Consider the following 135,039-nt stretch of genomic DNA (forward strand, 5'->3'; position numbering starts at 1 on the left):
GGGTTGTGGGTTCAATTCCCAGTAAGGTAGCCAATCAATGATTCTCTCTTATGTTTCTTTCTCTCTCTCTCCCTCTCCCTTCCTCTCTCTGAAAAAAAAAAAAAAAAAAAGTTATAATCTATGCCCTCAGAAGGCACTCACTGTCCAGAATGGGAGGCAGAGGCAAAAAGATAGATACAATGGCAAAAGATTGAACAACCTCAGTGCCTGTCATCAGGGAACTTGTTAAATAAATGTGGTACGTCCATGCTGTGGGGAAGCAAGCAGTTGTTAAAGCAGTCCTAGGCAGAGGCCAGCCTGAGGAGAAAGTCTCCAAGTTGTATTACTGGGTGAAAGAAACAAAGTCTGTATTTCTCAAATGTATAATGAGGACTTTGGATTTGACCAGTGGTTTTTCAACCTTAAAAAAATTATGGAAAACTATACATATTGTAACCTTTTAATGGTACAGTTTGATGGAGTTTAGTATATTCACACGGTTCTGTAACCATAACCACTATCCATCTCCAAGACTTTTCTGCGTACTTTTAAAAATATATTTTATTGATTTTACACAGAGAGGAATTGAGAGGGACAGAGAGTTAGAAACGTCGATGAGAGAGAAACACCAACCAGCTGCCTCTTGCACACCCCCCACTGGGGATGTGCCCGCAACCAAGGTACATGCCCTTGACCAGAATCGAACCTGGGACCTTTCAGTCCGCAGGCCGACGCTCTATCCACTGAGCCAAACCGGTCCCGGCGTACTTTTTAAACATTAACTCCCCATTCCCCCACCTCATGGCTCCTGGGAACCACCAGTCTAATTTCTGTCTCTATGAATTGGACTACTTTAGGTTCCTCATATAAGTGGAATCCTGCAGTCTTTGTCCTCTTGTAATAGGTTTATTTCACTTAGCGTCGGAGCTTCTAAAGTTCATCATGTAGCATGTGTCATAATTCCATTCATTTTTTTGGGGCTGAATAATAGTCTATTGTATGTATATACCACATTTTGTTTGCCCATTCATCTGATGATGGGTACTTTGGGTTGCTTTCATCTCTCAGTTATTGTGAATAATGCTGCTATGAGCATGAGTGCACAAATATCTCTTCGGATCTCTACTTTCAATTCCTTTGGTTATATACCCAAAAGTAGAATTATTGGATGATATGATAATTTGATTTCAAACTATTTGAGGAACCACTGTACTGTTTTCCATGGTGGCAGTGAAAGGGCAGGGCGGGGCTAACTCCTCGGAATGAGAGGGCAGGGCAGAACTCCTGATCCTCCATTTTGTGTAACTGGACCCTAGCCCTCACCCAACCAATCAGGGTCAGCCAAAGAGGTAACATCACCACCCCTATAAAACCCCTTGATCTGTTGAAGCTCACGCTCTTCCACCATGCCATTGTCGGTGTAAGTGGGACAGAGCCCGTGCTAGCATGGAACAGGCATTCTGCTATTGCATCAGACTTGGCTCCCTGATGGTCTTTGGGGATCACAAAATCTGGGCATAACAGCAGCACATTTTACATTCCTACCAACAGTGCACAGGGGTTCCATTTTCTCCATGTCCTTGCCAACACTTGCTACTCTCTCTCTCTCTCTCTCTCTCTCTCTCTCTCTCTCTCTCTCTCTCTCTCTTTTTGTATTAGCCATCCTAATGGATGTGAAGTGGTATCTCATTGTGCTTTTGATTTGCATTTCCCTAATGATTAGTGATGTTGAGCATCTTTTCATTTACTTATTGGCTATCTGTATGTCTTCTTTGGAGAAATGTCTATTCAAGTCCTTTACCCATATTTTAATTGGGTTGTTTGCTTTATTGTTGAGTTGTCACCTTTTTAAAAGCTTGGGGACTCCTACTTTTAATGAAATTGTATATTAAGACCCAGTATACAAAATAGAAAAAGCAGTGCTGCTCTGGTTGAATTAGATTCATGTGGAAGGCCTAAAGGTCTGACCAAACCTTCTCAAGGATTTCTATCACCTCTGTCCCTCTATCCCTCCTGCATCTCCCTGCCCCTCCCCCAGCAGGAAGAGGCCTCTCCGACACCTCTGCCCCAAACCTCAGGGCTCATGGACCTGAGCAGACTTGAAAGTCACTAGACTAAACAACTGCTAGGTTACCTCCCAAATAATAGGATGTGTGAGTGGGAAAAGATACCAATTTGCATAAAGGAGAAGCTATTCAAAGTAAAGGAACTCATCAATACTTGTTTTCAGAACATTCACTGTGATGTTCACTTCCTTCCAGGAAGCCCCCCAGGTTTAACACATGAGTCATACTTACCCACATTTTTCTGAAACACCGTGCTGGTTTGTCTGAGTCATGTGTTATCAGATGTGGAAGTGAATCTGACTGCTCTGCGTGGCCTTTGCTGCACAGCCTTTGACTAAGTCTCTCTGAACTTTGTTGTTGTTTTTTTTTTTTTTTAATCCTTACCTGAGACTATTTTTCCATTTATTTTTAGAGAGCGTGGCAGAGAGGAAAGACAAAGAGAAATATCCATGTGAGAGAGACACATTAATTGGTTCCTTCCTGTTTTTGTTAAAATAATAATAATAATAATAATAATAATAATAATCAAGTAGAAATATCTCTGTGGTACATGGGTTGCAAAACTTTCCTTAATTTCTTCTGCCCTCTCTGTGTCACCCCACCCCCATCTTTTGCAATGGGGCTTTGTGGCTCCTCCCATCAAGAAATGGAGTCTGGCTGAAACCGGTTTGGCTCAGTGGATAGAGCATGGGCCTTCAGACTGAAGGGTCCCAGGTTTTATTCCGGTCAAGGGTATGTACATTGGTTGTGGGCACATCCCTGGTAGGGGGTGTGCAGGAGGCAGCTGGTTGATGATTCTCTCTCATCGATGGATGTTTCTGGCTATCTATCCCTCTCCCTTCCTCTCTGTGAAAAATCAATAAAACATATTTAAAAAAAAAAGAAAAAAGAAAGAAAGAAAAAAAGAAATGGAGTCTGTTTTTTTCATTCCCTGATTCTGGGCTGGCTTTGTGATTTGCTTTGATCAATACAATGAGGTGTATGTGGTATTGGGGGCAGTTCTGAATCTCATTTCTGCTCTCATGTCTTCAGCCACAGTGAAAACAAGCCTGGCCTTCTCTGTCTTTTAATAAGAGACAAGTGGTTCCATCACCTTGTGGCCCCAGCTTACAGCCAGCCAACAGCCACACATGTCACTCAAGTCTTCCTAGCTAATCCAGCCCCCAGCCACCCTACTCACCAACCATAGATAATATGAGTGAACCCGATGCAGCTCAACAGAACTGCCCAATTGGCCTATAGCCTCATGAGAAATGGTGAATGCATCTTCTTCTGGGTCACGTGTTGGGTGGTTTGTCACATGGTGATTCCTAACTGATATTATAACCAGCTACTTCTTATAGCAAAACTCGAACTGACCAAGAAGATGGTAGATAAGAGAAAGCAGTTCTGGGGTTCTATTGGATCCTCTACAGTTTAAATCTTACTCTCAGTAACTTATCCTTTAAGAGGTACTTGTACTTTCACTATCAAAAGGAAAACACTACAACTTGAATTTAAGGAGATTGGCACAAACCACAAAAGGGTGTAGAGAGAGTGTCTCATTCAAAATACTCAGATATGGCCCAAGTATTTGGGTCTACCAAGGAAACATGCCCTGGATTTGATAAGCCATTTGATAAACATTTAATAAACATTTCTGTATGGTTCCCTCCAGCTTCCCCAGCAGCATTTTATGAAAACGTCAACTGATGTCATTTCAGGGAACATATATATGTGTTGTTATTTGATTATAAAATGTTTAAAACAATAACAGAAAGCAAACAGAAGTGACATTATATCAAGTGCCCTTTCCAAATCAGAGAACAAAGGTCTGCTGAGGATTAAGAGTCCAGCATTCCCAGCTATGTGCTCCCCCTGCAAAAGGGAGCGAGAGTCCTGAAATACGGCCTCTCTGTGGAGCAAACAAGGGTCTAGCCTTCTCTCTGTCCACAGCTCAATACATCCCCTTGCAGTCATTACCACGGTTAATTACAGGCCAACACGCCCCAATGTCAGACAGTCACCACAGCTCAGCCTTCTGGCTCTCATCTTCACAAAGGCTGGGAGGTCTTCCTTTTGAGAGAGTTCAGCAGGAAGAAGGAAAATGAGGCTAATTTATGTAAATGTATGCGACATAAGTCAGATTATGTGCCAGATAGCACAAATGGCTGGGGTGATCTATTGCTTTCCTGCTCTGCACAGAAAGAGTTCCAGACACCAGCTCTTTAGTTTAGTGCAGTGTACCTGTGCCACCAACTAGGTTTTGCCAGTCTTTTGTTTCTTTATCTTTAAAAATAAATAGGCAGCCCTGACCGGTTTGGCTCAGTGGATAGAGCGTCGGCCTACGGACTGAAAGATCCCAGGTTCGATTCCAGTCAAGGGCATGTACCTTTGTTGCGGGCACATCCCCAGTAGGGGATGTGGAGGAGGCAGCTGATTGATGTTTCTCTCTCATCAATGTTTCTAGCTCTCTATCCCTCTCTTTTCCTCTCTGTAAAAAAATCAATGAAATATGTTTTTTTTAAAGAATTAATAAAAATATATTTTAAAAAATAAAAATAAACATGCAGAATGCAATATACAGGTCATATATCATAGAAATGTGCCCTTGAAACCTATACGATATTATTAACAATGTCACCCCAACCAATTTAATAAAAATAAAAATACATTAACAATAAAAATAAACAGGCACAATTTCATCTAACAGCCAACCTGAATAAGTAAACCCACAAAGTTGGAATCAGAAAGTTGTTAACGTAAGATAAAGTAGAATAAAAAGGAATTTTAAAAGGAAAGAGTTTGAGAAAGGAGACAAAGTTTGATCAACATTGATAAGTATCAGAAAGATGGGAGAAAGGGGGAACTAAAAAGAAGCAATTTGTGTGTGTGTGTGTGTGTGTGTGTGTGTGTGTGTGTGAATTTTATAAGGTCAATGCAACTGAAGCTCAATGGCATCTAAAGTCAAGAGTATGGCTTTAGGAATGCACAGGAATTGGATAAATAAAAACAGTGGGTATTTTTATAGAACATTAGGTAGGAGAGATAAGAAATGCAGGTGTAGCTTAAGGGGCTTGAGAGGTCAAGGAACAGATTTCTCTGGTGAGCAACATTATGAATTGCAGAAGCATGACTAACCCAGAGAAGCCAGGAGACAGAGATTGAAGATACCAGAGAGAAAGGGAGCAAAATATTGTCCCCAAACAGGTAGGAAGAGACAGGATTCAGAACCTGTTTAAAATATAGCAGGTTTAAAATGTATAGCTCAGGTGTTGTTTAATGGAATTGAGTTTAGCGCAATGGCTTCATTTCAAGCTCTGTAACTTTTAGTGTAAAGTGGATTCAATTCAAGATTTAAACTCACGCAATTGAATGGCGAACAATTCTACCCCAGGGTGGCTCTGAGCTTCCCAGAAGTTTGGCTGCTTTCCTGACACCTGGGCTCCCACTGCAGTGTGGGTGGATGCACCTGGCCATGGGTATCATCATGCTATGGCATCTGTTCATCTGTTGCTGATGTCTGTGGTCCCACCACAGTTTCTGGTCTCAAATTCTATCTAGTCCAAATTCTCCTCAACTGGACCCCACTGGGACTTCCACGCTCAGTTACATCCTGGCAAACAGGGGACTCTCATCTGCCACACATCATGCTTAGGGGCTGCTCTCAGGCTCACCCCCCTTGTCACCATATCTCCATCCACTACCCAGACATTGCACACATAAACACACAGAACTGCTCTCCAAGGCTTCTAGAATCCCCAGCTAACTCCTGGTTAGCCAACCAATAGTCCCTTCTGTATGGGATGCCTTAAAATTTGGGGGATTCTAATGCTCCCCAGGAGTCAGCTGACTGTAGGGAAACCTCTTTTCAGGTAACCTTTAGCTACTGAACTCCATTTTCCTCTCCATTCTTCCTGTTGGGCCAGCTATGAGGTCATTCATGGCCATTCCCATTGGGGTACATGCTGCTTTTTGGATTTGGAGGAAGAGGTACTCAGAGTTTTAATATTTTTATTATTTAAAAATATTGAAAATGACTATGAATGCTGTTCAAGAATTTAGAACAGAAACAACTATCTAAATAAAAAGCAGGTTGGAAATAAGAATTTAGTAAAACAAATAAAGAACAGTCAGTATATTCACTGCTAATTCCTAAGGACTTCCCTGAAATCCTTTTCATTAGCCCTGGAGGCCAGGCTCCTTTCTCTTCCAGAAAGCCATGTCTCTCTTGGCATCCCATCTATGTCAACAAAACTGTCAAGAACTGCAAAACTTCTGAGCTTTTATTCTCCTTGTAAGCCAACAAGTTAATCTCTGGTAGTAATGTCAGGGATGTTGACAGAAGACATGAGACTCTTAGGTCAGAGACAAATAATTTTATTACAGCAATAGCAGTAGTTGAGCATTAGCATTTTCTTACACTGATTCTCCAAGTTTCGAATCTCGGAGTGACATGAAGAGGGCCGGCTGTCTCCTTCACAAGTAGTGCATTGAGTTACAGAAGAACCCTGAATGTAGAGAATCCAACATTTTTTTTGATGGGCAGCAAACATGCCTGCCCTTTGTTCTATGAAGAGTCATTATCTCTATCCTCCCAGACTGTCTGCTATGAAACATCCTGGAAAAGATAGTCCAGAATAAATGTAGTCAGTACTTTTGCTCATAAGATGCCAAGAAATGCAAGAAGTCCATGAAAAAAGTGTCAACAGGATGGGTTCCTTCTATAGTCTTCAGTAATCTATAGAATTTTTACAATTGCATTGTTTCATCATTTTACTAAGAATTTTGGAGAGAAAAGGAGGTCAGTATGAGTATATGTATTTGAAATTTCATCTTTGTTTCAGAAATCTTGAAATTTGCTTGAACCTTTGTACTATTGAGTATGTTTTACTTTCATTAACATAAAAAATAAAAATTTATTTTTAAAATTTTTGTGCGGATGATAGGATTTAACATATCACACAGGCTGTGCCATCTATTTAATTCTGTGTACTTGTGATTGCATTCACCCAGATGTCCTGAGTGAACTTCACCCACTGTGTTCATTACCATAGGTGAAAGGAGAGGTTGAAAGAAGCTGCCTTTGAAATCAGAAATGTCATATGGAAATACATAATCCTGGCTCAGCCATGCCATGGGAACTGTGTCAGATGGCCACATTTGGACCAAAGTCCTGCAGGAGGAGGAAAGTCTCCCATAGACAGCAGAGGAAAGACACTGGTTTCTAGAGACAAAGGCCCCAGGAAAAGTCAAATTTCTAATTTGGTCGAGCTACCCTTTCACAGGAGAAACTCCTCCCTCCATTTCTAATATGGCAAAATCTTGTTTTGATTTAAAGAGAAAAGGTGGTTAGATTTCTGTCATTCCTTCCAAACCATTTCCAATGGCTTCCCCTCTGATGTCCATGGAATGCTAGGTTCTCTAAGTTCCCACGTTCAGCTCTCTTTTCTTTTTTCTCTATCTCATTTTAGTAGGCCTTATCTATTCCCAGGGAATCAATGACCTTATGTAGATTTCTAGTCTACCAATGTAGTTGCTCCCCTGAGAAAGAGCCCATTCATTGACATTACTCAAGTCACTCCTAGTTCAGACGATTTGGAGTTTGGGTTGGTTTTATGATCTGCTGAAGGTTGTGCCATATAACCCTCTCTAGATAAAAGAAATTAACCTTGTATGAATGAACTCGGGCACATCATGCCCTTCTTAAATATTTATTAAGTAAGTGAGAGAAATAGCTAGATAAAAATAAGGGCTCTACGCTGATAGTGGTTAATGATAATATATCTTTATTTTTATATGTTATCATTAAACATGAACTATTCTTTATACATATAAATGTGCTATTGCTCCATGATTAATGCAGTTCTTTCCTCCAATGCTGGTGATGATTATGTGGTGAGTGATACCATTACTCTTTCATCTGGTCTTCCTTTAAAGGGAGTTGCACATATTAATGGATTAATTAAAGGATGTTCTATCTCTATGCTTCATCCTTGTCAGGGACTATCTCCTCTACTTTCCTTACGCATCTGTTCCATGGAGGATGGAGGTAGTCTGGTTATGAAATAGAATAGTAAAAATAACTGTGTCGTATGACAAAAGCATGACTCAGGTGTATAATACTTGTATCCGGCAAAGAGATGATAAATCTTTGCATTTACAAGAATTATATAAACATTCAACCTTTATGTACATGCCTTGGGAAAAGGCTCCAAGAACTAGATAAGTAAATAAATACTCTTGACTCAGAGCCAAATTTCTGAGCTTATACAGTACTCAGTTATCAGTTGTAAGGAAAATCTTGAAATATCACTGAAATTGCCTAAATTTCCTAAATGTGTATATCTTATATCAAATAGGAGAGAGAGAGAGAGAGAGAGAGAGAGAGAGAGAGAGAGAGAGAGAGAGAGAGAGAAAGGAAAGACAATGTCATTAAATTGAAACATGCATGCAGTGTCTCTATCTTTTGCCTCAGAAGTCTGTTTCTCTTTGGGCTAAAATTACTTTCAAAAAGTATTAGTTGCCTACAGTCAGTTTCAAAGCTTCCCGGAATGTCATGGCTAAAAATGAATCAAATTCCTGGCTAATTTCCTTTAAGACAAGACAATACAAGACAATATTACACTGCTGGCTTCTGCCTGAAGCTCCCCCGATCCAAAAATAAACAAGTATATTTAACATGAAAGAAATCCTAAGCCTATTAAAAAAAAAAGTTTGGTTTTACTTGTTACATGAAACTCTGGTGTTCGAACAATCTGCTATATTTGTCCTCACTTTGTCATGGTTTTAGGCACTTCCAGGCATACCAAAGAGACAGTTTGCTTATCTCACCAAGGTTCCATGCTTTGAGGAGACACTGGATTAGGAACAAGGCGCCTCAACTAGACCCCTCCTGCTCGCTCTGAGAGTGGTCACAACCTCCAGACAAGCTGGCAACCGCAAATGAATTCCAAGTATTTGAGGAGCTAAGTTGGGTTGAAGGCCACCTCGTCCCGGTTTTGTCATTCAAACCTTGATATTGAGGTATACTTTTTTCTATAGTCTACATATTTTTCTATAGTCTGCATATTTCCTATATATGTCTATATTTTTATAATATTATGTATTAGTGGACTCCCTCCTCCCCGTTCAGTTAATTTACAGCTTATTTTGTAAAGCAAGCTGGTAAATGTACCAAAAGTCTTAAACTGTTCATAGCTTTCCTCCCACTTAATCCATACCTGGAAATCTTTCCTAAACAAGGCATCCTAAATATCCAAAGCATTACCACAGCACTAAAATATTGAAAATGATCTAAATGCTGAACTGGAGGGTGCTAATTAAATAAAGTATATTTTTAAATGGTTATAAAACACAAGATTTTTTTAAAGAATAAAAATAGACCATAGAAACCTGCTTCTGTAATGATAAAAAACCATGACTTCAGATTTTGCTGATAGTCCCTGATATATATTTAATCCAAATGATTTTCTAAAATTAAAGTACTAAAAGAGAAAAGGATAAAAAGTAAGTATTTTTGTAGATTCTGCCAAAACATTCGATTATAGTGGGCAGTTGTAGCTTCTTGAGACATAAGCTTATATTGGCTACTAAATATTTCTAACACTGATCATAGATTCAAGCTTATTTAGTAATGATGACAATAGTACTATCTACTATTTTTAAAAACCATCTACATGTCATGAACTATTCAAAATTCTCTGCACAGATTACCTCCATGAAGCATTATAGCAACCACACAAGGCAGGACTGACCAGTGGCAAATTGTGAAACTTCCATTTGTGTTATTTTCATTAGCCATTTGATATCTCCCTGAAACAAAATCAGACATCCTATAATGGATGAAGCAGTTTCTAAAAAAGTGACATAGTTTGAAGTTGGCTCAAATCTTTTATACATCATGGATTCTCCTTAAATGATCAGAATCCATTGATTCTAAGTTAATCACTTACACACGGCAAATATAACAAATCTTAGGCTTGGGACAAATTAATTGCTTTTTTTTAAAGATATTTTTTAAAACATTCTGCCCCAAAAGGTGCTGTAATAAAAATATTTTTACAATGAGTCATCTTAAGCGAATGTGGTCCTAAGGAAATGACTTGAACAGAAATAATGAGATGAAAGAGGAGGGGCAGGGCATTCCAGAAGGTCCTCACCACTCCTGTTTGCATCAATGTTACCTGGGGCGCATCCAGTTACTAACTCTGGGCTGTTTTCAGGAACTGCCAAGTACATGGAGCTCAGGGATCTCCTTTTTTCCTATTCACTTGATTATAATGGTTTCCAGGATTAATAAACAAACTCGAAGTTTGGCAAAGGAAGCAGTTGTCCCATAATGAATCATAATACCCACAACTTTGCCATCTAAATATAGGGTGGGGCAAAGACAGGTTTATAGTTGTGAGTACATGAAACTCAGAGTTTATTCTTGTGTTATTATTTATTAATTATTGTATTATTTTCCATATGAACAACGTAAACCTACTCTCGCTCCACCCTGTACATAATGGTATCCAAGTCAAGTATTTCTATGGGATGGATTTTAATAGTCTTTACAGGATGGAATTTTTAAGGAATAGAAACCCCTTTTCAATAACATATTACAAATTCTTGAGACCTCTTTCAGTTTTTCTTGCAGGTAAATGAAAAAAAGAGCACAGTTCCAGGGTGCTTAAGTTTATCCAATGAAGTGCAAGTTTTTTAACAAACAGGTGGGAAATTGAGACCCAGGATTGTAGGAATCAGGCTGCCACAGAATAAATACCTGACCAAAAATTTCTTGACTCTCTTCACAAAGTAGTAAATTATAAATATTTCTCTTCTCTGTTTCCTGCACGGTTAGAGAGCAGTCCAGTTCCTGAGTAGGGGCGACAGGATTAAGAAAATGAAAGAGACAGACACAAATACAGTAGGGAACCATGGGACTGGGTGGGACCACTGTCCTCTGATGGAGAGACAGGGACTCAGAGCCTATAGAGCAAATTTATTTTATATAGCAAAAAACAGAAAGTTTTACTAAAGGTCAAGACAAAGAAGATTACGTGCATTCTTAGGTGAGCCCCAGTCATATTCATTCCTGGTGCTTGACTGGATTTAGATAACAAAACCCACCCCCTGGAGCCTGGGTTGAAGGTCAGGCTGACAACTCTCCTGCCTCTGGCATGGTATGTTTCCAAGATGTGGCTCTGCCAACACCACTGGATTCAGCTGACAATAATTAAAGAAATGCTCATGTGCCTTCCCAGGTGCTCGCTACAGTAAATGACAGAGGAGAAATAGAATCTGTGACTCCCAGAGCAATATCCCTCTGGACTTGGGCCTGGAAAGAACTTCAAAACAGTCAATCATTCAGAATAAGAAGTTATATTTGATGGGCAAGTGGCAAAGAAAGATGCTGATCTTTCTTTTGTTTATTTGTTTGTTTATTTTTTAGAGGAATGTGTTATTGAGAAACAGATAGAAAATAATAAAATCCACATGACTCAATGAGAGCTTTTACTTTTTACCTGTACTTGCAGAAATTTCTTTTAAAAATGTTTGTACCCTGCCTCTAATCAATGAAAATCAAAGATATCCAATAAAACCTATTTGAGAAATCCTAATAAAACTTTTAAAAATATATTTTGTGAATACCAGCCTCATACAATTACTAGCCCTAAGTCATTAAGAAATAACAATCACAGGACTTAAGTTTTTCCTTGAAATAGGAGTTGGATCCTTGTTGGAATCCTAAGGGGTTTGTTGGTTGCTTACTTGCTTGGTTTATTAGGAAGTTCATTAGTTTAAAAAATGTGGTCGATTCTCCTCAGGACTTTTTACCAAGATGATAAAATGGGGGGAAGGAGGGGAAGTAAATTGAGATTAAAATAAGGCAGTTATTCTCATTTATTCTCATTGAAAAATTATTTTTGTCATCTGCACGTTCCTTACAACATATATTATTGAGTACCTATGGGCAAGACACAGCTGGCCTAAGAATATTAGATGAGTTATGTCATGGCTCAGTCAGGGAGAGAGTTCACCATCCAAATACTGATGAGATAGAGTGTCAGCCTACGAACCAAAGGGGCCTGAGTTTGATTCTGGTCAAGGGTGTGTACCGTGGTTACTAGCTCCTTCCCAGCCAGGCCCTAGTCAGGGGCATGCAGGAGGCAACGAATCATTGTCTTTCTCTCACATAAATATTTCTCTGTCTTTCCCTCTCTCTTCCACTCTCCCTAAAAAATCAATGGAAAAATAGTCTTGGGTGAGGATTAAAAAACAAACAAACAAATACTAATGAGAAACCAGAATGAAGATGCCATAATGGAAGGAAAGGACAGAGAGAGTCTTGAACCACATTGAGCAATGGGCTACTGGGGTTTCAAAATGAGGAAGCTATTCTTCCTAAACTCAAGCAGTTCATGAGATTTATGTGACCTAAGAATTTAGGTCAGCTTCCTGGCACCACAGGAAGGGAAAACTAGATCTAAGTCACTAGGTCTAAGCTCTGACTGCTGTAACTTCTATACCACCTACAGGTGATCAATTTGAGAAAGGAAATGACAGAACTAACTCATTAATAAATGTAAAGGGGCAGTTGTTAGTATATATCTTCTAGACTAATAAAAGAGTTATATGCTAATTAGACAGGGAAATCTTCCTTGGACCTCCTTCCAGACAAAGCTAGGGGCTTGGCCAGCCTGCAAACCACCCTCAAATGGCCCTCAGCTCCTCGCCCAGGCCAGCCATGTCCCCCACAGAGACCCACACCCTGAAGAGTGGCCAGCCTGAAAACAGCCCTCAGGCCCTCACCCAGGCTAGCCATGCCCCCCAGGGGAGATCACCACCCTGATCCAGGACCCTCTTCAGGCCTCTATCTATACTAAAAAAAGAGTAGTATGCTGATTAGACTGGGAGATATTCCAGACATCCTTCTGAACAAAGCAATGGTGGATGGGCTGAGGCAGAGGCAGTTAGGGGTGATCAGGCCAGGAGGGGAGGACTGTTGGTTGGCAGTGGGGGGCAGTTAGGGGTGATCAGGCTGGCAGGCAGAGTGATTAGGGGTGATCAGGCAGGCAGGCAGGTGAGCAGTTGGGAGTCAGTGATCCCAGATTGTGAGATCAGGCCTAAATTGTCAGTCGGACATCTTTCGAGGAGTCCCAGGTTGGAGAGGATACAGGCTGGGCTGAAAGACAACCCCCCTATGCATGAATTTCATGCACCAGGCCTTAGTATTATAATAAAATAGGTAGCATTTATTGAGAGCTTACCTTGTACAATATATAATCCTAAACTTTTTACATGGATTATTTCTTTTAAACCCCAGAGTGCTCCTATGTGGTTGGCACCATTATCATTTCCATTGCATACGTGAAGCCACAGATATATTAATTTATGTATCACGAGTGGCCTGATCTCCTTTAGAATCTGCTCTCTTGACTCTTCTGCTGCTTTACATATTATTAAGAATAGAAAATACTTAATGTGATTAAAATAATTCTATCACAAAGCAGCTTATACTATAACCAAAGGGCTTCCAAGTCTCTGCATGCTAACTACTTATCTTAGGTAATATTAAATGAAAGAATGTTCTAACATAATCAGAAAAGTCATAAAAACCTTTGGACATTCCAAATAATGGAGTTTGAATTATGGTCAAACCACTACTAATACGTTTAACTCTCCAGAGGAAGAAGTCAAGGATTGAGGTGTGATTTACTTCTTCCTCGGACAGCCAGAGTAATCTGACAAAACTAAGCCATCCAAACTACAAGCAAGATATTTGACAAGCTCTTCCTGGTTCCTCTAAAATGCAATTTTGGCAGCAACTTTTGACAGGATATCAATTTAGTACATAAATAGAAGCACTCTATTATCACAAAGAGGACAGCCCTGAGCTCAAATATTTCCTATTTATGTCTAAAATAACTAAAAGAGCTGTGACCAGTCTTTGAAAATGTATACACTGCAGCTCTTCATTTCTCTTTGCAGGTCCTAGGAGGGAGCAAACAGCAAAGGGGAGCTAACCCAGAGCAGGAATCAGGAAGCTGTCTTGAGAAGGTGACATTGAAGGTTCTCAAGTCAAAGCAGGACTGACCACGAACAAGAAAGGAAAGGGTGGGGAGCAGTGTTCCGGGAAGCAGGAACAGGCCACAAGAGGCTGAAGGTAAGACAGTACACAGGAGGCCAGAAGTTTAGCGTAACTGGATGTCAGTACTTGAGAACGAGCTCAGAGAAGGAAGGCCAGCTGTGGCGCAGTGGATTCCTGGGGTGAGAAGAAGCTATTGAACATTGTCAGTAAATGTTAAGTGCACTTCCTATTTCCCAGGCTTCATTTAAGGCTTCATGAAATAATGTGTGTAACGTAGATGTGCAGCCTTTAAAAACAAGTATGAAGGAAATACCAAGGTGTTTATAGATCTCCCCTATGATGGCAAATGCAAAACATTAGAAGGTCTCCAGAAAAAAACTCATGGATCTCCTTTCTACTGTGAAGGGGTTCCCAGACATTTCCTCATGGCCAATCCCAGGAGCCCAGGACACAGGTAAAATCTACTCGCTCTCAATGGCGGATGTCCACACATTTTTGGAAACAGCTTTGGTAGAAACATGCTTTTGCTCAAAATTTTCTGTAATAGGACAAAGCCAACACCTGTCTGTGAATTAATTTTTCTGAAACATTCCCAGTTTACCAAGGTAACAATCACCATGGACTCCAAAATATTCTCAGCACTGACTTCCGAGGCACACGGTGAACAAGGAGCAATCATCAGGATCCATGGAGCCCCTGAAACCAGGTAAAGCGGTAGCAGCTGCTAAACAACTGAGGGAAACATGGAAAACTCAACTGTCGGAGAAGCCAGAAGAATAAAGCTCAACTCTAGGACCCAAAGGGTCATGCTACACCATGCCTATGTAATCACTACTTCCCCAAAAAGTGCACACAACAGGCACAAATGAATCTTCATCTTGCACTATTCTTTCCTAGCCTAAGGACAATCATGGATCATTTGACTATCTCTCTGGAACTTCCAATCACTATGCCTTTTTAACCTTCCAACTAATTTTATTGAGCAGAAGCACCATATTGGGAACCAGAAAAGACTATGACCTAATCCCTTTGCATTGTTCACCTTGAGATGGAATAGGTAGGCAGGTGTATATATACAGTATATATGTATTTACAATAGAGAGTCGGGGTAACAGAGCATTGGAATATACAAGGCATTACTTCAAACTGTGGGATCTATGTTGTCCCCAGATCTGGGGTCAGAATAAAAAAATAAACAGGAATTCCCAGCTGCACGTTCCTACCAAACAAATCCCTTTTACCCAGGACAACAGTTCATCTTTAATAGGAAAAACAGGAAGCATCCTATTCAAAATCCTGGTGGAAGGATGCAGGCTGAATATTCATTAGGATGGGGGTGGAGGGAAGCAGGAATGAGAAAATAGCAGGAAGCCAGGGACACCCAGGGGATGTGAATTTCTCAGACCGTTGAGATGTGTTTCCTAGACAGCTCCCACTGAAGAGGGATGTGGAAATTTTCCTATTGTGCGGCTAAATATGACAACGATTACAGTTCAGATACTAAAATACTCTTTAGTTCCTGGCCATTGTTGGGTCACTCTATGTACATTTTAACACTAAGGCGTATGGAGTAAAATGTAATTTGCTTTCTGTCCTGTCACCTAGAGTCAGATGGAAGAATATAGAGACAGTAAGAAATGATAACGATAATGTAGCAAAGCCAGGGGAGTTAGCAAAGAAACATTCGCTTTCTTCGTGATCTTCTCTGTTGCTGTAATTAGGTCACTGTCTTCCTGCTGCTGATAAGTACCATTTTTGGCTTGGTTGAATGTTTGGTGGGCAGGTCGGCCTAGAGGCAGACTGCCAGAAAAAGGATCATATACACGCAGGAGTGCTATACACACAGGACAATAAAGTTGCACCAGGAGAACGAGTGTCTGTCTTTTTCTCTCTGTTTCTCTGCAAAAAGGAAGGAAGCAATGCATATTGGCTGAATAATTAACAGTTGGATGTCTTGCAGAATTGAGACATCATCTATGAATACATCCCCTCAAAGGGACAGCTAGGAAATTTTAAAGGTGACCTAAAAAAAAAAGACAGTTTCAGTGAAAAAGTAGTTTCTGGCAATAGTTAAGGCAAAGCTAAATGCATTTGGCTGTGCTGCATAACGGAAATCAATGTTCTCTATTAGCTAAATTTGAGGTCATTTGTGTTTGCTTTCCCAGCCCCTGAGAATTTATAGTCAGAAAACCCAATCCTTTCAGAGTGAGTCACAGCCCTCTCCCCTTCCTTCCCCTCCTCCCTCCTGTGCCCACTCCATCTCCAGCCTGCATCTTTCTAACTCTCTGCCAAACACACTAAACTTGGCAGGATCATCTCTTTGTGTTCAGGTTCCTTTTTATTTTTAAAATATTTTTTTTATTGATTTCTGAGGGGTGGGGGAAGAGAAATATAGAAATTAGCCTGCAGCCCCCCTACTGGAGATCAAGCCATAAACCTTAACCAGGCAACTGTCCTGACAAGGAATTGAACCCGTGACCTCCTGGTGCATAGGTCAATGCTCAACTACTGAACCACACCAGCCTGGAGGGTTCTTTCTTGCACATCTTCCTTTGGGAAGGGGACGGTGCAGTGACAGCATAGACTGACTCCTCCAGGGTGTCACGGGGACATCAGAACCTCGTATGGATATACAGAGAACACTCAGCTCCAGCAAGGGGGTGGGGAATATAATAGGCAAATAACACTGTATACTCTAGTGTCATACCTACTCCTGAAAAAAAAACACAGGCAACGCTTGGTCAGGGAAACAGAAGTCACAGAAAGCCTGCCTGCTGGAGGAAAGGGCATGGTGGGGTGCTCAGTAAGGTAGAGGAGGCTGCAAGAGAGGATTGTTGATTTGGCGGATACGGGTCTCAAGGTTTGCTGTTTGTACTCTTTTCAAGAAGCCCTGGCTCCTTTCCTCCCTTCCATTCTACCTGACCCCCGCCACATGCAGCCTTTTCCTAAGGGAGGTTGGAGGACACCTTTGGGAGGAACAACGGAGTGGTCATGAGTACTCTCCCCCCACGATGGACATGCATGCCACATTATTGAAAAAAAAAAAAAAGGTAGCTTTGATTTTCCAGATCCTTTCCAGGTCTGCTTCTCCAGGTCAGAAATCCACCTGTGAAAGGGTTGCCATCCAGCCCTTTCCTAAGTAAACGCAGCCACCAGTCCACACCGGGGTGGTCCCAGCTCTCTCGGAACTCTGAACTCTGAACTGTCCGTGCTTCCCTCCTAAGATCGATCGTGCTATTTGGTGACTTTGCACATCCTGGTTCCACTGGGACCCTCGGAACGTGGTGTGGCTGGTCCTCCGTTTAGGGATGAGCGTCAGCGGTGTTAATGTGTCTTGTCTGAGGTGGGAGAGGAGCTGGAGATCTGGCCATAGCTCTGGACTGCAGAGCCCAGCTCTGTCCTCCATCCCTGGCAGCTCGTTTTCAGTTTTATGTGTTGAATCCCTCATGACCGGGCGCTTAAAATGGGTTTTTGATCCAGATACTTGCATATACCCAGGGAGTTCCACCTTCAGTGTGAGAAATACTCTTTATCCCCTAAAATTCAAAGCATTCTTTGGCGTTGCATGGCATGAAAATAAATAGTTTAGGCGGACACACCCTTCTCTATTGGCAGGTAGTACCGAAATGGGTCCTTCAACGTTCTCAAGAGACTTGGCTCGGCGCTACTCTTGAACACCCTCTGCTCTGACTCATTTGTGGCTACTCTACCTCCAAACACAGGGCATCCCAAAAGCTAAAATCCAAAGTGATCAGGAGCATTGGATGTGAGGCAAACCTGTTGCTAGAGTTCACTTCTCTGCTTCATCCTTTTTTAAAAAAAAAAAAAATTCATAAGGAAGCAATTTCAAATAAATCATTTCATCTCCCGGGGACACGGTCTCCCCACCGATATATAAGATAGTCATCTCTGGTTGGCCTTTCTCTGTAAGACAGAGGCATGGAGAGGGCAAGGGGTTCTTCCTGAGCTCCTGAGTGCTCACCACACACACACACACACACACACACACACACACACACACACACACACACGCTTCTGCACTCCGTTGAAGCAGAGAAGACCTCGGTATACGAGCTGCCGCCTCTTGCAAAGCTGAGGTGTTGGAGGCCCTTTGTGGAACACTAAGCCTGTTCTCCACAGAGTCCCTGCCTGCTGGGAGCTGGGAGAATACGTAGTTCATTTAACAATTCTAGTCCTCGGAACACACTGCTGGGGAATAACTCTCTACCCACACATCCACTGTACAGATGCCTGTGCACAAAGGGTCCTTGAAGCTTTCCTTTTATAATAGGAAAAAAACGAACAACCCAAGTGCTGCTGTTAAGTTTTCTTTGTTAAAACAACAACAACTATATTTATCCATACAATGAAATTAATCGGCTGATTTTAAAACATATTTGAGGGGATTTTGCAATGCCTTTGGAAAATGCCCACAAAATAATTATCAAACTGAAAAAGGTGACTATCTGACCATACTGAAATGATGTAATTCCCCAAAGGTTAATGGTGTTTATCCTTGAGTTATAGTTTTATGAATGTTTTAACTTTTTTCTTTAGACTCTTCTGTCTTTTCAAAGGTTTCTATAATGAATGCTATATTTATAAACAAAAACAACAGAAAACCACACCAAATAATACTGGAAGCAGAAGGAATAACCCATATCTTGTTCATTCCCTTAGGCCTTCTCATCCCTACCCTCATCCCTTGTTCCTAGTCCTCCTGTGCCTCAGCCCCAGTTCCCTATTCCTCTGTGCCCCGTGCCCCTGTGCCCTGTCCTCCCACATGCATTATCCTCCCCTGCCGAGTCCTCCTGAGCCCTGTCCAATCCTGCCCAGCCCTCCCGTGTGCTTAGTCCCCCTGTCTGGTCTCCCTGTAGCAGCATTTCTTTTTTATACCCAGCTGAGAAGTAAAACTTTGTGGATCTGATTCTCGATTCAGGTCAAACCTGCTTTTCCTCAATAAGAGAAGATGTTCTGGCTAACTCCTCCCCTCTTTTCTCCTCCCACTGCCCTTCATACTCCTCACTCCAGCCGGGAGACTCCTGACAAATGTTATAAACAGCAACCTGGTCTTGCACCATGGCCTCCAAGGTCTGAATTATCTCACCCAGAGTCAAATTCCAGAGAGAGAGAGTGGGTGGGAGCAAGGGAGAAAGAGAGAGTGTGTGTGGGAGAGGAGAGGAAAGAGAGAGAGAGAGAGAGAGAGAGAGAGAGAGAGAGAGAGAGAGAGAGAGAGAGAGAGAGAACAGGGTGATCTTGGGTTCAGGCTTCCTGATGGATCCAGTCCAGGTCCCGCAGCGATGAATGAGGAACACAGGCCCGTTCCCCGGGTTGGGAACCCTGGCCCAGAGCCCTGAGCGGTATATCCCACTTATCCCCTTTGTGGGCTAACATGTGACATTGCTTGAGTTGAAGGAAGCGTTGTGAATCCACTGATTCATTAGATTGGCCTGGTGCATCCATCACACAGACAACTGGATCAGCTAATCATGAGGAAAGCATACACTCAAGCACACACAGCAGCCTGGGTGCTCATGTTTCTGCTGATCGGACGATGTTCAGGAGATCAGGAAAGGCTGGGATGCAGGTGTCCATCTTCCCGCCACTGGATCAGGTGCCGCAGGTTGTGCTGGAGCCAGAGCAGCCTCACATCGACGGACGCGTGTACACGCGAGACATTAAAATAAACCCTCTCAACGGCAGTTCTTCATAGTCTTCTTTCCTGTACACCCCCCAGCCCCACACCCACTCCTGCCCAGCCCCCCAGAGACAATGAGCCATTTAACAAAGAACGTGGCTTTTCCCATCTTTCACCTGTTCTAATATAGGCTGAAGTGCCACAGGGCCCACCTCTGATGAATAGTAATGTTAAATGTGTCTCCCTTCCAGCATCCATCTCTCCTCCAAACCTCAGAAGTCAGCCTCCCCTCCCCTGAAACTCCACGCCTCAGTTCCCCTTTCTCATGCCCCCACCACGGTTTCAGTCCTCCCTGGCCTACCGCTTTTCCCAGGCGGAGGCAAGGAGCGTGTCCCCACCTGAGACACAGAAAGAGTCTTTGTTCTACCTGCAAGCTCCTCAGCATTTTCATCATTTAATTACTGCCGTTCTCCCAGGCCAACTGCTTGGCAGCGGGCTCCCTCCAGCTAAAGAGGCTCTCACGTTTTCCCAGGGAGACTGCCCTGGAGAATCTGTGAATGGAGACTAATTTGGGATGTTGCCGCTGGTATAAAGAGATGACTCCAAAGTAGTTGATACTTAAATGACAAACTGGGACAGAGGTTATGCGTCTCCTTCAGGCACAGCTCATCTTTTGGAAACCGCCTCTACTCTCAGATCCAATATCTTGGCCACAGACCCGTGGACTGCCTGTTAACTGGCCAGATTCAATTCATCTTCTTTCTTTTCTTTTCTTTTCCTTTCTTTTCTTTTCTTTTCTTTTCTTTTCTTTTCTTTTCTTTTCTTTTCTTTTCTTTTCTTTTCTTTTCTTTTCTTTTCTTTTCTTCCTTTCTCTTTCTTTCTTTCTTTCTTTCTTTCTTTCTTTCTTTCTTTCTTTCTTTTTTTTTTCTCCCCACAAGGAGAGCTGGGTCGCATTCATTATGCCTTTGGTGGCCAAGAATTGTCCCCTTGGTTGTGTGCTCAGTGAAAGGACACCTTGACTTCAGTCTTCTGGAATGTGCATCAGCCAGGAGTGTCTGAGTGACCCTGAAAGGTGTCAGAACCTTTTAAGTTGTAAAAAGAGCAAAGCATTCCACACCTGAAGTGACAACATTCCAGGCAAAATCGGCCAGCTCCCCAGCTCCAGGCCTTGGGAAACGAGAGCCTGACTTGCTACATACGTTACCGTTACCATTACCGTGAAGTGGAAACCCAGATGCAGCTCGCACTGCCTGGGTGTTGCTAACTCTGTGTGATCCGGTCCTAACCCTCCCTTTGCCCTTTGATGCTCTCATAAGGAAGTGTCCACTTATGACTTTCTTCAGTGCTCCCAGCGAGGGTGGTTTTCGGTTGAACTCCTAAATTGGAAAAAAAGCCAGGGCTTCCTCATGGACCATTCTCAGTATTAGAGGACTGGAGAGAGTTAAAACTTGCATACCCAGCTTTTCTCTCTCAATCCCACTCTTATTATTATTTTTTAAATTATTATTATTAAAATAAAATTGACATATAACATTGTGTAAATTTAAGGTACAATTAAAACATTTATATATTGCAATGATTACCACCATAGTGTTAACACCTCTATGAGGTCACATATTTATCATTCCTTTCGGTGGTGGAAATAATAAAGATAGTCTCCTAGCAACTTGGAATTTTACAATGCAGAATTGCTGACTGCAATCACGGTGCTGTGTGTTAGCTCTACAGGACTTATTTATCTACTAGCTGCAAGTTTATACCCTTAAACAATGTCTTCCCAACTAACTTACCCCCCAAGCTCCTGCTAACCACCACTCTACTCTGTTTTTATGGGTTGAGCTTTTTTAGATTCCTCATATAAGTGATATCATGCAGTATTTGTCTTTCTCAGTCTGACTTTTCTCACATGGCATAATACCCTCAAAGTCCATCTATTGTTGTTGCAAATGGCAGGATTTTCTTCTTTCTCATAAATGAATAATATATATATATATATATATATATATATATATATATATATATATATATGAATACTTTTCATCAAATTTTGATGTAAATTTAAGGGTAATTTCCATAATCAGAATTCACTTTTAGAGCACCAATTGCACCCAAATTCTAGAATAGCTAATGGAATTACAGCAACAACTAAAGAAACTTACAGCAGAGTTGGGAGAAAGTGGTCAAATTTGAATTTTGGGTGAACTCTGAAGACAGAAATTAATGACAACGTGGACAAAAAGGAAAAGAAAAAAGGAGAGAAAGAGTACAAATCACCATAATGACAAACTGCCTTTATTTTTTTAAGAAGGTTAGATAGATAGCTCATCCATTACCTCACTATTTTATCTCTTTAAAAAACAAATACCAAAATTATCTGTCCCACGTATTTTCCCCATTATCAGCTCCAGAATGAGCATTATTTGTAAGTATCTGTGTTACATATGAAAGATGTTTTAGCTTTGCAGCCAGTATTCCTTTGTCATCCCTTCCAGGGGGTGAGAGAAGTGTAATGTCAGAGATGAAGAGAAACATAAAAAATGTCAAGAAAATAAAATTTAGGGGAGTTTGGGGTCATCCCCAGAAATGGCACTCCAGTGGGCCCTGATGAGATAGGTGAATGGGAAGTGTGGGGCTGCCCTCGAATATGGCCCCATTCAGAGACCCTAGTGTTTCTATTCTTTCACTACCCGTAGGATTTCCACCTGGAATTGCCCTCCTTGTCCTGTTATTGAAAACACAGTGTGACGGACTCCTCACACATATGAGGGACCATGATAAGGAAGCTGTCTGATCCTCTCATACTTCCCTGGGGGGGGGGGGGGGACCGAGGGGGGGCGGGGTTGGAGGCATAGTCTCTAGAGAGGGTAAAGCAGGAAAAAGCCTCTGGTGAGGTGACAGCAAGCCCATTGAGGGTGGGAGCCATCCTGAAAACGGGCTCACATCTCAAGATAGAGCTGCTCTGGGCTCTTCCCCAGTTGGCTCTCAGGATTAGACCTTGGCTTAGAAGTTTATTCTCTGTGGAATATGATCAGCCCAAGACTGAGAGGGAGAAGCTAAAGGCACTGACATTATGGATGCCCCTCACCCACCCAAGTAAACAGTGCAGCAAGATCACTCTAAGTCTAAACAAAGATCACCCATGGTCCTGCCATCCGCTTTTTAGCACCTCATATGTAAATATAAGCAGAAATCCAAGGGTCACCCAAAATTTGAGGAAATCACATAATATACAAACACTTAAACATACCAATGTTTTAAAGTACTAACATAGAGGAAACTAAGATTGTACAGAGGGTAAGAAAAAAAATCAAGTGAATGAATATTTGTGTTCTCAGTGAGATAATATATTGGATTCATGAAGCAAAAATAGGTGGTCTACAAAATGAATATTCAAAGAGATGCAGAAATTGTTCATACAATAGAACACCATATGGCAATGAGACAATAAATATTGCTGTGTGTTGTGCTGACTCTCACAAACATGATATTGAGTAAAAGAAGCCAGATACACAAAAATACATATTCTGTGATTTTGCCTATATAAAGTTCACAAAAATCCTATAATGTTAGAAGCTGGCATAGTGCCTTCTCTCTGTGGGGAAGGTGTGGAGAAAATCTTATAAGTTTCTAATAAAAAATAAATAAAACAGGTTTTAAACAAAAGGTCAAGAATCAGAATAATATCATATTTCTCATCAGCAACTGCAAGCTAGAAGGTAATGAAGCAATGACTTCAAATTTCTGAAGAAAAGTGATTTCTATATCCAGCCAAATTATTTATTAAATAAGATACTCTACACTGAAGATATTTTTAGATCCAAGGTCTTTAAAGGTTTATCTTCCTGTTACTTTTTCTCAGCAAGCAACTGGAAGCTCTCAGAAGCTACATAAACCAGAAAAAGGAAGATGAGATCCAGGAAACAGATGAACCAATGGAAGTCCCAAGATGATGGCCAAGGGAAAAACAAGGTGAGGTGACAGGTATGCGGGAAACCTAGAGAGCCAGCAACCCAGAGAGACACAGGTTAGAAGGCTCTAGAAAAGGTGTCTTCAAAAAGATGAAGTGATAGAATAGAGAGAGAGAATGCTGACATGATTAGGGCAAATTTTGCAGTGTGTGTGTGTGTGTGTGTGTGTATACATATATGATACATACATGTACGATATATACATATATGATATGTATACTGTTGCCTATAAATTTAAATTGCATATGTATAGTATTATAACTAATATATTTTGCATATTATAAAACAAAATATAAATAAGAAAAGGTGGAATTAAAAATAAATGAGAGTTCTATTATTTTCTTCCCTCACCCAGTGAATATATGACACACCTGCTTGCATCTCTAGTATAGGGGTTAGCTTCCTTGTATTGGTTGATCAGATTCACCTGGAGAGGATGCCTTCGAGAAACGGACCACAGAGGAGGTAAATGTGAGCAACTGAGAGAGAAGCGCACCCTTCTGTGGTGGGTCTTGCTGAGCACCGTCAGGTGGCTCTGGGTTTGGCCTGAGGTGGATTCATGAGGTCCTAGAGCAGTGTTTCCCAAACTTCTCTCATGATGAGAATCACCGGTGGAGTTGTTAAAACACAGATTCCTGAATCCCAACTAAGAAGTGCTAAACTAGAATTTTTGAGAACATATAGGTAAAATTGCATACCTAACTTAGTGCTCTGTATATAACATCTGTCTTAGAGCACTAGTTAAGTATACAATTTTACCTATATGTTCCCAAAAATTCTAGTTTAGCACTTCTTAGTTGGGATTCAGGAATCTGTGTTTTAACAACTCCACCAGGTGATTCTCATCATGAGAGAAGTTTGGGAAACACTGTCCTAGAGCCTCGAAGGCCTGAGCATGGGGATCAGAGAATCGAATACTCAGAAGATGCAAGTACCTTTAAGACCATCTCAGTTATATCTTTCACTTTACTGATGAAAATAATTTAACTTCAGAATCTGGCCTAAATCTAGTTCAAGATCCTTTTGACACATCTGCTCTTTATGGATGCCCAAATGAGTGTATGGAAAGTCAATACAAAGAGATCTCATGTGTGCCAGTTTCCTGTCCTGTTTCCCATGGTCTATGCATGTGGCCCACTCTCCTATTTGCTCCTGATCCGTGCTTCTTATGTGTGCTCTGAGCTGGAGCGAGACTGTTTCTTCAGAAAACATTCTCTGAAATATTTTTGAAGAGCTTCACAGAGTTCTTGTTATCTAATAGATAGACCAAAAGTCTGACTTCAAGCATGTTTTCCTTTTCTGCTTTATCAAAGGAAAATAAAGATGGAAAGCCTTTTGTAAGTGCTTATGTCTTATTAGGATGTTTTTAAAGTAAATAGCCTTAGTCATAAATGTTAACATTTGTCTTTCTAAAACAGAAGTATTTTCAAGTGACAAGATTTAATAAATTCCAACTTACAAATTGGGCTAATTGACCTTAATTGCTTGCAGCAGTAGGCACTAAACAGAGATCAGCATAATTGTGATTATACTCCTGTTAGCCTTTACAAATATAATTAGAGCCAACTATGAAGAAAAGATTCCGTTAAAATTCCTTGTGAAGACTTGAGAAGTAGACACCCCTCCACCAGGAGGCAGCATTGTGATTTGAGGATAGACTGGCTCTGTGGCCTTGAACCAATTAAGTGTCTCTCCCCACCCACTGAACAGTGTGATTAATTATTCCATTTACAAGGTAAAGCTGTACTGGCTGAGGAATGGTACTTCTGTCTAAGATTAAGTAACATTTTGCCTGCCACCTGAAACAAATAGAGTACACACAAACAACAACAGCAACATGTATGAACCAACAGTTTTGAAGACACTGACTCTCAGGCAGTGAGGGATAGGGATCTCTGAAAGACAGGAAACAAATTAAATGAGCTCTACTGGCAGAAGGGAAATTGAAATATTCTATTCTGAGGTTCTTATACTATATATAAAGTGGTTGATTATCACTGACAAAAAAAACAGTGGTAAATTAGAGCTGAATATTACACATTATACATTATACATTCTATACACTCTATTTTAGAAGCCATTAAAGTGACAAAACAAAGATTTGTGGCTAATAAACCAACAAAGGAAAATAACTAGAATTATTTTTAAAAATAAATCAATCAAAAAATAGGAAAAGTGAATAACAGATAGAAAACAAACAATAACATAATAAACTTAAACCTGACTGCATCAATAATCACATTGCATGCAAATTCTCTAACCACCTCTAATTAAAAAGTAGAGGTTGCCGAAACCGGTTTGGCTCAGTGGATAGAGCGTCGGCCTGAGGACTGAAAGGTCCCAGGTTTGATTCTGGTCAAGGGCATGTACCTTGGTTGCGGGCACATCCCCAGTAGGGGGTGTGCAAAAGGCAGCTGATTGATGATCTCTCTCATCAATGTTTCTAACTCTCTATCCCTCTCTCTTCCCCTCTGTAAAAAATCAAATATATATATATATATATATATATATATATATATATATATATATAGTAGAGGTTAGCAGATTGAATAAAAAATGAAGAGACAAAGAATACTACTTATAAGAAATGTTTTTTAAATATTAAAAAACACAGATCAAAAGAAAAAGAATAGAAAACAATACAATATGCTACACTAATCCAAAGAAAACTGGAGCGGCAGAATTATTAACAGAGGGGCATATAATGACAGAGCTTTAAACTACATGAAGCAAAAGTTGACAGAACTACAAAAAGAAACAAGTCCAAATTTAGAGTCAGCAATTTCAATAATTATCTCTCAATTATTAATAGCAAAACTAGAAAGAAAATCAGCAGGCATATAAAAGATTTAAAAGTCACTATTAACCAAATGACATAATGGACATTGTATTCTGTCCAGGTTTTATAGTTGATTTCAGTGGGGAATACGAAGAGATGTGTCTTTACTTCTGACAGAATTCTAAATTCGGTTTCAAGATTCCTGCTCCCTAAAGCGGATGCTCTCTGTAATCACCTCCCCTTGAGTGCGAGCAGGATTTGTGACTGTGATAGAATATCACTCCCATGATTGTTACTTTACATGGCAGAAGAGATCTTGCAGGTGAAATGAAGGCCCCTAATCAGTTGACATTGAATTAATCAAAAGGAAGATATTTCTAGATTCATTTTATCTAATTAGATGTGCTTTTTTTACCCTTCTTTTAAAAAAATATATTTTATTGACTTTTACAGAGAGGAAGGGAGAGAGATAGATAGAAACATCAATGAGAGAGAAACATTGATCAGCCAGCACCTCCTGCACACCCCCTACTGGGGATGTGCCCACAACCATGCCCTTGACCGAACCTGGGACCTTTCAGTCCGAAGGCTAACGTTCTATCCACTGAGCCAAACCAGTTTCGGCCAGAGAAATTTTCAAAGGCAGACAGGCTCTCTGGCTACCCTTGAAGATGCAGCCTGCACAGCTACAGGAATGAACCCTTCCCACAGTCACATGGGCTTGGAAGGAGACCCCAAGCCTCAGAGGAGACCCCAACCCCCGCTAATACTTGATTGCAATCTTGTGAAACCCTCAGCAGAGGTTTGATTGAGGCCCTGCCTGGAATTCTGACTTACTAAAACAATGACACCATGTATAGTGCTGCTTTAAGCCTCTGTGTTTGTCATAAGTTGTTAAACTGCAAAAACCTAGTTTATTTTCTCCTACTTGGCACAGTGATTTAAACAAAGGAAGTCTAAACCAATGTTATCCTGAGTGTTGATTATTTCTCAATATGCTTTCTAACAAATCTCTTTGTAGGTTTTCCTTCCTCCATAATTCCCAATGGAGTATTAGAGAAACATCTCAAAACTTCAAATCTGCTCAACATCAACTTTCCAGCAATGTTGACTGGAGCAACTCACCTCTGTGCAATTGCAATATAAGCTTCTTCATTACTTCCTTTGCCCTTCTTGGTTTCTCAGGCTGAGTTTTAGGGAAGAAAAGTTAATCTTATTATATCACTAGAGGCCAGGTGCATGAAATTTGTGCACAGGTACAGTCCCTAGGCCTGGCCTGAGATCAGGGCCATCTTCCCCAGCTGCATGCAGCCAGCCCTGCCCCCTGCCGCCACCCACCCCCAATTCCCCATTTGCATCTGGTGATCAGTTCTTACTGGCCAGGGAAAGGGACTGAGAGATGGTCAGTGCACCTCATAGTGACTGGTCCAGCAGTTGTTCTGGTCATTCCGCTGTTAGGGTCAATTTGCATATTACCCTTTTATTATATAGGATAGAGGCTTGGTGCACAGGTGGAGGCCGGTTGTCCTGTCCTGATAGGGGCCCCAGATCGAGGTGGGGGTCCCCACGGAGGAGAGGGGCCAAGCTGGGCAAGGGGCCTTGGTTGTTCTTGTCATTCTGCCATTTCGGTCACTGGGCTTTTATTATATCAAATTATATTAATTGTTGCCACATGAATTGTTATCACCCAACTGGGGCAAACAGCAAACAGGTATAATTAGTAAACCAGAGGAAGTGACCATTTACAGCTACCCACCAGATGAGCCGAGTTAAAGTCACCTTGAACGGACAGGATGCCACACCCCACCTGTGACATGACAGTTGTCCAAAGAAAGCATGATTTCCAGGTCAGCTATGAGAGGTATCATACCCATCCAAAGGACATATGGGGACACAGGACAAGGGGATACCGAAACAAGGCAGTATGTCTCTTAGGATGTTCCTTGGGAAAAAGAAATCTGTTAAATTGTTTGGGAAACACCAAGTACCAATGGGCCCCCCTCGGAGATGCGTAACACCGAGTAACAAGCCAGGTTTGTGCAGTAAAAAATCCTGTTGAACTTGGCTTCGGCCAGGATTGCCCAAATTTTTTAGCTCTGCGTTCTGTCCAGAGTTTATAGTTGAGTTCAGCAGGAGGGGAATGGAGATGTGTGTTCACTCCCCGTGGTAGGCAGAACCATTTCTTCGGCACACCTACTTACCCCTGGAAACACAAATGTTTATGCGTGGAAACTATTCTGTGAAATGTGGATCTAGAGATTGAAATTCATAGTATGTTTATTTATCCTGTCCCCTCTTTCCGATGATATTCCACTCCAGGTCAAGGGTCAATCGTATGTGACCTGGTGAAACACATTCCTAGCATAATTGTTCTCAAATAGGAATTGCCACCCAACCTCCCCACAGGCTGGTGTGAAGCGCGAATGCAGCCCAGTATCCTGAGATAAAACACATCCTCCATAACTCAGGAATTCCAGGCATTGATGATCGGTCAGAGTTATCACACCAAAGCATCAACCCACATTTTCTAAGCTCCTACCAGGTGCTAGGTTCAATTCATTCTCACTACACATGGGTTTGCCAGCTCAGAGAGGAGTGGCCATGCTAGGAAGTACCCAGGAGGGATGAAAATTTATGGAACCCCCGGGAGCTTCTGGGGAAGAGGGTGAGAGGCCTGGCTGGTGATGACAACCCCGGCACATGAGGTGAGAGCTGCCCACTCAGCAGGGCCTTGGGTGGCCCTGGATCGGATAGAGAACTCACCATCCCCCAAAAGCAAAGCCAACTTGCAACAGACATTAGGACAAATCAACTCCTGATAGAAATGTCTTCCAGGAGAATCCAAGATGGCTGCTCGGGTAGGCACCTAGCCGCAGCCGCACGCAACAATTTCAATAAAATACAACTAAAATATAAAATGGACATTACCCAGAACTACAGGAAAGTCGACTGACTGGAAATTCTACAACGAGAAGCAAGGAGAAAACCAGAAGGAAGCGCGGAGGAGCTGTAAAAGCCCAAGGTACGGAGACACGCGGCGCTTGGAGAGGACGGAGCCAGAGAGGAGGGGGAGGCGGAGTGCCTGGCTGGCGTTCCCTAGCGGGAAGGAGAGAAAAGCTCCGACTGTGCTGGGCCCCCAACTGCTCTGAACCCCCGTTCTAGGCCAGACCCCGGGGACCCAGGCTCATCCAGAGGGAGCTGGGCTGTAAGGCAGAACCCGGGGAGCGGCGAAAGGAGGTCCCAGAGGCACGCACACTGCGCACAGAGGAGGGACGGCCGGCTGTGCCACAGGACTGCCCTGGCGGGAAGGAGACAGGGGCTCCAGACTGCTCTGAACGCCACCTCCAACTCCACTTCCAACTGAACTGAACCCCAATACCGGGCTCATTGTGGAAGAGCATAGACTGTTTGGTAGCAGGCGAAAATCGAGGGCACCTTTCTCTCAGAGGTGCTTGCAACAAGTACTGAAGGACCCTGAGTCTCAGGAGTCGCATAGGGCGGGGCTGACGGAAGCCAAGGCTGTAGGCTTCACCCTGAAACCCCGCCCCATCAGAAAAGCTGCCCGCGAAAATGCCTAAACCAAATAGATCACAAACGAAAGAAATGGAGGATAAAAAGCGACTGGATATAGAGTTCAAAACCACACTTATAAGGTTTTTCAAGAGTTTCCTAGAAAAGGCCGATAAAATAAATGAGACCTATGAGGACATGAAAAGGGATCAACAAGAAATAAAGAATACATTGTCTGAAATAAAAAATATTATACAGAGTCCTAAAAACAGAATAGAAGATCGCAAGAATCAAGTCAAAGACTTGGAACATAAAGAGCCAGAAGACACTCCTGTGCAGAAGCTAGAAGACAAGAGAATCCAGAAAATTGAAGATAATGTAAGAAACCTCTGGGACAACTTCAAACGATCCAACATCAGAATCATGGGGGTCCCAGAAGATGAGAGAGAGCAAGATATCGAAAACATACTGAAAGAAATAGTGACAGAAAACTTCCCCCACCTGGGGAAAGAATTGGACTTACAAGTCCAGAAAGCACACAGAACTCCAAATAAGAGGAATCCAAAGAGGACCACACCAAGACAAATCATAATTAAGATTCCAAGAGCAAAGGACAAAGAGAGAATATTAAAAGCAGCAAGAGCTAAACAGGTGGTTACCTATAAAGGAGCACCTATAAGATTGTCAGCTGATTTCTCAACAGAAACCATGCAGGCCAGACGGGAATGGCAAGAAATATTCAAGGTGATGAATAGCAAGAACCTACAGCCAAAAATACTCTACCCAGCAAAGCTATCACTCAGAATCAAAGGTCAGATAAAGAGCTTCACTAATTAAAAAAAAAGCTAAAGGAGTTCATCACCACCAAACCAGAATTATATGAATTGCTGAAGGGGGTTCTCTCAGAAGAGAAAGTAAATAAAGATAAAAATTATGAACAACAAATACGTAACTATCAACAAGTGAATCTAAAAACCAAGGAAATTAAAAAAAAAAATCTGATGAACAATATTAACTGTTGAATATAATAGAATCAGAGGTATGGAAGGGGAGTGAACTGACGATTCTTGGGGAAAAGGAGAGAGGGGAATGTGGGAAGAGACTGAACATAAACTGTGCACCTATGGATGAGGACAATGGGGAGTGGGGAAAGGACAGAGGGTGGGGTGGGAAGGGGGGGGGGGAAGGAACACTTGTAATAATATGAACAATAAAAATTTATTAAAAAAAAAAAAAAAGAAATGTCTTCCAGTTTAGAACAAAGAAGGAATAGAAAGAGGGAAGTATACGAAGCAGAAAGAAGAAATCACTCTCTATTTTAAATTGACTCAAAGATGCACTTTTTTTTCACATTTGAACATCTCTGAGCTCCCTGCAACTGGATTCAAAGCACCTTAAAGCCGCTGTCCTCTAGCATCAACGTGACCTATTGTCATTGCCTGCGTGTGCAAACTCATTCGCAGCTGCTGCTGTTGTCATCACTTCAACGGGATTATCCGTGTTGGCACTACACGTGCTGGGTTTAATTGCTGTGTAAAATGCCTTCAGAAAGATTACACCACGATTCAGCGCTGAAAGGAAAACTTACAGGGTGTTCAGAAAGGCGAGAGGAGAGGGGAGGGGGCAGACACGTGTTATTTGTGAAGTGCATATTCATTAGAGGAGAAATGATTGCAATTCCATTATCTCTTACAAAGAACCATATGCTTTACCCATGCTATTCAAAGTGTGGGTCCTGGGCCAGCAAGCAGCACCTGGGAGCATGCTAGAAGTGTAGAACCCCAGACCCTATCTTAAACCTACTGAGTCTGGATCTGCAATTTAGAACTTACCAATTGTTTGTTTCTGGAATTTTCCATTGAGTCTTTTCAAACCGCGGTTGACCACAAGTAACTGTAACCGCGGATAAGACGAGATATTGCCCGCCACCTCTAGCAGGCACCACATCTAACGCCATATTGCACTCCATCCTGAAAGGCAGGCAGGGTCTCCTTCTCATTTTTTTACAGGTGAGTAAGCAGAGGCTCGGAGAGCTTAAGTCACTGAAGTTCCCAAAGTGACAGCCCCTGAGAGACTTACCCTGTGACTTAGACCCCACACTCAGAGGGATTTCTCAGGGACAACACTCTGCCTCCTTTAAGGAAGCCTTGGCAAATGGCCATGTAGGGGCCCTGTGTGTAAGTCACTATCTGTTTCTTTATCCCTCACCCCCCCCCCCACCCCAATTTTGTGACAAAAGCTTGCATCTTAGTTCAGTGTGCTTTACTTCCTGAAATTTGCTGACACCTGCTGGCCAATGGAAGCATAGCACTGAGTGAAGAAGTTCTCCTTTAAGGTCATGGCCCTGCCCTGCAAAGCTGCAGGCCGGAGGGGGCCAACGTGAACTTCAGGGAAGGGGACAGTGAAGATGAGAGGGGAGAGCACTAGAAAACACAGGTCTGAACACGCCCAGGTCCCAGGCCAGGCGGGGAGAGCCACAGGACTCCCAATCCTGCCACATAACACGCTATGGTTCCTCGGGCTTGTCTGACACAAGGCCGCAGATGGTCTGTGCTCTGAGGAACGTGTAATAGATCAGCTATTTCTAACAATGCGAGGAATAAATTTCACTGGATAACTGAGCAAATCCCTGCAGCTCCCCGCCTTCCTGTGTGGCACTCTTGTGGGGCAGATCGTAGAGTTGCCCTAAGTTTTCATTGACACTAGGTTTTGTTTACCAGTAGGTAATAATGAACACAAGCATACGCACACACAAAACAAACGAACAACAATAAAAGTCATGCCTTGCCTTTTACTGATAATAGTTGGGTGTCAAGAGGGCCATGATGTCTGTCTGGGCTTTTAAAAGACTGCAGTACCACTTCATCCTGATAGGTGGAGACAAATTACCAGCTGAAGTATATTGCATTCCTGCCTTCTGGCCTTGACAAGTATTTTCCAGCATTTGACAAGCTTTATATTTGGGATGAGTGAACAAGGTAGAAGGGGGGCGGGGGGGGGGGGAGAGACATAGAAAAGGAAGATTAGTCCTGAGGTGGAGTGAGATGAAGATTGGAGGAGGTCCCATGGGAGTAAAGATTTGCCTTTGGGCCCTAACCGGTTTGGCTCAATGGATAGAACATTGGCCTGCGGACTCAAGGGTCCCGGGTCCAATTCCGATCAAGGGCATGTACCTTGGTTGCAGGTACATACAGTGGGGAGTATGTGAGAGGCAGTTGATCCATGTTTCCCTCTCATTTCCTCTCTGTAAAAAAAAAAAAAAAAAAAAAAGCAATAAAATATATATATTTTTAAAAGGTTTGCCTTTGGTAAGTTTGCCTATTAGAATTCCAAGTGGACAACTCCATATGTAATTCTGGAGCCAAGATGCAAGTTTAGAGAAACAGAAAGACTATAAGAGTCATTGGCATCTACATGAGATGATCCGATGGCTTACGAAGGAGAGACAGAGAAGTTTGTCTCAGAACAGAGTCCCCAGGGCATTCCCACACTGAGAAAAGATAAGTGAACTAACGAGATGAAGGAAGAAAATTGCTCAGTTGGGAGCATTTCAGAAACTGTGAGGTCCGGGAAGCCTAGAAAATATGTCTCCAACAGGACAGAGTGTTCAGCTGTGAAAATGGTGCTCTGAGGACAGAAAATTGATGATGCAGTGACAGATGAAAGTCGTCGGTGAACTTGATAAGAGCCATTTCTGTGGCATGCTAGGGACTGGGCTGAAGACAAAAACGTGGGTGTAAACAAGGGAGTGAGGTCAACCCTTTTGAGAGTTACCTTGGTAGGAAGCCAAGTCCAAAGGCAGTATCTGAAAGTGGATGTGAAATCAAAGGTCAAATTTTTAAAGATGGCATTGTGCATTTACTCTCTCTCTCTCTCTCTCTCTCTCTCTCTCTCTCTCTCTCTATATATATATATATATATATATATATATATATATATATATATATATATATATAAATCATTGATCAGCTGCCTCCTGCATGCCCCCTACTATATATATATATATAGTTTCTATCTCTCTCTCTCTCTCTCTCTCTCTCTCTCTATATATATATATATATATATATATATATAGAGAGAGAGAGAGAGAGAGAGAGAGAGAGAGAGAGAGAGAAAGAGGAAGGGAGAGGGCGAGAGAGATAGGAACATCAAAGATGAGAATCATTGATTGGCTGCCTCCTGCATGCCCCTACTAGGGATTGAGCCTGCAACCAGGCATATGACCTTGACTGGAATCGAACCCGGGACCCTTAAATCCACAGGCTGACACCTGAGCCAGGTAGGGCACTTTCACAATTCTTATCAATACAGATATTGTCCTCCATTATGCATGAGAAAACTAAAAAGTTAATATTCCATATATCAAAATGTTTTAAAAATAACAACCAATGTTGTTGTTTTTTTCTTTATTGATTAAGGTATTACGTATGTGTCCATTATCCCCCCACAACCCCTACTTAAGCCCTCACCCCCCTGTTGTCTGTGTCATTGGTTAGGCTTATATGCATGCATACAAGTCCTTTGGTTGACCTCGTCCCCTTACTCCCACCATCCCCCATTTTCCCTTGGAGGTCTGACGGTCTGATTAATGCTTCTCTGTCTCTGGATCTGATTTTGTTCATCAGTTTATATTGTTCATTATTTTCCACAAATGAGTGAAATCATGTGATATTTATCTTTCTCTGACTGGCTTATTTCACTTAGCATAATGCCCTCAAGTTCTACCCATGCTATTGCAAATGATAAGAATCCCTTCTTTTTTACAGCAGCATAATATTCCACTGTGTAGATGTAGCACAGTTTTTTAATCCACTCATCTGCTGATTGAGTTTAGGCTGTTTCCAAATCTTAGCTATTGTAAATTGTGCTGCTATGAACATAGGGGGGCATATATCCTTTCTGATTGGTGTTTCTACTTTCTTGGGATATATTCCTAGAAGCGGGATCACTGGATCAAATGGAAGTTCCAACCACCAATGTTAATCTCTATCTACACTAATAAAAGAGAAAAATGCTAATTGACTGTACCTTCACTACACCCACAGCCAATTAGAGCAAGTATGCAAATTAACCCAACAAAGATGGTGGTTAGTTTGCATATGCTGAGGGAGAGAGGAGTAAAGACTGAAGACAGCATAGAAGGAAGAGGGAGGGAAAGGGGAAAGCAAAGTGGCTGCCAGAGGGAAAGAGAGAGCGGCGATGGGTGGGATGGTAGGGCGGGTGGTGGTGGTGGCTGAGGCATGTGTGCAGCAGCAGCAGCTGCAATAGTGGCCACAACTGTGGCAGCATCGGTGGCAGCCGCTTGCAGGGATCTTCCTGTGACAGGCCCCTCGTATGTATGTTTGTGTGTATGTGTGTATATATATACCTATGATGAGGAGGCTACAGAAACTCTGCCGGGGCTGCAATGGCCTAAATAGTGACCCGTTTGGTACAAACTGAAAAGACCTTATTCTTGAGTTTCTATGCAAACCTACAGATCTATTACATGTATTTTCATTTGTTTGAAATTGGCTTAGAATCACAGTTTTTTAGTTTAATTAGTTTTTATATTTATAACTATTTTATATTAAATATTGTATAACTATAACTATGTATGCCATAATATTATATATAGATATATTCTATATAATTTTGTTTACATATAATAATTTTCATTTTAGACAAACTTTATCAGTCATTCCTAAGAAAATGCATGATGCTGCAACTGTTACTGGAATTCCCACTCAGGCTGCCCTCAGCTCTGGCCTCGGGTCTGCACACCTCGCAAGCATGTAACACTCCACAGCGTGACCGCCAGGAATGATGTTACTCACCTTGCACTTGAAGAGTGGCTGCAACCAATCCCGTTTTGCTGGCTCTGCACAAAGCAGTGCAGAGAGATAGCCAAGGTGGTTGGCATGCGGTATCTGATGGATCTGTGCCCCTGTCGTATCCAAAGCAACTCCTCATCGCCTGGCCCTTGTCTCTGCCTCTGCTCTAGCCTGAAGTTCTTTTCTTTCAGCTCAAGTGATCAACATTTGAAAAGTAAAGATTCTAAGAGGGATAACCAAGGTAACGGGGCCAAGAGTGGATGGGAACCCTCTCGTCCCAGTGGAGTACTTGAGAAGGCTGGGCTATGGAAACAGGCCCCATGCAAACAAGAAAAAAGAAAAAAGTCATGAACTAGCTTTAAAAACTCTTTGTACTTCTTGTTCTGGGAGATGTTATTAATATAGTCGTTTACACTTTCTTAAATATCCCTATTTACCAGATGGAAAAATAAACATTTGAATTGTGGGGTATCCTGATCCTTTGTTCTGAACTCTGAGCGCCAAAAAGGACTCACCTACAGTCCTTTTGGATTTGGGAATAAATAAAAATTCATGAATAATAAAAAGCCAATAAGTACATATCTATCAACAATTGAATCTAAAAAACAAAATAAACAAACAAACAAAATAGAAACAGACTCAAAGATATAGAGAACTTTTTGACGGTTGCCAGATGGGAAGGGAGTGAGGAGATGGGTGGAAAAGGTGAAGGGATTAAAAAGTACAGATTGGGAGTTACAGAATAGTCATGGGAATGTAAAGTACAGCATAGTGAATATAGTCAATAATATTGTAGTAACTATGTATGGTGCCAGGTCAGTACCAGATTTATTGGGATGATCACTTAGTAAACTATATAATGACTAATCACTGGGTTGTACACCTGAAACTAATATTGTATGTCAACTATAATTGAAAAATTAAAAATTATTGCCCTAGCTAGTTTTCTCGCAGGGGTCTTCAAACTACGGCCCGGGGGCCACATGCGGCCTGCAGAGGAGTCTGATCCGGCCCGCCAGATTTTTTGGGCAGTGAGCGCAGCCGAGGTGTTACAGTAGGAATTAGTAGTTCATATAGTCCGGCCCTCCAGCTCTCTGAGGGACCGTGATCTGGCCCCCACTTTAAAAAGTTTGAGGACCCCTGGAGAGTGTTGGCCCATGGATTGAAGGGTTCTGGGTTCAGTTTCATTCAAGGGCATGAACCTAGGTTACAGGCTCAATCCCAGCCTTGGTCAGGCATGTGTTGGAGGTAACCAATTGATTTGTCTCTCCCATATCAATGTTTCTCTCTGTGTGTCTCTCCCCCTCCCCTCCACTCTCTCTAAAAATCAATGGAAAAATATCCTCAGGCCAAAACCAGTTTGGCTCAGTGGATGGAGCATTGGCCTATAGACTGAAAGGTCCCAGGTTCAATTCCGGTCAAGGGCATGTACCTTAGTTGCAGGTACATCCTCGGTGGATAGTGTGGAGGAGGCAGCTGATCGATGTTTCTCTCTCATCGATGCTTCTAACTCTATCCCTCACCCTTCATCTCTGTAAAAAATCAATAAAATATATATTTTTTAAATATCCACATGTGAGGATTAACAAACAAACAAAAAAGAAATAAAAATAAAAAATTATTTAAAATTAAGAAAGACAAAGCCCACTTCATCCCGAACCATAGAACAGATCGAGTCTGGCCTGCTTGTAAAGCTGTCTTTAAGAACATGGTTTTCCATACGGGTAATAAAAATGCTAAATGACAAGATCAAGTCATGATTCCCACCCTCACCCCCACCCCCCACCAGCAAAACACTTAGTTTGGGTCTTGGAAATAACAAGAAGGCATTCAGCAGAATTTTATTTCACCATTCCTTGGTCATACACACTTGGGCAACTTAACTTTTCTGAGTCTTGAGACCTTTCATAATTTGTAATAATAATAATAATTCCTAGCCAAAGGGTTAATTTAAGTGTAATGAGAGTATAGGTCAAGGACCCAAAGCTGAGAACAATAGGTGTCCAGTACTCCCCACATTCTCAAGACTTGCAGAGAGCTAGCCCAAACCTGTTTGCACCATCACCCTATTACCCTAAACCTGCCTCAGACATATTGTAGAAGGAAGACTTAAAAAGCAAGGAGGTACCACTGCACACCTATCAGAATGGCCAGGATCTGGAACAGTAACACACCAAACACTGGAGAGGACGCAGAGCAACAGAACTCCCACCCATTCTTGGTGAGAACGCACAGTGGTGCCGCCACTTGGAAGACAGGTTGGCGGTTTCTAATAAAACTAAACACACTCTTACCATACGTTCCAGCAACCGCACTCCCTGGTATTCATCCAAAGGAGTTGAAAACGTATGTCTACATTAAAAAAAACCTGCACATGGATGTTTATAGCAGCTTTATTCATAATTACCCAAACTGGGGAAACTAGGAAGCAACCAAGATTTTCTTCAGTAGGTGAATGGATAGATAAATGGTGGTCCATCCACACAATGGAATGTTATTCAGGCGAAAAGAATTGGGCTATCAAGCCATGAAAATACATGGAGGAATCTTAAATGCATAGTACTAAATGAAAAAAGTGACTCTGCAGAGGCTACATACTGCATGATTCCAACTCTATGACATTCTAGAAAAGAAAAAAAAAAATGGACACAATAAATAGTTCAGTGGTCACCAGGAGTTAGCAGAGGAGGGGATGAATAACTGGAACACAGAGGATTTTTAGGGCAATTAAAATATTCTGTGTGATATTATAATGGTGGATACAAGTCACTATACATTTGTCCAAACCCATAGAATGTACAAAAGCAAGAGTGAAACCTAATGTTGACCAAAGTCTTGAGGGATAGTGATGTTCAATGTAGTTCCCTCTATTGTACCATGCTAGTGAGAGATATTGATAATGGAGGAGACAATGTATGTGGGGGGGCAGGAGGTTTAATGGAAATTCTTCTCAATTTTGCTGTGTACTTAAAACTACTCTAAAAAGATAAAGTCCATATATATATATATATCTGTAAGTTCATTCGAGAGGCTGGTAGTGCATTTCCCCCAGGGGATAGGAAAAGGTGTTCCCCTTCCACATCCCACCTGCTGCAGGCCAGTGGAGATGGTATCTAGAAAATATTGGAAAACCTGAAGCACAGAGAGAACACATGGACTGGGGCCTGACTTTTGCCTGTTTTATAAAGTTCTTTATATATATATATATATATATATATATATATATATATGATTGATTTCAGAGAGGAAGGGAGAGAAAGAGAGATGGAAACATCAATGATGAGAAAGAATTGGTGATTGGCTGCCTCCTGCCCACCCCACACTGGGGATTGACCCCACAACCCCGGCCTGTGCCCTGACTAAGAATCAAACCATGACCTCCTGGTTCATAGGTAGATGCTAACCTCTGAGCCATGCCAGCCGGGCTGTAAAAGTTCTGAAAGCCAGAGACTGTGGCTGAGTTCCATGAAGGCAGAGGGAAGAGAGATTGGGGTGATGGTTTCCCTGGGTCACAGGTTGAAAGATGGAAAGAGACCCCCAGTGGAGGACGGGGGATATGGCAGCAATCCTGACCCACAGGCAATCAGAATGTATAAGAAATCAGAGGAACCAGAAAGGGGAATTATAACTGGTGGTGCCGAGTTGGGGTCTTCAAGATCCTCACAAAAGGACCCTAGGAGATGGTGAGTCAGTATTTGGCCATCTGCCATACTTAAGTGGGCAAGTAATCATTGTCCCAGTCAGTTCCAACCTTTCAGCCCCTCAGCTCTTCTCCCCCTCTTCCCTGAACCTCAGAGGAGCACAGTAAGTAGGAGAGGGAGGACAAAAAGGAAGTTGACCTGGGTCCAGCCACAGTGCAGGCCTCCCAGCCTGAGTGAGGCAGGTAAACGCTAAGGAGCAGAAGCCCTGGAAATTAAGAGAGTGCTTGGTGTTTTGATATTGGACTGGTTAATATCTGAAAGGAACAAGAAAGGCTATGGACTCAGAAATCCATCCAAGGGCAGTGAAGAGCAATTCTATAGAAAAGTACTGGTATAATGACCCAGGATTGCGAAAGCATCAGGTTGGCCTCTCTGTGTGACTGTAGAGTCCATCTTGTAGGTGGGGCTTTGGGGGTGGGCAGGGGGAAAGGGGGAGCAGACAGAGCTCTCTCTAAGGAAGGCTCTGGGGCCAGCTCTCTCTGGTGGATTTTTCACTTTCTTTTGCATTGCCTGGGGGTGGGTGAGAAGTGACGGTGGAAGAACCGGTTTTGCATAGAAAGTCTGGCACCTTTGTTCTCAAGCTTTGAAGCCTCTGCCAGAATCCCTGGAGAACACTGGAAAAGTCAGATTAACATCCTGCTACCAGAGGCAGAGAGAGTCTGTGAGCTAAGTATTTTTCACCACGCTTGGCACATGGTAGGCACCCAGGAAATGGTAGCCATTATTGTCTCCTGATGAAAGATAAATCATCTCCATTTTGAATGAGCAGAATCATTGCTAAAATTTATTAAAACCTTTAACTCTATACCTATAATCTGAAATTTCACTCTCTGAATGTTCAAGTGGCCTTTCAGAAGGTGGTTTTGCGTGATGGGAGTAAAAGCACTGAGTGATAAACTTGAGTCCCACCCCACTGACCACCCAGCTTATGCCCAGGGGCACTGGCGTAGCATATGGCGGCTCCCACAGTGGGTTCTGATCCAATGGCTCATTGTCTGAACCAATTTAACCCTGGGAAGACACAGTTGTCAGGGCCAGGTCAGGCCCTGGCAGGAGCTTGAAAATTTCAATGAAAGGAAACATTGGGAACAAGCTTTATACTTGCCTCAGATGTGTTGGTTTGGTGCCTAACCAGAGACAGGTAACTCGATTCAACTGAGTCTGACTAAAATAATGTTGAAAGTATTATCGCCACATTGTAAGACATTGATGGATCATATCATTATGTAAAAGCCCAAATCTTCTTATTCTGGGCTCTTTGGCCCCTTGAGTGTGGCTCTTCCACAAAATACCGTGGCCTGAGCGAGTCTATTTTGAAGAAGTGGCGTTAGAAGAAGTTTAAGTTTAAAAAATTTGGCTCTCAAAAGAAATTTCAATCATTGTACTGTTAATATTTGGCTCTGTTGACTAATGAGTTTGCCAGCCACTAACTTATTACATGCCAAGCAGAACGCGACACCTGGATTGGTATTACATATGGCCGTTCATTTAATGCATGTACCACCGTTATTGGAAAACCATTTTAAAGAGCACTTGTTTTCCGGGATGAAACTCTCTCTGTGAAGCCTCTTTCTATCTAACATGTATCTCTCTCACTTCGATATTTCTCTATCCTCTGGTGAGGATTAACAACAACAAAAAAATTTATCAACAGTGACACTTATGTCACATTAAAGAGAGAACAGCAGAAAGGAGACACATTTTGAACCTTCTTGCAAAACATTACAAGAGGTGACATTTTAACTTTACAGACACCAGTGGAACTTTTTGCAAAAAGCCTGGTGAAGAGTTTGCCACCATTAGGATTCGTTGGGGGAAGACAATCCAAAGTGGATCCCCAGAACTAAAAAATCAAACCAAAGCAAGTCCTCCCATCACCAGGCTGGGGGTGCTCATCGATTGGTTGCCTCCTGCATGCTGCCAGACCAGGGCTGGGAGCCTCCAGACAAGGTATGTGCCCTTGACCATAATCAAACCCAATACCTTTCAGTCTGTAGGCTGACTCTTTATCCACTGAGCCAAGCCGGCTAGGACTTACCTCTCTTTAATGTGGCTACTAGAACATTTATAATTACTTTTACATATATAAATACCTACTTACTAGCATAGTTACATAAACTCAATTGGACAACACTATTCTAGATGAATCTTACATTTTGGTTGTAAATATTCCTGAGGTATTTTGATATTTCTGTTCACAGATAGTTGAACATACTTGTTTTATTTAAAAAAAAAAAAAAAGTGTGTTTTTATTGATTTCAGAAAAAGGCAAGGGGAGGGAGAGAGAGAGAGAAGAGAAACATCAATTTGCTGTTTCCTACATGCCCTACACTGGGAATCAAGCCTGCAACCCAGGCATATGCCCTGACCCAGAATTGAACTGGTGACCTCCTGATGCATGAGGTGACACTCAACCACTGAGCCACACTGGTCAGGCTAGCAACATACTTTTGGTAGACAGTTACATTAATGGTCCTGATTTGTTCTCATCTTTTTATTCATGCCCTAGATAATCCCTTCCCACACTCACTCTGGGCTTGGCCATGTGACTTAGCCAATGTGAGCAATGTGAGCAGAGTGTATTTGGGCCGCTCTCTCTTGCGGTTAGAACCCTGCCTCTACACATGGTGCTCCCTGGACAGCCTCCTAGAGGGTAAGAGACCCTAAGGAAAGAGCGCAGGTGTTAGGCAGCCCAACTATGTCAGCGGATCCCAGCCACAGTCACAGCCACTTGACTAAGCCCAGGCAAGACCAGTAGAAATATCACCAACAATGCCACAGAATCAAAGAAAAAAAGAAATTATTGAAATTTTGGCAAAGTCCACCTGATCCAGCCCTTTCAGTTTTTAAGATAGAAATCATCTTACATATAAGGTTTGTGCATAATTCAATTTAATTATATTTACATGTAAAACACATTGCTAACCTCTCTAAAGTCTCCTCCAAATGATTTTAAACTGGCCAGATATGTCACCAGTATGTCATTTCTAAGGCATGGCCTCTCTTATTTTCACCTGCGTTATCACACAGTTCAAAATTCACATCCTTTATAGGTTTATCTCAAGAAACTTCCTCCTCTCCTAACCTTTAGAGATAAGCACTCTTGTTTCCATTTATGACTCCTACAATCAGTAACTTTTCATAGGTGCTGTCACTAAGGAGTGGCATAGTAATCCTAAGGCATGACTTCCTCCAAGAGTCTTGTGGCTGATGACTCCTAAAGCCAACCTCCTCCCAGCGGGATCAGCAGGTTCTCTCCAGGCAAAAGGAGCCCATCTTCCCAGAAATTCAATCTGCGATGTAGAGTAGAGCCAGCAGCCAAGAACACCATGAGTAAATTGTTCATGAACTGCACTCTAAGAAAATCAATTGTCAAAAAGTTTAAAACATATTTAAATTGAAAATGACGTGGCTGGAGTCCAATAATAGCAGAAGATATGGACTCACCACCCTTTGAGGTTTATTTATTTATTTATTTATTTAAAAAATATTTTAAAATTATTTCAAAGAGGAAGAGAGTGGGAGAGAAGAACAGAAACATCCATGATGAGAGGGAATCATTGATTGGCTGGCTCCTGCATGCCTCACATTGAGGGATTGAGCCCGAACCTGTGGGATGGGGCCTAAACCAGCAGTTGGACATCCCTCTCACAATCTGGGACTGCTGGCTCCTAACTTCTCATCTGCCTGTCTGCCTGATTGCCCCTAACTTCTTCTGCCTGCCAGCCTGACATCCCTAACAGCCTGATCTTGCCCCTAACTGCCATCCTCTGCTAGCCAATTTGGTTCTGATTGGTCGGTTTCTATGTCAGTCAGTGTCAAAAGCTCCACCTCCTAGACAACAATTGGTTCCCCATTGCACCCAGATTTGGTTCTGATTGGTCGGTTTCTATACCAGTCAGCATCAGAAGCTCCACCTCCTGGGCAGCCATTGGCTTTCCACAGCATCCACATTTGGTTCTGATTGGTCGCTGTCTATGCCAATCAGCATCTCTGGGCCTATCAACGGGGCCTGATCAGAAAGGCGGGGCTGATTAGCAGCTCGGGTGGAGGCCTGGACATAAATGGAGGTGCTGGCTGCTGGCCAGACTGAGAGAGAGAGAGGCAAGTGCTGATTAAAAGTTGCCACAGAGGCAACGGATCAGTCCCTGCTTCCCTCTTCAGGCCTCTCTCTAGCACTGATTCACAGTCCTTTCAGCAGTTAGTACTGAGGCACTGCACTTGCAGTGGAAGCAGTCAGCACTTGTTGCCATGGCAACCCAGCTGACTTCAGGACTGACTTCTGATTGGTTTAGCCTTCCCGGTTACTGGTATTAGGACCCAGGGTTTTTATATATTAGGATTGTCCAATTATATAAAAACATCATACTTTCAAATAAAAAGAAAAGAAAGGGGGGAAAAACATTCTACTTTCAGAAATGCCCTTTCAATGATCTTTCCAATGACTAAGAAAAAGTCTTTTTAATTATCTTCAGACTTCTGTATCAAAATTGGCCAGAAACAACTTCTAAGATTGTTAAATACCTCCTTCTGCAATATAACTTAATTTTAGAAGTGTCCTGGTTTTGAACACTTGACTTACAAAATGAATAACTCAGGCCCTAGATGGTTTGGCTTAGTGAATAAAGTGTTGGCTGCAGACTGAAGGGTCCCAGGTTTGATTTCAGTCAGGGGCACATGCCTAGGATTTGGGCTGCATCCCCAGTAAGGGGCATGTAGAAGGCAGGCAATCAATGATTCTCTCTCATCATTGATATTTCTCTCTCTCTTTCCCTCTCCCTTCCTCTCTGAAATTATATATATATATATATATATATATATATATATATATATATATATATATATATATATATATATATGTAGTGCAAACCTTTAAAAATTTATAAAATTTTTAAAAAATCAAAATAAACAACTCAGGTCTGAAGACAAATGGCAAATGGAACCAGAGCTAAGGGTCCAAGTTCTTGTTCACACTCCATGCTCTACGTTGGCTAGTGACATGGACACACTTGTTCTAATGCCACCACTTTGTATGTAGGCTCTTTATTCGAGTCTTATAGCTATGGAAAACTAGATGTACTCAACATTGCCTTTTATTTGAAGTTACTACCACATCGTCAATATGAACACGCTATTCTCCACTGTTCTCTTAGATATGCAGGTTCCAATTTTTATTACAAATTTTGGAAACACTAGATAAAGATTTCAATGAGGTTTAAATGCAGTATCACTCAAATGTATTAATATTAATTAATAAACACTAATTACACCCTAGCTGGTTTGGCTCAGTAGATAGAACGTTGGCATGGTGACTGAAGGTCCCAGGTCTGATTCTGGTCATATGCCTGGGTTGTGGGCTCGATCTCCAGTAGGGGGTGTACAGGAGGCAGCCGATCAGTGATGTTTTTATCTTTCTCTCCCTCTTCCTTCTTCTCTGAAATCAATAAAAAATATTTTTAAAAAGAAAGAAGCACTAATTCCGAGTGCCTACTATATGTTACATATTTTACAAAGGTCACCTCACTCATCCTTACAGCCGTCCTACTGAGTAGTAACTAACTGCTCCATTTCACATTTGAAGAAAAAAGTTCGGATTCTGAGAGCCCCACTTCCAAAGGAAACAGCAGGCTGCGGAGCTGGGTTTATGCTCAGGTCTGGCCATGTCAAAGCTGCCACTAATCACCTTTGGTCGCTTCTCCCCACCCCCCATCTCTGAATTCACACCAGCAGAATAAGAAGAATAAAGCCATGATCTCATATGGTGCTTCCAGCCCCAACAATTTGTTTGTTTGGGTACACCGTGGTGGCTTTGTCCTTGTGACCGTTGTTGGGTTTCGTACAGGTCTGTCTGGCATGTAGCAGGGTCAAGAACCGAAGCTGTTAGCATTATGTGTTGCTCTGGATCCAGGCGAACTGAAAAACCGATAAATGCCTGACCAATGGCATCAAACCTCACAAACAACTGACATGTTTTGCAAGTTTAACAGGTTCCTTTTTGAATACTAGACGGAGAATGTTGAATGGATGAAAAAAAGGTCTTTCTTAACAGCTCATGCTTAGAAATGTCTCTATTTTATGGTGTTCATTTTGTAGCTACTGAACTAAACACATCTCATGGCAGCCAGAAGGTAAATAATCTGCATTTTTTAATGTTTTCTTAAGATGTGCCTGGTGAAATCACTAGATATTGCTCTTGTGTTTCTCCCATGGTAGTTGTTTCATTTCTGGTTGTTGATGTGAAACCTAACTGTGAACAGAGCAAGGCAGGACAAAAAACTTTCCGGCACAGCTCTACACTGTTCTCCACTCTTAGCAAGGAAGGCAGAGAACCAGCATGTTCTGCAGCAGTCCAGGCAATGGGCATTGTTTTGCTCTGAAAATAAGGAGGGAGATACTATTTTTAATACTCTTTTCTCACCCCCAAGTCCAGACAGTCTGATACCATTATAATTGGCTAGTTATCAATAACAGGAGAGAAAAGCAGTCATTATAGGCATGTGGTTTGGATAGCTTTACCAGGAAGCTGCACTTTCACACTTCCTAGGGAACCAGCAGCCCATTCCCTGCAAAACACAGGGGAAGAGATCCAACAAAGGGGAGACAGACACATGCACAGTGAAGTTGGGGTGACAGGGAAGGCACTTGCCTGTTAGTCAAACCAGGAAACAGACACCATTGGCCTAAGTAGGCAGGGCCACTGCAAGCCCATAAAAATCTGGAAATACAGCCTGGTCAGTATGTCTCAGTAGTTGAGCATCGAGCTATGTACCAGGAGGTCATGGTTCAAATCCCTATCAGGGCACATGCCCAGGTTGTGGGCTCCATCCCCAGGAGGGTATGCAGGAGATAGCTGATTAATGATTTTCTCTCTCTCTCTCTCTCTCTCTCTCTCTCTCTCTCTCTCTCTCTCTCTCTCTCTCTCTCCCTCTCTCTCTCTTGATCAATAAAAAAGTTCTCTATAGGTTTAGATGTTTCTTACATCAATAATAGAAAGAGCAGGTATAGGAGCCTGAGAACATTTCACCACAGCACACTGATCTGATGGGCCCTTCTTTGTCCATCACAATTTGTAACATGACTTCCAAGATAAAGTCACTGCAGAAGATTGGGATTTTGTACTTAGTGTTATCTGAGACCCAGCCTTTGCAGGCTAACAGGGGACCAGCATTAGATACTTTAGACTTAGTCACTAGAAATACACTTAGGTTGGAAGTTTGATCTCCTGTCAGGGCACATACAAGAAACAACCAATGAATGCATAAATAGTGGCACAACAAATCTCTCTCACAAATAAAAAAATTTTTCAATTTAAATAAAGAATTAGTCGCTGGGAGCCTGCCATTCATCAGGAAACCTGGGGCTCAGTAAACAGATTCCTTTCCCGCCCTAGAGCCTCTTTTCAGAAAGGAAATCTATTCTAGAGCTGGGGATCGGTTAACACCAACAGGTACTAATCTCAGCAATAATTCATTCCTGCCACACAATGATTCACGCTTTGTTTCTCACTCAGCCTTCTAGTGAACTCGGAAGTCAGCGGAACAAAGAGCCCAGGGCCATAATCACGCTATTCTTAGCTCAATCTTGTCTTTCTTTTATTACCATAGAAAGTTATCCTCATAGGCTTACACTTCGTCTTAAACGTCTGGAGCTATCCCATTATCTCAATACCTTCCATGCTGAGGAAAAAACAAACATTCAAACCAGCTTCTTTACTGAGCTGACCAAAATGTTACGATCTATTTTGGTCCGTCTGTGGATGCTACCTGAATGAATTCAGGGCAGAGAGAGATACCATAGATTTGTTGAGTGGCTACTGTGGGGCCAGGTATGAAGATGGATTTCAGGGCAAAACAGAACAGGTGGCCCTGAGGTCTGCCACAAAGAATCGACAGATTAACTGGAAAACTGATGACTTGGGAGCAAGGAGCTGTGGCAAGTGTTAGGATAGAAGAGGGAGCTATGGACGTACACAAGAGGAGAAGTGATCATCTGAATGATGCATTGGGGTTGGGAAGTGGCAGGCAGGACTCCAGGAAAAGATAATTGCATAAGAAAGAATCTAGAGGCAAAAGGGAAGACAACCCTGGAAAAAAATGAGGAAAATCCTCGGATTTCCTGGGCTCTGGGTGAGAAGATGGTACTGGGAAAGGGAGGAGGTGATGGGCAGGAGATGTGGCTGGGGAGGAACTGTGGAAGGTCTTGTAAAGGGTTAATGCGGGTGTAGGATGTGATTTAAGTTGGACAGCATACACTCGCTCTGCTCCGAGGGCCTATGTGGGGAACAGGAAGGGAGAGAGAAAGCCTGGGTGTAGGAAACCAGTTAGGAGTCAGCTTAAAGGGAGGATGAGAGGATGATTTGGGTTTAGGTAGAGGCAAGGGGGGAGAAAGAGAAGTGGATGGCTGGAGAGATTAGGGGGTAGAACATACAGGATTCCCTCCTCTGCATGGGTAAATAACATCTGGGCTTCATTCACTGCACAGAGGAATCCGATGTGAAGGGAACAACTTTTGGAGGAGGATTCAGAGCTCACGAAGTCTTTATAAAGTCTCTCTGCTGTTCTAAGGAACCTCATTGAGGTCCAAAGCAGAGAGAAACTGTAGTGCTTTCAAAGCAGAAATGCTGTCTCAGAGCTGATGGGGGCTTCAATATTTTGAAGAAATGACCTGCTGTTTTTCATAGCAGCTGCATGGGCACTACGATATAAGTGAGCATTTTGTTTTTTAGCAAGAGTGCAGATTAAAACTAAAGTGCTCACTTATATCATAGTGCCCATGCAGCTGCTATGAAAAACAGCAGGTCATTTCTTCAGAATATTAAAAATAGAGTACCATATGATCCAGCAATTCCACTGCTGGGGAATTGAAAGCAGGGATTCCAAAAGGTGTTAACACCTATATTCACAGCAGGATTACTTGCAGTAACCAAAAGGTAGAAGCAAGCCAAGTATGGATCAAAGGATGACTGGATAAACAAAGAGTGGCATATACCTACAATGGAATGCTACTCAGCCTTACAAAGGAAGGAAATTCTGACACCTGCTGCAACATGGGTGAACCTTGAAGACATGCTAAGTGAAATAAGCCAGTCAGAGATACTAGAATACTCAAATCCACATAGACAGGAAGTAGAATAGTGGTGGTCAAGGGCTTAGGGGATAGGAGGGGTAATGACAGAAACAGGAGTTATTGAAAAGTGGTTAGAATTTCAGTTTAGGAAGATGAAAAAGTCCTGGCGATGGATGGTGGTGGTAGCAGTTATGCCATTGTAATTAGTCAGTTATTAATAACTAGAGACCCGGTGCATGAAATTCATGCACTTGGTGGTGGTGGAGGGGTCCCTCAGCCCGACCTGCACCCTCTTGCAGTCCAGGATCCCTCGCCAGCTGTGAGCCCTGCTTCTGGCTGAGCAGCTCTCGACACTGTGAGAGTGCACTGACCACCATTAAGCATCTGCCCCTTGGTGGTCAGTGTGCATCATATAATAGTAACTGGTCACTCCTCCGTTTAGCCGATTTGCACATTAGCCTTTTATTATATAGAATTAGAGGCCTGTTGCAAGATATTCATGCAAGAATAGGCCCTGGCTTCACTCCCAGCCACCCAGGAGCTGGCACCTGGGAGGGGAGCCGGCACATCCCTGCTCCCTGGCCACCTGGGAGCCAGCACATCCCCCTCTCTGGCTGCCCAGGAGCAGGATGTCCTCGCTTCTGTCTGGAGCACCATTCCAGTAGCTCCCTCCGCCGGCGCCCATCCTTCCCTTTCCCTCATAGCAGGCTTCACTCTGCTCGGGTGCCTGCATATGCAAATCAACCTCCATCTTTGGTTAATTTTCATACTCACTCTGATTGGCTGTGGGTGTAGCGGAGTGATGGTTAATTTGCATATTTCTCTTTAATTAGGTAAGATAGCAAGGGAACAAAAAGGAAGGCCAGACATTATAGGCATGTCATTTGGGCAGCTTCACCAGGAAGCTGCAGTTTTATTTCCTCAGGGAACCATGGGTCCACTTCCTTTCAGAGGGGAAAGACACCAGACAAAGGGGAAGATGGATGTGAAGTTGGGGGGACATAGAGAAGTTAGTTGCCTGTCAATCTAGCCTGGGAAACCATGGATTGGCTAGAGGGAGTAGAACCCATGCAGGCCCCTCAAATTTGGGAATACATAATTCCTTAGACAAAGGAGCTCTCTTTCTTGGCTCTCTGCTTCCTTTAGTTTTGTACCTGCCCATGTTCCCTCCATAGCCATGTGGCCCTGCAGACCCCACACACAATGGACTGATGGACTGCAGTGGGGAGCACAAACGAAGCTAGCCTGATGCTGGGTTAGCCTGATGCCCAGTCTACTGGGCAGACATAGAATGGAAACTCTGGGCATCTGCTTTAATTCTAGCCCTATTGATGTCACATTGCATCTCTTCCATGGCCGTGAAACTGGACAATGAATGTGTGTAGGCTGCCTGTTACAAGGTAAGCCAATTCAGCAGAGGCAGGGTTGAATCACATTTAAGCATTTTCATTTATTAATATTGCCGGCAACATGGGATTACTGCAGGTCATCCCACAAAAACCTGCTCTACCTGCCCCTTCTACTCCCCTCCCCCATAAGTCAGCTACTAATATTTAGTAGAAGGACAAAGATTACATGGGAAACAGGCAAAAGGAATAAGAATGGGTATGTAAAAGAAATAAAAATGGGTATGTTGGTTACAGGTTATAAGCAATGTGGGCTGGAGGTTGCAAAGGGTACACACCTCTAGGGACTCCCCTGTTTTGGCAACAAGGCTGTTAATTTTTCCATGACGACAGGCAGTTCTTGGATAAGGAGAATGGACCACATTTCGAGGTGGACTTTCAGGTCCCGGAGCATACAACTCCCAGCCAGGTCAGAATGTGCTTAAATCAGAACATAACAGCCACAGTTAACAGAGTATGATTAATATTTCTTACAATTACAGCTAGTCCTCACTAGTCTATTTCTCACTCCCGGCCCTAACAGCAGCACCGAGGGAGATGGGACCTTGGAAACTAGGGGAGTAATTCCACTGAAACAAAGCTTTCTACAATATCCCGCTCTCAGAATTAGACTGAAATTCTAAGACTCAGACATTTCTTTTTCATTGGGTATTGCAAGAAGCCCACTCCCATCAGCAATCAGGTGGAACCAGGAGAACTCTCCACCGATAACAGTAGCACAATATGAATTTACTTAAAGCCAATGAGCCATACACTTAAAAAAAGGTTAAGACTGTACATTCTATGCTTTTCTTATTTTACCACAATTTTTAATTAAAACTTTTTCCAAGAAAGGTAGCAACTCCTATTGTCCACCCAAAAATGTTCAGCTGTACACCTGAAACTATCATAATACAAAATAATATTGACTGTAAACTATAATTTAAACATTAAATGAAAAGATAAAATGTTCAGAATTATTTCAAACAAACGCTTAATTGGATTTTTAGAACATTTTAATTTTAACTAATTTTAAAAGATAGTGAACTTTCATTTTGAGAAATATAGGCTATGAGGAAAATATTGTTAAAAGAGAATATTTAGAAAAATGTCAAATTATGACACAATATAAAACGAACGCTGTCAAACTTTTTATCTCCTTAATAATAATGAAACTAGTATGATGTTACAGCCAGTTCAAAAAAAAAAAAAAAGAATGTAAATAACAAATATATGTAGGCAAACAGGTATGCTAAAATAAATTTAGAAATCAATGCTAAACTGGTCAGTTTACATTCTACTGACAAACTCATTTGCATTTCTATGGACAAGAATCAGTTGGAGGACTTACAGGTTTTCTACAATTTACAGAATTGTAAAATGGCTCGAAAACAATGGAAGGCCACAGGGCCCTATGTAGTTAGATAAATCTGAAAAGTGTGGTAGACCAGACACCCAGTAACATCCCTCTCCTTTAGTGTGTGCCTCAAAATCTTACAGGAGTCTGAGAAATGAAGGAAAATAATCCCTCATCCCTGAAGAGCATTCGCTTTGATTCTTTTGAGTCAAACTTAATCTGGACTATGGAGCATTATATATAGTTGGAGAGAGAGAGAGAGAGAGAGAGAGAGAGAGAGAGAGAGAGAGAGAGAGAGAGAGAGAGAGATCAACGATGAGAAAGAATTATCAGTTGGCTGCTTCCTGCATGACTGCTATTGGGCATTGAGTCCGCAGAGAGAGAGAGAGAGAGAGAGAGAGAGAGAGAGAGAGAGAGAGAGAGATATCAACGATGAGAAAGAATTATCAGTTGGCTGCTTCCTGCATGACTGCTATTGGGCATTGAGTCCGCAACCGGGTATGTGCCCAGACTGGGAATGAAACCTTGACCTCCCGGTTCATGGGTCAGTCAGCACTCAACCACTGAGCCACACCGGCTGAGCCTTCATTAAGCACATTATACCGGTAAATGGAGCAAATCGATCCAGTGCAATATTCGGGCACACGCCTCCGGGTCGTGGTGCACGCGTGCCCCCCCCCCCCCCCCCGGCAACCAGGCTGGGCGTGGCTGCAGGGACCCAGCGGGAAACTTGGAGGGAGGACCGGTGCGCCGGGAGTGGAGGAGGAGAGGACACACCCAGGGCCGGGGCGAGGAGGGGACAGACACTTTGCCAAACGAGATTAGACGAGAAGCATAAAAGCTGCGCAGCCACCGAGCCCAGCTCAGCTGTCCGAGGGCACCGCCTCCTTCCTTCCCCGCCCACGGCCCCGCGGAGCCTCCGGAGGAGCCAGAGGCGGGCCGACCTTTGCTCGCTCGGCCCCGGAGCAGCCCGGCCGGCCGGCCGCGGAGGAGCCAGGCGTTGGCGCTCCCGGACCCCGAGCCCTCCCGGGGCCGCGCCGCTCTCTGCGCGCCCCTCCCGCCCGGACCGGTTTCTGGACGCCCGCACCTCGGACCGGGTTTCGGTCACACCCGCCCGGCCCCGCGAGTGGTTTCGATTGCGGCCGGCCGGGAGGGCGGAGCGGCCGGAGGGCCGGGAGGGAGCTAGGCGAGGGGCGAGCTGCGGGGAGGACCGTCCCGCATCGCGCGCCGACAGCTGCCGGAGAGAGACCGCGGGGCGCAGGCCCCCCCACCGCCCGCGGCGGCCCCCTGCCCACTTCGGGGCCCGAGCCCCGCGCTTCCGGGGCCGTCGGGGCCTGAGATCGCGGGGTCCCAGGACCGAGGAGGCATCGGCGGAGAAGGCGCCAGTGCAGAGGGCGTCGGTGCAAAAGGCCTCGGTGCAGAGCGCATCGGTGCAGTGGGCGTCGGTGCAGAAGGCGTCGGTGCAGGAGGCAGCAGGTGAGCGCCCCCGGGAGCGCGCCCCGCCGCCCGGAGATGCGGACGCCGGCGGCGATGACGCTGGGCATGGTGCTGGCGCCCTGCGGGCTGCTGCTGACCCTCACCAGCACGCTGGCGCCCGGCTGGCGCCTGGTGAAGGGCTTCCTGGACCAGCCGAGGGACGTGGTGCTGTACCAGGGCCTGTGGGACATGTGCCGCGAGCAGAGCAGCCGCGAGCGCGAGTGCGGCCAGCAGGACACGATGGGCTACTTCCAGGCCGAGCCGGTGCTGGTGGCCCGCGCGCTCATGGTCACGTCGCTGGCCGTCACGGGCCTGGGGCTGCTGCTGGCGTCGCTCGGGGTGCGCTGCTGGGAGGACGAGCCCCACTTCGCGCTGGCGGGCGCCTCGGGCGTGGCGCTCTTCGCCGCCGGCCTCCTCAGCCTCATCCCCGTGTCCTGGTACAACCACTTCCTGCAGGACCGCTCCGTCCTGCCCGCGCCAGCCAGCCCGGTCACGGTGGAGGTCAGCTACAGCCTGGTGCTGGGCTACCTGGGCAGCTGCCTGCTGCTGCTGGGCGGCCTGGCGCTGGCGCTCAGCTTCGCGCCCTGGTGCGAGGAGTGCCGCCGCCGCCGCCGCAAGGCGGGGTCCCGCGCCGCCGGCCCGCGCCGCCCCAGCATCAGCACCGTGACCATTGACTGGCCCCAACCCATGCTCCAGCCCGCCATCAAGTACTACAGCGACGGCCAGCACCGGCCGCGGCCCGCCGACGCCGGCCCCGCCGCCCCCGCCAAGCCCAAGGTGGGCTTCCCCATGCCGCGGCCACCGCCCAGGACCTACACCAACCCCCTGGACGTGCTGGACGGGGAGACTGAGGTCAACTCCCAGGGCGCGTCCTCCCGCAGCACCCGGCCCTGCCAGAGCTCCCTGCCCTGCGACTCCGACCTGTAGGGGGCGCCCGCCAGCCAGCCCGGATGGGGGGACTGGCCAGCCACAGTCCAGCTCTGAGCAGCTGGACACACCTGGCTGGGGTGGGAGCCCTGGACCCCTGTCCTGCTCCTGAAAGATGGTTTGGAGGGTGATCGTCCCTTTCCTGCGGCCAAATCGGACTCCGTGGATGATGGATGCAGGTTGGGTTTGGTTTTTCTTTGTAACAGAGGTTAGGTTTTTCTCTCCAGAGGGACCACACCAGGGGCTTCTTTACAGAGGGACAGACTTCTCCTGCTTTGAGCTGAAGGACATGGAGCGACTTTGCATCTTGTTGAGCGGGGACTATAACAATAACAACCAGTCCAGACCAGCCCATAGAGGCTCAAAAACTATTTGACACCTTGAAACCATGTTCTGAAATGCCGACGAACTTTTGCAGTGATGTCATTTAGCGTTATTCATTTCTTTCTGCCATATAATTGCTTTTCATGCAAGCTCTCAGAGACCCGCGTGTTTCTGGCTATGTATGACTGAGGCTCTTAAAAAACGAACTCGGAGCCGTGCACATAACCAGCAGCTAACGTTAGTGGCTTTTATGGAATGAAATGACCTGGTTAACCTATATTTACATTTCTTTATGTACACCTAGCATTTACCTTTTTTTTTATGACTTGTTTTTGGTGTGAAAGTTGAGGTCACACCAGAGTTTCCCTTTTAGAAGCCGAAGAAGAATGGAAGGACTAATGCTATAATGTAGTTTTGTCCCTCGGCTGCCTCGCTCTAGAGAGAGAAGACCAGGGATTAAACGTTGGTGCAGAACAGAACATGCTGATCACATTAGGTTAAAGTGCACGTATTTATATATCTCTCATTTATAAATAAAAGTTGAAAGTGAGACTTTCAGTATGCCCAAAATGTTTATTGTCTCCAGCACAACCTCGGGGAGTTGAAGCCTTCATTACTAACCAGTTCCTGGCAGGTCCTGAAACCCAGCCATTAGATCTCTGCACCTCTCAGCATAAAATTACCAACAGGTGCCAACGGGCCCCACTTCAATGCCTGGCTGCTTTCTTTCCAGGTTCATACTGTTGTCTGTGCGAAGCCAGGTCTACTGTTGAAAAACTGTAAACACCAGTTTCCACCTGAGGTGCGACTAGAAACGGTCACAGGTCGGCAGCCATGTGTTCATGAGCAGGACTAACTTTGCAAGTGATTGATTTCAAGGTGCTTTTAACGGCACCGGATCTCATCTTTACAGCCTGCCCTTGGTAGCCAGTTCGGAGGTAGGAAGGATCCCTCCCGAGAGCTGTGATAACAGCGCTAGAGAACTAACTGAACAGCTCATGCCGCTCGGTACCTGTGGGAGGGATAATACAGATTCACTTCCTTTGCCATTTTGTACTGGAGTTACCCGTTTCTATCTTTTTGTGACCGAACTTTAAAGTGCAGGCATATCCCCTGGGGATCTTTTTTCAAATGCAAATGTAATGGGCCTGGAGGGAGGCCTGAAACTGATTTCCTAAGATCTCCCCAGAGATGCCAAGGCTGATGGCTCCTGGCCGCCACTTGGGGCTGCCAGGCTTTCACTGGGCCTGGGCCTCACTCAAATTTCAGTCCCACAGCAGCACATAATCAGACCTTTGAGAGCTTGCCCTCTCGCTGAGTTAAGGGCTGTCCTCTAGGGAACAGAGGCAGAATGGAGAAAAGGCAACCCGGCTTTTTTCACCTAACACTTCAAAAGCGTGTTAGAGCCCTGGATGGCATGGCTCAGTGGTTAGAAGCATCGCCTGTGCTCCAGAGGGTCAGGGGTTCAATTCCCAGTCAAGGGCATGTACCTGGGTTGCAGGTCTGATCCCCACTCCTGGGGGAGGCAACCATTCTGATGTGTTTTTCTCTCTTCCTTCCCCACCCTCCCTCCTTCCCCTCCCCACTCCCTTCATCTCTTGAGTCAATAAAATAAAATAAAAAATCCACATTCCTTGAATGAGGATATATATATTTTTTTAAATGACTAGCACTCTTGTATTGATAGTTTGAGGAGTGATTCTCTCCAAAATCTTTCCTCTGCATAGGGTTGTTTTCACAGTGTGTTATGAATTTTCCAAGGTCAAGGAAGAGGAGGTCATTGAAGAGGAGGGCAAAAGGGAAGAATTAACAGTACAATATATTTTCAAAAGAGATTAGGCACCTGAGAAATCAGGATCTAGCAGATGACATAAAGACATTGGGTTTGTGGCAAGTGCCAAATTCATTGAATCCTTTCTGCATCATAATACCACATATTCCTAGGGAAGCTCTGATAGAAACAAACTGCCATTTTGTATGTTTTTACTTTTCCTTCCTCGCCAATTATCCACTGGCTTATATTCAAAATATGTCCTCTCTGGAGGTTAAGATTAGCTGCCAAGAAAACTCTATTTTCCCCTACCAACAGATATGAAACCGAAACTTCTTGTGTGTCTTTTTATCTTTATTGTAGGACGTGTTCCCAGGAAACTCCAGGTTGGGCTTGGGCTGCCTGTCGCTGTGTCCAATAATGAAGGCAGGGTGAATCATATTAGCCATTTTTTTTTTTTTTTTTAATAAGGCCAGCCAACCAAGAAAACAGGGTGCTTACAAGCATTTTTTTAAAAATATATTTTATTGATTTTACACAGAGAGGAATTGAGAGGGACAAAGAGTTAGAAATGTCAATGAGAGAAACATTGACCAGCTGCCTCCTGCACACCCCCCACTGGAGATATGCCCACAACCAAGGCACATGCCCTTGACCGGAATCGAATCCGGGACCTTTCAGTCTGCAGGCCGACACTCTATCCACTGAACCAAACCAGTCCCGGCACAAGCATTAAATCCTGCCTTCCAGCAAGTTTCAAAGCACAGGATTATAAAGGGGAAGGGGCTGGGGTGCAGAATGCAGCTATGTGCAAGGCTGAAGGTCCACAGACATCAGCTATTGTAATTAGTCATCAGGCGATGAGATGATATTGATAAGGTGATGTTTTCACTCCTGATGGGTCAGCCTGACCATGCTTATTGGTTCTGCTTTCTGGATTCACAGCTGAGTCACCTCCTCAGTTGCTTTGCTCCTCAGTTTCCTTGAAAAGGAAACGTTAAGAAAAACGTAACCTCCTATCCTATATAATAAAAGCCTAATATGCAAATTGTCCCCTCAGTCAGTCATTGGACTTGAACTGGGAGACTGGGAGTTCACCTGCTCGCTATGATGTGCGCTGACCACCAGGGGGCAGCATGGAATATGGCGGGTACCAAGACACCATGCTGGCAATGGGTGGCAGTGGAGGCACTTCCAGCCCCAATGGGGCCCCTATGAGAGCAGGACCACAGCAGGATGGTGGAGCAGGTGAACGAACAGCACCCGGCCAAGGCAGTGTGAGTGGGGGCCCAATTGCCCTGCCGATCACCCCACAGACAGTGATCAGTGGCAGTTGGGAGTTGGAGGGTGCTGCCATTTGGCTCCCACATGCTGAAGGAGCCAGGCAGGGGGGCCAGCCCCAATCGATCACCCCGCAGGCTGGATGGTGGAGCTGGTGAGGAGGTAGCATCAGGCCAAGGCACAAACTCATGCACCAGGCCTCTAGTCTATATACTGGTGTAAAAGCCCAGTGACAGTTCCAGCAGAATGACCAGTGGCTATGATGCGCACTGTGGCAGCCAATCAGTCTCATCTGGGCCCCAATATCCCCCCACCCTCCAACCCCTCATCCTCGGCCAGCCTGGATCCCAATCTGCCTCCAACACTCCAATTGGAGACAGGGTCAGCCGGCCAACAGCCTTGGCTAGCAGAAATTTGGGGTCTAGGGACCTTGGAGGTTCTCAGTCTTGGGCAGTTGTGCAGGAAAAGCTCTCCTTTGGTGGAGGTGGACCCGGGATCAGGGCACCCAAGTCAGGGTTGGGGTGAGAGGCTTGCCTGGTGGCTGCCGCAGTCCCAGCAGCTGGGCATCTGGCCCAGGCCGGAGCATCCCAGAAATAGGGGCAGTGGGGTGGCTGAGCTCAGGGTGGCACCCAGGAGCTAGGAGACATGAAGCCCAACCTAGGCACTTACCCTTCCTGATCCCAGCAGCACCAGCAGGCAGGCCATGGTGCACAGCAAGGTGCTAGGGTGGCACAGCAGACAGAGGGGAAGCCAGCAGGGAGAGCAAGGCCCCACACCAGCCAGCGCCCCAGAGAGGCGTGGGCAGGGCTGGAGCTGGAAACCATGGTGGAGTGGGCGGGGCTGCAGACCCTCGCCTTTTCAATCTTGGTCTTAAAATTCTGCAGGTGATCAGTGTATTGGTTACGAGGGGGTCAGAGGTCATCCCTGCTTCAAGAGAGAGGACGTGGTGGAAAGTGGCAAGGCCACAGGAGGGATGGGAAATGTTGTGGCCATCTTCGGGAAACACAGCTGCCGAGGTCTTCAGTAACTGTGAACAGATAATAATCTTTGGCCTCCGTTCTACAGAAGAGGAAGCTAAGAGTCCAAGAAGGGAGCCTTCCGCAACACCTCACCCACTTCTCAGACCTGACCCTGTGCAGCTTTGTTCTCGTTGAAAGTAAAGGATCCAAAATGTTTTCCGATCTTTGCTATTTCAGGCAAGAAAGAATTTAGCACTGGTAGTTGGTTCTTGGGAGATCATCGGAAAGCTGGAGGAGTGGGAATGAGGCTGGGCCCCCAGGAAAGACTCCTGGCCAGCGGGAGGAGCTGCCCCTCCGCCACAACTGAATTCTAGGACACCCTGGCTCAGCTGTGACCTCTGCAAGTGCCCTCCAGCTCCCGCAAACAGGTCACTGCCTCTGCCACAACTGCCTGTGCACAGCCTGCATTCCGCTGCAGAAAACTTCCACATCTCCGCAAACATGATCACCAGCAGCAAACAGTCCAAACTGCGGAAGACACCTCTGCCCCACTTCGACCTTCAAAATATTGTGCAAGGGCATTCAACCAGCAGAAACGAATTCCTATACAGAAACTTATTAGCTGCTAAGGAGTTCGGGCAATTTCAGACTTTCACGTAGGAGTGATACCTTGCCAATGTGCCCCATGTGCCTGTATTGATAAAAATGGGGTCCGGCTGGTGGGGCTCAGTGGTTGAGCATTGATCTATGAACCAGAAGGTCATGATTTGATTCCCAGTCAGGTTTCGGGCTTGATCCTCAGTACAGGGGGTGCAGGAGGCAACTGATCAGTGATTCTTTCTCACCATTGATGTTTTATTTTATCTATCTCTTCCTCTCCCTCCCTCTGAAATCAATAAGTATGTTTTTAAATGGGGTCATGCTGTATATATGTGTGATAATGTGTTTTTCACTTCATAGATCACTAATGTCTTTCCTGTTAAAACCATACTTATAGAACATTATTTGTTTATTTATTTATCATTCATTTTCATTTATCTCAGAGAAAAGGGAGAGAGAAAGAAACATTGATGTGAGAGAGAAACATTGTTCTGTTGTTTCCCGCACTCATTGGACTGGATATTGAATCTGCGACCTGGGCATGTGCCCTGACTGGCAATCAATCCACCACTTTCTGGTGTATGGGATGATGCTATGCTGGTACCCTGACCCAAAATTCCAGCCACCAGAACTGTGATAAAAGTACAATTCTGTTGTTTAAGCCACAGAAATCTACCTAATAAAAGAGTAATATGCTAATTGACGTAGGCATCCCATACCACCCCAGCTGCTCCGGGCCTCTGGGCAGTGTGGGAAGGCGGAAAGGCAGCTCTGGGCTGGAGCAGAAAGGCGGCTCTGGCCAGAGCGAAGGTGGTGCCAGCAGGCAGGGGAAGGAAGGCTCATTCTTGCACAAATCTTCATGCATCGGACCTCTAGTTTATGATATTTTGCTATGGTTGTCTGAGCTGACTAATCTTTATATTCTATGTATATAAAAGCCTAAGCGACCAAACGACCAAATGACCAGTTAACTGGTCACTATGACACGCAATAACCACCAGGGGACAGATGCTTAATGCAGGAGCTGCCCTCTGGTGGTCAGTGCACTCCCACAGCCAACATCCCAGGGCCAGCCAACCTCCCGCAGTCCCTCCTCCCAGCCTCCTGGCCTCAATCGGGGCCTATCAGGGCTAGCAGGGCAGAGGGACTCCACCTGTGCATGAATTTGTGCACTGGGCTTCTCGTTCACATATAAGAAACTTAACCCCCTATTCACATAAATGTATGTGTTCTAAGATTTAAGATAATATGATTACTTTTCAGATGAATTCAGGTGCTCTATCTATCAAGTTGTAGGTCCCCCCTATCAAAAGTACATGTCCCCTTGTTTTCCCCCATTTACCCCCTCCCAGCCCTCACCCCCCTTTTACATTTTTTTGCTCTTAAAGATATCCAACCTGGCATGGAAAGAGACTCCTGTGTCTGGCCTGGTCTGGCTTGGGCCTGAGGGCCATTCTCTGCCACAGCACAGAAACTGAGTTTGAAACTCAAGATGCTGGAGGAGGCCAGCATCTCAGGAATTGCTGTTGTGGGTGAAAACTCACCCATAAACTTAATACCAGCTCCCTAGCAACCATACCACAGAAGAGACAATGATGGGAAATAGCACAGCCACCTTGCCTCAAGCCCTACACACCTATCATATGCCGTTGCAACTCATTTTTAATAGTCCTAATTGCATACAAAGTATGTGTTCTCACTGAATGGGTGAAGTCTTCTCAAGATTGCTCAAGCTATGCCGGGAGGAAGGAGGAATGTGAAAGGAGAGCCGGCATTGCATTAGGGTAGTGCCTGTTCTACCCGCTCGCATGTCTGGCTGGCTGCATGCCCTCACTTAGGAGGGGTGAGGTTTTTAGCACACACTGTCCATCCCTTGGGGAGGCTGTGGGAGGAACTGTCAGAGATGCTTCAGCCACCGCCCTCTTTATTTCCAAGATCTTTATCTCCTAAGTTTTTGGGCGCCTGTCAGTTTGTCAGCACCCTGGTGGATACCCTGGAAAACAAACTATTTCAGGCCCCCACCTTCATGGAACTCACACAGTCTAGTGTGAGAGATGCTTACAAGGAAAATACAATATATAATAAGCCAGGGTCAAGGGCTGGAGAAAAGAGTGATATTTTAGGGAAGGTGGTCAGATACTCAGCAGAGAAATTAAAGAGGGAGAGAGGACACTCTGTCTGAGGAATAGCCACCTCAGTTCCACTGCTTCACTAAGCTTGCTTTCGCTTTAAGCTCTAAAAACAAATTTTAAAAGGGAGACTTAGTGTGAAATTTTTCCCACATAAAGTCAAGAACCCACACACTACAGGCCAGCCTGAGGCCGACCCACTCCAGGCCCAGCTCCTGTCGGTAACACTAACAGCCTAAGGCCTGCACTCACTGAACTTCAGTTTTCTCACTTGTACAACTGGGAAGACTGGGTTGGATGTTAGCAGAGGGCCTGTCTGAATGTAATATTCTGAGAGTGAAGGTTAAGAATTAGATGGGGCTCAGGGGAGAAACATGAAATGTGAACAGTGAAGGCTGGGGAAACAGATAGATCTGTAAAATTAGTGATTGGTCTGATAGCAACAAACTGCATGATCTTCTCCTAGGTTTCTCTGAATTTCATAAACCTCCCAGTAGTTAAAATAGTAGGACTTTCGTACACCCTCCCATCATCCATACATGAGGTTTTATAAGGAATTCAAGTTTAATGTCTGCAATAGACATACTGCTCCATCTATTAAGTGGAGGGAAATTAACCTGTTAACCGGGAAGTTCCCTTTTTAATTACGCAACGTACAACGGGCGCATACGTACTCTTTCACTAGGACGTGTCAGTACGTCACACCCAGTGGACGTAATTTTATATTATTATTATTTTTATTTATACTTAATTAAAATAAATGAAATATATATTTTTTCGTTTATTTATATAAAAAGCACAACGCAAAATACAAAATTACAAACAAATAGAAAAGAATACCAACAAAAAAATGGAAACATCGAATTAAAAAATTATAGCCGAAACTGGTTTGGCTCAGTGGATAGAGCTTCGGCCTGCGGACTGCAAGGTCCCGGGTTCGATTCCAATCAGAGGCATGTACCTTGGTTGCGAGCGCATCCCCAGTAGAGGGTGTGCAAGAGGCAGCTGATCGATGATTCTCTCTCATCGATGTTTCTAACTCTCTATCCCTCTCTCTTCCTCTCTGTAAAATATCAATAAAATATAAAAAATTATAAATTTTACAAACAATTATAAAGATTACAAAAAATATATACCATCCCTCTCAGGGCACAACATATATTTCAAGGACATATTCATATGTCCTACCCGTTCCCGATAGTGTTTATGTTTGACGTATTTATAGGTCCCGCTCGTTTAACAGGTTAAATAAGAAATTAATATCTTATAAAGAGACTAGAGGCCCAGAGCATGAAAATTCATGTACTGGAGGGGAGTCTCTCAACCTGGCCTGCCCCCTCTCACAGTCCAGGAGCCCTCAGGGGTGGGAGGCAACCCAGCAATCAAGGGAAGGCAACGCCCCCATCACACTACTCCTGCTGCCACTGCCGGTAGCTCAAGCCTTGGCTGGCCCTGGTTACCTGAGCCTTGGGAGGCCCTGGGTGGCTGGGCAGCCGCCATCAGAAGCTTAATTGTGCATTGGGCATTGGCTGGGCAGCCAGCATCCAAGGCTTGCTTGCACCTTGGGCTGGCCCTGGGCGGCTGTGCAGCTGCCATCCAAGGCTTGCCTGCACTTTGGACATCAGCTGAGCAGCCACCTCCCAGGCTTGCCTGTGCCTTGGGCTGGCCCTGGCCAGCTGGGGGGCTAAGGGAACAATAAAAAATTTTACAAATTTCCAGAAAAAGTGAGTATTAACTATGCAGCAAAAATTGAGACAGTGAGTGGTAGGGAACTAACCCTTGGACATTTACTGCAGTGCAGAAACCTGACCTCTCTCCTAAAAGGTAAAGATTTAAGATAAACCATTCCCTTTTGTAAGATGGAGGGGAAAAGTTCAGAGAAACTAAGTAGCTTAAAGTTATCCCCAGAGCCAAGATTCAAATCCAGAACCCCTGACTGTTCTGGGCGGGTACTGGGATCAGAAAGTTTCTGCTGATAAGCCATGACCTAAGTAACATGGGGATCATACTGAAATCAACTCCCCCTAACAAAACTAGATGACTGCCTCCGATCAAAAAAGCAGTTATTTTAGCCCTAGCCGGTTTGGCTCAGTGGATAGAGTGTCTGCCTGTGGACTGAAGGGTCCTGGCTTCAATTCTAGTCAAGCTTGCATACCCAGGTTGCAGGCTTGATCCCGAAAAGGTGCAGGAGGCAGTCAATCGATGATTTTCTCTCATCATTGATGTTTTTCTTTCTTTCCCTCTCCCTTCCTCTCTGAAATCAATAAAAATATATTAAAAATAAAATACAGTCAATGTAATTCATCACCTCTCAAAGTCTCTTCCTGCCCTTTAAAAAAATTTATATATATATATATAATTGATTTTTTTACAGAGAGGAAGGGAAAGGGATAGAGAGTCAGAAACATTGATAGGAGAGAAACATCAATCAGCTGCCTCCTGCACACCCACTGGGGATGTGCCCCCAACCAATGTACATGCCCTTGACAGGAATAGAACCTGGGACTGGTCAGTCCACAGGCTGACGCCCTATCCACTGGACCAAACTGGCCAGAGCTCTTCCTGCCCTTTAAAAAAAGAAAGAAAGAAAGAAAGAAAGAAAGAAAGAAAGAAAGAAAGAAAGAAAGAAAGAAAGAAAGAAAGGAAAAGCAGTTATTTTAATAAGAAGCTGACATTGGCCACAAACTGTTCCAGAAGTTAAAATAGTACACAATGAAGTGTATAAACAGTTTTTATTGAGATGTTTCCGCTCCTTAAAAAAAAAAAAAAATCAGATTTAAATCTGTTTGCAAAGAGGTCAACAATTCCTGTAAGAAAAGAGAGTTCAAGTTAGAGAATATGCGCTACATTAAAACAAAGCAAAAATAAAGAGATGGTTGAGCTATGCAGAAGTTGGAAGAAATCAAAGGGAGCTATAAATTTCAGGAGCAATTCCAACTAATGCTGATAACATCCCACAGCCCACCCCACAATAGGACTGACCTCCTTGTGGGAGTCCACCAGAAGCTGAAGCTCTTTTTCTTTTTAAATTTTTTTAACACAATTTATTTATTTAATTATTTTTATTTTTTAAATCATTACCTGAGGATATTTTCCCATTGATTTTTTTTTTTTTTTTTTTTTTAGACAGAGTGGGAAGGGAGAGAAGAGGAGGACAAAAAGAAGGGGAGGGAGAGAGAGAGGCATTGATGTGAGAGAAATACATCAATTGGTTTCCTCCTACACATGCTCTGACCAGGCCCAGGGATCAAGCCTACAACTGAGGTATGTGCCCTTAACTGGGCACATACTTCAGTCCACTGGCCCACACTCTAACCATTGAGTCAAGCTGGCTAGGGCAAAATCTGAATTTCTTGATCACTATTTCATGCATGTTTCACTCCGGTTTGAATAACTAAAAATTGAACAGAGTCTAAAGACAAAAGAATTCCTGACCATTCATTTGATAGACATAATGGCATCATTCTCTAGATCACACTGCCTCCTTTCACCCACCTAGGATCTTCAGAAGGGTCATTGTGTAACTATCTCTCAAGAATCTGTTTTCAGCAGCGACACTTCCAGGCACACCTGTTCATCATAGGCTTCATTGACAAAGGTCTCACTGCTCATCAGAGTCTCTGCTTCTTGGTCATGTTCTTTAGGGCTGGTCAGATTTCTTGATGAGGCTGTACTATTTCTAGACATCAAAGAAACAAAGTCAAAAGAGTTGTTCCTTCGGGTAGTAGCTGGAATTGGCCAATGTTTAGAAAGGGACAACTTGTGCCCTAGTCAAGATTATGTTTTAAGGAATTATGCAGTTCTAATTGTCTTTTTAGCAACACAAACAAACTGGAATAGGCAGCTCTTGAGTCAATTATTATTCGTGACTAGGCACCCATTTAACTTCTGAAATGATACATCGTCTCAACTGAGGGGAACGCGGGAAAGGGAGTCAATGGGTGCTGAATCCAAGGACAGGTAAGTGGCACCTGGACACAAGCAACAAGTTAAGGTGGTGACAATCAGACCCCAAGGGAAGCATCTCAGTCATCTTAATAGGAACCACTTAGCTATGACGAACCAGTACCACCTTGGGCAAAAGCAAATGGCTTCTCCTGGCCTTTTCTTCAGTCTGTAATGTGAAGGCTGGACAGAGATGTAACTTTTACAACTTTTGTCATCTCTATATTGCTTGATACATAGGCTGTTTAATGTCTACTTATCTAAGCAGTTTTTCAATTATTATAGCTCCCTACTCTGAATCTTATTTTACCATCATTCCTACTCTAAATCATGATTTTTTTTATTTTCTAAAGTTTTACATATGTCTTCTTTTACCCCAATTGACCCCTCTACAGCCAGCCATTCCCAAGCCAGGCAAGCCCCCACCGCCCCAGTGTCTGTGTCCATTTAAATCGTGACTTTCGTTATTCTTGTTTGTTTCTTTAATCCAGTGATTCTCTAGCTCTTTGACAAAACAATGTTTTTGCTTTAAATATTTCCTGAGTTTCTTTGTTTCACCTCCTGTTATGGGATGAGTGGTGTCTCTTCCAAATTCATATGGCAAAGTCGTGAACTCCATTACCTTAGAATATAGTCATATTTGCAAAGAGAGTCTTTAAAGAAGTAATTATGTTAAAAGGAGGTCATTAGTTTGGGCCCTAAACTAATATGACTGTGTCCAAGAAGAAGAGATCAGGACACAGACATACAGAGAGGAACGACCATGGAAGAAACAGAGCAGCCTGCATCTACAATTCAAGGAGAAACCAGCCCTCAGCCTCAGAATAAACCAACCCCACTGATACATTGATTCCAGACTTCCAGCCTCCAAAACTGTGAGAAAATACATTTCTGTTGTTTAATACCCCCCCACTCTGTGGTATTTGTTATAGCAGCCCGAGCAAACTAATACACCTCTCCTAACAAATTCTTCCTCCGAACAATCATTGGCACCAGTTCTGCTTTATGGCAGGAGGGGGGATGAATCTCTTCACTCATCCCTGAGATTGTGGCACTTACAACTGTTGAGATTTATCTGCCCCAGGTATCACTCAAAAAGATGGTCCCAATTATTATTTTTTTTCCAGGTCATGTGACAGGGGAGGCTGCTTCATCACCTCAAGCCTTTCTCAGAGGACAGATTTCTAGAGTAGAATCCTACCTCCAACCCCATCAATCTTATTTCAGAAGAGACTTCTTTGGAATAAAACTCTCCCATCAGGACATTAAGAGCTGCTCACCTTTTTAGTTCATGTTCTTTCCTGAAATACACAAATGCTCCCAGAGCTACCAGAACAGCTGGCAAGGTGATGGTTAAGCTGAGGGCGATGTAGCTCAGGCCAGGTCCATGCACTGCTTCTTCACAGAAGTCTCCACCATATTCCAGGGGACAGCTGCATTTCCTCAGCTCTCCTTCCATTGTGCAGATTCCCCTCCCATTGCAGAAATCGCTGCTACAGGGCAGATGTTTTGCCCCCTGTGAGTCCTTGGGCTGAGCAAGCTTCCCTCTTTCGTTGGTTTCTGAGGTCTTGCTTTCTCTATCAGGAATCGAGGGGATCAGTGTTTCTCTACCAGGATAATTTGTCCTTTCCGGACCCAGATATTTAGAGTTGGTGGGCTTGGTAGCCTGGAGAGGATGGGCAGCTTTAGGAGTAACCCTTTTTCCAGCCTCTAGCTTTCCAACTGTTGAATGGGTTTTAGCTGGATAGGTACCTACAAAATCAGTAGGTAGGAATATGGATATATACACATATTTGTCTGTTAAGAAATATTTCAGAAGAACGAGAATTCTAAAGGACTAAAGCAGATACGGTTGAAATTATAAAATCGTAAATCACTATTATTACTTTGGACCAAATTAAAAAATCTATTAAAATTTATATTAAAAACTGCATATCTTACAGCACTTAAAATGTTTGGTTTCAGGAACAGCCTATTGACCATACCCATCTACTTTTGGATGATAGTATGTACAGGTTAGCCAAGATAGATTTCATCAATTACTATGATTTATTCTATAAGGATTAGTGTGGTAGATCTGAATAGTAAATGTACAGGCTAGAAAGATTTTCTTTAAAATGTAAGTATATAGGCATTTCAAACTTTTTGAGTTCCAGGAAACTATAGGTTTTAGCAAGATCTACAAGTTGCAAGTATTGAACCAGATTGGTGGTAGGAGGGGCACACATTAGGTGGGCAGTGGGTAACAGGGTGCTTCTAACCACAGAGGAATCTGAAGTTGAGTTTATGTTTAAGGTACTTCACTATATTCTCTGTCATTGTTGGCACAAGGGTTATTCCGCATGTGAACACTAAAGACCAAAGTAAATATTAGCAATGAAACTACTCTTGCCTCTTTCTTAAGCTGGTTCACAGGAGTGTTTCCACTCCTGGACAGTCTAGGGTCCCTTGTGACAAGGTATATCCAGAGGAAGCCAATCTAACTTTATGCACCTAGGACCACCTCCCTCCAAAACAAGTTATGCAAAAGTCAGAGTGAAATCATTATTAAGGAGCAGAGTTAACTCTTGGGCCCCAGTCACCAGCGATGGGAGAACAAGGGAAGGTATGTTAGATTTCTGGTTTAGCTTTAAAACCAGGTGATGAGGGTGATAAACATCTCATTCATTGACACGCCCCACCTGGAGTCACTGCCTACACAGGGCTTTCAGCAAAACCACCCTCATTGGCAAGACCATAGAATCAATTCTTGGAAAATCCATTGTCTTTCCTAGTTAAAAGAAGTGATAAGGGTTAATAGTTTGTCTTCCAGCCAGTCGGGTTTTAGGAGATGAGAATTTAAATTGAGAAGTAATGAGAACTGTTCCCTGTAAGATTCATTTTTCAAGTATTTTTCTTTACTAGTTATGACTAGTCTCAGTACCAGTCTCAGTATCTGAGCAGCTATATCTAATTCTGCTCGTAACCACCATCCTCTTCAATTCTATAGCTTATAGGACCTGGATATCACTGGAGCTGGAGCTATGGAATTGGAGGGTGGCGATTACAAGCAGAATTAGATATAGCTGCTCAGATGACTGGGCATGAAAAGGCTGTTCCATGAAGGCACTATTTGGCACAGTATTTCTATAACAGCCATTTATGGTCATCATTAAAGTTCTAGTATGGCAGCTTTATACACATTCTCTTGTATTCCTTAATGCCTCTGTGAGGTAGAAAGTGCTATTTCCACAAAAAGGGGGAAACAAGATAGGACAAATAGTTTGCCTAACCAACTTCCCCTGGGCTATGCTTACCAAGTGATTGATCAAAAATGTACTGAGTCAAATCTAGGTTAAATGAGTGTTCTTTCAGGCAACATACAGTCTAACCCTTTAGAGCTCACTATCACATTACCTGTTCTAAAATCAGTATAGAGGCACATCAGCTTTTTACAAGGGGTTCAAATCTATATCCAATTGCCCCATCGGAAGTATCCTATTGTTCAGTTTAAAGAGTGTACAGTGATAATGTGGTAATAGTCTACACTAATAAAAGAGAAAGATGCAAGTTGACCGTATATTCACAATGCCCACCATCCAATCAGGAGTGAGTATGCAAATCAACCCAAAAAATTGGTGGGTTAATTTGCATACATGGGCGCTAAGTGGCCAGGGGAAGGGGCAGACACTTGCATCATCACCATGGCAACAATGCAGGCATTCCATCACCCCAGCTGCTCTAGAAAGGCAGAAAGGTGGCTCCAGGCCAGAGTGAATACAGAAAGGTGAATCCAGCTGGAACAAAAGCGATGCCAGCAGCCAGGGAAAGAAAGGCCCATTCTTGCATGAATCTTTGTGCATTGGGCATCTTGTTTCCCTAAAAGCCTAAGGAATATTGAGGAATTAGATATTATTAAAAGTAAGCCAGTCATGGTGATGAATAGGAGCTACTCACAGCCCATTTCGTCAGATGCATCCAGACAGTCAGCACGACCATCACACACTTGATCCATGGAAATGCATTTCTGACCATCCTTACAGGCTTGTAATGGTGCAGAGCATTGGACAGCTTCAATACATCTGTTTGTGTCAGCCAAGTAGTAGCCACTGGAACATTTACAAGTCTGTCCTTCAGGGTTTGGTAAACAAATATGGCTACATCCTCCATTGTCTTTTGAGCAGCTGTTACTACCTGTGGATCCCCAACCCCCCAAAATATACTGATTTAGATTTATTTTTCCAGAAGGATCTTCTGAAAACACACTATCAGAGTTATAAGATCCAGATATTTTTCCCACAGGAGACATCGCATCAATTTAATTTCTTTTAGTCAACTAGGTACCAAGTGTTTGGTGATTCTTCTTCATGGATAAGAATGGCTCTAGAAACCTATGAGTTCAGACAACAGGTGGGCTTAAGAAAAATTGAGGTAAACTCTGACTCATTCAAAAACCCATTGTGACTTCTCTTCTTCCCTCACACCAAGCACCCAGCATCAGAGCTAGAAGGGTCTTACAAACAAAGCCCTCTTTAGATGAAAATATGGAGGCTATGGTTTCTATGATCCCTCTAAGAATAATAGATAGAGAACAAATTGGTGGTTGCTAGAGGATGGGGGGAGTTTTGGGGGGAGAGAGAAAAAAAGAGAGAAGAGTCTGATTAAGTCAGCCATTTATAGCTTCCCATAATTCTTCAAAGCTTATATCTTATATCTAGATGTGAAGTTTTACCTTTTAAGATATTCCAGGAATTGTGGAATAGGTATGCTTGTAATCTACAATAGATAAAACCTACTTTAAGGTGACAGAGACCCTCCTCTGGTTCTCAGAATTAAGCAACAGATTATCATCAATTTTATGATGTGACCATTTATCACTGAAGAATTCTAAAAGGTTCATCCTGCAAAGTCAAGACTTTAGAGTTTAAGCATGACTAATAGCAGCCAGAAAGGTTAGCTTTGGAAAACAAAGCAGTGGGGCAGCATTCTCTTAAGACTAATATGTATACTCAATTATGGTGGTCATAGGTATGATGAACTATTTGAGCTCACATTGTTGGGGTTAATCTCCACTAGGAACAGATTACTACTTCAACTAAGCCCATCATCATCTTCCCCCAAAATTCAGGCAGGCACTCCATTTGTCCATAAGAAAGGTAGAGAAAAATATCTGAGCACCATCCCCAGTTGATATTTCAAGGTTTAGTTGACATCACAAGTAGATACAAATGACAATGAGTAGAATGAAAACACCCTCTACTTTAGAGCTAAAAAGGTTATTTTATTATACCACTAGAGGCCCATTGCAGGAAGATTCTTGCAATGGGGCTTCCTGCTGCAATCGCAGCCCCACCTGCTTCCCTCTCTTTGCCCAGCTCTACCTGCTTCCCTCCCTTATCCCCCGCCCTGCTTGCTTGCTTCTCCACAGCTTCACTCCCTTCTGCAGGCATGGCTTCTTTCTACACTGTCTTCGGTCTTGCTCTGTCCTGGATATGCAAATTAACTGCCATCTTGGTTTGGTTAATTTGCATATCCATCCTGATTGGTTGATGAGTATGACTTGTGGACGTAGCCAAGGTACTATAAATTTGGATGTTTCTCTTTTATTAGCTAGGATAGTTGTCATTAATCTACAATAATAGAACTGAAAATAGAACTCGAGTGTACCAAACTCCAGTCCAATACACTTACCACTACTATGTATCCCAGATAAGTAACAGAACTAGTTATATGTCATAACCAGACAGTATATAACTGCATAAAAATAAGTGAATTGTGTATTTCTATAGGAATTTTCCAGATAAATATTTTAATGAAAAATTTGAAGATATTTCAAGGTAATAATGTCGAAGGGAGCATCCCCTCCATGGGGAAATTCAGTAGACTTCAGTGCTGTTGTAATCATTGGAGAGTCACTTACCCTGTTGAGAAAGTTTACTGTAAACTTTTAAATCCACAATCTTCAGGTCTACTTGGAACCACCGGTTTTCTGCAAGTTCTGCCTTGCTGTACCAAACTTTAGTGATTTGGGCTGAAACAAAAGCCAGCGAACAATTCTTAAAAAAAGTGAAATTGTAAAACAACTCCTTGGGCAAAGAATATTGCTCAGTGTGAAAACTGTCACTTGTTTGCATAAACTCCAGTTGAGTAACAACAGCTTAACAGAAGAGGTATGTATTTTTCTAAATCATGTTTCTGGGAAGAAATTTCAGATAAATAAAAAACATTCTAAGCCTCCCTCTAAAATAAAATCAGGTATTAATAAGCTATATTTAGAACTTTAATATATGCCCAGATATCTAAAGACAGGAAATTAGGATATATGACAGTAAGATGCAGCCCATGCAATTGATGGACAATGATTTTAAACATTGTTCTAGAACATTTCTGCAAATGGCTTCTCTGCAACAAGAGTCACCAGGGGAATCTTAAAATAGATGGCAAGGTCTTCTCACATACCTGATAAATTAACATCTCTGGGGTAGCATCTGACAATTTGTCTTTGAAATTCTGATGTGGCTAGCCCAATTGGTCAATGGACCAGAATTGGAAAATATAAAGAGACACATTTATTTCAAACACATAAACTGTGCATTTTCCAGTTTTAGCAAACCTAGATTCCAGCCAGAAATAATATATTAGAGCACTATGATTTACAACAATCTCTCTGAATATACTAGAAATACCTTGCAAGTGTAAGATGTTCTATATTTCCAACTAGTATTTTCATGTGTATTTTGTCAACTGAAACAGGTACTGTCTTCATTTTACAGGTAAGGTGTTACAGCTACTAGCTACTAACTGACAGAGCAGTTATACAGCCTAGTTCCATTTTCTAGTCTAGTTCTCTCTCTACCATAACAGGTGGCCTCCAAAGCAGAGCGCTTCATATAAGTGCCAGAAATCTCAGGCAGAACTGGTCTACACAAAGAATAACCAAAAAAAGTTAAAGCTCCCTCAAGTCACAGAATCACTGTTTCACATACATTGATATTGTTTGGCTATATCACCAGCAGAGATCAGTCCTAAGCAGTAGCAGATTCGCTTTAGATATCCAGGAGTAAATTCAGATCACAAAGACAATCAGATACAGAATTAAGTCCTACCATCATCAACTGTTGTCCAGAACATCATGTTTTGGCCATATGTAAAGAGGTTAAGGCCATGAATTCCTCTGCGGTCTACTCTGTATCTAGAGCCATCTTGTTGAATACTTTCTATGAGTCCTCTCCCTGAAAGAGAGGTTCAATTTATTTTATTTAGCCCAAACAACTGTGCTCTCTCTCCTTCAACTCTTTTCATCTTGTCTTGCCTCCTGTCCAGGAGGAGACTATCTTCATTCATTCCTGAAGGCAAATTCTTCATTCATTCATTCTACTCTAACAATAATACACAAATATTTGCTCATGCATATTTTTTAAGTTCTCAATTTTATGCCTTCCCAAAGGGGCTATTGCATGACTCTGGGCTGTCATATGCAACTCAGGATGGGGAATGTTTGAATTTGTTTAGAAAGTGATACAGAAATATAAACTCAGATCTAAAAGCTGTTTGAAGTTATTATGCCTGCAGACCAGAAAACTGAACATTTCTACTTTACTCTGGCCAAGGTCCCTCAGACTCCCATTTACGGTGGAGATAATCATTACTTACCGGTATCAGCCCAGTATATTCGGGTCCCTGAATCTGAAAAGGTCAGGCCCACTGGGACCTGGGATTTCTGCCACAGCACCTTCCTCCTGATGCCATCCATGGAGGCACAGTCAATGCTGGAACCATGTCCACCACCATCTTGGGAACCCAGATCCACAAAACACATGATTGCAGTGGGTGGATGGAGCGCAACACTGGTTGGGTGGGACAGATTGTCGCTGAACAAGACAGTGGAATACTGGCCTTTGGATGAAGCTACATTGATATGCGGGTTTTCACTGTCAATCCAATATATGTTTCCACTCAACCAGTCCACAGCAAGGTCGATTACTGTCCCCTTCACAGATAAGATTTTTCTCCAAGAAAGCTTTCCAGATTCTTTGAGCCTCAGTTGCCTGATATCACCATTATCCAACTCTGAAAGGTAGAGTGTCTTTTCCTGGACAAGGTAGTCCACTGATGCCAGCTGGTTCATATTGGTAAAGGGAAGTGCCCTATGTTCTGGCAAAATTGCTTGTCCTAATAAAGCTCCTAGATTTTTCAGATAAATCTATGGGGGGAAAAAAAGTTAAGTGAATGGTACCAGTTGAGTCCAGTCTAATTCATTACCTTGATTTTGTATACATGTTAAATTCATATTAAATACTTAAATTCATATTTCCAAATGTTCTATTTTCTAAAAGCAGACAGCAGTTATTTCTCTCCTTTCCTGGAGCTTCAAGCACTTTAAATTCCTTAAATTTGGGCATTTTGAAGATTTACTCCTCTCTTAAAGGCCCTCTCCTTTAAGTGAGCTTTGACTATTAAGATCTTAAAGAAGCTAAAATCTATCTTACACCCCAAAATTTTGTTTTGTTTTTTAAATGTGAAGTCCTATAGATATTAGAAGTTAGGGGTGACTGGCTTATCACTTACCTTTTATCGCCCTATGGTTTAAGAAAAGTTCCCTCACAAAATGTATTTGCCCCAACCTCCAGGCTAAAATGGAGCCACGCTGTTTGTATTTGGAATCTACATCATTCATTAACCAGGCGTTTGGACAATCTAACAAAATTATCTAAAATGAAATTAAATGAGTCTCACTGTGTTCTGATGCACTAAGCATTTCCTAAAGGATTTTAAGTAGAGCTTGTTCTTATTTCATAGCTGCTTTATTTTGGTCATGATAGCTCCCAGCACACAGTGTATACTAAAAAATAAGTCATGTGTGAAGACTATTCCAACTGTACAGGAAGAATTCAGATAACTCAGTCTGAAACAGAATGTAGTTCAAGCACAGGCACGTGAGGACCCCTGTGGACAATACCTGTATGATAACCGTGGGCATCACGAGGAACAGAAAGGCAGACTCCTTGACAGGGACACAGTTGATGCCATCATCCGCAAGCAGGAGTCCGACTGGGCAATGACAGCTCCCCTTGGATCGTGGGCTCAGAAGGCACAAGTGAGAACATCCAGTGTCCAGGCAAGGATTGGAAGACCTGGGCTGTAGGACTTCATGCATGATCTGGAAGAAAACAGCTAGATGTCACTCTACCTTATTGAATCCTTGAAAATAGCAGATGAATAAATCTTCCTTTTCAATCATTATCGATGGATATGCCACTCCCTTTTGTACTTTGGGCAGTTCACACATGTAGCCTTTTCAGGGAGAACGAGGGGGATACTTTGAAGAGTACAATTATAGACCTTGAGTCCATAAGGCTGTTCAATACGCTTGATGAGGACAGCCCTGCTCTTGCCTGTCATCTTCTCCATACGCTGTACTGTTCTTGTCTTTGTTTCAGACCAGAAGACTTCATCCTCCAATACAGTGACTGAAAAGGGGCTCTTGATCTGTGTTAGCTGCAACATCTAAAATAAAAAAAGGTGAGGTTTCTGGGATGAGTGTGACACAGGCACATGACAGTTCATACAAGTCTAATACCAAAACAACACTTACGCTAATCCCAGTGCCATCTAGATTGGCAGAGCCAATACAGTGAAATTTGTCATCAGCCCAGAATATCTTCCAACTCAACTGGTCAAGAACTATGCTAGTTGGCCAGCCAAGACCTTTATTGATGAGCATTTTTCTCCTGCTACCATCCATTCCAGCTTGTTCTATGTGAGCTTCTCCTCCAATGTCAGACCAGTACATTAACCTATGTGAATAAAAGTCAGCTTTGGGATAAAGTATTACCTCAGAGAAAATAACATCAATTCATCCCTTAAAACAGTGATTTTGAAACCCAATTAATGTTTCTTCAAATGCAAACTTGGTCTATTCCTTAAGCAAAATTGTAAAGTAGTAAAAGGTTTTCTTGATATTTTATGGTGATTGTTTAGCTATCATTTGTAGGGAAAATATCATGACAGTTGAGTAAGAAAACTAGAAATACATTAGTCCCTAAGCCATGGAAAAAATATTTAGGAAAACTGACTATCTTTTGTGGGCTGGAAAGTATGCTAGCTCCATGGGAAGACATGTGCTGCAGACCTTATTCTTAGCCACAAGCCATTAGCTGCATCAAAACTACCTTCATGCCAAAACCATGGATAGAGTGTCGGCCTGTGGACTGAAAGGTCCCAGGTTTGATCCCGGTCAAGGGCATGTACTTTGGTTGCGGGCACATCCCCAGTAGGGGGTGTGCAAGAGGCAGCTGATCGATGATTCTCTCTCATCGATGTTTCTAACTCTCTATCCCTCTCTCTTCCTCTCTGTAAAAAAATCAATAAAATATATTTTAAAAAAAACAAAAACAAAAAACTACCTTCATTTTGCTGAGGTCCATATTAACAGATTCCTGGTTGAAGATGTTGAAAAGGTGAGAAAAACAGGAAGGATACACAATCTGGGTTCCCTTTGAATCCACTGTCTGTCTGATCGCCCCTAATCACCTCTGCCTACCTGCCTGCCTGATTGCCCCCAACTGCCCTCCCCTGCCAGCCTGATCTCACTCCTAATTGCTTGCATCCCAGCGCCAGCCTGATTACCCCTAACTGACTCTGCTTCAGCCCCTGATACCATGGCTTTGTCTGGGAGGAAGTTGGACATCCGGTTGATTCAGTCTAATTAGCATATTACCCTTTTATTAGTATAGATAGCCATCCCAATGAGGGCTTGGCTCTGCCAAGTAGGAAATGTCTCTAAGTTCCTAGAGAAAAGACACTAGATGATGAACCCAGGTTTAATTCCAAAACACAATTATCCTGCCCCAACCCCAAGCACATTATTGTAAATTAAATACTATCTGTAGTTCCATACTCCCTCCCCTGCAATTTTAGAGCCATAAAAATTCTCTACTCAGAGGTATATTTGCTTATTTTGGCAAAAGAAAGTACAGTATAGGTGGGCTGCCAAGTGAGCAACTTACAGCTCACTTTACTGAGATAAAGGACTCTCTCCAGAAGCTTTCAAAATTACTATGTGTATAGTTGATCTAAATCAGAGGTTCCCAAACTTGTTTGTGCCGTAGACCCCTTGCCATGTTTTTCGGTTTTGAGTAGACCCCCTACTTACCTGATATTGATTTTTTTGTAAATTTCTAACTGTAGTGAAGTTTAGTGTTAAAATTTAATAAAAAATAATGTACCTACTTTTCTCCGGCATTCTCAAACAAAATAACACTGATTCACTATAATTTGTATGATAAACTACCAGTTTATATTTTTTAAAATATTTTCTCAGCACTTTCCTATTCAAGATTCAGGAAACGAATGAACGTATTTTTCTCACATTCATATTTATAGAGTGACGAATTGAACACGTTGGTGCAAGTTCGCGAAGCTTTGAGACAAAAATTGGCAAGAATGTTTACTGCGTGTATGCTTGTAACAAGATGATACTGGTATATCATTATGTGCAGGTTTTTACCCTACAACTTACACAATTTTATAAACATATGTAATAAATTTTTTACTTCATAGGTACTTTTATAAATAATTTATATGTTTTTATATTATAAGATAATATGATGTAAGTAAATAGGTACTATCAGTGTATGTTGAGATCCACTATCATGGACCCCCATTTTCATTTCATGGACCCCCCAATTTTTTTTCTGCTGATGTAGACCCCTTGCAGGTTGTCATAGACCCCTGGGGGTCGATATAGACCACTTTGGGAATCACTGATCTAAATCAACATTCTATATAATAAAAGGGTAATATGCAAATTAACCGTCACTCTGTCACAAAGATGGCAGCATTCATAGCCACAAGATGGTGGTGTCCAGTCCTCTCAGCCCTGTCCAAATCCCCCAGTCCCGGGTGGGGGTGGGGGGGTGGTGGCCACTGAGAGCAGGCAGCGTGAGCAGCCTGGAAGAATACTTGCTTCATCACTGTGGCAATGAGGATGAGGCAACCATTCCATCCCAGCCGTGGATGGGCCTTTGGGCCACAGAGAGCTTCTGGGCACTGGGCGCTGAGCAGCCAGGCCCCACAGAAAGCTACTAGTAGAATATAAAGTCAGATAAAGTTTCTTCAATTCACTTGTTCTGTGGTGAGTGAACACAGTCAAAGAAGAACTAAGGATGAATAACACACTTAAAGAACTTGACCAGACACTGTTATGCCTGGACTCACCCATTTAAGGGATCTAAAGCCAAAGACCGAGGCTGATATAAGTGATCATCCAGGACAATAGTGTATTCAGGTTTTCCGCGCCACATAGCAGTCAACTGAATTGCCAAAATCTGCCCAGCTGTGCCATCTGTCCAGTAGAGATTCCTCCCAATCCAATCAACCACCATACAGTCTGCCTTTATTCCTGAAGAGAGGAAACCATTCAATATGTGTACTTAAGTTAAATTATAGCTCTTGCTAGCTTTTAACGCATAGGCATCAGACTAGCATGGCATGTTAATTCATTTTTCAACTGGCATATGCATTTCCATCAAAGCAGTCTTCTTTAAAATGCTCCAAAGTACTGTTTGTAGAGGAAGATGGCCATTGCTTGGATTGATCACTGGCTGATAATGTGGCTTTCTCCCCTGTCTACTGAGATAACAATGCATCTTTCCATTTCAACCAATTAGCAAGCCTTGACCCCTTTTAATTGAGGAGATATAATTAAGCCGATGTTTGGAACGTTAATGGCCACTCAGCTCATTTTCCATGCCATGTGTATGTAGTAAGGGCAAGGGACATACCTTCGACTACAGTCCCTTTCTTCTTTGCGTCCATGCTTATCCACTTAATACTTTCTGCACCAAGCTCTGTCCAGAAGACTTTCTGATCCAGCAAGTCATAGTCAATAGAGGAAATAACCAGGTTCTTGTCTGTAGCTGCCAGAATATCTTCTTTCAAGCTCCTTAATCCATAGAGAAGCAGGTTACCCTGAATGGCCACAAGCAGGATTGGTTCAGCACCTGTTGAATAAGAACTGCTTTCAGTGTGGTTTTAAGGAGTTGGAAGAGTAAACCCCAGCACTGGTTAAGGAATCAGAGGACAAAGTAGTCTTTGCCTCCTCATCGCCAGGGCTGTGATACCAGCTATCTGGCATCTAAGTAGCTTTTCCCTTGATGTAATGGTTGAGCTGATGCCCACATTTGAAGATACTTAGAAATAAAAACATTTATAACTAAATATTTTCGGGTAGGTGGGCAGGAAAGAAGTGCTTGTTAGGACTTCAGACACTTATTCTAGCTTCAGGTAAGGCTGACCCATGGGTACAAGGCCACAGTTATGGTTTTGTTATAATAACGCCTTTTTAGTAGACTCTTTCAAACTCAAATTCAGTCTGAAATAGGAGTTTTAAAAAAGAGTGTTTTAAGATTCTGTTAATCTTGCTCTGAAGACAGACAAAGCTGCCAGGAGCATTTGAGACCTGAGAAAGAGATGTGTATTGGTATTCCTGGAAGATTTAGGACCTTGAAGCTGTGACCCAGACTAAGAGACATTCCCAGCTCCAGTTAACCTGTTGCTTTACAGGTGTGGCCATCAGGCTCCAGCAAGTAGCCAGGGTGACAGGCACAGCGGTAGGAGCCCTCGGTATTGATACAGGTCTGACTGCAAGGCCGACCACCCAACCTCCGGCACTCATCCACATCCTCACAGCTTCCGACACTGCTCTTCAGCTCGAAGCCTTGCTCACAAGCACATATCTGAAAGAGGTTGACGAAAGCATTAAGACTTTTCAAAGACAGTACAACATTGATTTAAAAAGGCTTCCATCTTGCTATAGAAATCACATGGCAATACATTCAATGTCAGCAACTCAAATGCTTCTTAGGACCAACTTTATTTTGTTTTCTTGTGGGATTTTTAAATATATATTTTGTTGATTCTTTACAGAGCAGAAGGAAGAGGGATAGAAAGTTAGAAAGATAGATGAGAGAGAAACATCCATCAGCTGCCTCCTGCACACCTCCTACTGGTGTGCCCACAACCAAGGTACAGAATCAAACCTGGAAACTTTCAGTTCACAGGCCTGGAACCTGGAACCTTTCAGTTCACATGCTCTATTCCAGGGGTCCTCAAACTTTTTAAAGTGGGGGCCAGATCACGGTCCCTCAGAGAGCGGGAGGGCCAGACTATATGAACTACTAATTCCTACTGTAACACCTTGGCTGCGCTCACTGCCCAAAAAACCTGGCGGTCCGGATCAGACTCCTCTGCGGGCCGCATGTGGCCCGAGGGCCGTAGTTTGAAGACCCCTGCTCTATTCACTGAGTCTAACCAGTTAGGGCAGGACCAACTTTATTTTGAATACAGTCACTCTCTTCTTCCTATTAGCCCTGCCACATACCTCACACCCTTGCCACCACCAAGGGTCCTGAGCTAACAAGGTGTCCAAGTTCAGCACAGGACACCTAGACCCCCAGCACAACCAGAAAGTGAAGAGGCATGCAGACCTAACTGAACGGGCTGTCTCCCAATAGAGGTGCTACCATGGACCAGGCAGGAGAACTCCGCTTTCTTCTACTTGCCCATCAGAATCAAGGTCACTATGTTCAGCCAACTAATAATGCTAGATGAGAGCATAGGCAGTTCTTAACTTGAGGGCAGGTCACATTCCATCTGACTCACATGGAAAGGACTTTTGTATGGGTAGGTATGCCTTTTCCCAGCTGCAGCATGAGGGCTGGTTACCTGGCTCTTGGGACAACCACAAAAACGTCTTGCTCACAGCTGGGATGGGAAGGACCGTGGTGGTAGAGTTTGGGGGGACTGGTTGGTAGGTTTGCAGAAATCACCAGACAGGAAAGGAAGGAGACGGGACTCACCAGGAGCCCATAATAACTCAGACACAGGGACACTGGTGAGTGGGTGCCAGGTTTCTTTTCCCATCCTTACAAAGGGTTCAGCATTCTGGAAAAAGGGGCTGTGCATAGATGATTAAAGAATCCGAAGACAAAAGATAATTTTAAAAGGCATTGGGGGTCAGAGAAGCTTCAGCTAAAGAAACTAAAGACTCTTCTCCTTCACTCAGAACCCTGCTTTTATTAACAGAATTTATCCCTAAGGCAAGGTGGAAATAATACACTTCAAATGGTAAGGTATCAAAGGATATTGAAGCATTGTCAGCTTGGGGAATAGTGTACAGCTGTTCAGGTGTTTGGCCAACAGGAGACAATAAAATGCCCTGAGCTGGCCAACACTGGTTTGGCTCAATGGATAGAGCGTTGGCTTGGGGACTGAAAGGTCCTGGGTTCGATTCCGGTCAAGGGCATATACCTTGGTTGTGGGCATATCTCCAGTAGGGGGTGTGCAAGAGGCAGCTGATCAATGTCTATCTCTCATCGATGTTTCTAACTCTCTATCTCTCTCCCTTCCTCTCTGTACAAAATCAATAAAATATATATATATATTTTTAAAAAATGCCCTGAGCTGTCTGGCAGCTAACAATTCTATTCAGGTTTGGGGGAAGTGCCGTTTAGCCCTTGTTGAGTGTCCCCCCGCCCCCCACCCACCCAAGTTCCATCAACCTTTTGACCAAACTCTTGTAATTATTACATGCTGGAATTGGTTTCTGGCAAGTGGGTCAGCACAGCTCTGCCACTAAGACTGCGAGCTTACGGCTGGGACCAGTTTGGCTCAGTGGATAGAGCGTCGGCCTGCAGACTGAAAGGTCCCAGGTTCGATTCCGGTCAAGGGCATGTACCTTGGTTGCGGGCACATCCCAGTAAGGGGTATGCAAGAGGCAACTGATCGATGATTCTCTCTCATCAATGTTTCTAACTCTCTATCCCTCTCTCTTCCTCTCTGTGAAAAATCAATAAAAATATATTTAAAAAAAATAAAGACTGCGAGCTTACGGAGCAGTCAGGGACGACCTTCCCTAGACCAGGTTTGGAGCTGCTGGGAACATACTGGTGCACTCACAGGGCCTTGGGGGGATGGGTAGCAGGTGTGGGAACACTGTGCTTGGCCGCATGCTAACGCCGAGCACTGTCCACCTTCGTCCGAGCCGTCGGCACAGTCCTCCTTCCCGTCACACACCAGGCTGAGGTTGAGGCAGGCAGAGGAGTGGCACTGGAACTCAGAATTCCCGCACTTCTCGGGGGCACCTGCAGAGGACGATGCCCTGCCGTCATGGTCAAACCCACAAACACCCACCCTCCCCTGGCCATGCTTCCGTGTGGGCAGGAGGCCTCCATTCTGGGGAAGGAAGGGTGTCGGGTCCTGCAGCAGGGGGTGGCTGAGCTGCTGTCTCACACCAGCACAAGCGGCTGCCCCCTGCCTCGCCCTTCGGTGGCAGACCCGCACTTACACCCAGCCTCGTCACTGCCGTCCCTGCAGTCACGCTGCCCATCACAGTGCCAGGAGTCCGGCACACACTGGTCGGCACTGGCACAGGACCACTGCCTGGAGCCGCACCGCAGCTCCTCGGGGTGACAGTTCTGTGGAGACAGAGGGGGACGCAGTGATTCTGGCAATCAGCACGCAGGGAGGGGTTCTCAGAGGAAGACACCTGCTTTTAGGAGACAATCCTCAAGGCCCTTGGCAACAAGGCTGGGCAGAGCCTACACACTCAGTGACACGGATTAGGAGAAACTCCGGCTGGAGGTTAGGCAAGGAGCTCACAACTATGAGTGGGAGCGAGAAGAGACGTGTTTTATCAAATTAGAAAGTCTTTATTCAAGAGGCATCAGGAAAGGGGCACTCTGGAAGCTCTCTCCCGGGATTCCTCCCACAGTGCCTAACACACACCCCAGCTCGCTCCTAATTGAATTGGATACTCAGGGCTGGGCAGGATGTGCAAGAGGAAGGGAGGGACCCTGCTGTACCCCAGATCCACACTCAACCCTTCGGACACTACAAGGCATATCTTATACCTATTTTACTGATGAGAAAATACAACATGATGGAGTAAGTACTTTCTTAAGGTCAAGTGCAAGCTGTAGGAGTCAAGCCCAGGCGGCCTCACACGCAGAGTAGGAGCTTTAGTTGCTCCATCGTGACCAGTGACCAGAGCTTCAGAGTGCACCTCTGAGTGGGACACCAAGACCTAACACTTGCCTCTTAGAAAATTTGACTTTCAACAGGAGGATGTTAACACTTTGGACACTTTGTGTAGTTACAAGGCTTTCTGGCCACTTGGTGGACCTCTGTTCTTGTGTTTTCTCTAAGTTTCCTACAGGGAAGCCTGTGTTCCTGTTGTGATGAAAAGTCTATTCTATCTTTCTGGAAGAAGAGCGACTACCTTCTCATCGCTTCCATCTTTGCAGTCTAAGTCGTGGTCACATAGCCACTCTGTCAGCACACATTCTCCACTCCTTGGGCACTTCACCTCCCCCGAGGGGCACTGCTGGGGCCAGGCAGCAGGACAGCCCTCTTCATCCGAGTGGTCCAGGCAGTCTCGGTTCCCATCACAGCGCAGAGAGTAAGATATGCATTGGCCATTCTTGCATCTAAATTCAGATAGGCTGCATTTTTCATGAACTGAAAAACAAAAGCTTTAGGTAAGAACTCAGCAAGATGCAGAAGTGATTTGATGGAACATAAAAGTGGTTTGAAGACTTCCTGGTCTTCTCCTGTCATGTTGGGAACTAAGCCCCAGCAGGTGTTAGGGCAGAGAAGTGGTCTGAGTAGAGGTAGGCGAGACAAGACCTGCTAAACTGGCCCAGAAAAGGCTTCTGTCCTGGAGAATGATGGCAGAGGGACAGGGATGGAAGGACACTGGGATAGGAAGGAAAAGTGGAAGTCTCCTCGGGGACCTTAGTGTCATTCATGAAGAAGAAAAAAATTCCCCCACAATATCCAACACACCCTATAATCTATGTTCTTAGACTTAATTTCTATAGACACAAGTTGCTTGACTTGGTTCAAGAAAAAGGGTCAGTTCCTCAGCAAAACTATAAGTATGTATTAAAAAGTAAATTATACCTTGGATGTCTCCTTCCTTCCTTCCTATGTCTCTTTCCTCCTTATGTTTTTATAAGCCCAAGTGCAGTTAAATCCTCTAGGTACCCAGCTGCCTCCACATCCAAATATATCACCTTACATTACCCACTTTCTTCTACCCTAATCCAACATGTGATTAAGGCCTTTGAAACATGAAATTAAGAAGAATAAATATAAAGATTGTGTATCTCACACAAATGAGGGGAGAAAATGAGATGGCCCATCCCAGGGGAAGATGTAGGACCAAAGTTAAAATCTTCAGGGAGGGTGACTTTATTACAATAAGAAATAATACTTTATTTTGGTAGTAGACTGGATTTCCAGTAATGGAAATCTTGTCTTGGAAAGAGGAAGTTATAGCATGACCTTCAATGTTCCTCTCACTCAGAAACTTTCATCTTAGCCTGATAACTGAATAGTAACTACAATTGATCTTTATTACTTGTGGATTCAGTGTTTGCACATTTACCACCTTGCTTAAATTTACTTGTGAACCCCCAAAAGCAGTACTGCCACACTTCCATGGTCATTTGCTGAGATACAGCAAAGCAACAAAAACAAAAAATAAAAAATTGACTTGTCTGACACATGCATTCCAGCTGAGGTGGAGGAAGGCAACTCTCTATCTTCTGATTTCATTTGTCATACTGTGCATAGGTGTGCTATTTGCAATCACTTTAGGGTCATGATTTTCATATTTTTAAACTTTTTGGTGATTTTGCTCTGATTTTGGTGATAACGTCCCCCAGCAAAGTGCTGAAGTGCAGTCTAGTGTTCCTAAGTGCAAGAAGTCAGTCTTGGTGTGCCTAATGGAGAAATTATGTGTTGGATGAGCTTTGCCCAAGCATGAGATACAGTGCTGATGGCTGTGACTTCAATATGAATGAGCCAACAATGTATATAAAGTTTCCTTTAAACAGAAACATGGGAAACAAAGTTGTATATTGATTGGTTGACCAACATGTGACTGGAGACTTGTAGAAACCACACTCTATTTTTTTCTGAGAGCAATGATTTCATATCCACATATTCAGCATCCACAGCAACTTTATAGAACCTAACTACCAGGAATAAGGAGAATCCACTGAAATATAGCTTAACATATTCCAAGGAAGTTTCCTGGAACTTACAACATCCTTGTTCATCTTCCTTGTCAGAACAGTCTGCGTGGCCATCACACAGCCAGCTCTTAGGGACACAGCGGGTCTTGTTGTCACAACGCACAGAGCAGTGTTCCGTGGGCTTCCAGCAGTCCAGCTCGTCAGACCCATCGGAGCACTGCTGGGCCCCGTCGCAGTGGTGCTTCTCCTCGAGGCACTTGCTTCCATCCAGACACTGGAAGACCCCTTAATGGAAAGGGTCAAGAGCTAGCATCACTCAGCCAAACGGAAGGCTCAAAATTAGAGGAAATCACCCTCATTCTGGATTTTGAAGGGTAAATAGACTGAACTCTATACCTCAGGTGATCCATAAACAAACTTTGATAAAGTGCTCTGGCCAATTAAGTTAGCAAGCCAGCCTGGGCTGCTTAAATATGGCCTCATATTTGTTTCATGATTTTAATGACTACCAAGCCGTCCATTTAGGGCACTATAACTCAGCCTATATTAAGGCAAATATTGGAACACTTGAGCAAATCTGAGGAAGCAAAGAAGCAATGGGAGCTCACAGAATCAGTATTCAAACAGACTATGACTTTTATCTATGATAATTTATCTAGCAAGTATATGCAAATAGACTGAATGGTGGAACAACCGAACAATCAAACAATAGGTCGCTATTACCTACACTGACCATCAGAGGGTGCATGTGGAACATGGCGGGCATCAGCTACAGCAGAATGGTGAAGCAGGTGAGTCGGGGTGCCAGACCAAGGTAGGGCACCAGTCACTGTCATCAGGGCAAGCCTCTGGTGGATACTAAAAATTCTTTGCTCCCACACATTGCGGTCCTGCCTGGCGCTCACACCTGCTGCTAGCACTGACCCTGTTCACACCTGCAGCCAGTGCTGGAGCCACCACTCACACCTGCTGCTGGCTCCTGGCACTGACCCTGATTTATTGGCACCGTCAGTGGGTATGAGCTGCCACTGCCTGCCCTGATCACCCCTCAGGGCTTCTCTACCTCCCCTTGCTCCTGAGGGGTGATCAGGGCAGCCACTGCCACTGGCACCCACTGCTGGCACCAGCCCCAATTGCCCCACCAGTGGATGCAAGCAGGGCCAGCAGCAGTGGGAGCGGGGCTGTTGGCAGAGAGGGGACTGGTGGCTGCGGCAGGTGGAGCCAGGCGGGGGGCATAGAGGATGGGCAGAGATCTGCCCTTGTGCCCTCGGCAGCCTTGCCGCCTACGGTTCCTTTCAAGGTGCACGAATTCATGAACTGGGCCCCTTGTGATTATAATAAACAGCCTGGCAATTCATACCATAGTTTTGTTTAGTGTACCTGCAACAAAACACTGATAAGAGTAGATGATGACAGACCTGGTCTGTTGCACAAATGGGAACAGTTCTCTTCATCGGAGCCATCCTGACAGTCACGCACACCATCACAGAGGTACTCCCGAGAAATGCATTCCTTCCCATTCCGACAGGGAACAGAGGATCGGGTGCAAAGTAGAGGGCGTGGTGAAGGAAGAGTAGGAGAGGTGATTGTGGTTGCTCCTTCAACCCCGGGATCTAGAATAAGCAGTTGCTTCAGCAAGTCAGTCTATTAGACTTTAGCAATGGAGATGGGCTTCTGTTTCCCCTCCTTCAGAAAACCAGGTATGACTGGGTAGGAAGAAAAGTGAAACAGAGCCTAGATCTTTAGATTAAGTGTGGGACATTTGCCCATTATCTATTGGCTTTAAATTTGGACCAATTGTTTTCCACTTTCAGGTCTATTAACTTTAACCTTGATTGTTTTTCACCACCTAATGCTATATTCTGGGAACAAAAAATAAATAAAGTTCTATGATGGGGACTTGTTCTGTTTGGTTCCCTCCTATACCATCTGTGGTCTAGGACAGGAGCCAGTATAACATGGACACTCATTGAAATGTGTAAGTTACACTATGCAAAATTACCACTTCATACTCTTCAGCACCTATCACAGCAACCCAACAGATTTCACAATAGACTAATTAAAATTGGATTTGTTACCAAAAAGGTTAACTCTATTCATTGACACACTTTACCACCTCATAAATATGTTCATGTGCCTAATGCTTCTTATTAAGATCAGGTTAAACCAACCAATGAATCAAAAAGTAAAATAGTTTTTTACTTTTTGATTCATTGGTTGGTTTAACCTGTTTGGCTCAGTGGATAGAGCGTCGGTCTGCGGACTGAAAGGTCCCGGTTCGATTCCGGTTAAGGGCATGTATCAATACCTTGGTTGCGGGCACATCCCCGGTAGAGGGTATGCAGGAGGCAGCTGGTTCATGTTTCTCTCTCATGGATGTTTCTAGCTCTCTATCCCTCTCTCTTCCTCTCTGTAAAAAATCAACAAAAATATATTTTTTAAAAAAAGTAAAATAGTTTAGACAAAAGAGGAAGATGAGAGACCTTGTGGATTGGATACATGAAAGAGAAATGCTTCTGTCCCTTTTCATTTCTACTCTTCCTTCGGACTTTCAGCTGCTCTGTCCACAAGGCCTCCAGATCCCTGTAATAGGATTTCTTCTTCTGCCTTAAGATCCAAGATCAGACTTTTGGATTCTGTGTCCAAGGTTTACATGGGGGGAAAAAGGGTGACCCAACCTTACGCCGGTCACCCTGAATGACTATGTGCAGCGTCCACAGAAAGAGATTACTGCTTTTGTTGGTATCCACAGCCCCAGGGCAGCTACACATGGGTTCTCCATAAGATGTTACCACTATAGAGAGAGGGGGTTCCTTCGTAAAATCAGTTTGGGAAACTTCTTTAGAGCGAATTCAATGGCTGTCTGTAGTGCTAGACTAAGAGCTCTAATATGCTAATGTGCAAGATGATTCTTAGAAGGGGCTGTGGTGTGCAGACTTCTCCAAGTATTGTCCCAGGACTTGTGTCATTTAGCAACTTTGAAAACCATCTTAGATCCTTACTTTCCCGGGACATGGACAAGTTAAGGAGAAGGCCTGCTGAATTGGGGATTGGGATAACAGCCATACAAACTTAAATATGCCCAGGATTTTATCTGATAAAAACACTCTGGCCTAGCTTGCATGGTTCTGTGGTTGAGTGTTGACTTATGAACCAGGAGGTCACAGTTCGATTCTGGGGCAGGGCACATGCCCAGGTTGTGAGCTCGATTCCCAGTATAGGTTGTGCAGGAGGCAACCTATCAATGATTTCCTCTCATTATTGATATTTCTCTCTCTCTCTCTCCCTCTCCCTTCCCCTCTGAAATCAATGAACATACATTTTTAAAAAGCACAACACTCTGAGAAGAGCCAGGTAAAGTGGATCTCATTGAACAGGAAGACTCACCTGGAACCTCCTGGTTCTCTGCCAGGATGATTATTTTCTTTACGTGTGGCTCTTTGGACATGGAGAAGGGCTCCAGCGTCTTCCTGTTCCAGAGCACAAGAGCTGCTCCATTCATTGTCACCAGGTAGGGCTCATGGGCAGCAATAATGCCATCACTCCAGGTCGTGTTCAAAGTATATGTTCTATTTTTTAGGAGACTTAGACTTCGCAACCCTAGGGAAGAGTCAAGTTCTTACAAGCTGATATAGAACAAATAACCAGTGGGGCATGATTTGATTGAGGTTTGGTGACCCCAAATTGGAAATAAACACAGATTCTTCTTCTTAAGTTTTGTTGGTTTATAGTTAAAGATGGTCCAACAAAGTGTTTAAAGCTCCAGGAGAGAGAGCAGCGTAGGTCTGCCATGTGGGCGCATCAGGTGGGACTTTTCCATCTTCCATGTGTTCACTAAAGCACGGGTCATCAGCACGCAGCTGCCAGGCCTCACGGATGGCTTTTCAGTGGGAAGACTATTAAATTTGGCTACACAGCGTAACTTGTACCTGTTACCAAGTTATAACTGAAGCACCTGTATTTCATTTGCAATGGAAGTTTGGTTCCATTACTTCTTATAGAGCTAGAAACAAACTTTGAAAACTGCAAAAATATATTATGTATGTTATTTATGGAGTTTTCTTTTTAAAATCCTAAGTCTAGGCTTAGAGATGAGACCTGAGTTTGATGTAAGTGACACATACCCAACCTTTGACTATGAAAATCAGAATTTGAGCTTATAGTTTACCTTGTTCTAAGAATAACTGAAATACTTTTATTAAACACAAGTTCTCACTCATCCCCTCCAGCTTCTTCCAACTGCACTGGTTGTGTGGTGCTTACCTTGACCTTTGGTGGTCCAGAGAATGCTGGATGAGCCGAGGTCTAAGGTCATTTGAGTGTCCGCCATCCAGGTGCCTCTCCAGACTTCCTGTCTATTTTTGCCATCAAGGGTCATCCTTTGCAAATGTTTTCCACTTTCTACCCAGTAGAGCATCCTCCTTGGCCAATCGAGAAGAAGATGGAGTATAATGCTGCTCGCTCTGTAGAGAATCTGTGTGTCTGGGCCAATAATTGTAGTCTTCTGAATAACACTTCTGTCACAAGGCAGCCAGAACAAGTTCCCAGTTGATATGTCCACATTTGCTGAGCAGACTGCAAGGAGGAAAATAAGTCTAACTCAAAAGGGCACTCAAATGCCCTTTCTTAAGTTTTTGGGTCAAGAATAGAAGGGAGATCATTGGAAGGTGCAAAGACCATTCTTTAACAAGCCTCACACTTTGTTTGCATGATTATTCCCCATCATTCCTACTCTGGTTCCAGCACCATGTCTGTCATCTGAGCTCATTTAATCCTACAACCACCTGGCATGGTAAGATGCTCATTGCATTTTATAAGTTAGATATCTAAGTGATAGGGCTTGCATTTGAATGCAGAGCTGCAACTTCACATTCACATTCCTTCTTCTTCAAAGGTTAATTATGAAAAGCAATAAGTTACATGACAAGTGGCTAGAACTGAAATTGCTATGGGAATGTAGAAATTGAGCTAATGTGACACCACAAAAATAGTACAGAAGGTCATCAGTATAAGGGATGGAGAGCGAGGAGATCTACAACTAGAAGGCACAGATTATACAAGGGCCAACTTTATAAAAGTTATGAAGTGTTGCTTTTGGGGGATAACTAACAGAGGTAAGCACTAATCTACAAAGCACTCCCCAACTCCTACCCTACCCAATGTAGCGAGCTGTACAATAGGGTCTAAGCTAGATATCACCACTGTGGGATGCAGGATAGCATAAAGATTAGGTTTAGTGTTAGACTAGCAAGTTAGACTGTCTTGTTTGAAACACTATTCCAAAATAAGGCATCAGTTAATTTTTGTGCCTCAGTTTCCACAAATGATGTGCTTCTCTCATAAAGTGCTTCTCTCATAAGGCTGTTAGGAGGATTAGAGTTAAGACATGTGAAAAACTTAGAATAATGTCCATTATTTTTAGAACAGTGTGCTGGAACTAGCTTGCACAAACTCATAACAGCCAGTTGATAAATTCTTGAATTTTGTAAGCTTGTTGTTCAGTACAGACACTATTAAAAAGTAAATTAAATCATATTTAAAATAAAACTAAAGTATATAAGCCATCACTTAATTTTTTTCTTATAGATCACCTATGCTCTTAGTTATTGGCACCTATTGCATCTGTATGGTGGAAATACTACAGAAAGGTCTGCTACTGCACTTCCCCTCCCAACTCCACATTTAGTGATGTCACCTACGTAGTGAAATCTGGCATTGTGGGAGTTTTTATACCACAGAAATTGGCAAAGCCTACAAACTGGAGTTTGATTTGGGTTTTGCTTTCTAAACCAAACAATGGCTCTTATTGTCTGAACCAGCTTACTGTCTGAATGTTTCAGTGGAATGTGGCCATGGTCCTTCACACACATACTGTCTGTGTATGGCTGCTTTGGCGACACAATGGTGAAGTGACCTACCGACCTGAAATATTTACTATCTGGCCTTTTACAGAAAGAGGTTGACAACTCCTGGTCTACATTTAAAATGACAGAGAAGAATGTTAATATTTCAGATTAAATTTATAAGTGTCATTACATTTTTACATACCACACGAAAAAAGGAAATACATTTTTCTAGTATTTGAAAACTATTATCCAGTTCTGCAAATAAGTCACTTGTCATTGATGAACTAATGCCAACAAGTCTCCGTTGCTTCACTTTCATCTCATTTTTGGAAACAAGTGCCAGGCAATATTCACATCCAGACTACAGTCACTCAATAATGCATCAGAAGTCAAGCTTTTATTCATTGTTAGATTTTGTTAAATTTTGATTGAACTGCAACCAGAGGTTGGCTAAGATCCCAGAATTCAGAATAAGAAAGCAATCTATGAAAATTAGTTGGCTATATAAAAATTAAAACAAAAAATGTCCTATATCTCATTATTTGTAAGTTGTATTGCATATTTTTTTTAACGGTAAGCTTTATTATAAACATATGTAGCTCTATATACACACACTTTTCCCCCCAGGAGAGCTAGTTGTTAAATATATCCCAGCACCCTGGGTGTTTAATAAGAATTCAAATGTTAACTATCAGGAAGTTGACAAATAGGCAAGGCATGGTAGCAGGGCATGGATGATAGAGAAGCCAGTGCACACAGGCCATAATGTGCTATAAGTTCTTTCTGCTTCCTGGGCTAAAAGGTCCAAGCTTCTAGTCGTGGCTTGTTCTTTGTGATGACCAACCTTCATCCAGGAGCCACCAAAAAGTGCCTCCTTATAACAAAAGATGCTATTGCCCAGCAAATTCCAAGGGATTTGGGAGCTCTGCGTCAGATGCTTCCATCGCTCAAGGCAGTGGTCGGCAAACTCATTAGTCAACAGAGTCAAATACCAACAGTACAACGACTAAAATTTCTTTTGAGAGCCAAATTTTTTAAACTTAAACTTCTTCTAATGCCACTTCTTCAAAATAGACTCACCCAGGCCATGGTATTTTGTGGAAGAGCCACACTCAAAGGGCCAAAGAGCTGCATGTGGCTCACGAGCCGCAGTTTGCCAACTACGGACTTAGGAATTAAAAGGTCTTAGGAGTTCTGTTCCAGAAACTCAGGGCAGACATCTATATATATAAAAGCCTAAGCCACCAGAATGACTGGTCACTATGACATGCGCTCAACACAGGAGTGCTCCCTACTGGTCAGTGCACTCCCACAGCCAATCTCCCCTGGCCAGCAAACCTCCCATGGCCCCTCCCCATGTCTCTCCTTCCAGCCAGAAGGCCAGCAGGCCCTGATTGGCCTGGCCCTGATCAGCCCTGATCGCTGGCTAGGCCTAGGGACCCCACACCATGCACAAATTTCATGCATCAGGCCTGTAGTGTGTGTGTGTGTGTGTGTGTGTGTGTGTGTGTGTGTGTGTGTGTTTAATTTCACATCTGCCTACCACAGAGACTGAATATTCAACACTAGAGGAAGCTCAAATGAAATTGTTAGCCTCTTACAATTCCTTGATATAATAATTGCAACACAAAAACCAGTTAGCAAAGACTGGTCAGCTGAGAGAAAGTAGCATGTAAATGAAGTAAGAAGTAATTCATGATAGGAGTTTTCAAATAGCCATCAGCTGTGTCACTGATTACTGTCCATTTCAGTTTCTCCTGAAAGTTCTTTGGGTCAGGTACTAGAACTCCTAAGTGCCAACACTGTGGTGCCCACAGGATCCTGGGTAGACTCTACTGTACTATAATAACATGCAGTTCAACACAGCACTTCTTTCACTAAAGCATATCCTAGGTACGTAAGAGAACAAAGAAGGAAAAAAGAATACAAAAAGCACACACATTCAAAGATCAAATGATTCACCCAAGAGTTCAAGTCTCAGTTTTCCTTTATAAAATAGATGTTTACATTTAGGCTGAGTAGAGGGAGCTAAAGTTGGGGAGTGGCATTTAGGAGTGTGGGAGGGAGAGAAAGCATATATTACCATATTAAGAAAATATCTTGCTAGTTCTCTCTGAAATCTGCATTGCAAATTACTTCTAAATTAGTGGAAGAAAATCTGTAATGCAAAATTGAAGTATTTAAGATTCATTTCTATCATACTCAGACTTAAAGCCAGAAAAAAAAAAAAATTCAAACTTTATTACTGACTCTAGGACTTCCCAAACCATGGTAGCCTTTACCAGTCTGCACTCCTCTATAAAAAGAGTAAATGAAAAACACAATATTCCAATTAGTTAAAAACCACTCTTTGGCATTAAGATTGATTTGGATCAGAAACAGGAAGGGTTTTTTGTTTGTTTGTTTGTTTGTTTGTTTGTTTGTTTTTGTTCTTAGTAATTTTAGAGCCAAAAAAACCAAAATAGGACAAATCCAAAACAGCCATCCCAACTGACCTGCACGCTCTGTCCAAATCTCTTGCTTTTTTCCTGAATAGCCAGTTGAGCAGAACAGATGTCCCTGAGCACTTGTCCAGTAGATGAGGTTTCTTTTCCAGTCAATATCCAGTAGATAGATGTTCCTAGGATGCTCTTGAACTAGGGTTCTCTCTATTACAGTTCCCATAAAACCAACTTTCAACAAGTAGAGCCGTTTGCCAGAGGAAAACACTAGTTTTAACTCTACCAAGGAAAAGGAGAGATTTACTGTTCCCCCTATGTCAGATAAGCCCACGCTTCTATCTTGATCAATGCCCCTCTCTCAAGCTGAGGCATTCCCAGAAAAGGACCTTAATAAACTTCACACATACAACGTGACTGCCTATCTTCCTTAGAGAAGGAGTCATTTGGGCAAAAGAAAGTGTTGCTCAGCTTTCCCAAGGCACTGACTCCAAATTTCTGCTGAAAAGTGAACTCAGAAGCATAAGGATTAGGGCTGGAGTCCAGCTCCATTTGACCCGGTGATGTCCTCAAATCCTTGCTGATAGCACCCAAGTCTCGGCACAGAGAATTGCAAACTCTATTGCCCGGGTAAAGGAAAGTTAATTGGGTATTGAACTATACAAAGAATGTTCAAAATACAACTTAAGCTGAAGTCTTGAGTTTGGCACAACAGCTTATTACACTAGGATTTCATTCCGTGGCTACCTATGCATTGTGTTTCTTAAAGGTAATTATACCATGAACACGTTTATGTTATCTATTCTTAAAATATCAATGTCCTGTAGAAAAAAGTCAAGTAATTTGGATAGAGATGTTCAATGATTATGTAGTCTTTAATACTTAAAGTGGGAATAGCAACACGAAGGACTATATTGAAGTAAATACTATTTTACAAACTTAAGTCAGAGCACATAATAGTCATAAGACTAGACATAGAGGATTTATTTCTTATACCAACTTAGTTGCTGTTTTGCATGCAAAATTGAGTGGTGTGAGCTATTTCTTTTCCTGTGTGAAAACTAATCAAACCCATTAATGGATAGATGAATGAACAAAATGGAATATTATTCAGTCCTAAAAAGAAAAAAAATTATGTTACAATGTAGATGAACCTTGAGGACATTATGCTAAGTTAAATAAGCCAGTCACAAAAGGAAAAACACTATATGATTCCACTCATATGAAGTATCTAGTGTAGTCAAATTTAGAAACAGAAAGTAAAATGGTGGTTTTCAGGGGCTAGGGGAATTATAAATGGGAGTTATTAACCAAGGGGTATAGAACTTCAGTTTGGGAAGATGACAAATTCTGGAAATGAATGGCAATAATGGTTGTACAAATATGAGAATATACTTGGTGCCACTAAACTATATACTTAAAATGGTTAAAATGGTAAATGTTATGTAATGTATATCTTAGTACAAAGGAAAAAAAAAACCCACCTAAGCAAAATCTTTTGATAACAAAACATTACCAAAGTAGATTGTAGGTATAAATGTGATTGATACAAAAATACAAGCTATATTATTTCCAGGGCTATCAGAGAATATGCCTCCTTGAGCCCAGCCCATTTCACCCAGCATACTTACCACTACAAGAGCCAGAAGATAAAAGAGACATTCCCTCTGGACAGGCACACTTATACCCCTTGGGATGGACAGGGGACAAGAGACACAAGTGGCTACAAGAACCTGGAGCACACGCCCCATATCTGCCTATTTTAAAATAGAAATAGATTAGATACAATCTCAGATTTATTTATCCATACTAGTTCAAAAATTAATACTCACGGGAAGTTCAGTCATTTTAACAATGATAGGAACACCAAAATGCTTGTTACCGCCTAGGTTAGGTATGTTGACCTGTGAACTCCCATGGTCTCCTATCCCTCAGATAATGACAATTCCTATCTATAGTAAGCTCAGACCAATAAAACTTCAACAAACAGCACCTTCTCCCTTGAGTTAAAACAAAATGACTGTCTAACTTACTTATAGGAAAACTTGTTTAGAAGTAAATAGTGATCTAGGATCTCTACTTTAGCTAGTTTCTTAGACCCAATTAAGAAGCATTACCTGAGCAGAATTTCATATTAACAAAAGCTTTTAACTTGTAGTCAATGAATATTTGACTTCTTTTTATAAATTTGGTTCAATTTTCTGTTATCAGTTGACATTGTCAGTGAATAAACTATTCTAGTCCTTCTGTGAATAGCTTACTGTAGAGAGTGCCTGGGAAGAAGGCACATGAGTATTTCTTTCATTATTGTCAGCTGAGTCCAGTGGCATTGTCAGAGCCACATCCTGGAAACATACCATGCCAGAGGCAGGTATGTTGTCAGCCTGACCCTTAGCTCAGGTGCCAGGGGGTGGGTTTCATTATCTAAGTTCAGCCAGGCATAAGGAATAGACGCAATTATCTGGGCTCAGCCAGGAGTGACCATTACAAAGAAACCACAATAATGAAGATTGATCTTTAATCATGATTTCACGTAATTTCTTTTGTCTTAAACACTAGTAAAACTTGCTGGAATCATACTGTATAAAATAAACATGCTGCATCAGCTCTGGGTCACTGTCTCTTCATTAGAGGGCCAGCTGTACCAGCTGGTCCCAGCTTTCCCTACTGTCTCTGTGTCTGTCTCTTTCATTTTCTCAATTCCCCACCTCCCTACTTAGGATTCATGTCTGCTCTCTAGTCGTGCTGGTCGTGGTCCAAGAGAGAGAAATACTTATAGCTTCCTGCCCTGTTTTGTGTGTTTTAGACATTAAAAACCTGGCACTGTGCTGGACAAGTAAAAGGTACATGCTTGGAATGAGTTTCCCAGTAGACATTTTTGTTCAGTTCATCTTACTGAGAAGTCCTGTATAAGTCTGGAATCATACCCAGAACATTTCCCCTGCCTTCCAACACTAGACCACAATAGTAATGTAGGTAGTTTCTACTTGCTGTTTAGTATGCATTCTGGTTCATAAGCATTTCAGAAGCAAGCCTTGGACTTACTCTTAGGCTGCTGGGATTTATGGAGGACTGACAGAGCAGATATGGAAACATTTAGCAGCACCACTCTCTCCTTTGGGGTCTGGGGTGAAGTGTGAAACAGCTGTATTTTATTTGCCCAGATGAAAGAGTTCTCAAATACAGCTAGTCCTACTGGTTCTTCATCTTCCAAGAAGATCTCAGGGAAGGTGTGCCTGCCACTGCCGTCCACGTTCACCGTCTCTATGGACTGAAGGATTAGAGCATCTCATGAGAGCATGGAAGCATTAGCAACAGGTGCTGGCAATGTTAGTGCACCTCAGTTTCTTGGACACTAACTAAACATCTTCACATGACATTAACATGATAGGGATGAACTCATCTTAGATTCATGCAGGCGAATGTCAAAGCCAGTGTATTGAACTGCTTCTTGTGCAAATTTATGTTGTATAAGAAGCTACCATAATTTACTGTCTGCATCCACACATTGTACTACATCCTTTCACTATATTCTCCAACTGCCTTCTGAAGTATGGATTCTATCTCTCTTCAGAGAGGTTAATGAGACACCATAAGTGGGCAAAATCACAGCCAGAAGTAATAGGCTTAAAAACATGAATCCCAAGCCTGTGCTTTAGCCACCATGTCTTTTAGTCTGTTGCTTCCAAAAATGAAATAACATGAACTGCAATATTAAAAACTAGAAATACGAGTACAAGGCACTGAAGTACCTACATAACTGTATGCTTTTAAGAAGTGGTCTGTCATCTTTAAAGGTTTTGCATCCTAGCTACGACATAGAACATGACTATACTACCAGGAGATTCCAGTGCTAAGTTTGACTACAGAAGGTTGAAGAAAATCGCACTCAATCTCCCAACTTATGCTGATGCTGTCTGGATTTGCCTAAAAAATATTGGTTAATTATAACTTGTTTTTCTCAGTTTTCATGGCCAGAATGAGCTTCACTGAGTTGATGTGAGACTTAAGAGAATTTTATACTTACCCATAGTCATCCCAAAAGTTCCAACTAAAAGGGTTTACCTCTTCCTTCTGACCTCTACACAATACCTTTTTATATTCACTGATCCAGTAGAGCCTGCCCGTCACATGGTCAAGTGTCAGTCCTACAGGGTCCTCCATGTTTACAACCGCAAGCACCTTCCTATCAGAGCCATCCATCCCTGCAGTGTCAATAGTCCTCATGCCTTTCTGACCTCGATTTACCCAGAACAGGTACCTGAGAAAGGCAGAAGCACAGGGTGTTAGACAACCCCCTCAGTTGCACATACCTTATTCTGAACAGCCAGACTCCCTCAGCTCTGTCATACAAGTCTCATATGATTGCACTGCTAAGAATGCTAGAGATTTCTGCTCTTAGACTTTGAAAAGTTTGGCTGCATATATTCAATTTAGACTTCAAAATTGATTCATTTCTTAGAGAAAATGAAACCTAGATTGAAAAGATTGAAGTGGCCTGGCCAATAGGGCTCAACATAACCACTAACCACAGGTCACAAGTTCCATTCCTGGTCAGGGAACATGACCCCGGTGATGGGGGGAGAGGAATGTGGGAGGCAGCTGATTCATGATGTTTCTCTCTCATAGATGTTTTTATCTCTTTATCTCCCTTCCTCTTGCTCTAAAAATCAATAAAAACATATTTTAAAATTTAGAGAGATTAAATTCTCTTCTTGTCATCATGTAAAAAATAAAAGGTAAACTTAAATATCTAAGGTAAGCAATGATTTTGGATTTATTCCCAAAGAAACACTACTTACTTCTTTACAGGAAACACAATTAGCTGCTCTGGCACAAGATCCTTTTCCAGGATTCTGACGTATCCTCTGCCATCACTTAAACCAGCACAGATGACCCTTGCAAAGCTGCTAGCCCAATATAACTGTCCCGTGAACCAGTCCAAAGAGACACTGTTCACTGTTTTGAGTTCTGGGGACACAGAAAACAGTATTATGTTTCTGTATTCTTCTATACCCATCTTAGCTTTTTTAAAAATATGTTTTTATTGATTTTAGTGAGGAAGGGAGAGGGAGAGAGAGTTAGAAATATCAATGATAAGAGAGACTCATTGATTGACTGCCTCCTGCACACTCCCCACTGAGGGCCAAGCCTCCAACCAGGGCATGTGCTTTTGACTGGAATTGAACCCAGGACCATTGAGTCCACAGGCCGACACTCTATCCACTGAGCCATACCAGCTCGGGCTACCCATTTTATCTTTTAAAAAAAGACATAACTTTTCTACAGCTTCTAATTTCAAGCTGTACAATGAGGCAAATAGGATACAGGAAGTGACTGAAGGGTGTTTCCAATACACACTCGGTAGTAGGTAAAGAGAAAGACCTTAGCAGAAGTATAACCAAGGAATCCAAAAGAATGTGACTTCAATTTGGAGCCATTTTTTACATCAGAAGTCTCAGGTGAATTGTCATGAACTCTACCTCTTTTTCACATGCATCCCCATGCTCCTTCATCTTATGGAGGGTGGCTAACAGGAGTTAACAACTTACTCAAGGTCACATTCCTGGAGAGAGAGCTATGACTAATCTTGGCCTGAGCCCATGTCCCAGAACTTATCTAATTCTACAAAGCTCCTTTAGAGCATCCACACTACAGAGTCTTATACCAAATTGGGATTTTATGTACTATCATGACTCAAGGTAAGTAAATTACAGAGGAAGGTATCTGGATAGGATGCATATGCTTCTTATACCAAGTTTAAGTAGCATTAAGAAGTTCAGGTTTTTAGCATCAAGAAATATACCTGGATAGAGAGAAACAGACTTTGGTTTTCCAAGGACAAATATATTTAAGAATTCATCTACCCAAAAGTACATGCTTTTCTCAAGATCATACGCAACAGAAGTAGGTCTCGATTTTATAGGTAGCAGAGTCTCATAGATGCCTGTTCTTTGATCCAGGACACCAAGCTCTCGATCTGCTGCTATGAGAATTCTCACAGCACCATCTGCAATAGAAGTAGAAGAGAAGTAATGACACATTACTTTGCACCTTTCTTTCACACAATTCTCTTTAACTGAAGATGCTATCCTATTTCCTATGCCAGCATCTACTTATCCCTGAAGTCTGGACTAAGTATATCCAAAGGAGATCTAGTTGACTATCATACGTCTCAACTACTCCTCTGAACTCTGGCACATTAAAACTAATCTTTGGAACTTTTCTGCCTTATTTGATTTCAGATTCAGCCCTGGTAGGGTAGTTCACTTAGAGTATTGTCCTGATATGACAAGCTTGCAGGGTTCGATCCCAGGTCAGGGCAAAGCAACCAATGAATGCATAAATAAATGGAACAAATTGATCTCTCTATAAAAAAAATAAATATAGCCGAAACCGGTTTGGCTCAATGGATAGAGCGTCGGCTTGGGGACTGAAAGGTCCCAGGTTCAATTCCAGTCAAGGGCATGTACCTTGATTGCGGGCATATCCCCAATAGGGGGTGTGCAAGAGGCAGCTGATCGATGACTCTCTCTCGTCGATGTTTCTAACTCTCTATCTCTCTCCCTTCCTCTTTGTACAAAATCAATAAAATATATTATAAATAAATAAATAAATAAATATAATATAATAAATTAGATTCAGCCCTTCTCATTATCTAGACTGAAGTCCTCTCTTATCTTTGTAAATAGCAGCCAAAGTAATTAAGTGTCCTATCATCAAAGAAGCACAGGCTAAAGTAAGATTACATTGATTAGGTTTCTGGAGCATCTAGTTGCATAGCTGATGGAGTAAGTCATTTTAAAGACACCTAATAGCAACTGACACTCAAATTGGCCAAGGAATGTTATAATAGCAGCTTTTTATAGAAAGAATGAAGTCATCTCTAACACTAAACCTTAAAGTGAACTGACTATATCATTTTTATTTATAATTACTGCTGAGAATAGAGCAGGAGCTAGGCTTTGCTTTGGGTATTGGAACTCACCTATAACCTGACAGCGGGTGCCATTGAAGAGCTGGTAACCTTGAGTACACCCACAGGAGTAAGAGCCTGGTGTATTATGACACAGCTGGTCACAAGGACTGTATGCCATAGAGCACTCATCTACATCTAATGACAGAGAGCTAAAAGTTAGAAAATACCTATGAAACCACTTGAGTATTTTTGTTCCTTTGGGACACTTTTCAGATGCTTATTGGTCATATATTATATGGAAGTCACTGTGCCAGGTGCTGGAATAGACAGTCCCTGCCTCTATAGAATTCCCATGTATCTCTATATATAAAAGCCTAAGCGACCGGTTGACTGACCGATTGTCTGGTAGCCATGACATGCACTGACCACAGGGGGAAGATGCTCAATGCAGGAGCTGCCCCCTGGTGGTCAGAGTGCTCCCACAGTGGAAGCACTGCTCAGCTGACCAACAGGTGCCAAATGCTGGGCTCATGGCTGTCAAGCACCACTGCAGCAGCACAAGCCTCTCCCCTGGAGACTCCCCCTGTGTGCCTCTCCCCCATCCAGATCAGGTCCAGCATAGGGACTGCCTGGACCTGAGCCTACAACCGCTTCTCAGTCATGGGTGCACCACTATTGCCCTAGGACAGGCACGGAAACCACAGTGGAGTGGCAGCAGGCTACTAAGCATTGGCAGTAGGCCCAGACCTGGATGAGCAGGAGCGGCGCAGTGCAGCGCCCACCCTGGGCTCGGGCTCCTCCCTGGCTGCCTGCTGCTTTGGCACTACAACATCCCTCAGGGGATGTAGTTTCAGTCAGTACCCGCAGGCCAGACCAAGATACAGCCACCAGTACACAAATCCACGCACCGGGCCTCTAGTATGAATATAATTCAGCAGAAACTTAAATATAGGGAGCTAGATGTTTGGTTGGTACAGAATACTGATCATGTTATCCTAGCAACATTCTTGGTTGGGGATGTGTCGCTTGTTAGGCCAGCAGGAACTTAATTCAGAATGACAAGTCTTGGGACCTACTGAGACATGGGACATCTCATCCAAGATGATGGAAAAGGCTTAAGCCTCACAGGTATAGCTGGCAGAATTTAAATTAGGTACAACTATTTCCTCAAAGCCAGATGGCAGGAACCCTTTAGAGTATGAGTCATAGGACTAGGAGGGTTTTTGTTTTTGTTTTTTAAGCAGGAAGGAATATGGTTCCTTGAGGGCATTGCCAGGGGAAATTATTCCTCCAAAATCACAGGGTCCTAAAGTAGAATAATGCCTTCCTAGGCTGAGGAAGAGTAATCAATATGTGACCACAAGTCAAGCTCAGTGGCTAACCAATCACTACAATGAGCCGTAACCCAAGAAGGGTGCTGCAGTAGTCTGAGCATGTGTGTAAAATCTAGACCCCTCCAAGGTCATGACCAGATTCAGACTTCATACTTCTAATACAAGATTAATAAATTTAACTGTCTTGTTTAAAATAGGCTCATTGCAATTCTTGATGAATTCTTAATATAAAAGTAATGGTTGAATATAACTCTGATTCTGTCTAATAAACCAGGGCCTTTCCTCTTACATCTTTTCTTCCTAAGTGGGTAGGATTGCAGGTGGAATCCATGAAGAGAGAGGGAGCTATTGAACAGGGGTCACTGACCTGGTTCAGGGTGTCAGGGCAGATCTACCCTTTAGGACAAAACATCAAGACAATAAATCTTCGACCCTCCAATCACATTTTAGCCTAAAATACTGTCCAATATTTTTTATGGACAAGAGCTGCAAAGTAACAGCCATACCTTTTTCAGATTGTTAATGAATTATGAAGATGCATGACATTTATTTTAGTCATTCTGGCATCATAATCCCATTTTGCAAAGGGGGGAAATGAGACTTGAAGGATTAGGTGACTTAGGAGGAACAAGAAAGGATAAACACAAAATGGGCTCTCACTTCAGACTTGGTCCTGCTGCCCATGCCATAGACCTTAGGCATGGATGGCCATGAGTGACAAGAATATATATTCTGGATAGGGAGATCTGGGGGAGATAAGAGATCAACCGAAGGACTTGTATACATGCATATAAGTACAACCAATAGACACAAAACTCTGGGAGGGAGGGTTTGTATGGGGGGGGGGGGGGCAATGGTAAAATATGTACACAGATAATAATTTAATAAAAAAAAATAAATAAATAAATAAATAAACTAACTCAAAAAAAAAAAAAGAAAGAAAGAAAGAAAGAAAGAAAGAAAGAAAGAAAGAAAGAATATCTATTCTATGGCAAAAAACCACAAGTCCCATAAAAGAAAGATGCTGAATTCAATATTTTTCTACTAGTCAACAATTCCCACAAAAAGAGGATGATGACAAGCATTGGAAAGAATAGAGAAATTGGAACCCTTCTGCATTGCTGGTGAGAATGTCAATCAGTACAGTCACTGTGGAAAACAATTTTATAGTCCCTCAAAAAGTTAAATTAAATCCAGAATTTAGCATATAATCCAGCAGTTCCATTTCTGGTATACACTAAGGAGATTTGAAAGTGGGGACTTAAATAGATACCTGTATACCAATGTTCATAGCAGCATTATCAGCAGCAGTCAAAAGGTAGAAACAAACCCAAGAGTCGATGAACTGATGAAGAAATAAAAACAAACAAGGGAGTATTTGGCCTTAAAAAGAAAAAAAAATTCTGAGACATACTACAACATGGATGAGCTTTAAAGACATGCTACGTGAAATACGCCAGACACAACAGGACAAATACTGTATGGTTCCACTTATATGTGGTGCTAGAATATAAGCAAATTCATAGAGACACGAAGTCCATTGAGGTTATCAGGGGATTGGGAAGGGAGCTTGAGGAGGGATTGTTAATAGGTACAGTTTCTACTGGGGATGATGGAAAGTTCTGGAAATGGATATTGGGGACGGTTGCACAACACCCTGAGTGTACTCAATGCCACTGAATTGTACACTTAAAAATGATTAAAATGATAAATTGTATGATTTGTGTATTTTAAACAACAAAAACTTTTTTTAAAAAAAAAAAAAGATGAGCAGAGTGAATCTGACCCCCACAGCTCTGACCATCCGGCTGCAGTTGCCATCCAGTTCCACAGGAACACCGGACACCCCAACTGGCCTCACCGCACTGCCCCTCGCAGCCCCCGTTGGCCAGAGAGCAGCTTCTACCTGGTGGAGACAGGACAGGGGTCAGTACAGCCGACAGTAAAGAGCAAACATTTTATAAACTGCATGTGCCATAACCGTCTACTTGTATGAGGACTGGATACTGGTTAAGGATAACTTTTGTCCCTGACTTCTAACCTGGGAATGTGGAGGCAGTGGGTCAAGATTGTAGAAAAGGGAGAGTTGGGAATCAGGAAGCAAGGCAAAGAGTTTCTTTCTCGGCAGATACGCTGGACAATGTCAAGTGTTGGTATATTGTTCACTCATGGAGGGGCCAGCGTCCTCTTCTCTATTATCTCTAGGCTTTGTGGGAAACTGGAAGGCCTTTCCTTAGGAAGTGATATGAAAATGTAGCCAAAACTGGTTTTGCTCAGTGGATAGTCTGCCTGGGGACTGAAAGGTCCCAGATTTGATTCCCGTCAAGGGCATGTACCTTGGTTGTGGGCCCATCCCCAGTAGGGGGTGTGCAGGAGATAGCTGATTGATGTTTCTCTCTCATTGATGTTTCTTAACTATCACTCTACCTTCTTCTCTGTAAAAAAAAATCAATAAAATAGGTGGAGGTCAAAACTTCTCTATACCCCAACTTCCCCTCTATTTGGGAATGACAATATCTACTGTTAAATAACAAAAATTCAACAAAGCAAATTTGAAGCTGTATGTGGCTTTATTCATCGATTCATGAATAGGGCAGCATCCTATCTAGCAGATAGAAAGGAGCCATAAGGAGCTGAAAAATGGAAGGCAGAGGGGACAGGGACAAAGAAAGAGTGGATTAGCTCATCTTCCCTTGGGGGATGGAAGAGGTCTGTCAGACAGATTACCGCACTAGTCCTGACCAGGATATTCCAGATTGATTAGGTAAAGCTCGCATTTATGGGAGAGGCTGAAACTGCAATTAGGTTACTACATAGAACAAGAGCAGAGCAGAGGTATGGACACTTTTGACAACCCAATATGGAGTCACTGTCAGCATGACGGTTATGTCATGTGCTATGTCAGGACTGAGGTAAGGGGGTGTAGCAGAGTGCCCTTAGGAGAGGCCAGGAACCACAAGTCTGAGCACTCCCATAGGACTCCATTTGGATATGGGTGAGACCTCCATCCCCTGTGGGCTGTAAGAACTCACAGCTCGACCACCAACGCTCGAGCTGGCTGTACCACTGTCATGCTCGGAGCCCTACCAGACCTCCACTCCACAGGACATGCCACCACTGTAGCCACCTGGCTTCAAACTCACTCCACCTGAGACGCCTCAGTCACTGAGACTTCATGCCTAACACTAACACTGCTCACTTCTATTAGGTAAACTCCCCTCTCTGTGTGTAACATGAGTATAATTCCATAGGCTTTAAGGAGGTATTCCCAAATAAACTGGCATTGTGGAAAGACAAAAAAAAAATCAATAAAATATTTTTTAAAAGAAATTCTTAAAAGAAAGAAAGAAAGAAAGAAAGAAAGAAAGAAAGAAAGAAAGAAAGAAAGAAAATGTACTATCCCCAGTGAATATCTATTCAGGACCAGAAGTCTGTATTTGTCCCATTGTTTATGTTCTTAGTATCTTTGTTTCTTTAGTAAAAAGTGTCATTTGTAGCCTTTAACAGGACTAAAGAAGGTTTCATCGTCCAGATCTGAGATAAGATTTGGGGAAAGGGGTGGAGAATATGAAAAAAATGACCAAATGACCTGGAGGCAGATGCCCACGTTCCCTCTGCCCAATTTAAAGCAACAGTGATTTTTACTGTGAGAAGCAGAGGGTTAAAGACCAGAGCTGTGTGCTCAGAGCCTCCTTCCCTAGAAAGGACCTTTCCCAGTCTTTTCTTTGTTAAATCCTTAGAGATTTGCCATTTTTCCTTCAACAAATGACTTGCTCCTCAATAGCACAGTCATCAACGAGAGAGAAACATGAGGGTAACTCGGGTAGCATTTGCTCACACTCAGGAGACCAAAGCCAAGGAGGGGGACTTGAGAAATGCAAAGGATCCATCCCTGAAGGGTAATTGCTTGTGTCAGAGTTTCAGTCCCAGCATTCTCAATCTCAATTCAGATTCATCTCAATCTCCCCTCTCTCCTAGAAAGCCAGGCAATTGGTTTCTTACCACATGTAGTGGGCTCATCAGTTCCGTCAGCGCAGTCTGCTTCCCCATCACACACCAGGGACTCCAGGATGCATTTCCCATTATCACAGCCAACCATGCCTTCCGGGCAGGGAGCTGTGAAGGAAGGGAGGCATTCTTGTCCACTGATCATTGTGGGAGAATAGAAACAAAGACCTCTTACACTGGGTAAGATGGCAACATGCCTACAACCTAACGCAAGTCTAGGTAAAAAAGAAAGTTTTCTTTTTTTAAGCAAAGTTTCCAAGGAATTGAGGCTTAAGACTCAATAACAAAGATGTGAAGACCTCTGGGCATCAGATTGAAATAGTATTCAAACTGAACTGAGCTAGTATTAAACACTTCTAATGAAAACAGAATTAAAGCCAGGCAACACCAGCCCTAAAAGATATATTATCTTAAGAAACCAGGTCCATACTTTATTATAGGAATGTTAGAATCTGCATATATTGGATACTGCAGATTTAGGCCTAGAAAGGAAAGATGGGGTGGGATTGAGGTTTCCCGAGAAGTTGGGGGTTCCCCCACATTGTGTGTGTGGTCTGTGAAAGGACTAGGGCCCTCGCCAAGCGCTTTGGGGTCTTTCCCCTTTAATGAGGGTTTTTCCCTTCCACAATTTACTACACAGGATGTGAGGCACCTGTTAGGGGCTCTGGGAATTGGCCATAATTGAGTCGTGGAAACATTCCAGGCGATGCTTTGGGTGAGTGTCATTGCAGAGTTACTAATCAAATATGGCTCTATGTTCCTATGGGCAACTACATGTAGGTCATTGCTAGGAAACATCCTGTTTTTAGATATGGGATTTTTAGTCTCGGTCACAGGAATTAAAATACAACTTACAGAAAGCAGCGCGCCCCCACACTCCCCGAACAACCTTCCTTTTAAGCAGAAGTGAGAGGGCAAGGCTCACCGCAGACGTCCTCATCCGAGGAGTCACCACAGTCGTTGATGCCGTCACATGTCCGGGCCTCCATGACACACACCTTATTCTTGCACTGCCACTGCCCGGCCAGACACTGGTCCCGGGGGCAGTGTGCTTTGTCAGAGCCGACTGCACAGTCCTCGGCGCCACCACAGAGTTCCCAAGCATCACGGCACTCAGAGCTTCCTGGACACCGGACTCTGTGGTCTGGACATGCTGTCCATCTCTCTAAAGGCAGAAGTTGGCTCTGTGAGACAGCACTGCTGTACTGTGGCCTTGTTTATTTAAGCTTTTATGCTTTGCTCATGGTCTTTGTTTATAGAAAAACCAAGAGTTAAAATGGATGTTAATCATTGGTGATTTGGCCACAGCTTTGTATACATCCCAAAGAAGTTAGACAAAAAAGCCAATAACTCTAATAATATATTTTTTTTATTATTTTAGGTGCTTTTGAAAAATGAAGAAGTGGGTAAAAAGTCACCTGTAACCCAAGAGACAAATTAACACCTGGGTTTAGCACATACAGTGTAAGGCTATTTAATGACTTGCTTGTTCCACCCAATACTACGGATATGAATCAATGATTCGAATAAACAAAGACTATGACTAAAGAGAAGACTAAGTTGAACCTACCACAGTCAACCTCATCGGAGCCATCTGAGCAGTCCCCAGCACCGTCACAAAGCCAGCTGAGAGAAATGCACTTCCCGTCGTCACACTGCCAGGCTCCGGGATGTCCGCGGCATGTTTCCTCTGCGGGCCAGAGGAGGTGTGTAAGAAGAGGCAGGAGAGAAGAGGTGTTAGTCAGGACACTAAATCTGTGCTTCGTCTTAACTATTCCCATCAGCTGGAAAAATCAATCCCTGCTTTGTCACTGGAGTCAATCCAAAACTTGCCTGCCCTTTCCATGTGACCCCTGACGATGTTACTGTGCCCTTACCTTAACTGTCCCCTAGCCGGCTAATAAAGCATTTCTCCCCTCATTCTCCCAGAACATTGATGTCCAGTAGAACTCTCTGTGACAATGGAAGCCTTTTATATAGCTATGCTGTCCAGAATGATGGCCATTAGTCACATAAGGCTATTGAGCACTTAAAATTGGCTAGGATGACAAAAGAACTGAATTTTATTTTATTTATTTAAATAAATGTAAATCATCACAGGTGGCTAGTGGTCAGCTTTTATAGGTTGACTTCTTTGAACTCCTTTGATGTTTGAGACTATATTAAAATCTAAGACAGCATGTCAACTGCTTGTTTTTTAATTAGACCCTTAAATATTTCCACCTAAGTATGCCTACTGGCAGAAGTTGGTGTGTGTACTAATAAAAGGGAAATATGCTAATTAGACCAGGAGACCTTCCCAACATCCTTCTGGACAAAGCCATGGTGGCAGGGCTGAGGCAGAGGTGGTTAGGGGCGATCAGGCCAGGAAAGGAGGGCAGTTGAGGGCAAGAGGCTGGCAGAGGGGCAGCTGGGGGCAATCAGGCTGGTGTGGGGGGGGAAGTTTGGGGCGAGCAGGCCAGCAGGCAGAGTGGTTAGGGGCAATCAGGCAGGCAGGTGAGCGGTTAGGAGCCAGCGGCCCGGATTGCCTAAACCGAGGGATCACAGATTGGAGAGGGTGCAGGTTGGGCTGAGGGACACATGCTCTCATGCACGAATTTTGTGCACCAGTCCACTAGTATATAATAAAAGGCTAATATGAAAATTGACCAAACGGTGGACGACTGGTCACTATAATACACACTGACCACCAGGGGACAGACACTCAACTCAGGATCTGCCCCCTGGTGGTCAGTGGGCTCCCACAGGGGGAGCACCACTCAGCCAAAAGCAAGGCCCATGGAGAATGGGCCTAAGCCAGCTCTCAGACACCCTCTGAGGGGTCCTGAACTGCAAGAGGGCATAGGCTGGGCTGAGAGGGACCCCTTCCAGTGCATGAATGTCATTAATCAGGTCTCTAGTGTGTGTGTGTGTGTGTGTATGTGATAAATATAAACTTGGGGAACTGGATAAAGTGTGTGTGTTGGGGGGCATAGCACAAAGCATTTCTGCAAGTATAACTTTTATTCTAACCTGTATTATTACTCATCTTTATATCAAAGGTTTTGTGTTAAATTATTACAGTAAGTAACCACCAGAAATGTGTACATGGGAATAGCAAAGGAATGTAACCCTCACTGAGTACTTTGGTGGGGAGGTTTGCTCCTTTAAGGAGGAATTTCCCCCTCCATATTCACTGCACAGGTTGTGAGGCATCTGTTAGGAGGCTCTCCTTGTACACAGGTGTGCATGTGTCCCTTCTGGGGCTTTGAGCACTTTCAACACAGAAGTTTGGGGGCCTTATTAAAGCAAGTCATTTACCAAGTGGTTAATTGGACTTCCATCATGTTGTAGCTTTCTTTGTATTTGTTTTGCAAAGTTGTTTTTTAGTTGTATAAAATTTCTAAGCACATAAAAGTTGAACTAGTTTATCATATATCAAGGTAATTGTGGATGCTCTTCCGCCTGGGAACATGCCCACCCTGTTCTTCCCCCACAGCCATGCATCTCCTAAACGCTAAGAGTCCCCTTGAGACTTGCAACCAGGGGAGCCATGGGCAGTGGCAGCTCATTCCAGGCTAACCTCCTGAACCTGTCCCCAAGAACCCCTTTTCTCTGACTGCCCAGTGAGTTAAGACAGGGTCATTTCTCTCCAATAACAATTTTAGAAAACCAAAGCAGCTCTACCCAGGCTCTCTCCTGTAGCTTCTTCTCTCCTAGGCCCTGCCTCTTTCACTGTCCCCAGCATCAATAAATGTACCCTAAATGTAAAAATAATTTTTAAAATTGTGTACACTAGGATTGGCAAGGGGTTTCCAGTTTGAGTAGCTTCCACAGTTGTGTAAGCCTGGATTTAAGGTAAGGAACCAGGTTTTTTGCTGGATTTTCCATCGCAGCTAGCCTTCTATTTATTTTGGTAACAGTGGTATGAACACTTAAAGAGACATCCCTGGCTTTACCCACTGAAAGCCTGCAACAGCCCAGAATACCCAGTGTTTACAAACACCCCCTAAGAGGGTAAGTAAAACTATGAGGACTGAAAGTGTCATTGTTGGCCAGGTATGTACCCTGTTTCCCTGAAAATAAGACAGTGTCTTATATTAATTTTTTCTCCCAAAGTTGTGCTAGGTCTTATTTTCAGGAGATGTCTTATCTTTCCATGCGCTAGGTCTTATTTTCGGAGGATGTCTTATTTTCAGGGAAACACGGTAGTAGTGAAGGCCAGACACAGACGAGTACGTGACCCAGTAGAGGAAGGTGCTTACCACACTGCTCGTCGGTCCCATCGGGGCACTCTCGCTCTCCGTTGCAGAGCCAGGCCACAGGGATACATCTGTCACCACATGCAGCTTGCCTCGTCATGTTACACCGGGCTTCATCTGCATTGGGTGACCAAGAAGCAACACCATGAGGTCCTGGCTTCCTTGGGCACAAGAGAGCACCTCTTCATGATTAGCTGCAGTCAAAGGAGGTTTTGTAAGATCTTCCTTCAGCTAATGCCTAGGACAATTGGGGGTCCAGTGCCCTAAAACCCACTTGAGTTCAGCAGTATTGATCCTTGGGAACCATGCTTTCTGGTGTTTTGGTGTTGTTGCTGAGTTCTGCCATTTGCCTCTCTGTTTTCCTATTAGATTGGGGTGGATTTACACTTTTTTAAACAGATACGAATATTTCCAGTTCTGGTTCCCTCTTAAAGACTCTGAGTATGAATAGTTGCATATATACATATATATATATGTAAAATACCAGAGACAAATTAACATCTGTCTAGATGTTTAGAGGTCTAGGCTTAAAGTACTTGACTCTAACTTACTTTTAGACCTGTGCAGATATATCCTTTTTTTTAAATTAAATTTTATTGTTGTAAGTACTATATATGTCCCCTTTTCCCCCAATTGACCCCCTTCTAGCTCACCCCTACCCCCCACCCCAGGCCTTCACTACCCTATTGTCTGTGTCCATGGATTATGCATATATGCATACAAGTTCTTTGGTTGACCACTTCCCACCCACCCTCCCCCATATTCCCTCTGAGATTCCACAGTCTAGCTTACTTCTAGACATGTGTAGGTACATCTTAAAATAAGATTAGAGTTTTAGGTCCTATATACCATCTTTATAAAAATAGCTCTAATAGCCTGGTAAAAAAAAATTGTAAGTTTTCAGTTATTTGCCTGCGATTGATTTACACTACCAGCTTTATTCAAGTCATGAATTTATGTTTATCAGCCCTGAATGATTAATGGTCCAAATAAGCATGTTCTGGAATGTGGTCCTCAGAGCAAAGCCTGGCTGGACTTAATGTACTACCCTGCCCTAACTCTCAAAGAGCAAAGGGCACTCCTTGGTCCCCAGAAAACATAAGCCGTGTGCCCCATGCTAGTAGGAGTCTCTGCTCCCAGGGATACTTTATGCACATGGGATGGAAAGTGGTGCCCAAAGCAATGCCATGGTCATTGACAATGGGAGGCCATTCCTTAGATATACCTCCTTGGATAACGGACCATCTTAGTCTTTCGTGTATCCCTCTAAGACAGTACTTTTAGCATAGTTACTTAATGTTTGACTTTTTAAAGGCTAGCTTATAAAAAAAAAAAAACACAACATTTTAAATAGAAGATTCAGGAAGTAGTGGCTATTAATGGTTGGCTGATAACTTTTTCAGTTACTCACACATCCCAGGCAATCTCACCAAACTTGACCGAGACCATGACACTGACAGCAGCTGATGTTACCAACCACTAATGTGGGAGCACAGGCTCAGTCATCAGGCCATCCAGGTTGGGGTTGGGGTTAGGGTTAGACCACCCACTAACACCAGGACCTTCGGTGAGTTACTTCCTCTCTCTGGACCTGTTTTCTTGTCTGTAAAATGAGGCTAGTAAGTAAGTACTCCTAAAAGGAAGATGCAAGGCCACTTGCACAGTATCCACCACATACATACTGACAAAGCATCAATTCGTTTGCTCCCCCTTCCAGCAGATCTTTCTAGAAGGACCCCCATTCGGATTGCAGTCAGCCCTCAAAGATTCACACGGCTAGGTGGGTCACGCCTTGAACAATATCTTGCCCTGGTGACTTTCAGTCTGGAAACCAAATGTGCATATAGATTCTACATGTTATCTGCAGATGGCTCTCAAATATTACTTTCCAAATTTAGGTAGATGCTTGCTGTGAAAAAAACAACAAACTTTTTATAGACATAGTAATTGAGGTATTAAGTTTATGATGGCTTTCTCTTAGTCTGTCAATATACAAAGCACAGGGGTCAGATATATCTCCCTGGATAACAAACAGGCCATCTTAGTCTTTCATGTATCCCTTTAAGGTTCCAAATCAGACATGCTAAAGATGTCTTCACCCCGGAAGGCACTGGAAAGCACTGCCTAGTCATAACCGCCTCACTTGAACCCCTTTTCAGGAGGGTGCACACAGACCCCTCCCCCTCTTCCTCCCTCCCCCAGAGCAAGGGCTCCTGCCACCGCTGAGTTGCTCTGCCAGGAGGGGACAACGACTGATGGTTAGCCAGCACCCCTCCTGGAAAGCAAGCCACTAGGTGCTAAGTGGCACCTCCTATTTCCATCCAGGGGCGGCCAGGAGCACCTGTCGGGAGAGCTGGACACCTCCTACACTCGGCCAAAGTCGCCAGCCGAGACCTTTGGACTGTGGGTGCGCAGTCCCGCCTGGACTGGGACTCGGCTCTCCTCTGCATGGGCTCTGCCAGGCTCTGCCTACACCTGCGTACCAAGTGCCGCAGGAAGTGGCTTTCTAACACACCTCCCCTTAGGAATTCCGGGAGTGAGACGCCCCTTCCCGGTCCCAGCCTCCTCTGGAAACTTGGGGACACGTAGTGACAGGCAGCCCTGATCCATTCATTCTCTGCCTGGTTTCAGGGTGCTGCCTGGGAGACCTCCAGGGCGAACCTATCAGAGACCAGGGCCAGATGGCAAGTCCACTGCGTCCGGACGACGTTGGGGATGGGGACGGGCAGAGTCAGGGTGCGCCCCCACTCGGGTGGTGTGAGCGGAGGGGACGACACCGACACCCAATTCGTCCCCTGAGCCCCCCCTAGGTCCCCGCCCCTGCCTCCCACCCGCGGGCAGGCGTGCAGAGGAGAAAGGGGCTTAGAAATGGGGCCGCATGGCTCACCTGGCGGCCCCTCCGAAAGCCAGCCTCGCCTTCCCAGATAACTGTCTCAGCAGACGAGCGTGAGTCTGCTAAGTCCAGCGAGGGTCCCCCAAGCTCCCCTCCACCTCCGCCCCTGCAGTGCCCGCACCCGCGCCCCCTGCCTCCTGCCCCGTGCCCCCTGCGGAGCGGGGTGCGATCCCTCCCGGGGACCCCACTCACCGGCCCGGGAGCCCTCGAGGCTGCCCAGCGCGATCAGCACCGGCGGCAGGAGCAGCAGGAGCGCAGGGCAACCAGTGGCCATGGCCGGGGAGGGGGCAGGACGCCGGGTACCCCGCGCTGGGCGCCTCAGCCTCGGGCAGGAGCTGCGCTCGTTTGAGGACACCCCGCCCGGGAGGAGCGCGGGGGCGCCGGGGCGGGCCTCCCCGCTGCCGCCGCCCATGGGGGCCGCTGGGCGGGTGGGGGTCTGGGATGGGTTGGCGCTCAGCCCCGGAAGGAGCGGGGCTGCGGGGACGCGCTGAGTCCCCTCGGTCTCCCCAGGCTCTGGGTGGCGGGGAGGGCAGGGATACGAGTCCCTCCCGCCTGGGGCAGCAGACTCTGTGCTCATTCAGGGCCCGCCCGGTCAGAGACACTTACCTGAAGGCGTCCCAAACAACTTTCATGTGCCCAGGAGTCACCTAGAAATCTCCATTCTTCATACGCAAGCTCACTCCTGCAGGTCTGGGGGGAGAGAGGAGGTCTGCGATGCTAACAGGCTCCCCCTCTGTTGCTGGTCCTCAGACCTCCCTTTGGAAAGCCAGGGTTTCATAGCTTCCAGGTCGAGGGCACCGCTGGGACTGGGGGTCCCTGGGGACTCCCCTGCCTCCTGTCCTCCCAGCCACCCAGGCAGAATGCAGCCGTCCTGACGCTGGGTCTGCAGCGCTAGGACATCAGCCTTCTTGGTGGTCGGCACACTAAGGATAACATCACCACAGCCCTGAGACACGGCCTCCTTTTGGTGGGGCAGAAACTGAGCAGTGGGGACTAGCTATAACACATGTTCATCATGCTGTGAACCGTGGTTCTGTTCTGATTAGAGAAAGCACATTCTGACCTGGCTGGGAGGTAATCTTGGAAAGCGGTCCATTCTCCTTTTCTGAAAACTGCCTGTCATCACAGAAAGATTTACAACCTTGTTGCCAGTCCCAGAGGTGCCCGTCCGTTGTGACTCCCGGCCCCCATTGCCTGTAACCCGTAGCCATTACACCTTGGCTTCTTCCCCATGTCTGTAATGCCTACTTCCCCATATCTGTAATTCCTACTTTCCCCTGTAACCTTCTACCTAATATAAGTAGCTGGCTTATTGGAAATGGGAGGCGGGGAGGTGGTGGTTGAGCAGATTTTTGTGGGTGACCTGCTGCTCTCCCATTCTGCCGGCAGTATTGCAACAAATGCTCATATATGGCTCAACCCTGTCTCTGCTTAATGGGCACAAGTAGTGACAGGCAACCCTGATCCATTCGTCGTCGGGTTTCAGTCGGAATCACTGCCTGGAGTGGGATGCTTTAATCAACAATTGGATGTGGACCTGGGTCAAACCTGTTGGATCCAAAGCAGAGCACTGGGATAAAATGACAGGAAGGATGCAGAGGTCATTTTATTCCAGCGCTGCCATTAAGGGAGGCGATGAGGGATAAAAAGGAGAGGGTGTGACACATTTGCACAGGTGCAAACCGCCCTCCCAGCCCCTCCCTTACCTTCTTTCCCATGCACCAGGAGAAGTAGATGTCAGATTCTTGGAGAGAACATGATGGCATTAGGATTTAGAATGTAAAGCTGGCAAGGAGCATTTATAGTGTTTGGGGATGAGAGGCAGCCGCACAGCACCAGGAAAAAATAGAAACAGAACAGTGAATTGCAAAGTGCCTGCTTAGATTTTTATTTGCAGCATACAGCTCCAACCACTTCCTTTTAATTCATGCCTCCTCTTCATTACACGGCCGGTCCCATCCAACCACCCTCTGGAGGCGGCAGAATGCCATATGCTCTGAAGTTTTCTTGAAATTCCTTGTTGTTGTTGTTTTTTTCTAGATAAATGTCTTTGACATGGATACCTCAGCAACCAAAAGCTCAATGTCAGGCACTTACAATCAAAAAAGTTAATTGTCAGGAGTTTATGATACAGCCAATCTTGCATTCCTGAGATATGTCCATCCCACTTGGTCATATACATAAATTTGCACTAAAAAATAGAGCATGGTGCCCTAGCCAGTTTGGCTCAGTGGATAGAGCATCAGTCTGTGGACTGAAAGGTCCCAGGTTCGATTCCAGTCAAGGGCATGTACCTTGGTTGCAGGCACATCCCCAGTAGGGGGTGTGCAGGAGGCAGCTGATCCATGTTTCTCTCTCATGGATGTTTCTAGCTGTCTATCCCTCTCCCTTCCTCTCCGTTAAAAAAAAAAATCAATAAAATATATATTTTAAAAAATATAGAGAGCATGGGTAATGAAATACACACAAAAATTGACTCGTAGAACATGAGCATGTAGTTAGCACAGCACATACATCTAAACAGTAATCCAATGAACACTGTGATCTTGTGAATTCTATGTGCAGGCAGAAATTCCAAAGTGTTCAATTCATAACAAGTAAGCTAATAACAAATGATGGGTAAATTGCTATAAAGCTTTATACCAATGATAGATACTGAAGTTGTTTTTTGGGTGTTATATGCATTTTATTTTCTTACTCTGTAAGATTTGCTAATTTATGGGTGTTTAAGCACCGTGAGTCTCCATTAATGAGTTGATTCACCAACACTTTATTCTCTCTTGAGCGGATAGCAGAGAACGGTGTGGGTGTCCATGTGTGTATCAAAGAGCTGCAGGGAATAGACGCTGAATGGTGATATGCCAAGAGATCTTCTCCGGGAAAGATTTCACAGAAGAGGTAAAATGCAGGCAGCAATTGAAAAAAAAGAAAAACGCCGCAGAAGGTCATTTCTGTAGCAAGTCAAGAATGTTCATTTTCCTCGCTGTTGCTTTGACAATGTGGCCACCTGAATCGTGCTGGAAAAATCCATCTGTTTGAACATAAATACCAGAAAATCACCTTTTCCCAGCCCTGCTTTCTGGTGGCCGTCTGTGCCACCTGCCGAACAGATTGCTCATGTAATCTGGTGCGACAGGAGACATTCGGAAAATTGCTGTGCTGGTCCCATCCTGAGTGACAGCCCCTTCTTCCCCAATGCCTAGGCATGTGTCTGGGGGACTCTCCATTCCATGTATCCATTTGCTTTCACTTCCTGCCTAAATCTGTGTCATTTATGATTCCAATTTAAATATTGCCACTTTCCATTTCTCAAGTGCCATTAAAAAGTTATTGTCATGGGCTGAAACCGGTTTGACTCAGCGTTAGAGCGTCGGTCTGCGGACTGAAAGGTCCCAAGTTCGATTCCAATCAAGGGAATGTACATTGGTTGCAGACACATCCCCGGTAGGGGGTGTGCAAGAGGCAGCTGGTCAATGTTTCTCTCTCATCGACGTTTCTGGCTCTCTCTCTCTCCCTTCCTCTCTGTAAGAAAAATCAATAAATATATATATATATATATATATATATATATATATATATATATATATTTTTAAAAGTTATTGTCATGGGTAAAAATGAGTCATCCTACCTCCCTTCCGTGTGTTTCTCCAAAGAGTGTGTCCCAGGAACTTCACCTGAGCTTCAGAGTAAAAAATCGTGAAGTTACAGAGCAGGAAAAATAGTCAACACCTTATCAGTGTTTCGTGGGTAGCAGTGTTAGTCTTGACTTTTAAAAAAGCAGCAGCTAATGTCAGCATGAAATCATCACAAGCGGGGCCACACGTGGGGCAGACCTAGAAAGACTTCAGAGCCACAGCCAAATGCGTGAGGACAGCGCCTGTGTCCGTGTGTTGTAGTTACATATGAAGTTTCTAACAAGGAAGACAGCTCTTAGTGAGTGCCTCTGAACTGTACCAACTGAGGAATCCTTTGTTCAGTTGGATGCTCACCTGTAATGTCACCTCCTACCTGCTTTCTCTCCCTTGCATCACCCCTCCTGCTTTGCCCGCTGCCCCGCCCCAGGGCTGGCCTCAGTGCCCCTCACACACGGGCCTCAGCAGGCTGTGCTCAGGGTCTGTGCTCAGTGTCAAAAGGCTTGTAAGCCATTTATTTCTCTGTAGCTGGACTCAGATGTGGTCACACAAGTCGGCTTATATTCCACTTCACCCAAATAAGGATGTTTACTTGGCAACTTTCTTTCTCTGATTCTTTTTACTAAATGCTGCAAAGTTGTGACTAAGAAAAAGATAGAGCTGCCTGACTTTATAGGTGTTTTGAAAGTATGGTTTAAATGTTTATTTGCCAGATTTTTTTCCCCCTCCATCCCCACTACCCCACTTCTTTTCTTTTCATTATTTTTTGTGGTGGTCATTTTTATTGTTTTGATTTGGTTCTGGTTTAGGTTTGTCCCGGTAATGCTTGAAGATCAGTATTCATTTGTTGATAGAGCAATAACAAAAACCACCACCCTGGAAGATCTAAGCCGTGAAGTGGAGAAAGAAAGCAGGGGTCTAGAAATGAGGAGACCCGAGTTACTTTTCTTGCCTTCCGACTTATTAGCTCTATAACATTTGTTAAGCTTTATAGCCTCTCTGGACTTCCTATATAATAAAAGAATAATATGCAAATTGACCATCACTCCAACACACACAATGGCTGCCCCCATGTGGTCAAAGATGGCTGCCCCATGTGGACACAAGATGGCTGCCACAAGATGACCAGCAGGGGAAGGCAGTTGGGAGGGATCAGGCCTGCAGGGAAGGGCAGTTAAGGGGGGACCCACACCTGCAGGGGAGATCAGTTGGGGGGGATAATCAGTGGTAGGGGAGAAGTTAGGCATCAATCAGGCTGGCACAGGAGTGGTTAGAAGGTGATCAGGCTGGCAGGCAGAAGTGGTTAGGGGCAGGCAGGTGAGCAGTTGGGAGCCAGCGGTCCTGGATTGTGAGATGGATGTCCAACTGCCCGTTTAGTCTTGATCCCAATATCTGACTGCTCATTTAGGGCTTAAATGAGCAGTCAGATATCCCTCGAGGGATCCCAGATTGGAAAGGGTGCAGGCTGGGCTGAGGGACACCCACCCCCATGCACCAATTTCATGCACCAGGCCTCTAGTTATATATAAAATTGGAAGGTGGACATTGGTCCTCTTTCAGGTCTTTTGAGAAAATAAGGACTATTGGGACTGGTCGGGGAGAGGGGATTGAAAATAAGTCATGAACCCTTTGTAGTGGTTTGCTTATTTTAGCAGCATAGAAAAGTAACTTGGAACCAATTTTAGGTTTATTAAAGGACTGAGCAAATACCTAAACATGTTGATATTGCTAGAAACCAAATTTTCACTGTGGAACTAGGGACACACAAAAATGACTTTCCCTGTCAAATCTGGGGTAATTTAAGTACCAAATCATTAAGTACAGTACTGAATTACAAACCATTGAAATTCAGATTAATGAGTTCATACCAATAGACTAGATAGATAATAGATAGGTAGATGATAGATGATAGATAGATAGATAGATAGATAATAGATAAATAGACATAGGTAGGTAGATGATATATGAACATAGGTAGATATATATGGGTAGATAGATTATAGAGATAGAGATAGATATATGATATGATATATGATATGTGAGGGCTGTTGCTTACAATAAGATGCCAAGAGCTGCCTGGCAAATGTGTAGGGAGTGATAGAGCTGAAAAATCACTATTTTGCAAGATCATAAGTAATGGTTGGATCAGGGAAGAATCATCAATGGATGGTACATTGAGGGGGAGTGCTGATAAGGAGCACGATAGTTGCATGGCAACAAGGTATATCCCACAGATACTTATTAGTTGCAAGGGAGAGAGAAAAAAAACAAAAAACAAAACAGCAACAGAATGATAGAGTGGAGAGCCAGACAGCAGCCTGCGTAGGTGCTGGAACCTGGCACCCCCAGTGGAGGGCAGGTAGGCATCGTGTGAGGGCAACGGAGACACCCTGAGGAAGCACTGCCTCGTTGGCCAGCCGTGAGCTGAGCGTGCATGAGCTGAAGCTAAACACCGTGGACTCATCTGCATACACAAATCAAGCAACGTTCTATTCTTTAAATGTCAGGGGGCTACTGTTAGAAAATGTTAATGTCATCAAATACCAAGACAGGCTGTGAGCATTCCAGACTGAAGGAGGCTAAAGAAACAACTAAATGTGAGACTCATCATGAGACTGGGTCCTGCCCTGGAGAGGGGAGGGGGTCCTGCAAAAGGCCTTAAGTCTACTGACAAAATGTGGATGTGGATTATACATTAGATAAAACATACAACAATGTGAACTTGTGAAACGGATAACTGTGCTGTGGGCATGCACGAGAATATCATTCTTCTTAAGAAACATACACTTATGTGTTTAGGGATATGAGTAAAAATGCAATTTACCTTTAAATGGTTCAGAAAAGAATTACATCTGTGTGTGTGTGTGTGTGTGTGTGTGTACACGTACACAGAGAGAAAGAAAATGATAGAATTGGGGCAAAATGTTAGCAATAGGTAAATCTGAGTAACAGGCATTACGAATGTTCCTTGTACTATTTTTATTTTTCTAAATAAATTGTTTTTAAACTAAGTTTTAAAAGTCATAACTACAAATTCTAATTTTATGAACAAAATATAGGTATTAGGAGTGGAGAATGAATAAGTAAGTAAGCAAAAGCCGTCCTACATCCCAATTTGGTGGGAAGGAGGATTGAGAATGTTAAAATTTCAGAGAGTCAAAGTGACTACGTGACCTTTAATATATTGAGAGAGACTTGTAACTTTAAATACGAGTTAAAGTAGAAGCATGATGCAGTAACATGTACATTAGATAAAATGAGAGGAAGGAGGGCAGCGAGGAGAGTTTGGAAAATAAACATCCTGATGAACTGGAAGACATTAGGAAAGGGAAGAACATGAACAATAAATATAATACAGTCCCTGGTGAACATAAAGCAAGGAGGCAGGCAGGGAATCGATCTGTCAGGAGAAATATGCTCCCTCCGGTCTCAGGTGATGGGACTCTCAGGCTGGGCTAGGAAATAACATCAAGCCACATGCTCCCCACAAGAAACATATCTTTAAACGTTCACAGAAAGATTAAAAATTAAGGGGTGGGCCGAAGCCGGTTTGGCTCAGTGGTAGAGCCTCGGTCTGCGGACTGAAAGGTCCCAGGTTCGATTCCGGTCAAGGGCATGTACGTTGGTTGCGGGCACATCCCCGGTAGGGGGTGTGCAAGAGGCAGCTGGTCAATGTTTCTCTCTCATCGACGTTTCTAGCTCTCTATCTCTCTCCCTTCCTCTCTGTTAAAAATCAATAAAATATATATATTTTTTAAAATTAAGGGGTGGGTAAAAATAAACCAGACATAGGCTAGCCAATTAATATCTGATGAAGTGAAATTCAAAAACGATGATATTGACATCATCCGTAGGAGAGGCCTGGGGTTTGACTGTGATAAGAATCATTTCGTATCCCTCCCCCAGCTTCTGTTTACCTCTAGGAGGGTCTGCACTGTTTCCTTGGCAACCTAGTCCGGAGATTTTGTTCCCGAGTAAATAGCATTCATGATGGATGATGGCTGTCACAGGCCCTAATTTCAAAGCTTTCTCTCATGAAATGTGGATTAATAATAACATCCTAATACTGAGAAAGACATCCTAATTTATATATATATATATATATATATATATATATATATATATATATATATATATATATATATATATATAAAGAAACATGAACCCTTGATTCTTTAGAGTGCATACTCGTGCTCTCAGATCCCCTCATTCATGCAGAAGAACAGACAGGATGGTTTCAAAGGGTGTGTTGAATCCACTGAAATTATGGCTGCTAAAATCTCCCAGGTCCTTTTCTAAGTCGCTGAAGGCAAGTAGAGGGCCCCCTGCCATTCAGTTCCACAGAAGGCTTTGTGTGTGGGCCTTTTCCCATGGCTGAGTTTCTGCTGCCCCCTACAGTCTCTGTCTGGGCACTGCATTTCCCCCTTAACATTGTTTTCCACACCTGCTCCTCCCTGCCTCATTCATTCATGCCATGTTCCTGGAGCTGCCTTAGCCCCATAAATCAGACCACAGTGCAGTGCAGCGGCTGCATAAGCGGTGGTGTGAGGGCGCCTCACGCAGCAGCCTCCCTCTGATGCTTCCCTCTTGGGGGGCTTTTGCCAGGGGGAAGGGAGAGCTTGGAGGAGCTCAGGAATTTTGCTCTGCAAGCTTTATCTTTCACTGTGGAATGCAAAAACCCTGTCTTCTGTCCAGTGAATTCTAAGCTTTAGCAAGTATTCAAGGAATTTATTTCATTGCACCATATAGCCTAAGGCTGATCCTAGACACACAAAAGTGTAAATGGTGCAGAGATACCCAACTTAAACAATAACCTGTGCTGTGAAATGTCCATAAGGTTTAACTGGGGAGAAGAGTCCAATTAGTTTGCCACCCTGAGCTTCAGTGTAAGGAAACTCAACTAAGAGAAGGCAGGAGACCGCTGGGCTCGGGTCCATGGCAGCTCTATGAACCTAAACTTTTCAGTAACTGAGCCAGGAGTGAGTGGTGGCATCTGCATTTCAGATGTCCATTTTAATACCTGCGGGTGCTGGGCTCGTTCAATTTGGCCAATTCTTGATATCATGCCACCGAGAAAGATTTATAAACAAAGTTGTCTCTTCTTTTCACAGGCGACTTTCTATTTCATCAGGTGTAAATACTTGTGGTTGACAATTTATACTGATGAGCAATGCCCTTTATTGATTTTTTTTTTTTACTTTATATCGTGACTAAATGTAAGTGTTTCCGAGTATAAATATTAAATGAGTTCCATAGTGTGAGCCTCCCCCCGCCCCCCTCCGCCAAGCAGCAGAATCCCTCTGACTCCCTCTGATGCTTCCCGGGACTGGGGTCCAGGGAATACGAGGAGTGGTGCACACAAGCTTAGACTGGGCTCTGAATAAGTCACCAAGAACCAGCAGAACAGCCACATGTTTCTTTAGAGATGATTATCAAGATCCCACATGGGTAGAATGAGATGTCAGATCAGAATATAAAAGTAAGTAGCCCAGCCAGTGTTGCTCAGTGGTTGAGCATCAACCCATGAACTAGGAGGTCATGGTTCAATTCCTGGTCAGGGCACATGCATGGGTTTGGGGCTCTATCCTCAGTATGGGGCATGCAGGAGGCAGCCTATTGATGAGAATCTCTCATCATTGATGTTTCTCTCACTCTCTCTCTCCCACTCTCTGAAATCAATTTAATAATAATAATATTAATAAATTAAGTAAAAGTCTATATATGAAACCATGAAACTTCTCCCACTCAGCTCCTGCGTCTACCCAGCTCTGTGCAGCTGCAGCCAGACTTGCGCCCTCTGGCAGGAAACGGGAGACGTGCTTCCTTGTCTAGGGGACATGAACATTAAGAAGTTGCCCAATAAAGCAGAGGGGTCCCTTCCAATCATGCTTCAGTAGAGCTCACCTGACACTAGCCTCACAAGACACATGATTTGCCATCAGCCCAGAAAGATGCCTCACTCACGCTTAGTCAGGCTCACCTTGCCAGATATTGGAGGAGTCGATTAAAAGTAAAACAAAGGAGATCAAATCAAACGCATGGAAACCAGAAGTCAGAAGACACCGAGACTCTGCAGGGAGGAGTAGAAAAGGCAACGAATGTGGTCAGAGAAATAAGCGACCATGACATCCTGAAAACAAGGATGGTAAAAGTATTTTAAAGAACAAAGAATAAGAAGAGCTTTAGAACTTAACAATCTGACAGTCAATGTTTTGTAAAAATCAGTAAAGTGTTGGAAAATAATCTCCCAGATGCTTTTTAAGGATAACAGGAGGTGGAAGACAAATACATGAGAAGATCACTGCAGGACATGCAATAGTCAGAATTCCCAAAAGAAGAATGGACAAATTAGTGCAAAGAAAATGATCAACAACCCACAGAAGCAAACTCCCCCAAACTACAGACACAGTCCTCCAGACTCTGGACCCACTGAGTGCCTACAACTAAGACTCACAACACAACACATCCCCAATAAACTTCACAGCTACAGATTTAAAGAAAATCTAAGTTTTCCAGAAGAATCAGGACACAGATAATTAAAAAAAAAAAAAAAAAAAAAAAAGAACCCAAATGATTTCAAACTTCTTAAATGGGGACCCTGGACACAAGAAAACAGTGGAACAATACCTTTAAAATTCTGAATGAAAGTGACATTTCACCAGCAATGAAGACCCAGCCAAACCATCAATCAAGTGTGAGGCTAACGGCATGTTCTGCGTGGCCTCAGGCAAGTGTCATAAACAGTGAAGGAACACCTGCCTTGCCCATCTCACAGGGTCCTTGTTAAGGTGAATAAAGCAGAGCTTCTATCCACAGAGCACTGACTCCCTTATAAATCACAAACTCGAGGTCAGTGTCTAATCATGATTCATTGTGGAACCCTTTAAATTACAGACACAGTCCTCCAGACACAGTCCCCCCAAACTACAGACACAGTCCTCCAGACTCTGGACCCACTGAGTGCCTACAACTAAGACTCACAACACAACACATCCCCAATAAACTTCACAGCTACAGATTTAAAGAAAATCTAAGTTTTCCAGAAGAATCAGGACACAGATAATTAAAAAAAAAAAAAAAAAAAAAAAAGAACCCAAATGATTTCAAACTTCTTAAATGGGGACCCTGGACACAAGAAAACAGTGGAACAATACCTTTAAAATTCTGAATGAAAGTGACATTTCACCAGCAATGAAGACCCAGCCAAACCATCAATCAAGTGTGAGGCTAACGGCATGTTCTGCGTGGCCTCAGGCAAGTGTCATAAACAGTGAAGGAACACCTGCCTTGCCCATCTCACAGGGTCCTTGTTAAGGTGAATAAAGCAGAGCTTCTATCCACAGAGCACTGACTCCCTTATAAATCACAAACTCGAGGTCAGTGTCTAATCATGATTCATTGTGGAACCCTTTAAATTACCCGAGTCAGGCCAGTGACTCGCACTGTAGATATCAGTAAATAGGTTTTGAATAAATAAATAAGATTTGTAGAAAGACTTCCTGAAGTTTGAGACGTGGGCCATTTTATATATAACTAGAGGCTCGGTGCACGAAAATTCCTGTGTGTGTGTGTGGGGGGGGAGGCAGTCCCTCAGCCCGGCCCGCCCCCTCTCACAGTCCAGGAGCCCTCAGGGGATGTCCTACTGACTGCTTAGGCCCTCTCCCCAGGGGCCTAAGCCACAGTCTGGCCTCCCTCTGCAGGAGGTGACTTGGCTGATCAAGGGGGGATGCCACCTTCATCACCCCATGCTGCTGCCACTGCCGGCCTTCACAGCTGCAAACTCTCGGACCTCGCTTCTTAGCAATGGCTCCGCCTCCTGCCCACTGGTGGGTGGGGGGCGATCTGGGGCCAGGCCGACTAGGGGAAGGGCTAGGGCTCTGGGAGATTGAGGCACAGCAGGTCGCACCCCATCCAGCCTCTGTGGAGGCGTGGCACTGAGACTGAGCCCATGCTGCTGCCTCTGTGGCTGCCTCTGTGAAAGGGGCAGCACTGGGACTGGAACCATACAGTCCCCTCTCCCACCGCCTCTTTGAAAGAGGCCATGGCACTGGACTGGCCAGTGGCGCCACCTCTCCCGCACTGCTGGTCCTCAGCCCTTGCAGCTGCTGTGGCTTTGTCTGGAAGGATGTCTGAAAGATGTCAGGTCTATTCGGTCTACTTAGCATGTTACCCTTTTATTACAATAGTATAGGCTAGAGGTCTGGTGCACGAATTTGTGCATGGGTGGGGTCCAGCCAGCCCACCCCAATTCGGGCCCAATTGGGGCTGGGCTGGCCAGGTGGAGGGCCTCAGGAGGTTGGCTGGGCCCACCCCCAATGGGGAGGGGGCATCAGGGGCGAGCCCGGCCAGGGGGAGGGGCCACAGGCAGGGCCAACTCGGGGGAGGGGCTGCAGTGCACATCATATCGAGGGCATAGCTAAGAAATAGGATGTTGTGTATTCATTAAGCTAAGTGGCTACGTGTGGGGACATTGGATATTCTGATTAACGTTTAGGAGACAAGCTTGGAAAACCTCCCCACTATTCGGGAGTTGGCGTCTCAGTGGACAAAAATTTTACTCATTTGTTAGGCAAATGTTGTTTGGCCCAATGCCTGGGAATTTATCCTAAAGGCACAGGAGACTGTTAACCAGAAGAGTGAGATTACCCGTTGGAACCCCAATTAGTAGCTGAAAATGCTAGTGAGTAAAGAATGCTCCCCATCTGAGCAGAGCCCTGAAGCAAGACAGCAGCCCGGGAATGTAGCCATGTCTAGTTCCAACCACGAGGTGGCGCAGCAGACAGCAAAATGCTCAGCAGTCGATGGCAAACCCATTCCTTGGCTGTCATCTCAGAAATAGGAGTTTAAGAACCCCAGAAATTTGTCTACAGGGGAGTTCAAAGTCAGACACCATTGAGACAGTAACCCCATACCTCCATTTCACCCTTCTCCCAATTTTATGCTAAAAAGTATTATCAGGAAATATATTATTTGATAGAACTGGCCCCTGAGCTCCAGATGCTGTGTTTTCAGAAATTAAAAGAATTTTTAATTAGAATTATATTATATAAATTTATAATTAACTAGATTACATTTAAAACAAAGATAATAAGCACTCAAAGCTCATTGTTACCTAATTATTCTATTACACTTTTTAATTTCCTGTGCTCCTGATCGGATTTATACATCTACTGTATCCATACGAAGAAATCCTATCTAATGAGGTTCTACTGCACATCTCTTCCCAGCTCCAGGTCCAGTGACAGCAAGTTAAAAATCTAAAATTGGCCACTTGGGTCCTAGCTGGTTTGACTCCGTGGATAGAGCTTCGGCCTGCAAACTGAAGGGTCCCAGGTGTGATCTGGTCAAGGGCACATACCTCTGTTGCAGGCTCAGTATGCGACAGCAGTGCATGCGGAGGCAATCAATAAATGTCTCTCTCACACATAGATGTCTCCCCCTCTCTCTATCTCTCCCCCTTCCACTCTCTCCGAAAATCAATGGAAAAATAACCTCGGGTGAGGATTAACAACAAAAATAAATAAATAAATAAATAAATAAATAAATGCACAAATCTTTTTCTTTTTAATTAAAATAAAACTGGCCACTAGGAACCTGGCCATGGAGACTGGAAAATGATCAGCTCTTTGGGGGCCGGCTGTTGAATGTTTACCAAACACCAGTGTGCGGGAGGAAAAAGGGAGTCCACCCATAAATGATGCTGGAAGTATAATTTGGCTTCTCTAAGCCAAACAGAGAGGTTGTTCAGAAATGGGGTTAACAGAAACGTTATGTCTCATTCCTCTAAATGAGGGATTAGGAAGTGTTCTCCCCATTTGGGTGGCTGTCTTTGAGGATACATTCAGGGAATTCTCTCTTGTAGTGACGGAAGGGAACGAGAAGAATCTAGACTACATAACCAGGGGTCCTCAAACTTTTTAAAGTGGGGGCCAGAACCCGGTCCCTCAGAGAGCTGGAGGGCCGGACTATATGAACTACTAATTCCTACTGTAACACCTCGGCTGCGCTCACTGCCCAAAAAACCTGGCGGGCCGGATCAGACTCCTCTGCGGGCCGCATGTGGCCCGCGGGCTGTAGTTTGAAGACCCCTGAACCAATCCTAAATTAAAGACTGGGCTTTGTGATATGAAGAGCTTGATCCGTTAGATCTGGGTTAGGAGGATGAGGCATATAGAACTTAGGATGTCTGCTGGCATGGAGTTGTGAAATCCCTGCAGAGCCTGTGGGAGCACAGCCGACCCTCTGAGAGCCTGGCCTGCATGCAGCCTGTCTGGGCCAGCGCGGGCTCAGTGAGCCCCTCAGGCACTTCCAACTGGCAGAGACTGGACGGCTGTGGAATGAATTGGATGATACTGTCAAACCCATTGCATATTCCAAACTTCAGAACCCAGACTGAAGAGTTCTCTCACACCTTTTAGATTCACTTTTTGATGAGCTCATCCGACGAGTATGCATTGGACCTCTAGCACTTATGCCAACACTGAGAAGTGTTATTTCAATTTTTACTTTAAAGAGCTATGACTATAAAGAGAACATAGTACTTTTCCAAGGCACCCAAAATGTTCCATACACTAGAACAAAGAATACTTTGCTTTTAAAAAGATCAATGACACCTGCCTGGCCAGCATCAGTGATTGAGCGTCGACCTATGTACCTGGAGGTCAGGGTTAATTCCCTGTCAGGACACATGTCCGGGTTGTGGGCCCAATCCCCAGCGTAGGGCATGCGGAAGCAGCTGATGGGTGATTCTCTCTCATCATTGATGTTTCTATCTTTTTCTCCCTCTCCTTGCCTCTCTGAAATCAATAAAAAATATATTTAAATATATATATATTAATATATATATATATATATATATATATATATATATATATATATATACATACACACACATTTTTTAAAACAGAAAAAAGCGGGGGGGGGGGGGGCGGAAATCAATGACACTTCAGCAAGTGCCTCACTCTGGAACTCGGATGCCACCAAAAAAGGGCAGGGTGTTTCCTCACCAGAGTGTGCACACTGTCATTTTTAGAATTCCTTCTGTCATACGATGTCCTCATTGCCTCGAGGGAGAAGGATGTCACGTCAGTCATCTGAGACTCCAGCTGTCTCGCTGTCACGAGCCCTCTCCGGGCTATTTTGGCACTGCCACAGCTGCGGCACAGCCCCAGGCGTGGCCAGGCCTGGGGACAGCAGCCACAAGCACAGTGGATGCTGATAAGGTGCCATCGTAACCCATCGGGGCCACGGCCCCTGCCAGGGCCTTTGCCTATATGTATGTGAAGAAGAAAAAACACGTGCTCATGTTTGAGTCTGTGTGAAATAGAAAAACATCAAGATGAATTTCACTTTATAGAGATGTAATTGACCTATAACATGGAATAACAACAGAATAATTCGATACAAGTATGTACTGCGAGGCCTTCACCAAATGAGCTTAGTGAGCACCTCCTTCACCCCCCAGTGACCTGTGTGCTCACAGTGAGCACGTCTTCGGTGCTTGTTAGTCATAGTCGCCGTGCTGTACCTCAGATCGCAAGGACTCTTCCACCTTACGGCTGGAAGCTTGTACCTTTGGACCAGCATCTCCCATTCCCTCACCCCACCTCACACCCCACCCCTGGCACCCACTATTCTACTCTGTTTCTATGAGTCTTATTTTTTTTGTTTGTTTTTAAAATATATTTTTATTGATTTCAGAGAAGAAGGGAGAGGGAGAGAGAGAAACATCAATGATGAGAATCATCAATCAGCTACCTCCTGCACACTCTGACTGGGAATTGAACCATAACCTCCTGGTTCATAGGTCAATGCTCAATCCACCGAGCCATGCTGGCCAGGCTATTTGTTTACTTTTAAATCTTTCTTTTTGAGAGTATTACAGATGTTTCCTTCCCCCTCTCCCACCCATTGTCTCCCTCCCTCCCTGCCACAGGCCTTCACCACCCTATTGTCTGTGTCCATAGTTAATGCACATTTGTATATATAAAAGCCTAAACAACCATTACAACCGAACGACCAGAATGACCAGTCAACCAGTTGCTATGATGCACACTGAACACCAGGGGGCAGACACTCAATGTAGGAGCTGCCCCTTGGTGGTCAGTGTGCTCACACAGCCAACCTCCCATGGCTGGCCAACCTCCCACAGCCCCCTCCCTCTACTTGGTCGGCCCCCACATTGGCCCCAATGGGGGGGATAGGTCTTGATCGCCAGCCAGGCCAAGGGATGCCACCCATGCAGGATTTGTGCACCAGGCCTCTAGTACGCATAAAAGATCTTTGGTTAATCTCTTCCTGCCTCTCCCTAACCCCCATCCCTATGAGATTCATCAGTCTGTTCCATGTTTCCATGCCTCTGGTTCTATTCTATTTACAACTTATTTTGTTCATTATGGTCCTTGTTCATTTATTTGGGGGTTTTAAGCTACTGGGAGGAAGTGCTCTCCCTCCTCCCCATCTATTTATTCACTTATTTATATCAGTATCGATGCTCGTGGATCCTCCTTTTAGTTTGAATTATAATCTATTGCTCTCTCTATTTTGAGACTTGATCAGTGGAGCCCCCATAATCTGGCTCCTAAGTCCTTTGGGCATGTCCCATCATTCTTTGAGCACATCCTTGCTTATTTGCATAGCGAGCTGCTCCAGCCCCAAAACCAGTCAATTCTCTAAGGAATTCTAGCTTTTTTTAAGTAGAGCATGGAACTTAAAAACCCAGATCTGGGCACTAAATGTGTTCACTGATCTTGGGATATCATTGCCTTGTAAGTCTCTCTTAGCAAACAGCCAGGAGTACATGTTTATGTCCTGAGATTCACATTGACTTGTGTACCTATGCATTTAAAATCCATATGTTCATACTGATACTTTGCATTCCAGTACAGTAAACACCACAGGGTGCATTCTAGCCTTCTCCTTTCATGTATTTGAAATTCTCTTCTCTGGTAGTTACACATCGGGATCCTGATATTCCCTAATTTTGTACCTAATATGCAAAATTCCAAATTTATATAAATTATAAATTAGAAAGCAAAATTATATACTTTAAGGAAATTTTTCTCTTTTTTAATATATATTTTTTACAGAGAGGAAGAGAGAGGGATAGTTAGAGACATCAATGAGAGAGAATCATCGATCAGCTGCCTCTTGCACACCCCCTACTGGGGATGTGCCTGCAACCAAGGTACATGCCCTTGACCGGAATCGAACCCGGGACCTATCAGTCCGCAGGCTGACGCTCTGTCCACTGAGCCAAACCAGTGTCAGCTCCAAGGAACTTTTCAAAGAGTTAGTTCTCCTGATACATTTAAACCCCCACCCAGTAAACAAAGGACAATGAAGCTCATGTCACTTGCTTGGCTTTTAGTCTAAAAGCAGTTGAACTTCTGCCCAGGGAGCACTGCAGTCATCTTGTTGACCTTTATCCAGAGAGCATTAGGTAAGTGGCCTTCCTGTTTTAATAATAGAGGAGCCCTTTCTAGCATGTTATGACCACAGGCTTGGATGAAACCCTGACTGCATTACGCATTTATGAAATATAGTCACAAACAGGGTCGCTGCCTCCACAGCAGAGGCACACGACCCTCTCTGTTAGCACGTGCAGCCGTGTGGATCCGGGTCCTTTGCTTCCTCCCATGCCCACGTTGGGAAGTCCCTGCCGGGGCTCACAGTGCTGACATTACATTACCAGGGGCGTTTGCAACCGTGAGCAACAGAAGTGAATTCTTTGGCTTTTTCTCATTGGCAGTGTGTCTGCAGGGAGCAAGGAAGGCATGGCTGTACTGAACGGGGAGACCAAGGAATCTCAGGTAAGGGGGCAGGGGTGACCACCTAAGGGACTTGCTTTTCTGTGGTGAAGTTATAATTTGAAGGTAAAGCTTAGTGTGGGTAACCTGGAAAGCAGAGTGAAGTCTAGAGGGGAGGGAAAAGAAACCATCATCCTCCCAAATCTAAAGTAATCTCCGTTAGCATTTTAGATGCTTTAGAGCAGGGGTCTTCAAACTACGGCCCGCGGGCCACATGCGGCCCGCAGAGGAGTCTGATCCGGCCCGCCAGGTTTTTTGGGCAGTGAGCGCAGCCGAGGTGTTACAGTAGGAATTAGTAGTTCATATAGTCTGGCCCTCCAGCTCTCTGAGGGACCGTGATCTGGCCCCCACTTTAAAAAGTTTGAGGACCCCTGCTTTAGAGTATTAAGAACCAAACAGGGAAACCACTTTTAAACTGAGGTGCCTTCTTACCGCAAATCTTGGAAAGTCGCAGCCATGGGCCTTCCTGGAGCAGAGCCGGTCTCTGGGTGCTGTCATTTCAGCAACGTATTCATGTGGGTAAAGGTCATTTTTTCCTCCTAATTGCCACATAGAATTTTTTTTTTCATATATAAGCTTTTTAAGGGAGGTGGGAAGTTTGCATTTGAGAATGGGGACCTGTCATGTTCTCTGGAGAGACTTGCTGTCAGGAAGCCTGGGAAAGAGCTCTGAGACAGGAAGCCCGTCTGTCCCCGAGGTGTCAGCTCTCCTGTCTTTGGTGGGCTCTCTGCAGAGGGGGAGGGGCCTTCGGTGGCACTCTCATTCGTGCATTCATCCTTACATGTGCTGAAAATACATTAGATATAGCCCAGCCGGTGTGGCTCAATGGTTGAGCATCAACCTATGAACCAGGAGATCACAGTTAGATTGCCATTCAGGGCACATGGCTGGGTTGCAGGTCCTGTGTAGGGTGTGCAGGAGGCAGCTGACCAATGGTTGTCTCTCATCATTGACGTGCCTCTCTCTCTCTCCTTCCACCTTCCTCTCTGAAATCAATAAAATAGATTTTTAAAACAAATGAATAAATAAGAAAATGCATTGTATATAAAATTTACAACCTTATTCTTTCACATAAAATTATAGCAAAGACTTTTGTATATTATTGTAAACCATTCTTCAGAAGCATCATGCTAATGACATTTCTCATCACATATTTCATAATGTTCCCATTGTTGCATTATTTTTAAAATATATTTTATTGATTTTTTTATAGCGAGAAAGGAGAGTTAGAAACATCGATGAGAGAGAAACTGCACCCCCCACTGGGGATGTGCCTGCAACCAAGGTACATGCCCTTGACCGGATCAAATCTGGGACCTTTCAGTCCACAGGCCAATGCTCTAAACACTGAGTCAAACCGGTTTCAGCCCCATTGTTGCTTTATATGTTTATGAGAAACATCCATATACATATACCTTTGACCATATCTCTATGATGTGGGGATAGAGTCCAGAGAGTGGCACATTGACAGCTTTTGAGAGCTTTTCCTGCTCCCCCGAGAGTCCTACTCTTCTGCCATGCCTCAGGCCCTGAGTGCCAATGAGGGGACATCAAAAGGCACCTCATTTGGGGAAGTCCTAGTGGCAGATGGCACAAAAAGACAAAAACAAGGTGATTTACTGGCACGATCCCTCTCGGTACCTTCACTTTACAGTCTTAATAATGGAGCACCATTCCGTTTGGGATTCCATCTGGGGAGTGTGGCCTCAGGAACACCTCCCAGTACAGTCCGGTCGGTCCATTCCAAGAACAGCGTTCTGCAGGTGCCCAGGGTGAAAACAGACTCACAGTTTGCCTTAAGCTGAGTTGAATGTCCTCCTGTATTTACAAGGGAGCACCTTGCACAGAAACACCACTCCGCCCACCTGTCCACTTCAGAACTTGAACACCGAGTTCTTTTCACTTGCGTTTGGAAAGAACATTGTGACCAAATCCTTGGAGGCCGATGATCACATGAACCATTTCATTCACTATCTGTTGGTCTCTGTGGCTAAGGAGACAGCAGTCCTAGAGGCTGTTCCCGAGAGTAAGAGGAAAAGTGCCCCAGCACCAACCAGATCCAACTATTCAAGGCCCCCGCATGACAGACGGGGGTTAGCCCCAAGAAGAACCAGGTCAGAACGTGTGTGTGTGTGGATCCGTGCAATTAGAAAAATGACCAAATGTTGACAGACCAACTGCAGTAATTGTGCATCGAAGCATATGGGCATGAGCCCCTCCTTATCACCCTGGCTCCCAGAGCAAACTGAAATGATGGCTTATATCTAAAGACTCGGCTTGGTCCAGCGGCCTTCTTACAAATCCAAACCACCACCAGTCGATGGACAAGCTACAATAGTTATTTTTTCAGACTTAGCATATGTCATTGTCATCCAGCGAGGAAGAAGGCATCATGAAATACTTCCACGTGCTTTGAACTGGCAAAACTGTGTTTATGCCATTACATGGAAACCAGCCAGTGGCATGCTATTGATGAGGTTTACTGATGCTGAGGTCAGGAAATTATAGCTCTCTGGCTACATGTTTCACTGCAGACTGGGACAACAGTCTTATGAACTGACATAGATTCTGTTCAAACTGTGGAGGGGACCGTAAGCAAGCACTAGGAATACAGATGAACAGTCTGTGGCCTAAAGAAGTCCCATCACACGTACAAGATCCCGTGGCTAGTTAGAGGCGATCTGGGTCTTTTTCTTTTTAAATATATTTTATTGATTTTTTTACAGAGAGGGAGAGGGATAGAGAAACATAGATGAGAAACATTGGTCAGCTGCCTTCTGCACACCTCCCATTGGGGATGTGCCCGCAACCAAGGTACATGCCCTTGACTGGAATCGAACCTGGGACCTTTCAGTCCGCAGGCCGACGCTCTATCCACTGAGCCAAACCGGTTTCGGCCGATCTGGGTCTTTATCCATGCTCAGTGCTCCTTCTGGTCCTGCATCAGCTATATCTCTGGCCATGTCCATGGGGACTTGGCAAGGCCAGTGGTGCTTGGCAGAACTGGCTGAGAGAGAACCCTGGGTACGTGAAAAGACATCTTTTTATTATGTTGCTGTCACCTGCACCGAGTAGTGGAATTTTTTGATGCAGCCGGGCGACTAACAGCCATCTACTTGTCTTCATTTGCATCTCTTATGAGGAAATAAAATTCATTTAAGAATTCCAGCCCCTTATTTATAACAAACTCCTTCCTCATGCACGAAGGAATAGCTCCAAATCAAGATTCTTTTCCTGATGACATGCAAACCAGTTACAGTGAAACATGAAACCAGAGAGCTGTAATTTCCTGACCTCAGCATCATCAAACCTCATCAATAGCATGCCACTGGCTGGTTTCCATGTAATGGCATAAACACAATTTTGCCAGTTCAAAGCACGTGGAAGTATTTCATGATGCCATCTTCCTCGCTGGATGACAATGGCATATGCCAAGTCTGGGGGAAAAAATAAATAACTAGCTTGTCCATCGACTAGTGATGTTTTGGATTTGTAAGAAGGCAGCTGTACTCAAAGCAAGTCTGGGCTCTATTTCAAAAAGCTCACAATTAAGTAGGAGAAACAGACTTGGGAGGGAGTGATCAATGCGATAAATCAGGAACTTCCTACTGTCACCACAGACACCTGCTGGCCACGTTTGAAGAACTCGAGGTCCTTGGTAAAGAAAAACCACCCCCACAGTGATGACTGCTCTCCTGCCCTGTTCACCAGGAGGGACAGAGGGCTGAGCCCGGGGCCGTACTCATCTGGACCAGCTTGTCAGAGCAAAACCGTCTCTGCCGCTCTTTTGAAAATTCTGCCAGCCTCTTTATTTCACCTTCTCCATTGACAGAGGTACGTTTGGATTCAGGGATGCTGGCCCCACCTACCTTCTCAGGAGTCTCATGTGAAGCCTCCTGGCTGAGGGGACCCCTTCTTCCCTGTGCCCCCAGGTTGGAGCTTCCCTTCGTTTGTCCTTCTCTGGAGACTGTTGCTTTGACAGGAAGCAGCCTCATTCTTTTTCTTTCCTTAGTTTCTCAACTGTCTTTTCAAGCAAACAGGGAGAACAGGGCCTCTGGTCCTGGTACCTGGTCCCAGCCGGAGATACACCCTCCTTCCCCGAGGGTTACAAGGTGGTGGCAGGCTGCTAAGAGTCCAGGCAGAGGGAACCTGCAAGCTTATCACACAATCATAAGCTCCGCTTCAGTAGAGCAGATCACTGGAAAAGGATCTGATTTAAGAAACCAGAGCCAATATTTAAGAGTTGAATCTCCAGTCTAAAAAACAGAGAACAGAGTGGAGTTTTTTTTGTTGTTGTTGCTTTAAATATGTTTTTTATTGATCTTAGGGAGAGGAAGGGAGAGGGATAGAGCGATAGAAACATCACCATCAGCCGCCTCCAGCACTCTCCCCACTGTAGGTTGTGCCTGAGCATATGCTCTGATCTGGATCGAACCAGAGACCTCTTGGTTCTTAGGTCGGTGCTCAACCACTGCACCACACTGGCCTGGCCAGAGGGCAGAGTTTAAACAGCCTTCTTCTTTGGGACTCAATCCCCAAACAGAGCTGCCACCGCCCAGCCCACCTCCCAGAGCTCAAAAATGACTTACCAAAAATATAAAAGTTATTCCTTAAGTGATAAAATCAAAATTAAAAACAAATATACAAATAAGTAAAAAACACCCATAGAAATAACTAAACTCTGGAAATATAGTTGCTTAAACATTTGTATTTTTTATTGAAATTTTTCTTTTTCATTTCTGTCCGGTTACGACAATTAAATAGGAAAACCGCAATTACAATTCACAAACTGTGGCATGAAAAACAACACACATCCCGTCACCCATCAGGAATGACACCGAGCCCTTTCCGTGTGTTTCAGTCACGGGAGTCCATCACAGACACGTGTCAAGTACGCGCACTGACATTTTTTTCTTGGGAGGGGGAGAACATTAATCCTGGCAGCACGTTACAATTCTAGGAAGTGGTTCCAACAGCGCAAGGTCAGAGAGAGAAACCATAACCAACGTGGAGTGGAGGGTGTGTCTGTGGGGGACCAGGGACTGCTTGGCGCGAAGACTCCCCGTGTGCTCAGTGACCTGCCTGTCGCCTCAGCTGGCTGGGTCTTCCCCGGTGCTGATGGAGGGAAGGGCTTCCTGCACAGATGGTGACAGCTCCTCCCAGAGAGCAGAGTGCTTTCTGGATCTTCATCCCTCCCCGACCCTGAGGCCAGGTCTCAAGCTTTTCTGGAGCTGCTTTCCGTCACATGACCCTCGACGGCACGGTCTTTTTACTTAGACACATGTGACCCCACGATTTCTTCTTACTCTGCTTCTCTAGGGTTCGGATGACAGCACAAAACATCACTTGTTGAAAAATAGGTATATTAAGAATGTGGGCACACACTTCGCAGGAGATGTCACCCAAAGGGGCACTTTTTTCTTTTTTTTTCCATTTAATATGGTCCCCTGGAGAATTAGCTCCAAGTCACACGCGTAAGAGTCTTTACAAAAATCCATCACTTTGACAGTTTAAGAACTGTCTCGTGCCAATTGGAAACTTTTACGATTCAATGGTCCATGAAGCAATTAAACATTAGCATTCGGATGACACTTACACACGCACACACGCCCATGCACACGCACGAGAACTGTGACAAAAGGCTCAACCAGACTGATTTTGTGACTGTTCCAAAGAGAGCAAAATCTCAATTTTGAGGGGTCACATTCAAGTATTTAAAAACCGAGAAACAGCCTGATTCCACGTGGTTTTCTGATCAGAAGAAATCACCCTTGTTTAACCGGAGATTCTGGAATTGGTAAAGTTAACTCCTGGGGCACAAAATAGCCTACAAAAATTGGCGTGTGATTTTTCTGTGATGCAGCCGCGTGCTTGCTGAGACTTTGTGGCCTGTGGCATTCCGAGTTAATACTTTATGAAAGAATACGACCAGCTGACTCGCTTTTCCTGCCTCGCACTGGTGGGAACAGTCTCTCACATTTTTGATCAGCATGCAGAGGAGGCAGATGCAAATGGTCCCTCACATCCCTCCGACTAGAAGGTGTTACTACGGCAGCAGATGCTGCGTGGCCACAATGAGGAATCGAAGGGAAAGCAATTTGTTGGGTTTGCTTTTTTTTTTTTTTTTTTTTAAGTTTTGCTTCCTGGAGATTTTAAAACTAGTTTT

General features: G+C 43.8%; 2 protein-coding genes across 6 annotated transcripts; one reads left to right on the top strand and one right to left on the bottom strand.

Moving 5' to 3' along the window:
- Positions 1–52,128: 52,128 nt before the first annotated feature.
- On the top strand, positions 52,129–54,599 carry CLDN23 (claudin 23). Its single transcript, XM_084877071.1, has one exon. The coding sequence runs from the start codon at positions 52,833–52,835 to the stop codon at positions 53,721–53,723; it is 891 nt and encodes a 296-aa protein (XP_084733197.1). The 5' UTR covers positions 52,129–52,832; the 3' UTR covers positions 53,724–54,599.
- Positions 54,600–54,735: 136 nt separating this feature from the next.
- LOC311619085 (low-density lipoprotein receptor-related protein 2-like) lies at positions 54,736–112,119 on the bottom strand. 5 transcript variants are annotated; one of them, XM_084877025.1, is made up of 33 exons: positions 112,040–112,119; positions 108,544–108,657; positions 105,870–105,989; positions 105,225–105,464; positions 104,294–104,407; positions 102,078–102,197; positions 99,027–99,152; positions 97,845–98,048; positions 96,841–97,009; positions 96,131–96,299; positions 95,084–95,309; positions 93,670–93,795; positions 92,096–92,320; positions 88,018–88,329; positions 87,142–87,354; positions 85,173–85,367; positions 83,824–84,039; positions 81,993–82,231; positions 81,060–81,189; positions 80,672–80,856; positions 78,264–78,450; positions 77,497–77,715; positions 76,931–77,114; positions 74,307–74,508; positions 74,054–74,218; positions 73,671–73,871; positions 72,365–72,914; positions 71,818–71,943; positions 70,632–70,742; positions 68,669–68,905; positions 66,013–66,484; positions 64,283–64,466; positions 54,736–55,059 (listed from the first exon to the last, which is right to left on the bottom strand). In XM_084877025.1, exons 2-32 carry the CDS (start codon positions 108,638–108,640, stop codon positions 64,319–64,321), a joined length of 6,228 nt encoding a protein of 2,075 aa, XP_084733151.1. In that variant the 5' UTR covers positions 108,641–108,657; positions 112,040–112,119; the 3' UTR covers positions 54,736–55,059; positions 64,283–64,318. The 5 variants fall into 5 exon arrangements, with proteins under 5 accessions (XP_084733151.1, XP_084733149.1, XP_084733148.1 ...); XM_084877023.1 differs by lacking the exon at positions 112,040–112,119 and adding an exon at positions 111,626–111,753 and having other exon boundaries at positions 102,093–102,197; XM_084877022.1 differs by lacking the exon at positions 112,040–112,119 and adding an exon at positions 111,626–111,753.
- Between the last annotated feature and the right edge of the window lie 22,920 nt (positions 112,120–135,039).

Source organism: Pipistrellus hanaki (genome assembly GCF_964339955.1).
Source record: "Pipistrellus hanaki genome assembly, chromosome: 3".
Classification (NCBI taxonomy): Eukaryota; Metazoa; Chordata; class Mammalia; order Chiroptera; family Vespertilionidae; genus Pipistrellus; species Pipistrellus hanaki.

Coding starts and splice junctions, on each gene's coding strand:
- CLDN23 (XM_084877071.1), top strand. CDS start 52,833: ATGCGGACGCCGGCGGCGATGACGCTGGGCATGGTGCTGGCGCCCTGC.
- LOC311619085 (XM_084877022.1), bottom strand. CDS start 111,707: ATGGCCACTGGTTGCCCTGCGCTCCTGCTGCTCCTGCCGCCGGTGCTG. Junction 97,010..97,844: donor GTCTGTTTCTCTCTATCCAG/GTATATTTCTTG, acceptor CTGTGTCCCCAG/AACTCAAAACAGTGAACAGT. Junction 84,040..85,172: donor CCATTTGTGCAACAGACCAG/GTCTGTCATCAT, acceptor CTTTCCATTAAG/GGGTCTTCCAGTGTCTGGAT.